Source organism: Diadema antillarum, unplaced genomic scaffold (assembly GCF_040938485.1).
Source record: "Diadema antillarum isolate AM-2024a unplaced genomic scaffold, OU_Dant_1.0 seq00001725_RagTag, whole genome shotgun sequence".
NCBI classification, from domain to species: domain Eukaryota; kingdom Metazoa; phylum Echinodermata; class Echinoidea; order Diadematoida; family Diadematidae; genus Diadema; species Diadema antillarum.
In genome coordinates this window covers 230,269-355,367 of record NW_027272412.1, presented here as the reverse complement: position 1 = coordinate 355,367, position 125,099 = coordinate 230,269, and the positions used below count along the sequence as shown (strand labels likewise).

At 37.3% G+C, this 125,099-nt stretch overlaps 1 protein-coding gene across 1 annotated transcript; it reads left to right on the top strand.

Moving 5' to 3' along the window:
- Positions 1–17,217: 17,217 nt before the first annotated feature.
- LOC139711884 (uncharacterized) lies at positions 17,218–120,308 on the top strand. Its single transcript, XM_071623733.1, has 41 exons — positions 17,218–17,594; positions 18,331–18,385; positions 31,387–31,443; positions 65,104–65,238; positions 66,313–66,420; positions 73,345–73,395; positions 74,298–74,402; positions 75,307–75,369; positions 76,790–76,858; positions 77,900–77,998; positions 78,633–78,686; positions 80,451–80,513; positions 81,795–81,893; positions 82,465–82,527; positions 83,004–83,202; positions 83,957–84,133; positions 84,422–84,553; positions 85,588–85,766; positions 87,112–87,187; positions 87,917–88,020; positions 91,262–91,439; positions 91,736–91,930; positions 93,209–93,433; positions 94,750–94,908; positions 95,501–95,671; positions 97,760–97,903; positions 98,761–98,895; positions 99,840–100,018; positions 101,855–101,918; positions 102,654–102,824; positions 104,201–104,308; positions 105,168–105,239; positions 106,310–106,435; positions 108,251–108,367; positions 108,909–109,061; positions 109,801–109,908; positions 111,975–112,124; positions 112,703–112,819; positions 114,368–114,559; positions 116,092–116,378; positions 117,686–120,308. Exons 1-41 carry the CDS (start codon positions 17,554–17,556, stop codon positions 117,938–117,940), a joined length of 5,235 nt encoding a protein of 1,744 aa, XP_071479834.1. The 5' UTR covers positions 17,218–17,553; the 3' UTR covers positions 117,941–120,308.
- The last annotated feature ends 4,791 nt before the right edge of the window (positions 120,309–125,099 follow it).

The window sequence follows — 125,099 nt, the reverse complement described above, 5'->3', positions numbered from 1 at the left end:
AACTGTTTGTTTGTGTGTTTTTTTTTAGAATTACAAAGCCGTCGGAAAACAAGAGCAAATGGCTTTCGACTGATGCTTTCATATCATTCATTTTCAGGTTATGACTACGAACGTGGGAAAGTAGTGGTTGTCTTCCTTGAAACTGTGGTCTTGTGTTTGTTATTCTTATTATACGTCGTCTGGTCTGAAGCTGACAAATAGTTACGTTCAACTATGAAAATATATCAATGACATCAGCTGTCGAGAAATATTTCCCAGAGAGATTATGTGCAGACAGTCTCAGTTCAGTGTTATTAGTTGCATTCGCATTTTACATAATGAATAAGTTGATGTTCGATTATTGATAATGATATTGTCGAACGTTATGTATGAACGAAAAATGGAATTAAATGGTAGGCCGCATCCTACATCTTTTAGCGAGAAAATGAACTAACTTGAGAGTCGAATAAGAGCTATCAACACCAATCCAAATTTAAATCTAATATAACGGTTGGAAACATGTTGGTTTTTCCTCCCTGACTTCCATGATAACTCTCACCCCCATTTTACTCTCAAAGGGTTTACCAAATAAGTGATACTACATGTAGGTTAATTCTGCTGAAGAAGAGCAGAAAGAAACAACAGAGCAAGTTTAAGATGTATTATGCGTTTCGGACAAAGAGCATTAGTCACAAGCACACAAACAAATCAGACATTCCGAATGATGTTCGTCATTCCGAAGGTTCGCTATTCCAAAACACACAAATTCACTGTGCCTATAGAGGTTCGTTAATCAGAAAATGAAAAGGGATCCGTCAATCCGAACATTATATTTTGCTGCGTTATTTCGAAGGTTCGTTGTTCCGCAGGTTCGTAAGTTTGAAAATGAAATAAGATTCGTTATTCCGAAGCTTCGTTAATCCGAAATAAGGTTCGTTATTTCAAAGGTTCCTTAATCTGAAAATATACAGAGTTACGAGTCCTAATTTGTTTTCAAATAAACGAACCTCTTTTTATTTTCGTATCAACGAACCTTCGGAATAATGAACTGTAACCGCCATCCTATTATTAATCTTCCATAAATGATTTTTTTTCTTTTTAGCCCATGAAAATAAAAGTCAGTCTTTTTAATACAAGCCTTTAGCAGCTGTAACCTTCCTCCGATTCAGTTTGTCGCCATTTCCTAATTGAATTTTAAAGACATACTCTCTCCCTTTTGAGCATGCTGTATTTTTCAAAAAGGATGCACTTTAAGCGGATTATTTACTTTTGAGGCCACAACGACACCATCTGATATAATTTGCACAAGACAGTGACCAAATAATATCATATTGTCTCTAATCTTAGTTATAACTATAAAAGGAAACATTTCCATCTTCGCCACGTCTTCGTCATCACATGCTGACCATGATCTGTAAGAGTGTTGGCTGAGTCATCTTTGCATGTTATACCAGAAAAGCACAAATTCTGGCCCATGTAAGCAAGGTTTGTCAGCTGCTATAGGTTTGCAAAAATACACATTACTCATTGAACATACAGCTTCACAACTAATTCGAATCGCTTCCTGGGGTCATCTGGTCGGTGGGCACTCACCCGTGTGGGGGGAAGGAACGCATCAAACTTTTAGTATATTTTGACTCCTTTTTGTCTGAGTAAAGGAATGAACTGAGGTTTAAGTCTATTTCTGCCCTTAACGATATGCATATTTCGACTCTTATCCTATAGTTTCCGAGAGAATCTTCGTTGTGCTTATATACTTACATGATACTCATTAAAACAAAATCCGTAACTTTCTTGTGTCATTCATAATATCTCTTCTGCGTGGCGACACCAATGCCATCACCAAAAGAGACAGGTAGTGGGTATGTGGAGGGGTGAAAAGATGGGCGAGTCCTCGCTTCGAAGGGATACACATTCAGTCATAAACGATCGGTAGTGGCCGAGGGACATTAACATAATCAGCACCTGTTCCTAATTCCATTCAGCAATTTTGTCCTCTTTCAATATTGCTTACTGTCACTAAATAATTAGAAAATCTTTACTCTTTTTTTATTTTCTTAAGCCTCAAAGCTGTTCGGGTTGCTGTCCTCCTCTGATATCACAGGGTCTGATCTCAACTCCTGTATCACGTTTGCCTCTGCGTGTTTATTGAGATTATCAAATCGTATACGGAAGTGTCTAAGAGTACTAGAATAGATTAGGTTTCGCTGATATCATTACGTAAGTGTCGAGCATCAACGCCCGGATGGCGGCATCGCAAATGATTAAAGATATAAAATCAGAGGTTCATTATGAGGTTGACAACATGGGTTAGCGGTCAGGATACTTTGAGAGCAATTATGTTTGGGGGCAGAGGTGTCCATGAGACCAAGTTCGAAGAAATTGCTCCATAGGGATAATCTCTCTAGTATTTTGTCGTTCCTCTTTTATTTCCTACTTTTTCTTGGCTTTTGTAAGTAAAAACTCAATGAATGCGTTCTCATCCCACAAATGGCAAATATTTAGCAGCTACTTAGTATTTATATCTGTTACTAGTCTTATTGAACATCGTTAACGTACGAAAATGCAATTGTATCGGCATCACAATCATCATGACTTTTGCATTTTACATTGACTAGCAATCCATACCATGGTATCTACATTGACGTGTTTTTGTTTTTGTTTTTTAACGACAAAACAGATAACTCCTAAAGATGCATGAGACTATCATAGTTAAACGCTATAGCCAATGAATATTTAGACCCATTAAAAGAGTTCATTATTCCGAAGGTTCGTTAATCCGAAAACGAAACAAGGTTCGTTAAAAGGTTCGTTAATCCGAAACTATAAAGGTTCGTTAACCGAAGATACGTCCTCACGAATCTTCGGATTTATACGAACTTTATGTATTCGTTTTCGGATCAATGAACCTTTGGAATAATGAAACCTTTCCAGATTAACGAACTTTCGGAATAACAAACCTCACTTCATTTTTGGATCAACGAACCTTCGGTTTAGTGCCTGCTAGGTTCTGTATTCCGAAACACATACAAAACCCGTATAGGCCCTATTACTTTGATGTTCGTTAATCCGAACATAGGGTTTGTTTATAATCTGAACATTGTGGCGTTATAATGATAGTGCAAGGTTCGTATATCCCGAGTGTTCTTTAGTCCGAAAATGAAATAAGGGTCGTTATTCCGAAGAATTGTTAATCCAAGAATGAATTAAGGTTCGCAATGCAGAAGGGTTTATAGTACGAAATTGAAATAGGGTTCGATATTCCGCAGGTTCGTTCGTCCGAAGGTCCGTAAATCGGAAAATGAGATACATCAATAAGAATCGTTTTCCCGAAGGTTCGTTAATCGTACGTTTCTGCCTTTGAGTTGTCTCTTATGCTAATTATGTGGAATTTTCTTCATATTTTCCGCATATTGCTGACAAAATTAGTCTATGAACTGTAGTAATCTTTTAATCCAGAAATGACGTCACCGAAACTTTTAAAATCGATTGTTCTATTTTTCCTCAAACTTTCACTGATGTGTTCCATATACTAATATTGCTGCTTTCGCTATAAATCCACATTGATACAACTGTATTTGGACTCTGGTTTCCAAACGTACCCACAACTTTATGCTATCTACCACGATATTTATTTCGCAGGTTGACAAATTTGACAAATGACACCATCCTCGTTAAATCTTAAGACATTCTTCCACAAAATCTCTTTTTTTTCGCGAAAAGTGCACGTTCCATCGAGAAATCTACGTCATTGATTAGCTTGGCTTCTTGTGTGAGTGGCAACACTTCCTTCGGCAAACTGATGTATGTGAATCTTCTGTACTTCTGCATCCTCCTCCTCCTCCTCCTTTTCGATGTCGTCATCTTCGTCTTCGTCTTCGTCTTCGTCTTCGTCTTCGTCTTCGCCTTCGCCTTCGCCTTCTCCTTCTTCTTCCTCTTCCGCTCCTTCCTCTAGTGATATCACATTCTTACACGATTTGGCTGAGTGGAAACACGGATGCCTTAAAATCAAACCCCTATCAACAGTGACATTATAATGAGGACGTTAATGTCATCTTGGAATGTTATGAAACCTGCGCGTGATGTCTCTCTGGAAACAGCTTTTCTTTTGAAAGCAAACCTTCAGAGGTCTGTTCAAAACATTCCACGCAGAAGTGTAACATAAAATGAACTTCAAATAATTTTGATATTTTGATATAACTAATATGGGTATGTGAGATATGAGGAAAGAGAAAACGGTGCGTATATAACTTTGAAATTATTATTCCTCTTATACTGTTCCTCCTTCCTTGGAAATGCACACACACACACACACACACACACACACACACACACGTTTTATATTTATATATATATATATATATATATATATATATATATACATACATAATATGTGTGTGTGTGTGTGTGTATGTGTGTTTGTGTTGAACATCAGCTCCGCAAGGATATGAAGAGGGAGATTGACGGGAAAATGGCGTTTAGGTTGTCATTCTGACATTCTGATAAAAGTAGTGCGATCCAAGGCAGTGGCGTATCTAGGGAAAACGGCACCCGGGGCAAGCGCGAAAATTGCGCCCCTAATTTCTGAAAAACACTAGTGTTCAACCCCATTTTTTTTTTGTTCTTATCTTTTTCGATTTTTTGGCGCCCCCCCCCCCGTATGTTCGAAACCGTTGGCGCCTTCTTTAATTTGATCCAATTGGCGATCGCTTCAGAACGAAAGAAATTGCAGCCGCTGCTCCGTGAAACATTTTGCCTGCTAGATATAAAATGACATGTGTGAACACAATTGACATTGTCATTTTGTCCGCGTCATCATCACATTTTGTTCTTACTTTCTTCTTCTATATAAAATTTAGAGAGCGAGCGCAGGGAGCGAGCCGAAAATTGTTGTATTTTAGCTTACATAACATGGAATTCTTGTGTGAACACAATAAACACTGTCATTTTGTCCGAGTCATCATTATGTTTTGTTTTTATTTTTTTATTTCGTTTTCTGCCCCCCCCCCCCCCCCCCCCCCCGTTCCTTCCGGTGAGTTTCGTCTTCTTTTTTTTTTTCTTTTTTTCTTCGTTTTTTTCTTTTTTTTTTCTTCTTCTTCTTCGTTCTTTTTTGCGCCCCCAAGGAGTGGCGCCCGGGGCACGTGTCCCCCTTGCCCCCCCCCCCCCTATATACACCACTGATCCAAGGTCAAATCATGAATAATCAGCAGATCAGTGTAAAAGTCTTGTCAGGTTTGTTACCGTCATTCGTATTTTGATCAGCCCTGCTGATTGCAATTTGATGGGATGAATACACATCATTGGCGTCATTTTTGCAGATCACAAAGACAGCTAATATCTATTCTTTTTTTGTTCTGTACTTTTATTTAATAAATCTGAAGAAAATGATTATGTGCCCCTTAATCTTTGTAATAAAATGTTGCATTTTTGCTGAAGTGCCATGCACAAAACAGCGAATGCATGCGACAGTCACGTCCCAAGAAAGACTCAGTAGATTGTCCCTGATTTTGTTGTCCTATCACTGCTCACATAAACACGACAAAACATTCAAATAAAAAGTGAAGCGAGTTAGATCAGTGGGTGTTATGTTCCGATGGGGGGGAAAAATCGCTTATAGGCCACGAGCTGTTCACGTGTTGCATGAAATACGGCCATTGTCAATTCGGCAGTGACCTAAATTGATTCATTTATTCATTCATTTTATTTCTTCACGGTACTAACATCACCCACGGCTATTTTTCACATTAGGTTTATTGGTGATCTGTTGAATAAAGTGAATGAATTCATTAACAAAATCGATAATACGCATCACGAATGAAAATAGAACAAACAAAAAATGTTGCTGACGTCAGATTTTCCATTTGAGATGTGATGACTAACGATTTCGTAAAGTAGTTTGATATTCGAATAGTTTTTATTAAACCAAGGAAGTACTAGGTGAGTTAGTGACACATTGGTCAAAATCACTTTTTTCCCCCTTCGGAGTTGAGACCTCAGAGACACAAAACTATACGCAGTCCCCTCGAATCATCCAGATTACTTTATATATGTGTCCTCACTATACGTTATTCATGAATCGCAGGGTGCTACATAAGCACTTGCCCGATTGCCCGGGGCAAGTAAAAATCTAAGTCGGGCAAGTCTTTTGGAACAATAAGAAAAAATGCTTGCCCGCATTGGACAAGCAAAATGTTTTGAAGCCACCTTTACTTTCTAACACTTACATGAAGAAGTGCCAATGCAATCCAACACCAACAATCTATCGAACCAGGGAGGTGAGATAAAATACTAACCTCCCTGATCGAACCAAGTTTCAGTTCTCTGCACATGTGCTGTTTATTCAAATGATTGTTTTATCAAGCCCTTGACTTCACTAGTGATTTTCAGTTTCTTATATCTTTTGACTTTCTCTTTGGGCAAGTTAAATTCATTTTCGGGCAAGTGTTCTGCAACAATTTGAAAATCTGCTTGCCCGACCGGGCAAGTGGTAAAAAAAAAAGTTATGTAGCACCCTGGAATCGTACCCTAACGTGTTCAGACAATCATTAATACTCGAATGATTAATCACATTTTGACTTTATATTTAAGGTTTAATATTTATTTATTGTATCATAATCACATTTATATACTTGATATTTCGTCGTGTTACTGTCAACCATTAAAGGAATGGTAAAGTATTGGTGGAGGTGAGGATTCAGCTTTTAACTTTTTGCGAGATACTTACAAATCATGTCATGAATGTTGAAATAGCATTCTATTCCAAGAGAAATCCAAGCTTTAAATTAAAAATAGTTTTGAGATGGAAATAGTTTTTGAAATGGTTGAAACATAAAAAAGCGAAGTAAAACAAAGCGAGGTGGGTCCCACCTTTTATTAGGATCACTTTGTTTTGGATATGATATCTCACCGATTTCAAAACCAATTTGCATCACATAAACTTTGAATCATTTTTGAATTTTTATATGCCCTTCCACATTTCAAAAGAGTTTTCTCATTATCTCAAAAAGTCATCATCGAAAAACGATGGAAACCTCAAAGCATCATCTCAACCGAACCATCTCTTTAAAGTTACATATACACACAGGTATTATGGCATAAATACACATGTATTATGGCATAAAAGTTCAATCGATTTAGAATAGTAAGAGACGTGAGAAGTCCTAATTTAACTCAAATCCAGTGGAAACATCAGGTAACGATTTATAACGGATGGTGTAACGTCGTCCTTGTATCGCGGGGCACGAACAGAGCGCCTGTCCTTTAGTCTAGCCTCGTCCCTCACTCGATTTCCGATTTCCGATAGTGCACGTACGGGATCGATTTGTGGTGAAAATCGACAGCCCTTTCGACAGTGATTGCTCGAGAGCTGGATGTCAAGGTTTCTGAATTGTACATCTCTCCGAAAGCTTTACCTTCCTATAAATCTATTCCCGTAGGCCTATGATGTGAACTTGCCATATGCACACAAACATCTTCACAAACATACACACCCATGCAATAGATATTTTACATACGCGCGTAGGCCTACATTCTCCCGTGTTCCCTCATTCTTATCTCACCTTCATCTATACAATTTAGTACAAAGCAATTCTATCCGTGATCATACATTTGTGTATCTTTTATTCAATTCAACTTCAATCCTCAAATTATGTCAGTGATGACGTGACCAAATAACCACTGTTCTATATTAAAGATAACTCTCACTCAACCAATGAATACTTCCGAAACGGATATAGAAATAACGCAATATAGAGAGACAGACTGGCATAATACAGCTGAATTTGCTGACAAAAAATGTCCTATTTTTTAAAGATCGAATTCGAAAGTGGATGGACCACAGCACAGTTCATGATTACATCATTATTATGTTAGCATGATTATAACAAGATGATAGGTAGAAAGAGAGATTGCTAACGAAACTAAAAATAAACATTTAGTAGGCTTTGATATAAAAGTATGTTAAACTCGAAAGATGGCAGAAAAAGGGGAAAGAGAGAGAGAGAGAGAAAAAAAAGAAAGCGATGGAAAGGGGAAAGAAACCGCTAACATTTTTCTGAGAGGCATGTCGAGCAAATCGCCACAGGAAACCACTAGGGCCGTCTGGTGTCAGTTTAACACCACCTGGTAATTGTTACCCACCATTTAAGCTGCTAGATGTTGAGGGTGAGAGAAAGACAGACAAGCGTCAGAAAGGACAAGGAAGGAAAAAGAGGTATGGAAAGAGAATGCGAGAAGGGTATCTCATTCTACTCTATGTACCCACGAAATGTCAAGGGACTCTTGCACTTTGGCAGAGACCTTACTTCCTAACACTACATACTTAGTACCTTATGTCCCCCAAAAAATTACAACTGAACCCCCGGCAACGATAACTTTAAAAATGGTGAATCAATCCAAATACAATTTCAGAGTATATGAAGCTATAACTTTACCCGCATCTTACAGAAAACCCCATCCGATTTGCTTCAATGGTCAAAGAGAAATAAGGATCTTTGTAGAGCATATCAGGAAGCCATTCCCTCCGAGTTTTGTCCATTGTGTTCACAGGTCCAAGAGTATCCAAGTGCTGAACTGAGAAGAAACGGACCCATGACATGCTTTACAACGATCCACATTTCTCTGTGACCACTCATCTAAATTGAATGGGGTTTTCTGCAATATATGTAAGAAGTTATATTTTGATTCCCTGAAACAGCATGCAGATGGATTAATCATTTTGACAGTAATCAATGCGAGCATGCGATTGCATTTTTTTTTAATGGTGGGGGGGGGGGGGGACATACTGTATATGCTCCCCCCCCCCAAACTCAAACCCCCTATACTCCGCTCCACTGTTACCGCTGTTTGTACCCCAATGAAGGGTGCACATGACATTTGTTAATCGCAATAGACAAAGCTGTAATCAAGTGAAAGTACAGACACTGACATCGGAAGTAACTTAATGGTCAAACGGCGACTGTAGAAGGTCACAAGTTCATTCATCGATTCTTGTGGAATGTTTTGTATTGATACAATCACGCGTAATGTGGATAAAAGAATCTATACAGCAATGCATTATGGTGACGTTAAACAACGTTTTTGCTAAAAAAAAATGAACTTACCACTTAATCCCACTTTTATTCGCTTCTGACAAGAAATTTTATAGGTCATTCTTTCCTAGATACATCCGCATGAGACTACTCCATATTTCAAATTCAAACATTATTTCGACTAAAGATACAGTATATTAAGTTCACGTTATATCATTATATACGTTCATTTTCGAACACACAAAATACAGAGATACAGATAGTGGTGCTTTATTCGTTTCATGTATTAACATCATATTAGAATTTTGGCCCAAACACTTTGAGTACGTCTTAAAGTTCAAGTCGACATTGAAATAGCTTACTAGAAATGATGAGGGGTAAGAGGTTCGACAAAACTATCAACTTATAGCTTTATGGTAATTTTGTGTACAAACCCACTATATGAGAATTATGATGAGATGATAGCTCATCAAATTTGCACAACATTATCAACATAGATATAGTGTGATCATTATCCTATGTCTGGTAGGCCTGTTGGAAAATGTATACTTCCATAAATTTCTTTTCTCATAATTCAGGTTTTATCGAACGTCTATATTACCATTCTGAGCATATACCTTCATTCTCAAGATCGAAGTCAACTTAAACGTGGTGCGGCTTTGCGCTTTCACAATCTTGACTTTTAAAGTTACCATTATGGAAATTCGTACTTTCCAAAGCTCTGAAGTTGAGAATTTCGTTTGATATCTGTTTTTTTTTAATCATCCATCCAGTTATAGTTGTGGAAGCAAAGTTGTGAGATCAGGGAGGTGGGCTTCCTATCACCTCACCTCCCACCTCATGGTGAGATTAATCTTTTCCCCGCGCTTTCTCTTTTGATTGTCTTTTTTTTTCTTTCCTTTGTTTTTCTGATCCAAACGTAAATTATTGTAAGTCGGTTTATGATAATTATGATTCACTTTTTGAATGGAGATTATTGGGCCGTAAATCCCGTGCGTTTTATCATTAAAGTGTGATTCAATAAACCGGATTATATACCACCATAGAATACATTCATTCTTTTGTGCATACCTTTGCACCAAGAGTCGCCGGGTGAACTTCGTTATCCCGAAGATTTTTTTATTCCGAAACACACACATATCGTAGACCTATAGGCCCGAATTCACGAAGATGGTACAAATGAAACCATGGTTTAAACCATGAACAAGAACCATGGACCGCCAAGTGTCGCACGGAATATTTCGTTACAAAATTGGTCATTTCGTCGACAAAATGACCGTTTCGTTAACGATATTATCATTTCGTGGACAAAATGTTCATTTAGTTACAAAATGTTGTCATTTCGTTACAAAATAATCATTTCATCAATGAAATGACTGATTTCGTATCGAAATATTCCATGCGACACTTGGCGCTCCATGGTTTCATTTGTACCACCTTCGTGAATTCGGGCCATTAGAGGTTCGTTACTCCGAACATAGTATTTTGGCGTTTTTTCCGAAGGTTTGTATGCCGAATATTTGTTTTCCAAAGTGAAATATAGGGTTCGAAGGTTCGTTTTTCTGAAAATGAAATTAGGTTTCTTGGTCCGTAAAATGTAAAGACGTTGCGTATACTAATGAACTTTCGGGAAAAAAAACGAAGCTTTGGAATTACAAACTGTAATCAGAATCGCCATGATAGTCAAGAAAAAAACAAACAAACCAAGAAGACGGCACAGTGGTTCACCTTCAAAAAATGTAAATTCATGCACTCAATACCCTATGAATCTTTTGTTTCATGCATATTAAACGATTGCACAAGTCAAGAATTAAAATTCCTGTCCTTTTCGAGATTCTCGTCACTAAACGCGAACGTGATGACCACTTCAAACTGTCTTTGGGCAACATAATAATTAAGTGGGACAAATCGGTAATAATGTTGAGTGGAATATTATTAATATTGTGTCAAAATGTTTGTTTTTCAAGACAGCTGTAACTTAAGAGACTATTCCACAAAGAACGTTTTTCTGACTGTTTACTGCTGAACATCTTCCTTTCATCGTACGTCATATTTCAAAAGCGGGTGAGGAGGGGTTCTGATGGGGCGAAATGAACTGCACTGAGTGCAAATGGTATACCAGGGAGGAATCTCCACCTCTCTGGGTATACTACGAGGATAGACTTGAATCATTGACCATCCTGGGCAGAGAGCACGGACGATGATTTCTTGGTGTTATAAGAACTACTTGATAGATCTTATTTTCTTTCCATTAGTGCAAAAAGAAAAAGTTACACGCAAACCCTCAGCATCACGGGATGAATGTCAAGCTACTTTTTAAACATCACTTTCTTCTTCGAAGAAATGTAACGGAAAGAGAGAGAGGAAAAAAACCCCACATAATTCTTGCGAATGTAGAGCGGCTGACTGCGTTTTGTCACTCAACTGTATCGACAGAGATTTCCAGAGGCAAAATTGAAACCCAAGAGCTGTTTCGAGTAAAAACCAATTAACCAAGTTCACATCTACGAGTTTGCACTCTGACATGAAACGGTGCGATCTATACTCGCGCACTATACGTTGGTAGCAGACGACAGGGCAAAGTTTCCTCACGAAACCAGACGACAAGGGAAGGGAAATAAAATGCGCGAAAATGGCAGACACTGAGCAAACTGCTTCAGTACCTGGATTAGTCGCTGATTGGTGAAACCTCAGCTGGTAATTTCATCCTGCCCACCAAGGTGAAATAGAAGTACAAGAGTGTATATTATCTCAGAAAAAAAAATAAGAAAAGAATGATGTCGAGGCAATACATCAAGATACTCGAGTAGTCCAATTTGCTCTGCCCTTGACTCGCTGAGAAAATTCCAGCCAGATGTGTATTAAACAGAGTCCTCAAAACTATTGAAAAGAGGGCTTAAAGGTGAGAACATTATTGTTTCTTGACTTTCAACAAACAAAAAAGACAAATCAGCAATCAATCTAGCACCGTCCCCGTTTGTGTGACCTCTACGCGGTGAATAGTACTTGGGAACTCTTGTCATTTCAAGCAAAGCGTCAACCTGGCTAGCGTAATCTTGCGTAACAATACTACATCCTGCATCTCATTATACTTTTCTTGGGATGATGTAGAACAGATGATGGTGTTATGTATTTTACCCACAATAAGAGTGACGCGTGTTTTACAGTGTCACTGACGATGTGACGCTACCTTGATTTGTTGTTGTTCTTTTTCTTTGAGAACAGTGAAACTAAAGAATTATTATACAGGGGAAAAGAATCTAATATGAATCAAGACATATTTAGCTACTAGTATATAAGATATAAGCTATATAAATATATGCAGCAAGCAGTCTGGAGTGTCGTGAGGCCTTTAATAATTGTAAAGTGGACGACCGCAAAGGAAAAAATGTGTCAAAATGCACCCATATGTATTGCCTTCAGTAAGCACAATATTGATACCATATTAAAACACCCAGGGGTGACCGTACTCAGTTGTGGCAAAACGAGTTTGATTAGAGGGCATTGTGAACGGTGGAAAAAGGAGGCGTGGAATGCGAAGGGGAGCTGTGTCCAGAACCCTGCATGGGTCCACCTGACAGTCTTCACCGATGGCACGATTTTTTCAATAGCAAATACAATCCGGAAATGGTCTACTTCCGTCAAGAAGTTAAGTAATAAAATGGGACACCTATACTAATCAACGAATTAACTGGTGTTGGCCTAACTATTTAAAAGGTTATTACGCCCATTTGTGAAAAGCCTTCTTTCCACTCAAACTTCCTCAGACTGCCCCCTTGACCGGAACAGCGCCTTTATTCTTTGAGAGATAGCATGAAAGACAATAGGAAATGTCCGCTGTCGTTTTCACAGGTGCATTGTTGGTATAGGAGTCTTCAGAGTGCCCCTCGTTCTACCTCACTCCCTTGGTTTTAAGTCACCTACTGTAACAACTATCTGTATATATATATAGGTAACAACTATATAGAAGAAGTATAGTTGTTTCCTATGACTTTGTGTACTAGTTGATTTTCGTGACTTCCTTGCAGATGTGTGTAGTACTGCTGCATGTTTCTTTGCGTTCTTTTTAGATGACTGAAATAGGTGGACATAAGATTATTTAATATAACTGAAGAAACGTTGAATGCGCGGGATTTCTTCCTCTCCGCTTTCGTATCCGGGTCCATACACCACACATCTCAACCTACATGACGTATGGCTACCTCAAGTCATCGCTAAAATTGTGTTTGTATTGCTACCGAACTGAGATTGGGTGTCGCAGTGCGAAACTATATCGTGACGTCATAAAGGCCGAGACGCAACTTTAGTGATTGCCATCTGTTTTTTTTTCCCTTCACAATGATATCTATACCTGCTGCTAAATCATCTTCCTGTGTGATATCTGATGAATTTATTTACATTCTTTCCTGGATCTCTTCTCTCAATTGTCATTTTTTTTTGTCCTTTATTTTTATTTTGACGTCGCCATCTCATTTCTATTATAAACTCTCTGGTAGTAAGATGAAGTAATCTCCAACCTCACCAATTTAGTATGTATAGTTACATAGGCCCTACTATGTCCACACAACAATGTGATCTTTTCATGTAACTCCATGTATACCATTAAAACTCCTTTTTCACGTTCGTCTTTCTCTTTCTTCTTCTTTTTTCTCTTTCTCTCTATTTCTCAAAGTACAGGCTGTCATCTTACTATCAATCTCATATTCTCTCTTTACACTCTTTTTTTATTTGCTTTACGTCTATGTCAATTCTGACAAATATTCTGTCAACATTCCCTTGTTTTTACACATTCTCCGCGTAACATGCGAGATGTATTATAGATATATATATATATATATATATATATATATATATATATCCTGGAATTTTCAACGCGTTGGACTTCGAATGTTACAATTATAAGAAGAATGAGTCTCAAATACGCCATCTGTAGATCCAACAAGAAGGTTTTTATTCACAAAATTTTCAACTCGCCTCGGGCCTTTCGTCAGTGTAGTGTATACTAGGACAATGATAAGTTTTTGCAAACATGAATCATAACAACATAACATCATAACAATGCTCTGCGCGCCATATATATATATATATATATATATATATATATATATACATATATATATGACGCGGTGTGCACTACTCTCAGCTTACTCTCCCCAGAATTATTTCGTGGGAATTATTAGCGGTATAGAGCCAGAGGGAGAGGGGTAAGGTGAAATCGAGACTGAGTTTCCCGAGTCGACCGAGACGGCTCATTTGGGATCCACATCAGACAGGACTTTCACTTCCTGCGACCGACTAAACTGACCCAATATTACTTTTGGCCAGATCTGTATTGTTTATGCATGGCACTAGTACTCCCACAGACTGCAGAATTTTGTTTCCTCCACTTTTACTGGCCGCTCTCTGAAAAAAAGAAAAAGAAAGACAAAAAGTATATCGTAGTAAATAACGGTATAAGTCAAATGTAGGTCATGAAGTTCAATTCTTTCAGGATCAACAAAGACAAAAAAGCAGGTTAAAGTATAATGGTGTTCCAGAGTTTCTTATATAGGGACGTAAAATTAATATTTCAAACTAGAATTCATTATTGAATTATCATTTAAACTCGTAGTGTAGTGCAAATTACTGTTAACAACTCGAGTGTCAAGCGCAATTTTATACATGTTCACATTGGTTTGTTAAGGAAGGGCGGTAGGTAGTCTTCTGTCATCAAGATCGAATGCAAACAAGTTATATGGACTTTGATAATTTCACATCATTTTCACAAAACAGTGATATTAGCAAAGCAACTTGAAAATCAGTAAAAACATAAATAAAAAGAATGAAATTCTGTGAAGAGCTGATGATGACTTCAACTGATAAATCTTTTACATTGACATTTACATTTTACATGGACGTTTACATAAATCTTCCATACTTCCATATACCTCTCTTATTTTCAATTCCAAATTTATGTAGGATACTTAATCATTCTGTTCGCCTGATTTCACTCTATATAAGAGTCAATTTGAACACGCGTGATATGACACTTTGAGCTACCCCCCCCCCCGAAAAAAAAATCTTCAAAGTGACAGTCAGTATTATCCACAAGATTGAATATGGAAGAACACTCATGTTGTTGCTTTTTTCTGATATAAGAAATATACCAGTGAAAGATAACTCTTTTTGATTTCACTCATCAGAAGGCAATTTTACTCTTCACGCAAGAAAATCTCGAAAAGGTAGATTTTTAATAATCCTAATGAAGACCGCAGATTTCTGCTGATGCTTTTTTAAGATTGTACTTTAGGACAAACATTTTTGTTCTCCATTTTGTTTCTTTAAAAAAAGACAAATAAGAATGGTTTAATGTTAATCAAACGATTAATGAACAAGCAAATTTCTTGTTAAAGTATTTGAAATCATATTATATCATATATTCTCGTATATTGTATGTGTAGCTATATCGCATGAACACGGACTATAGTGAGGTATTTTGTATTCGTAGTCAAAACTATAGTATATTACTTGCTATGAAACAACCAATCCACGTACTTATGTTTGCTCAGCAACAAACACAGAGAGTGATCCAAACTATGGTCGGATTGGTGTGAAAGTTTGTGCTGGGAGGATGTAACCTGTGCCACTGATGTCTACCGCCTCCGCATTATCGCTATTTCTGGATTTATCACTTTTGTCGTCTCGTTTTATCCAAATTTTTATCAGAAGAGGTTTTTAACTTACCAGAGTTACCATTTCTTTCGGCGAGCAGCTTCAGCAAATCTCGACAAATTAGAGTGACAGGAAAAATGAGTTGTGGAAAAGGTAAAATATTGTGGTTTTCATTGGAAGAGAAAGTCACCTTGACTGTGTATGGTGAAATCTATGAACTATTTTAATGAATCAAACTAGACAGAGTGCATGAATTATTATACTGCACTTGAATAAGGTACATAGCACTTATGACTAAACCCTCTTACTAAAAATCGTTGAGCCTTTTATCTATCTGAGCTGTGGGCATGGTGTGTACGAATGAAATATTGTGGGTTTGTTTTCGATGCCATAACCGGAGTAAAAGTAGTGTTTCACATAGATCACATACGACTTACAGGATCAGTTACTATTTTAGACAACTTCCATTAAGAAACGTTATAATTATCTTTCTAATTTTGTTTCCTTAATTTATCACTGTTTCAGTTCTGTTCTCATTCAAATTAATTAATCGTATTTTGGAAACAAGTTTCGAAACAGAAGAAACAAAGAATCACAGATAAATAAACATCACAGACCAAAGGCAAATAAAAAAACAACAAACATACATACATACCATTATCCTCCGATATAGCACCATAGCGTTTAACATCCCCAACACAAATACTGTCACCATGAAACTACTCTATGGTATCACAATACTGTCATTACTACCACTGTGTATTATTGGCACTGAGATCAACACCACTTCATTATCGCCGTTCAGGCCACTATTGCCACCACTGCCATACGAGCGCGACTTTCACCACGTCTACCACATTCACCACCATTATCCTTTCATCGTTTCACCGCCGTAATACCCACAACTATCATACTAGTACATGTACCACCATTATCATTATAAACCACAAAATCCCGTCTTTATCATCTTCACTATAACCACTACATCTATACAGGCCAACACAGATATCACTATCAACTCTGTCGCCACTACCAGCGTGCCCCGCCACTACCGCCATAACGTTAACAACCTTTTTATCTACCACAGCCACCCAACTCAAAGATATGAGCAAGTGGCTGACAGTTTATTGTTATCATTATTATCATAATATGCTATAATTTCGCATCATTATCATCGAAAATACATTTAAAAAAACAGTAAAAGCATACGAAATCAGTTTTCATCGCCAACTCTGACCTGGGTTCATTATTTTTATTTTGTTTTGTTTTAAAGGTAGAAAAATGTGCCGGATTGTTCCAATTCCTATTGAATTCCCACTTCTGTGAACTTATTCGCAACCCCCTCCCCCCCCCCCCCCCCGCCCCCAATTATTTCATCTTTGACTGCAATGATACAAGAGACGATCTAACAGAGAGACAGCCAAACCAGACGAACTGATCATTTTGGCAATTCTCCCAAGTGGCAAAAATCAGCTGGGCAAAGATTCTAAACCACGCCTACCGTATTACACGCGCACTCAGTTCAGCGCTGGCAAGTTAGACCAGCCGACAGCTAGCGTGCAAGTGCTATGGCGCTGTAGGTTGCTAGTGGAAGACTACTACTGATCGACGAACGAGCGAGCCGTATTTGCGGCGTACCAGTGCCGTTGGGTAGGGGACGCTGTAGCTTGTCAGGCCTGCTCAGGCCAAACATCCGCCGCCGATCGACAATTCTTGTGGGTTTCAACCCCAAGAATTCGGTTCTTTCACACAACTTGTGGCATCATCTCCCGCCGTCCATGTGTTCAAAATAGACAATTTTAGCAACCATTGCACGGCGAATTTGCCCGAGGAACTTTGTATTTAACTGATAGGAACGCTCCCGGAGAGCGTTCGATCGGTAAGCGAGAGGAAAATGTCGTATTTCAGTTCTTCACTACGGAGTCTATGGAGATGGTAAGCAAACTTTGGTTCCGTAATACATAAGGGAGATTATTATTGCTGGGATGAATTCGTGGCTTGGTGTTGTCTCGGGATAGCTTACATCTAAATAAAAATAATTATTAAGGAGATCGTCTGTACTGTTTGAAGTGCGGTAGGCACCTAGATGTAGTTCTTTCTCGGATTCGAAATTCTGTGCAGTCGTCCCAAACGAGCGAGGCCAGGATCTGCGTTCGCTCTGCGAGGCAGACCTTGTCGACGAATAAACGAATGCACTGTTAGTCTCTTTAATTTAATGTGTTTCACTGTAACACACGTTTGTTGCTATATCCACTCTCTGAGTTTTTTAATATTCATGTTACAGCGTAATAGTTTCATGGTCCGAAATGTGTTTCTGGTTTTGCCACACGTTATATTAATTGCCCATTTTACTCGGCTCGCGACGTACAATGCTCAGAAGACTGGAATCTCGTCCGGGTGTGATTCCCACTCTTGCGTGTCGAGCTTTGTGAATGGAAAAATGATTTGATCCAAACAACCAGGTTAATATCTGTCATGTTATCAGCTATTTCTTATCCTGAGTGTGAGAACAGTTGCTTATGACGGTAATGCAGTATGTCACTAGGTATGATTCAAGAATCACAACCAGACGCATTTTGTACTGTTTTTGTGTTGACAATAATTGGCGGTATCCACATGCCTCCAGATTTACACCATCGATGATTCTTGAATCTTTTCGATTTCATTACAGGCTTCTGCTGGTGTTTGTTCTCTTAGCAATTGTACAGTGTAGTGTAGCACAAGAGGTAAGTACAGTCAATTCTTCATTTGCATGATTTAAAAAAACGTAAAGGGAAAGTATCATGACTGTCCAGGAAAAAAGGGCAAACAAAAAGGGTCTGGAATGAGACTAGTCACAGTTTAGGCTCCGCCTACTTTGCCTTATTTGACTGAATAGATCCTAGTTTGACGGGGCGTTGCCCAGTCATTGTGCCTGATTGACAGACTGTATGCATATTTTAAATGAATTATTCATCAACTTGAACACTGTCCGCCCAGTTCCCAAAGTTCGGGTTGCAAAGTTTGGGGCTCCTGCGTTGGAAAAGCCCTGTGTTAGGCGTTGTGCCTGGTGTCCACATATGTTTTCAGTATTCCGTATGGGATTTCTCCTTATGTAGTGTGTGGTCTAAACATATCTTCTAAATATTTTGGAGCTGCTTTTGTCTTAATTTCATTTTATTTCAATTGAAGTGCATACATGTCTGTCAAGTAGATGTATACACTATACACACACATACAACGTTTGTGTATTATGATACATATGATAGGAACCCAATATGTAGACAATGTACTGAGGGCCTACATGTATGTCTGAATATGCTTCTCTTTTTTTTTTTTCAAGTTAACAAAATTAAGAAGTGCTGGAGAAATTATTATGTACAGGTACTTGTAATTGGCAACAGCAAAAAAAAAAAAAAAATGTCAATGATTTCATGTTTTGTCCATAATTTGATGTTTTGCCCACTACTGGGAGAAAACCTTCATCTTTAATAGTCATTTGACTAAGCTCTTGCTAAAAAAAAAAGAATATGCTAGCTACACTTCTCTTTGATGAATTGTGTTTTGTTTGTCTTCCTTTTTATATTGTAAGGATAAGTGGAATAATTACTCCTCTGATGCATCTTGAATTTCTGATTGGTTGGTTAATTTTTTTTGTACTCATTTTTTTTTTTTTTTTGGTCACATCTGCTGCTTGTACCCTCGACTGTCTTCTTGACTGGCATCAAAGTGAATAATGATATGGATTGACACATTAGGTCCTAATATGCAAAAGACCAAAAACAGTGCCAAATGTTAAATATTATTTGCACATGAATAAAATGTCAAGAACAGCTTGAAGTCATCAAGTAATTAATTGGATGTCTAACAAATTTTTTCAGGATCGCATCCTGCCATTTTTCTCCTATTTTTCTAGTTAGAGGTTCCTACCCAATTCTGCACCAAGTGTGTGAAAAAGTATTGGTAGGTCTTTCAATTTTGTACTCCTACATAGTGCACGAGAAAACATAAATAGGCAATTCAATTTCAGGAATAGGGCAGCTAAAATTACCAATTGACGTTCAAATTTGCCATAGTGCAGCCCAAGTCACCAATTAGTGTACAAATTTGTACATATTGCACCCATCAACTTTGCTGATGAACTACCACAAGCTATCAAAGTTAGAGCTCTATAGTTGTTGTCTGTGTTGTTGTCCTTATAATAATGTAGGCCTATATTATCATTTGGCTGGACAGTCTGCATATAAAAGCCACTCAATGTATGTGAAGGACACAACTTGGCCAGCCAACAAGAAACTCAGGATTCAAATTTCTTTGTGCATGAGGAAGTATTAAATTCTGATGGAGGATGGTAGTCATGTGACCAAAAGCTTTCTGCAGTAAAAAATGGTCCCCACTTTAAATCATGAAAAGAAAGAATACTCCATACTGCAATGACTTTCTCACAGTTCAAAATGTTGTCCTAAATTTGCAAAAATAGTAACTTTCCCCATCACGGCAAATAAGTGTATTACATAAAGGGCAGTTCATGTTGGAGGTATCTTTCCACTTTTGTAACACTAGGCCAATACTACTACTTATAAATACTCTTTACAACCACTTGGGAGCCACAGGAAATCCCATTTAATCCACAGGTTTACCTCAATTGATGATACAAGAGGGCCTAAACTTGTACCTCCAGTCTGGATATTGCCTTGCATCCAGACTTTTTAACAACGTATTTATGCATCAAGTACTAGAAGAAAAATAAAGAATGGCCAGAGTGGCCGAAGGTTTTGTTGAATGAAATAGAATCTCTCTTGCATGCGTATATAATTGGTTTGTAGAGCCTTGATTTTAACTTATCAAATGTCTCTACTTACATGTCTCTACACTATTCTTTGTAGAATTAGTTACTCTGGAACAAAATAAAGAGAAATGACCCCTGTTATTCCTTTCTTGAGTGAAGGGCTTACTGTGTTATTTTTACTACTGTGATTGAATAAAACAAAACCAGCATTTTAATCGTTGAGAGAATAAAATTATCTTTGTGTGGGACTGCAACCCGTTCTACACTCTGTAAGTTCCCCCATTTTTTGGAGGGGAAAGAAAGAACATTTTTGTAGGTTCGCTGATATCAGTTGTGTTCCCTTCATATTGCTGCTTGCCACATACTATTCCAACATAATCATGTAGTTTGTTATTAAATATCTGTGTTTATAGATACTATTTTAGTATTTAAACCAAATTCATTGTTTGCTAGAATGTCTTACTGAGGGTCTGACTCAGAGACTAGACCAAGACAGGCTCAGCAGCAGGGAAGAATCTAGAGGTTGAAAATCAACTTAGCAAATGTTAAATGAATGTAGCTGCTGTTTGGCGGTCAGATATTTTAGAATGACATCTCTGAGCGACCACTTTGATTAGGACTTCCTCTTTGCTCCTGCAATGCGCTAAGAACAAGGATCCTTTGTTATGTACACCCTATGGGTGTGGGGGTCACACTTTTTAAGAAGTCCTTGTAGTCATAATTCACTTGAAGTTGTTGTTCTGAAATATGTTTTTAAATGTGATCAGAGTTATGAGTGCAAACTGCAAATTATATTCTGAGCTACACCTGTGTGAAAAGCTCTATGGGCCCTCCATCAGAATTACAATTCCAGATATTTTTGTGTCCCTATGATTTAAAGCAGATATGCTTACTACACACCACCACAACACATCCGTCTAAACATGATTTGAGAAATGTGTTTAGGGAGAGGTGATTCCAAGCTTGCTTTCTAAAACTCTCTCCAGGAACAAACAATTCCTTTAACCCGTGGTGTTACTTCACCCAGTAAACCAAAAAAGGGGATGGTCCATGTATATGTGGAGATGAGGAATTGGGCTTTTAACTTTTTGCGAGATACCAAGAAAGCCACTTATGGAATAGTACAGAGCATGCCATTCTAAGAGGAATTCAATTATCGGACTTGGAATGGTTGAGACATCCAAAAACAAAGTAAAACAAAGTGATCGTAATAAAAGGTGGGTCCCACCTTTTGTTACGATCACTTATTTTGGATATCTCAGCCATTTCAAAATCAATTTTCATCAAATAAATATTCACTTCCTCTTAGAATTACATGCTCTTTCATATTTCATAAGAAGTTTTTCATTATCTCACAAAAAAATGTTACAAAAGAGAAGTTAGATGTCAACTAAAACTACACAATCCCTTTAATTTCAAATTGACCATATCACATATAGCCAAGAAACATCAGATTGTTTTAGAGGTTTCAGACGACTTTGTTGGTTGTATGATTATGATAGTACTTATAGTAATAATAGTGATAGTAATATTGATTATGATCTATATCAATATAATAGTTTGCCTTTTTTTTATTTCCTTTTTTTTTTAAAGCTAGGTAGCCTCTTCAGTTTTGACACTGTTCTACCACAGGGCCATGCCTTTATCATTACCCTGGCATTGTATGTACTGTCTGTAGAATTCCTAATTTAATCTGAAATCTAATTGAACCTTGCGCGTGTCAACATGAATACATTGTAATAATCATGTGTACTCAAGCTAAACTACAGCATGGCTTTTATTTTGGTAGGTATGACTACAATATTCATTCATAATGAATGTACGAAGTTGGAAATGACTCCCATATTCTTGGGAGTACTGTAAAACATGATATATTTGCGGCATGAAATTTGTGCGAATTGGAGCCGGTGGCCGTTATTGCGGCATGAAATTTTTGCGAATTGCCATTGGCATTCAATGCATATAGTGTAGATAAGAACTTTCGCATGCATTTTAATTTCACGAATCATGGCGTTTGCGAAATTCGCGAAGTTAAAATGCACGCGAACATTTCTCGTTTTACAGTTTACTTTGGATGACTTCGTGGAAAAGATCTTCCTAGGCTACAGACAAAAGTCATGGAAAAAGTGTTATCTAGGAATTTTTTAGTTTTAATTGTAAGGTATTCATGTCATACATGACCTGTTTGCATTGGTTATCAAAAGTGCCAAGAATACATTATGCAATATTTCAGTTTTATTAGATTTTTGTACTGAATGCGGATAAACTTAGCTGTTAACCTAAAATCGGCTGCTACAAGAGCTGCAAATGTGACCTGATTCATTGTGTTTAGTGATAAGAAACCAACTGAAACCGATTGGGAGGTCACTGAATTTTGGCTGCAATTTGTCTCAATCCTTGAATCATTGGATAGCATTGTCTGTTGATCGATAGGCGTAATCACCAAAGCTACAGATATGGTTGGTCCTGTGACTGGGTTAGGAGAGTTGGTGTGGTCAGGGGGAAATGAGCTGATTATTGTGGGATATCTGAAAGAGGGGGCATGATAATTAATGTCCTGAGTTTTTGCCAGGACACCTGTCCATTAATTGAGTGAGTAATGAGCCAGCCGGCCCAAGCACACCTCCTGAACCCTTAGGCCCGAATTCACAAAGGTGGTACAAATGAAACCATGGTTTCAACCATGGACAAACACCATGGAGCGCCAAGTGTCGCATGGAATATTTCGTTACGAAATCAGTCATTTCATTGATGAAATGATTATTTTGGAACGAAATGACAACATTTTGTAACTAAATGAACATTTCGTCCACAAAATGATAATTTTGTTAACGAAACGGTCATTTTGTCGACGAAATGACCGATTTCGTAACGAAATATTCCATGTGACACTTGGCGCTCCATTTGTACCACCTTCGTGAATTCAGACCTTAGAGTGGCAGACCACTAATGGTGCATCCTTCAGGACCAATAGATTTCAATAAAGTCTGAAATCTTTTAGAATATCACTTTTTTTTTAATATCACATGTGAGAAAGAAATGTCAGACCATTCTGCATGTATATTACTATTATTGAGAGAGGCTTGTTTGAGTAGTGGGCTTTGGAGTTTGAGTCACAGTTGTTGAATGGAATGTAGTTTGTGGTATGCAGAAGACTCATTTTATTGTCTAAACTCGAAATGTAACAGAAACACATTGTCATACATGTGACTTCAAAGAAAAAGAAGATTTTTTGCTGTCTGGAAAGGACAAAGTTATAGTTTGTTCAGATCTAGTAACTGCAACGGATATCAGTTGGTGAATCGATGGGGTTTTGAGAGCTCTCTGACCTAGGCTGTTTAAACTATAGTGGAACCAAGAGTTCATTCCTTGTATCCTTCACTAAACCTAAATCAAATACCAGGTACATCATCCAGGCTTTCCAACACATTCAACCACAGTCCTTCCCTTCAACTTTCAACAACTCAAGCAGGTTGCCTGTCCTTTTGGGTTCAGGTAAATCACCATACTCTGAGTTGAGGGCATGAAAAGGAGTGGCAGCAGTGTGGTGTTGGTATCAGAAATACATTGTTTTTCCTCTTCCATTTAAAGTAATCTGCAGGCGTATGATGATTTAAAAAATGAAAAATAGTCAGGATTTGTTACTTCCAGTTCGTTCCACATGCTTTTAAAAACAGTTGTTATAATCACCATCACAATGTGCAAGCTAGGAGCGGCTATCATATGTTATAAATTATAGTGTGCACTGTATATGAATCTTCAATGTCGTGGTCCCAATTAAGCATAAGCCCATGCATTTAGGAATGTTGTCACCTGTGTCATGATTGACTTGTTCACATATTGTTTGGCATGTACCCAACTGCTCATTTGGGCAAATTGGAAAAAATATAATTTTAATAAATCTTAAAAGGCAGATATAGGCTATAATGTAACTAATGCTGCTGGAAATGTCAATAGAACTACAAGCTTTCATTATGAATAGAATGACCCAAGTCACACTTGTTAGGTAGGACTGAACATTGTTATCTGGAGTAATATGCAATAGAGTTCCAGGAGAACTATTCATTTCATTAATTTCATTAATGGGCACGTTAAAGTGGAAAGCAATTTCCCATTTCAGCTCAAAATTGACTTTAGTGAAAAGCATACAATCACACAAACAGAATGGTAGAAATTTGGTTAAAATCACACTGGAATAAGACTCTTGAATTGAAAGGTTTTGCATATTTTCACAAAACAGTGGTTGTGGCTGCAATCAGAAATATTATGTCAGCATGCCACAACTCTCTCATTGGTTTAGACAAATGCTAACACAAACACACACACACAGACACACTCAAACACACCCAGAGATATTATAAAAATAATGTTTTGACTAAATAATCAGGTGACCACAACCCAAAGCCCTTATTAAGATCACCTGTCCATTGATTTGAAGGATATGGGATATTCTCACTGATATCATTCTATGAATGTAGATTTTTGAAGATTTGGAGGTTTCTGAGGCAATGGCACCATCACCCCTAGTTTGCATTTAGGGCCTATACATAAATGATTTAGACACCAATCACTATTAGCCATAATTAGGGAAGCAATGTGGATAAATATCACATAACTTTTTTTTTGTCACATTCTATTTTGATAAAATTTCTACCATGTTTATGTCTTCCATTTAATAATGCATTACAGTCAACAAAAAGCTAAGAGTTGAATAGCACTTGAAACCCATCATATGGTCACTCCCCTTTGGCAATGAAAAGTCACTTTCTAGCGAGGAAAAAGTTGAGGTATTTCTGCTGAACTTCCTGTTTTGACAAGTGGGCAAAATACTTTGCAATGCCCACCCTCTCTCCCTTTTATGTTCATCGGAACACATAAGGCATGATGTTTGTACTAAACTATAGATTTTTAGGTTTAAGACCAAGGATATGTACCTTGATCCTGTCAAGGTAGTGAGGAAGGCTTTAGTGAAATGGAACACGCCCTGGCATAAAGGGGTTTCAGACTTCAGAAATCCACCGTTTATAATCAGATTTCTTGAGTATTTGTATTTGGGTTTTAGTTTTTAGCCACAAGCCATTCTGATGCTGAATTGAATCTCCTTGACAATTATAAACTACAAATGACATTATATATACAAAAGCTGTATCACAGTATCAACATGCAAAGTTTCTCTTCTGACACACCTATAAGAAGTGTAACAATATGTGGGCACCATGTTAAAGCCTATCCCCACTTCTTCCTTGTTGTTTTATACCCCTTTCCATAAGCTCAATTATGGGGATAATATCCGCATTTAACTTGGTCGTGAAGTCAGTTGGGACCTGAGTAATCTGCACACATTCAGCCCAACTACAAACTTGTATTATCTGCAAAATATCTCAATTGCCACCAGTCTTGGAGTTTGTGAGTTAACACAATTCAAAATAATGCGGAATTTTCCAAGGTACTGTCAAAAGGTCACCTTCCTCCCACCTCCACATGCAGGCACATCATCGGAGGGGCGTGTGCAGTTGCAGTGATGATTATCTGCCATTTTATGGCTTCTTTATTTTTTTTTTGTACTTTTAGAATGAAAATACATTTGGTTTCAGAGCTTTGTGAATGCAGTTTTTATAGAATTGTCTGCACTACTCTTTTGCAAATGATTAGGAGAAAATGCATTTTTGAAAGAGTTGATAGAGGCCAAATTGAGCAAAAGTGTTATAAATAGATGAATAGGACCTACATACCAGCATGAGCAGTCCCGGCCCACAGAAATTGAGATAAAACCTTTAAAACAGAAGGCAGCACTCCCAAAGAATTAAAACTTCAGTTAATAGATTTTATTTGAGAAACCCATTAAGAGGGAGTTGTCCACAAATTGGTGACCTTGAACACATATACTGATTTATATAACAGGCATGTTACTACATACTGTTCATGGTTTGAACATAACGTCATGTTCAGGAATAGAAAACTTTTGTTTGCAAGCCACACTGGAGAAACAATCAGTGGCCAAAGGAAATTCCTGGTGAGAATTGTTCCTTCACCTTTCACTGCTATGCTAGCTCACAGTTTGAGCCATTATACACTGTATTTTGACCCAAAATATCACCTTCCCACAAAATTTAAAGGTACTGTTTACCATTAGGAGCAGTGATTCATAAAATAATGCTTATGTGTAGATCAGTGGTATCACATAACATTCTACCATACAAAAATTTTGCAATAAAGCCTAAGATATAAGGAGATATCACTATTTTTCTCATGAATCCATAACTGTAGACGGTAATAGTCTAGAAACAATTTTATTGTAACTATTGTTCACATTTTGTATACTTAACATTGAAAATGTTGATTAATTTTTACACTGGTTGTTTCTATCCCTATAAACTCACATTTTAGAACTATTTTGAAGCACTAAAGCTGGGTTTTTGTTTTATCTGCAAATGGTAAATAGGCCTAATGGCTTTATTACAAACTGAAAACCCAATCAAAGGATCGTTATTCCTTTTTGACTGGCAGACATTTCATGTACAGTGTAAGCCCATATTCGCATAGTATAGATTTATGCAGCCTTTGCCTCTAGTACGACTACTAGGGATGACACAAGGGGGCCCTTCTGAGTCAAGGAAAACAGAACAAATGGGGATTATGTGATCATATGGTCTGCTGAAACAAGTAAATAGATTTCGCACCCTTTGCAATTTCTCCTCTTTTCATTTTTAAGTAAGTTTATAGATGTCACTGTTTTGTTAGAGTATGATGTTATGTTTTGCACTTTTAAGCTGCCATCCAATATAATCCAATATAGATAAAATTGCTTGTGTCGTGATGGCATCCTTCAATATGTTTCTTCTCTCGCTCGCTAACACTTGATATAGAGTCCAATTTGTTCACTTTGTTCCTCATTGATGTAATCACGGTAATGTATATTTGGGGTGACAGTGATTACCATTGCGATAAAGAGATCTCTAAACACATCCTATTGTTGTATTTAGGCCTACCTGAGACAGTTCCAATGATGGGTTGTCATCTTTCTCAAACGATGGCTAATCGGCAACAGTTGCCAATTTGAAGAACTCTTTCTCGACAGTGATTACTTTGTTTAAAAAAATGACTTCATGCCATGTTAATATGCTTTGTATTTGATTTTGTAGTCATCCTGTAGAAAGATGTTAGAAGAAAATTGTATCAACCCACATCAAATCAAATCAACCTAAAAGGTGTGCCATTCCCAGGTGAAAGGGAAATAGTGTCAATGCTGACTGTACAGTACTTTTATTTCTTGCCTCAAATACAGTAAGCAGTCATCTCAATCTGTGGGCATATATTTTTGCATGGCAAATGCATCAAGAGATACTTCTAACTTTAGGCATTTTAAAATCTGTTTAGTGAGATATGGGCAGCATTGTTGCATTGGTACAAAATTCTCAAATGTTGGCAAATATTTTCCCCAAGGACAGGAATAATATTACAGTGCTACTGCCTCTCATCTTCCTTGCTCTCTGGCTAATCTAGTCGCCCCCTACCCTACCCCTTTCAGTTACATTTTAGTGTAGCCTGGGATTCAGAATTTTGTGATATTTTACCTAAGTCAATACAGATAAAAGATGAACATTTATGGGCATATCAAATCCATGTAGGTGGAATATGTGAAGATGTTGGTTGTTTTCTTCAAGTCCTGAAAGTCATTGCATTGGGGAGAAAGAATTCAGACAGAAGATAGATCAAAACTAGCCTGCTTTGATCTACATGCTGAGGGTTGTATGTGGGAGTGCAGGGTCAAGCAAACATAGTGAAGGGTCAGATAAACATGGTAACAGCATAACTGCCATGTTGTGGGATGACCAGCTGTGACCAAATGCTATTCCTGCCTTTGTTGCCACCTCCATGACATAGGCCCTACTGTATGTCCAACTTTGTAGAATCAAGGAGGTACCTCCTTGGTAGAATCAGGGAACATCTCCAGGTATAATAGAGGGAAGTCGTGGAGGCTTTCAAAGCCAAGTAGACATGACCAAAGGGAGTGAATGCATGTAAAGCTATGACAATATTTGGGCCTGCCATATGCAGCTGAAACAAAAATCCAGCTTTTGTGCTTCAAAATATCTCAAAAATGCAAAGTGGGCAGAAAAACAAGCAGCATTAAAGGGGATGGCTAGTAACTGATCAGTTGGAATCAGTGGGAATGCTGGGGGTGATTGTTCCAATCCTTGTGGGATTCATTTAAGAGTACATTATACATCTATTGTTGTGTGAAAATAATTTGCTTCAGAATGGTCTCAATCATGTTCAAGTAATGTGCAGTTCAATGTTTCCAGGTTAGCATGCCTGTACAGTGTCGGGGCGATCGTTAACGGGCCACTAACGATCACCCAGACTTAGGTATCCGACGTATAGGTATCCTATAGACAAAAAAAGGTTCTCTTTCTTCTTATAGCGTATAGCACATTGTGCCTGGTTGATACTGTTTGCTGAATATTGCTAGTCAGCTGGGACATATCTCCTTATGTTTCAGGCTTTATTGCAAAAGTTTTATATGGTAGGATGTTTTATGATACAACTGACCTACACTATAACTTGACCATTTTTCAAATGACTGCTCCCAATGGTAAACTACCTGCAGCAACAGCACTATAGAAGAACCATTGCACTCTGCATTTTCAGCCCACACACAAAAATTGATAATCACAAGCCAAGTTCATGGATGAAAATGGTCTCTGTCTGAATAAGACTTGGCCACCTTGATAGCAATGGATTTTCAACTGTGCATCTTGGTGCCATCATATACCATAACCCAGGGTTTGACAATATCCCAGGTTACGACATGGAGAATCCTATATGCAGTATAAAGATAGAATGATATAACCTTGGTAGTTTGATTTGAATAGTCTAATCGTATAAAAGCTCCATCGATTTGTGTAAACTACAAGCCATATTCATGACTGTTATAAATAAAGTTTTATAACCCCGGTATGTATTGGTATCTTAAAAAACACCTGTAGATGCGATCCTGCACATTTTTTTTTTTTTTTTAATTTTTTTTTTTTTGGGGGGGGTGTTTCTTGGGGTGTTTTTGGGGGTGTTTTTTTATTTTTACACGAGTCCAGCTGAGCAGTGTTGTGTGTATAATCGTACTGTCCCCTATAATAACTGGTAAAAACACAATCAAAATGTTTAATGGGGGGAAGGACTATGCTTTTGGCATGGGAATTCATATAGTGAGAATTAGGTTGACCCGGTTACGATATAGGCGATAATCCTGAAATGTGAACGGCTTTCATCTCTGTTTAAAGTGAACACACAGCCAAAGAATCTCGACTGGAATTGACCATTAATAGTGAGTGTGTACTGCTATGCATGTATTCGCTGACCGGTGCTATTTGTAGTTTTTGAACATACCTGGCCCAGTGGGCAGCGAATGGCCCACCAATGGCCCATCAATGAATCCCCATGCTACTGGGTCTTTCAAGGACAAGTCCTCCGTCATATACATGTGGATTGAGTGAATGCAACAATATTAGTAGGACACATCAGTGAAACTTTGAGGAAAATCCGACAATCCGTTCAAAAGTTATGAATGTTAAAATGTCCGCACAATCACTGCTGGATTAGAAGACTACTACAGTGCATTCGATGTCACATGCGTACAACGATATAAGGAAAATAAAAAGAGAATTTTACAAAACTTTATTTTCTTAATAAAGTGCACATTTCTTCGGCTTGTTACTGATGTATATTAAGGGTATTATTATTCCCTTGCGTTCTGAAAGAGAGAAGTCAAGTGTTCCTTTGTTATGTGAGAAAAGTGAAAATATGTTGAATTTTCTTTATACTTTCACATGTAGTCTTCTTATCCAGCCGTGACTTGGCAGAGACTTCAAAAATTCATATATGTAATTTATTTTGTCTCACTGTATTTTTATCGATGTAAATCAGACGCAATTCAGCCATTCGGCTGTGAAGTTTGATGATCAATAAACCAAACCATTCATTCATATTAAAGTTTTGAATGGATTGTCCGATTTTCCTCAAACTCTCACTGATGTGTTCTACTAATATTGCTGCATTCACTCAACCCACATGGCTGAAGGTGCACTTGTCCTTTTGTTTTAAGAATGAAACTCACAGCATATAAAGTCATAGACCAAAAAGCAAAAAAAAAAAAAAATCATACAACACTGGAACCAAGTAATCATGCATTTTGTTCTATTTCAGTCAATTTTCCTGTTTCTGTCTAGTTTTCTGTACATACATGTATGATCTGCCCACTTTTTTTGCCCCAATCCCCTGCCCTCCACACAAACTGTCTCCACTTTACTGCACACACTGATGCAGAGCCCCAAATCCTGCACATGTTTTTTCTCCTCAGCAGGCTAATAGGGACTGACATAAAAAGGTCAAAGGTTGCATTCTTAGGGAAGGACTGAGTTTTGGGCGTGTCTACTCTCAGTACCCATGTCTGATCCTGGTGTGTGACGTCCTGTCTAAACCATAGTGAAAAGCCACTGTCAAGCAGGGGAATTGATGTGGGGCGAGTGTTTGAGAAAGTTGCCTATTGAAAGTACAGATGCAATCATGATGACCTAATTCCATAATCTGAGCTTGTGTAAATATGTTTTGGAAAATAGGAAAAAATTATAACTTCTCTGTGCAGTTTCTTGTAGTCCAATATCATTCCGATCATATCAATGTATTATTTAGTAGTTTTTTAAAAATATGCATTTTCTATTATTTTTCAAGCTTTTTAAGTATTCACATATAGGCCTATATTGTACTTTAAAAATAGCCAATAAAGTTTGAATTTACATTGTAGGCCTACATGTAGCCTTTTACTAATTTAGTATTTTTTTTTGGAGTAATTTATTGAACTTGTATTCCATCATTGTGAAGTGAACCCAGAAGTGTGGAAGTAAATAAATCGTAATTGACTTCTCTTCTCTTTTTCTCTCTCTCTTTGTGTTTTCATTACAGAGGAGATGCGATGAAACCTGTAAAAAGTGTAACTGCAAGGGCCGGAAAGGGTCAAGGGTAAGACTAATTGTTTGTCATGCTTTCATGTTCATCTGTTATTTTGTCAAGTTGTTTGCTTATTGATCTGTCTGTTTGTTGATATTGCCAGTGTACCAGAAAGGAGACAAAGTATTGTTTGTATGAAACATCTCAGCAGAGGCACATATTCTCCACTTGTTTCCACTAACTCAGTAGTACAATCAAATTTTGTTTGCACTTTCTAAAGAGCCAAGGCCAAGGCAGTCTTTAGCGCAAATTACACAGAGTTTACTTTTTGGTTTGATTTTGGCCTAATTGCCAACATTGTACATTTCATGTTCAAGTCCATATGTGCCTTGAGTTGAAAAGGACTTAGGCCTACCTCTATAGGATCAAGGAAATTTGTTCATTATATTTTGTCGTTGGCATCATTTGTACAGATATAATTGCTTCTCGTATTACTCTAACTTTTGCCTTTCACCAAAATCTGAGAGAATGCCTGGAAACAAAAGTGAAAAGAAAACGTAATCACTTGAATATAAATAATACCAATGCAACTACAAAGAATTAGTTTCATTTTTTTATTGACAAAATATCTGCATGTAAAAATAAGCAGATATCCATGAACATTTCAGTTCCTGCATTCTGCTCTGTATTTCTCATTTCAAGCCAAGATGCAGGATAGGAAAGGAAAATGACAGAAAGACCAAACAGGCCCTACCACTCATGCTCTTGATGTAGACTATCTAAATAGGCCTATATGTGTCTGTAAATTTGTACCATGAATTATGCCATGTCCTTTCCATTAGGCACAGACAAGTGGGTTACATTTGAACTTAAAAAAAAAAGGATAAAAGAACTAAAAATCCTACACTTTGCGTTACCAGATCAAGCATTTGGTTTTATACTTTTCTTTTATGTACTCAAGATACCTTTTTTTTTTCTTCTTCACATATCAGTCATTGATATGACTATGAGAAGTGTGAAAAAAATAAACAGATAAAAAAAGCGGTGGTTTAAAAAAAAAAAATCAAAATAGATGAAAGAATGAGTGGCATACCTGAATAGCTAGTTATGGATGCCAGAACAAAATTTCCAGACAATGACTTCCTTTAATGGCTGTGAAAGGTCATCGTGATGAAATCATCAATTTCTGCCCCAAAACTCTTGCATACCGATGCGCGTCAGTGAAGCGCTTTCAGCTGTAGCATGGAGAGACTTGTGACTGGAAGTGGAGTAAAGTCAAAGATCTCTGCCAAGTTTCAGGGGGGTTATTTTCATACATCTGCCTTATAGTACAGTTTTATACTGGAACCACATCATTGGCACACTTCTTCAACATCACATTTCCTTCACCACCCCTCCCCCCCCCCCCAAAAAAAAAAAAGAAAAAAAAAGAAAGCCATGTCATTCATAAATCACACACCCCCAGGTGAGTAATATGAGCCTTCTTGTGCCATGTTCATGGGCAACTTTCCAACTTGAGTCTGCAACTCAAGGAGGCATACCAGAAGACTTCAGACCAGTACTAACTCATATGGTGTGTGTGTGTGTGTGTGAGTGTGATGTCAATGACAGTAGGTTTGAAAAGAGAGCTCCCACCCTTTGTTCTATAAACATGGTGGTTTCTGCAAAGTCCCGCCTCTATTCCAGACAGTTACTCTGCGTATCCATCAGTGACACTTATATTTGTACATACATAAACAACATAAAAATATACACCCACCCATACACCCATGCACGCACCCCACCCGACACAACCAGACATGCACTACATCATACATAAATACACACACACAAGACCACACACTCGATGTCATGACATTACTATAAAACCATGAAGGTGGTGGTAAAACCAGAATTCGCTGCAAGAAACTTTTGCAAATTGGAGCTGACTGCCTTTTTTTTTGCTGCAAGAAACTTTTGTGAATTAGTGTTTTTGTGAAATGTGGAGACAAAAACTTTCAGGTGCATTTTACTTTTCCAAATTTTGGCTCGTAGCAAAATTTGCGAAAGTTTATGCAAGTGAAAATTTCTGTTTTTACAATACTGTATACGCCATATATTTAGCGAGTCAAATTTTTCGCGACTCAGGACTTTCCAATGATTTAGCGAGTCATTAAATTTGTGATCGTAGATGCAGTACTGAACAGAGAAATTATGTATACATACATGCCACATTCATATCAGGATGAGAGTCAATATTTTCGTGTGTCTTTAAATTTGCGAATAGTACCTGACCTGTAAAATTCATGAAATAAAAACCTCGAGAAATATTTTGGACTGTTGCAACAGTCTCATTGCACTTCCAGACAAGCAGGTCTCCAAACTTCAAAGCATTCAAAATTCTGCTGCCCGCCTTGTTACACTTGCCAAGAAACATGAACACATAGGCCTAACCCCAATCCTTCAAGATCTGCACCCTGGCTTCCTATGGGGTATCGCATTCAGTACCGGTACAAGATCCTCCTCATCACTTTCAAAGCACTACATGGAACAGCCCCGCATTACATTTCAGAACTCATAACCCCATACAAACCTTCTAGATGTCTCCTATCCTCTGCTCGAAACTTACTTGTTGTACCTACCATCCGAACAAAGTCTTCTGGGGAGAGGGCTTTTTGTTTTGCTGCACCTACTTTATGGAATTCTCTGCCAGACCCACTGAGAAGTCAGATGCCAACAGACAATTTCAAACAAAAACTCAAAACTTATCTATGTTTGTTGAATATGAACTTATTAATGTAGTTATGTTAGATCTATTGGCAACTCTGACCCTTTATGTACGTATAAGAAATAGTTATTGTTTAGTACATGTAAGTATATTGTGTTGGGTAAATTGCAATTTTTGTTGTTAAATTTGAATTATGGTATAATTTGATTGTAAAGTTCATTGAAATTCTTTTCAAGTCTGAAATGTGCTATATAAGAATTTGCTGTTATTATTATTATCATTATTATTATTATTATTATTATTATTATTATTATTATTGTTGTTGTTGTTATTATTACGTACACATGGTGCTACCGCAAACCTTTCTCCTTCAAGACAATATAGTGTATCAAAACATGTTTTTATACATGTAAGTCTATTAATGCAAAGCTTACAATGAATGTGCATTCTGTTTTGTGTGTATACTTGCAACAAGATCAATACCACATAACTTGTTGTTTTAATGATGCATGTGTATTTTGTTTTGTTTTGGGTAATGGTGAGGGTGAACCTCAATACATAAAATTGTGTGTTTGTTTTTGTTTTTTGTTTTAGATTTCTGATCAGTTTGCATTTCATTTTGAACTACTCTTGGAATTCAAACTTTCATTTCTTCTGTCTTCATTTATTGCTTTATTTATTTATTTATTGGCTCTTTACCTTTTTTTAAAATGCTTAGTGGCATTAAGGATGAACTTTTCAATACCCACTCATTGAAGCATTTGAAAACTGAACCAAAAAAGTCATTTGATATATATCAGCACGCAACAAGGATGTGAGACATACAGGGTGTATGTCCTTGGAAAAGTTATTGACAAACTTGAACAGGAAATCAAATCGCTCTTGACTTTCAATTATTTGTTCCTGAATGAAACTGTTATAAAGTAGATCTTTTATTTGTTCGTACTGTAATTGTAAAAAATAGAAAATAAGAAATAAAGTGTTTTGCACTGATTGAGCTATGTTTGTATCATGTCATCACATCCTAATAGATGTAATTTCTCACAGTTTCATTTTTGTTTTTGTTCATATGTAAAAGCATTTTCTTATTTTGCTGGAGGTATTGATATCAGGAACAGTGCTCCTGATATACTTGTTGCCCCAAGGAATACCAATTTCCCATGGATGTAATTTCATGGCACACCTAGTGTTTTCAGTGAGTTAATTGTAGACTACATGTATGATGAATTTTCCACAAAGTGTGATCTATGCATACCACTACACACATACTTGTACTTATTGTACAGTAATATTGCATCATGAAGGAAGTGTTCTCTGTAGTTTTGTAAGGCCAGTCTATTTTATAGATTTGGATAATCATCTGGTTTATCAGACTTTTACATCCATTTGATACAAAGCCCTGGAGAGAGTAATTCAGTAATGTTTGTTACACGTGAAGATGGCAGTAGTGATGGGTTGCCACTGTACAGTCACTGACCAACTAGCTGAAAATATTGTTTAAAACATTTGTCTGCAATTACATCTGTGTGGCTTAAAATCGCTGTGACAAGTTGCTTATACTATATTTCAATAGATTCATTTCAACAAACTTTCTTAGTGAGGAAGGACCTTCATGATATCAAATGGTCCGAACGTCACGTTGCAGGCTCCTAAATCAATCATAAAGTGGCAATATGAGTTTGTAGTTGAAATGTGTGGTGTTCTGGTCATGACAAAACAAATTTGGCACTTTGTATGCACTTCCATGACAAATTGATATTACCCAGATGTAAGTATACATGTAGAGAAATTATTGTGTTGGTTAAAGTTCAGGGATTTTGTTGTCATTAAATCTGCTAATTGGACCGTGTGAATGTAGCAATAGGAAGGTATCAACTTTGAACACTTTGCCAAGTGGCTTCCGGAAATTCAGGGGCAAATCACTTTGTGATATTCTGACTCCTCCTGATATGTAATTGTTATTGCAATTTCTTTTTAACCCGTTGAGGACAGACTGATTTTGCTACAACACACATTTCCCATTTAAGACACTTGTCCTAGTATACTTGGGACTCATCCTCAACAGGTTAAAGGTATTATCTACCATTTGCAGGTGAAACAAAAACCCAGCTTTAGTGCTTCAAAATAGTTCTAAAACATGAGTTAGGGATAGAATCAACCAATTTAAAAATGTTGATCAGTATAATCAATGTTAATTATTGTTAAATGTACAAAATGTGAACAATTAGTTATAATAAATTTGTTTCATGAATAAACCATCTACACTTATGGTTCAGTGAGAAATAGTGATATGTTTTGTGATACATCTGACTTATAAATTGATATGCATCAAATGTGATAACTTTAACATTTTTTTAAAAATCATTGCTCGCAATAGTTAACAATACCTTTTAATATGGAATGTCTAATATCTAATTTTGCAACACTTGTCATTTGTTCTTTTGTGAAGTGTTGTAATTGAAGTCATTCTGTATTATTCTATTGGTTTTCTCTCCATAGGTAGATCATAGTTTGCAGTAGTTCCACAGTCAGAGTGTCTCTTAGGCCAAGTAAAAAAAGAAACCAGTTTCTCGTCCTCGCGCGCATCGATTTTGGCCGCCGCATCGATTTTTTTACTATTTACTATTTTCAAAATGGCGCTGAAAATATTTAGAAATTCATAATTCTCGTCCCAGCCCGCTCCCCGCCCGCATCGATTTTCAGTTGCCGCATCAACTTTTTTGATATTTACTATTTTTTCGGCAAAAAATCGACAATTCACCTACCAATCGTGATGTCTCATTTCTAATTACGCCTTGCGTCCTCTACTTAGCTGTAGTACAGCTGTAGCTTCTGTAGTGCGTGTGTAACAACGCATGCATTTCACACTGCGAGCTCGGCAAGAAGGAATGACCCACAAAGCAGTCGAACTGTAGTTGGATGGGCGCGGGCGGGCCTGGGCTAGCTGTGATGTACAGCGCACTCGGTACGTCGTGAACGCGATAGCGGCAACATTTTTGCGATCAATCGCTGATATTCCATGCATATTTCGCGCATTGTTCGTATTTTTCCCCCGTTTCTCTTATTTCAAGCGGATGAATTGTACTGTACAAATGCTTGTGAGGATTGTATCGAGTTTGTATACATTTTCATGTCATTGTGACTATGTGCATGTGTGTGCAGTGTCGGAAGGTACAGTGCCGGTGCAGTGGCGGTGCCGCACCGTATTGGTAAAGTGTGCAGTGCGTGTCTGTAGCTAGCTGTCCAGGGTCGGTCACCGGTACCATCCCCTGGTCTACGTCTGTCAGCTGTCTGCACGCACGCATGAACACATTCAAATGTGTAGAAGCCCGTACTCTGTAACGTTGCATCTGACGGCGATGTATTGTTCTATTTTGATGAGAAAATGAATGCGCTTTTCCAGCAAATGTATAATTATCAAATGGGTGTATCTACAAAATAAATAACTTTTCCACGGATTCTGGTTTGTCTCGTATTTCTGCGGGATACTTTTCTTTACAATGTAAATTCACGGACACGGTTGTGAGTCGTATCATTTGTAGTGTGGTATACAATCATTCATCATCCAAATGATGAGCGATTATCAAATGTCTTTTTAGAACATGAAGAAACATCTTTAAATGTTTAATGCTATAATGCCATATCAGTATTATTTTGACATCCATCTGCAATTGTACAAGCCAGTTTCCAGTTGAATGTGCTACAATTACATGTATACTGTGAAGAAATGCAGATACATACCAGCTGTGTGGACACAAAAAGTCACAAACACCAATGATGAATACAGCAGTGTTTTGAATATCATGGAATTTATTTCAGTCTTACATTCTTTGTTGAAAGAAATGTTTTATACCTGTTTCATTTAATAGCACAATACATCAGAATTGCAAGTACACTGGTATCAGAAATGCCATTACAACACTAAATACCAGTATTAAAATGGTCATTTTCCCTTGACATCTGTAGTGGAAAGAAAAAGCAAATGTATTTCTGCATGCATGAAGTTTCATTTGAAGTATGGTACATAATCTATTTGTTTGAAAATGCACAGAGTGCAGGCAAGATGTACACTTGGGACCTGGTCTCTCATAACACAGCTACCAGAGTGATATTTCATTTCATAAATTGGATATAGAAAATAGTAAAGCCCTCTCTCGTTACCTTTCTCAGAATTACCGGACGAGAAACACATATTACTTTCATTTTGACAATCCTCGAAAAAATAGTAAGATATCAAATAGTAAGGACCTCCCTCATCGCCTTGCTCAAAAAACGCGGACGAGAAACTGCTATCTTTTTTTACTTGGCCTTAGAGCTGATTAACCTTTTTTTTTCATGCCTGATGTCTCAGTACCTCATGTCATCTGTTAAGATTCTTGTCTTGTTGATTGCAGAGGTTTATTTCACTCCAATCTTTTTATAGCTTTGAATTTTATCTTGTCCCAAAACTGAGTGCCTGGTTAGATGCCAACCAAAAGTCCTTGTCAGCCCACAGTTCACATCATGGTGCTCTTGAAACTTTGTTTTGTCCAAAAACAAAAAAGAGACAAATAATCCACCTGTCAGTCAATCGAAATACCAGAAGATGTGCATGTACCTTGCCAGAGATTCAGACTAAACAATGGTTTGGCTGCAAGGTGCAATTGTCACTGGTGGTGCCAACTTTGACAGTGGTTTTTGTGGTTTCTGAGGTCTAGCCAGGAACAAGGAAAGCGGGGAGACAGTGGGTCATGGAGTCCCAGCTGGACGCTAGTTACTGGTAGCCACAAGGGCTAATAGGAGTGGTCAGCTGGCATGGGGTTAAAACTCCAACATTTTTATTTTATTATTTTTTTTAAAGGGAGTACAAAAAAAAATGTAACACTCACTGAACATTCGCATGTTGAGATTAAAATTTCCAACTATCAACAACTGACCAGTAATCATTTTTGTTTGTTCATCCTTAGTTTTTAAAGCAATATTGCTTATTCCATATTCATTTTCATTACCTTTTTCAGAGCAGTTATGTTTGGTGTTTTTTATTTCTTGAGTTTTGAAAATTTTTGTGATTTACAGCTTGTACTTGAAACTTTTTATCAGGGATTTCAAGGACTCTGAATGATTAGATATGAAGAATACAATTCAACCTTTGTCTATTAGCTTAGGTCCATCATTGTCAAACTAACTACAGTTGTGCATTGAAGTTGTAATCTCTGCTGTAGCCTAAGCAACTGCCCAGGATTTTTTTTTTAAATATATATTTTTTTTCTTTCTCTATTTGATATTGTTAAAATAACATGTTACCGTAGGTATTTGTTCCGTTTTCTGTTTATACCATGCCAACGAAGTGGCCGGAGGCATTATGTTTTCGGGTCGTCCGTCCGTACGCACGTACGTCCATACGTACGTCCATCCCGTTTTGTTTTTGTCGATATCTCAAGAACCGTGTGGTGGTTTTACATCAAACTTGGTATGAGGGTATATCCTGGGGGGTTAATACTTTGTTTGGATTTTAAGGTCATGGGGTCAAAGGTCAAAGGTCACAGGTTATTTTGTGAAAAAAAAAGTTGAAAATTCATGTGTTTCTCCATATCTCGCAAATGGTTCAAGGTATCTTCATGGAACTTAGTATATATGCTTGTTCCAATGGGCAGTGATTATCTAGGGAAGTTGGGGTCATGGGTCAAAGGTCAAGGTCAACTCCTCAAAATATCACTACGTTCCTTATATTTATGCAATGCCTGAAGGTTTTTTTTCTTTAACTTGATGTATGCATGTATTACCCGATATATATTCTGTGGGAAGTTACTTGCCAAAATGTCAAAGGTCAAAAGGTCAAAGGTCAAGTGAAAGTGTTGAATTGCACTTTTTCTTCCATATCTCAAAAGTAACTCAAGGTATCATCATGAAACTTACATATTTATGCATGTTCAACCTAACAGTGATTCTCTTTGGAACTGTGAGGTCAAAGGTCAAAGGCCAGGTTTAGATAATGCTATTTTCCCATTTTATACTGAAATTATACTTTTTCTCAATACCTTGAAAAGTACTCAATGCATAAACTTATAAAAGGGTCAAAAGTCAAGTAAAAATCATCAGTTCCCCAAATACCTGCACTCTGACATTTTAATCATTCATCCAATTGAACCTAGTTCTAGGAAAGTGAACATTCAGCACATTTGTGGCAAACCTGTCATTTTAATATTTTGCCAATTGTGTGAAAATGTCATCACACATTGTCAAGACTGGTACTATAGACCTATTAGGAGAACCATGCATTATGGCGGAGGCATATCAGTCGCCGTAGCGATATATCTATTTTTTTTGTATAGTACTTTTTTAATGTATCGTTGTTTTTGTTGTTACCTGACACTTGTTCCTTTCTTTATTACTGTATTATATATAATATGCATTTTGTATGTATTTCTGCTATTTTTATGTTGTTCACGGATTTGCAGAAGAACAGAAATTGCCGTGATTGAATAAAATAAACTGAACTGAACTAAACAGAAAAAATAAACAATAAAAAAAATAAAAAGTTTTAAAGGTATACTGGGATTCAATAGGGCACTGGTGGATGGCATGATGATCACTGCAATGATATGAAGATCAGTGATGTAAAGCTAGTTATTGGTCAATCAAAGTAGATCAAGGGTGCATATTGCTTGCAGTTTCTTTTGTACCTGGGTTCAATATAGTCATTTACCATCCGCTGTACATATTGTCAGTATGGCATGTGCATGTTGGACTGGACCAATCACATCAGTCTTACATTGTATGTAGAGCAAGATCTAGTCTTACAATTCAACAGCAATCTGTCAACTACTGGATACCTGTTAGATATTTATATGCAAGTTTCTGTGCTAGGACTCCAGCAACTTTGTCTTTGAAGAATCTGTATGTAGAAGTTGGAAACAGCAAGGAACAATGACCAAATCAGGAGACAAACTGAGATTAATACATGTATCATTTTGATGATTTTCAACATACTTTTCATACTCATTGGTTGTATTCAGACATTAGGAACAAGGTAAGCATGGGTCCATGCAACGGGGCCCTCTTGAATTCTGTGTTTGTTTCCCTTTAAGTGTTGTATTTGTTGGTCAGGCATTGCTTGCAAAATGCATAGATGTATTCTATACATAAACATTAGGCAAGAATCTAGAACATCAGAGCTGTATTTTTGGGCAAAACAGCCAAATATTTACAGAGATGTCAATGCACCTCAGAATGATAGAGGTCAAAGTTTAATGTCAATGATGTCAGTGATTCCCCTTGATAAAAGAAGAAGACGCTCATTTAGTTAAACACATTGTTTGGTGATGATTCAACCCAAACTTGTAAATGTTAACAATATGATTGCAACACTCGACAGAAACATCTCTCTCTGTCTTAAAGGGATTGTATAATTTTGGTTGAGACCAAATTTCAGGTTTCTAACATTTCTTGGTGAGATAATGAGAAACCTCTGATGAAATATGAAAGAGTATGTAATTCCATGAGGAATTCAATGTTTATTTGATAAAAATTGGTTTTGAAATGGCTGAGATATCCAAAACAGAGCGATTCTAGTAAAGTGTGGGTCCCACGTTTTATTACGATCGCTTTGTTTTGCTTTGTTTTTGGGTGTTTCAGTCATTCCAAACCCAATTTTCATCAAAAAAAAAAAACACCTTTGAATTCCTCGTAAAATGGTATGCTCTGTACTATTTCATAAGTGTTTTCTTGGTATCTCGAACAAATTTAAAAACCCAATTCTCATCTCCACCAATACCTTCTCACCAATTGCTTGGGATGAAAGCAGTCCAGAGCCACAGAAACAAATTAAAGTTTTGTGCAAAGTATGACAAACAGTGATGCAGCTTTTATATTTTGAACCTAAGTGTAAATTTTGTCTTGCATTGTTCTGAATTTTTTTTAAACAAGCAAGCAATCATTTGCTAAATGTTATTTATGAGCAAACTTTTTAGAATGATCAAGAGAGATATGACCATGAGGCAATGTTCTGTTCTATTAATTTCCCTGGACCACACCCTCTCATCTATCACTTTAACTGTGTGTTGTGTACCAATTGTTTTGATATCAGATTTTTGAAATTGCTTTGAGACCAGAGAAAGTATCCCTTTAAAGATTCTGTCACCAGCAAAATAGGGGCAGAGTTGATCTCCTACTGGTAGTGGTGTAGTGGCAGCAAAGTTTGTCACCCACAAAACTTGCTGTGACCCAGTCAATCTGGCCACACCCCATCCTGTCTGGAGATCTCACAGTGACCACCAACCCAGTTGTTGAGAAAAAACTCGGAGAGAGAAAGAAAATGGGAAAAAAAATGGGAAAGAAGAGGAAAAAGTCACATCTGGCTTTTGATCGAAAGAAATGAGTGGATGGTAATAAAAATCATATTCCTGAGGTCAGGTTCAGATTACTTTATGTCAGTGTTGTACAGAAAAGACAGGTGGTATTAAAAACTTTTAAAGTCCTTTTTTTCGGGGGGGGGGGGGTGGAGACAGTCCCCCAAGTCTGCATTAGTACCAATGAACCCTGTTTTCTAAATGTAATTTTACAACTTCACATGTTATTAGTCTAACATAAATTTTTTGATCCATGTCATATTACCTACTGTGCATGATGTACGTTTGAAATATTTCTTTTTTTTAATACTCATCTTAAATTTTAAAATTCAGACAGTCACCCTGTCTCAGAGTGACAGATTACCAGCTGCCAGTGAAATAGTTGAAATGTGAGTAGATGTCAGTCATTACCCATATGTTCTTTCTCATGTAAGTTGTTCTCATGTGAAAGATGTTCTTTCTCAGTATAGGCCTACTACATATGAACAGACAGATTTACACAATGCCTTTATAGAGGAATCATCAAGATCAATTGGTCAAAACTCATCTTCATAACATATTTGTTTTAAAACACACATTGGAACATGTCATTTGTAAGAACCATGTTTTTGTTTTTCCTTTGGGAGTCTGAACTCCTGAACTTTCTCTCATAATGAAGAAAAGATGAAACAACAAAATAATGTAACTGCAGCATTTTCTGTCCATTCTCTACTTCTTTTTTCAGAAAGAGAAAATGTGGGTTGTGATCAGTTCATCACCAGACCCGAATTGGCATACTCTAAATAACTGCATATTGATTATTTTGCTGTAATTTTAGATATATTTTACCAGATGGTCAATATTATAAAGTAGATCAGAGTGACAGGAACACTTTGTGTTAGTTTCTGTGTCCCTGTGCAGCAGGAAACTGTTCCGGGGCAATACGTATTCCAGCTGAATGGATTAGATTCATTCCTGTTTTCTTAAGGACAAACCTGCTTGATCATGAGATATTTTCTGTTAACTGTTTGAACTTATCATGTCAGAAAAAGAGGCTGAATGTGGATGCACACACTTGTTATTTGGTTTTCATGATCAGTATAGTTATGTAACATTCAAGTCTCTGGACTACTTCTAACTTAGTTAAAATGGGAGAATGTAAATTGAAATAGGAGAAAAAAAATCCTCATGTGATATTTGTACAGAATATTAATTACAAGAGCAGAGCATGTCACAGTTCAGCCGAGAAAGGGCATATTTTTAAGGCAGAGTTTAAGCAGGCTAGCTATGGTACAGGTTTCTGGATTGTCCATTCACAGTGTATCTAATTTGTCATGTGACCTTCCCTCCTCACGTACCTACCTCACTGATGATAGAGGAAAAATGGAGGAAATTATGAAGGTTAAGCTTAATTCTTCTGTTTTCTATACCCCCTTGCCAAGGGAGATGGAAGCTTTCTTAATATCACCCTAGATGGATATACTTATCCTATTTGTACACACTGATATTTAGTATAGATAAATTTCTCACAGTGGTTTCCTGGAAAGTTTCACTTTTTTGTAAAGATTTCATGGTTGTTCATCATGCATTTCTCAGACTTACATAAATTTGCTTATCTTCAGGAATTAAAGTGTTCATTAATATTGGTTAGATTTATAACAATTTACTAATGGTATAGTTAGGGAACAATCTTCACGTGGAGAAAGGCCCCAATATAGAAGACAAATGTTGATTTTTAGGTATGCTTTTTTAAGAAAAAAATAAAGCTGCATAAAAAGTAGATGAATCCTTGTTTATGCTGTATAATGGAAATTTAACCATGACATGATTTTGTCATCATCTTTGAAAGTAGTGACTAGACTAGCCACACACCAGACATCAGAGTTCCTCTTTTGTCTGAAGCCCTTGCCCATCTGTCATAATGGCATACTTATATTATTAGTCTCTGTTCCAGACTCACATGTGATATACCTTCACCAAATTTTTGACAAAAATGAAATAATGGAAATTACACTATAAAAACTGTATCTTATGGGATATACATGTATTTCAAAATGTTGTCATTGATATTTTTTCACATTCCTTATCTCAGGCAAGTCATGAAAAGGAAGGAAAAAGAACTTTTAGCTCAGTTGATATTCTAAATTAAGACTCATTGGGTAATTTCTTTTTTAACAAACATCACAAAAAATAGCATTATTAAAATGTGTCACCATGAGCAGATAAAACCTGGGCAATTACATTTTTTGGGTCATTTAATTGGGTATAGGTATTGCATGAGAAATGTATAAACCTCCAGACATTGAGATAATGCCAAGAAATAACTCAGCAATTGCTGTAGTAGAGTAAGCGTAAGATACACAGTGTTTTTGTGAATGAAGATGTGAGTCAAAACAGATGGTCCTGTTCTTAAAATATTCCTCTCTTTTTTCCCTTCAAATTTAGCCAGTGTTTTTTCATTTTTTTTTCTAACGGTGTGAAATTTCTAATGAATGGCACCTGCTCTTGGTAGAGAGTCAATGCTATACTTGAGCCAGACAAGGAGGAAGTACAGACCAATTCAAAGGAGAAATAAGGAAACAGCAACAACAAAATACAACTCTGTCACAGATGGGAGTCTGTCACCATACAAAGGTTCTAGACCTAGACCACACTTGGTCCTGTTTCACTTCCAGTTTCAATTAGGTCCATGGGCAAGGTTACCCTAGAGTCCCCTCTGATTCTCCAGTGGTCATGATCCTTCCCTTTCATATTTTTCCTCCTTTGGTTCCTTTTTACTATCACTCTGTCAGTATTGAAAGGGAAGCTGTTTGTATGCAATGTGACTGGCATTTTGTGGTGGTGATCCCCAGAGTGTAGGACCAAACTTACCTCAACTGTTCGCAGAGACTCCAACCCCAAGCACCTTCTGATCTGGAGATTCTCCCGCCTGAAACCCCTACCAAACGGGAGACTCCAAGTTGATGTGCACGAAGCGCACATCACGAGCGCGAAGTTCCTTGCTGCCGGGGTCCAAGCTCTAGGGTTCTAGATGCTCTCTCGTGCTATCTAAGGCTTATTTTCAAACATACGATGGCAATAAGTAAGAAATCCTTTCCAACAGGAGACACAGAGCCAGGGCGGGAGAAATTAAATCTCAAGCGGGAGAACGGGAAATTTTGCAAAAATGAGCTTTCGGCGGGAGGTCTCCCGTCGAAAGCAGGAGAGTTGGAGTCTCTGTGTTCATACCAGTGTGATATATAGAGAGCAAGAGACTAAGCTTGGAGAATTGTGATACCTGTACAGTGCCAAGGCAGACTTATGCATAGATCTGTAGTCCAGAATATCTAAAGAGGAACTTCAGTATGTTGCCTGCATGTGGCATCTTTCACCCCAATGTGTTCCCAAGTTCATGTATCATTGTCATACCTCTGTGGCTTCAACACATTATTAACCACATTCACACAAACCTGACACAAATTGATATTTACAGTGTGATGCACACACCACTAACTCTTGTGTGCATTAGCGTCAGCCAACTGCTGTGGTTTTTTTTGTCTGATTAGATCAGTAATCTGTCCCCTCATCACAAAAGATACTGAGCCAAAGAGTGTTGTAACTATTTCTCTGTTACACTTTATTTTCTTGAACATCAAAAACCTTGATAATGAATGGCAATAACCTTAATTAACATTGATGACCTTAATCAATGGCAGAGATGCATGAATAAAAAAAAAAAAAGCCATGGGACTGTTCAAAAGCCAATAGCTACACTGAAATAACTCTTTGCATAATTTTTATGACACCTTTGGAAGGGATTGACACCTTGTTCAAGGTTTATTCAAAATTGGACCCAATATAAGAAAAGTTTTGACATTATTAAGTTTCCCTTGTCTGCACAAATGAGTTTAACAAGTCACAACCAACAGGAACAGTTTACTCTTTGAAATTAAACTGCCTTGACCAAAAAAAATATCAGACTTAAGCTTTATCATATGATTAGTTCATATAATTGTTTTGTTGTATACTGTACTGCAATCATTGAAAAATCGATGAAAACATTAAAAAATCTTTAAAACATGATTATCTCATCTGTTTATACAAGACTGTTTTCTCTATATATGTTGTTCCATTAATGTTGCATTAGGAATCATTAAAAAAGAATGATACTATTACCACCCCTATCGCAATTAATAGCCATTAGATTAATGGTTGAAACCTGTGTGACCACAACAAGGCCAACCTGTTATGAAATCCTAGCACTGTGTAAACCATGATGAGGCAAAAACCACAGGATTTCTGGTTGTTGGAAGTCCTTCCAGTCACTCAAGGTCCAATTATGAATATTTCCACTAACATCACACAGATCTTTCAGAATAGGACAGGGAGGAGGAAGACAAAGAAGATGATAATAATGAAGGGGAAGAATAGAAGAGATGAAGGGATATTTTGACCAAGAAATCAAGAGACAAAGATTAAGGAAGAGAAGAAAGAAAAGGAGAAATTGCAAAAGTAAAAAGATAAAAGATATTGAAGAAGATGAAGAACAAATTGAAGAATATGAATCCATTTGAGGAGAACAGAAAAGAAATGATGGAGGATGAAAAGAACAAAAAGAAATGAAGATCGGGCAAAGAATTTTACAAGGACAAAGGCAAGAAGAAGAAAGAGATGACGAAAATGTGATTTTCAGCTGTACTTGCACATGGCTGTTGTGAGATATTAAAAGTGGACTTGTAGCTAGACTAGCATACATGTACTGAATGTCCAAAAGGTGGCATGAGGGAATTGCAATATGGGTAAAATAAATGAGCAGATGAAAGATGAGTTACCAATACTTCCTTTCCCTCATTGTGTGCTCAAGGAAAGCTACTGCATAAAGTATTTGAAATAAACTATTGACAGTTTGATTTGGTTTAACCATTTTGAGTCATTATTTTAAAGTTGGCTGTGTGCATTTTTTATGCCTAGTATTTGTACCATGTATGAACCCTGAAACTTGATGCATTGTGGTAATTATGGAAAGTATTTTTTTTTTCATTTCTTTTCTTGTTATTTTTGCATAGACTTTAGCTATCCTGCTGTGGGAAGGAGATTTCTTGCTTTGATGAGACCATTTTTGCAAAATCTCCTGCTCTCTCACTTGAATTTGAATTTCTCCTGCTTTCAATCTATTTCAAAATAAGATACCACCAGAGAAAATATATAACCCTGGCTGAAAACTTTGAAATATGCAAGAGTTGCATCATCCATATGCAGATTCAGCACCTTCGAAAAAAAGGTAAAACCATCAAAAAACATTGGGCAGATGACAAAACAAGGTTAGACCCAAAAATCTGACTTTCTACTTGGACTTTCTGTAACAAACTCCATGACCCATCATCAGTTATACACATGTATGTCTTGATGTGCCTAAATGCTAGGCAAAGTACATATATATACATGAACCATGGCAGAAAGGAATATGAAGACAACCTGAGCTCTACTTCATCAGTTGAATCTGAGAGGTAGCACATCCAGAAGCAAGCAAAATTTGATGGAATACACCTCTGCATCATGATCACTGTGATATGATATGAGGAACATTGAGTGTCTCATGATTCCATGTTACCTGCAGGCTTACAAATACCAATCAAATCACATGAAACATTTTCATTAATGCATATACATGTACAGGCAAAATCCTGTGTTAATCTGAAACCACTCAAAAGCAGCATTATTTGAGCTTTTCTTTTTTCTCATGGGAAAAATCTAGGAATGTTGTACAATCTGTGTTCCTGTGATGAAATCATTGATACATCTTGAACTCTAATTCCTTCCCTTGGAGGGAACATAGCTCTTTGAGAGATAGAAGTTGAACAACAATATCACCAAATCTATAAGGGTAATAATGTGGGTGTCATTCCACAGTTTTGTATAACCCTTAAGAATCAGTGCATGCATTTCATTCCAGAACTTCACTGCAGCATAGTACAGATCATTGGTCTAACTTTATGTGGTGGATTCCAGCAACTATCAGCAACAATCCTACTATGTCATGTAAGAGCAATATCAGTGTACTCTAATTGTTCTTGAAAAACAAGAAACATTTGTGAAGATTGCATACTTTGGTTTCTTTGCTTACACAAACTTTTGTCACTTTTTGCACTTCATGTTTCCATAAAGGACTTGATATCAACATCATTATCAATTCCTCCAATTGTTATTTGTGGTACAAAGTTCTAGTATCACTATTTTCGTGGAATCATTCTAGACTTTATAAAATTACATTTTTTTAAAACATTGGGTCCAAGTATGACAAAACATCTAAGCCTACCATTCTGATCTTCTGATCTTAGTCCATTGACAGCAACCAACTTGAACATTTTGAAATGCACTGTTTTAAAAATATATATATAATTTGATTGGTTAATTGGAAAAGGAAGAAAAAGAACAACCAACATCCAGCAATGCCAGCCAAGACTCAAAAAATCAGAAACTCTTACACACTCCCCCTGGCCCTTCACAGCTATCTTGCATACCATCATGTTTTGCCTGCCCAGGAATACGAGGTAGTAAATGTTTGGGTGGAAGTTGTAGAAATGCGATTAAAATCCAGCAAGCAGGTGAAGCCATTGACTTCAAGCACCCTTACTGACTTATTCGCATGAATAAATGGCAAGATTTTGCACCCTGTCAACAGGTCTGATTGGATGTCATAAATCTGTGTGAAATTGATTCATTCCACTCTCTTTTTCTTTCTTCTCTTAAATTTTCCAGAGAAATGGATCAAAGATTTATAGTGTGTATGAGTGATGGGTCAGCTGGACTGTTAACTTGGGGAATGAAATGATTGAAAAATTATCTTGGGATCAAATACCTCACCTTTGATAAATGTGTTAATGGTTTTTACCTCATTTTTTTTTTTGTGTGTGTGTAGTATGAACATAGTACCTCCTTGGTATGAATGGGAAATGAGGTGAGAAGGTGGAGGGACGGAAGAGGCAGACACGAAGTGGGTGGTAGATTTTAGATTATTTTGGTATGTTTTGCAAGTGATGCACAGATTCATTTATGAGAAATTCCTTGTAGGTGTTTCAGTGGTATTACGATATATAAGTGATGGAATTTACACCTAATTGAAGACATCTTCATGCCTCTAAATCTGCCCTTTACAGATGGGCCTTCGCTTTTGCATGCAAATTTTTGAAAAATTGGTGAGAACACTTAGGTATTGAAGAAAACACTATTTAGAAACCTCCTGTAAATTTTGTGCTCAAGAGGGTCTTTATTTGTTAAGTTAAATTGACCATTATGATTTGAATAATTTTTTCGTACTACGAAAAAATTACAAATCTGAACTACTAGTCTAGTGTTACAGACCTGTGTGATGCACTTATGTAGTTCATATATTAAAGTGGTGTGTTGTTATTTGCTATCGATAACAAAGTAAGAGAAGCTGGTGAATTCTTCTTTTCTGACAGCTTTAACATGAATATCTTTTGTTCAAAGTATAAGTATATTACAACCATAGGAGGATTAATGTATGCAGCTGTGCCTAGTATACACAGAATACGTTACAGTGAGCATTTGGTGCATTATTTAAATTTTAATGGCTAACAACCTATAAATATCACAGAAACGTTATAGCTTTACAATACTCTTGTCATTCTGGTGGAATATATCTTGTTCTGTGCTATTTGGGAAGGAATGCAAAAGGGATGGCCCATCTTTAAAATGCTGAAGGCATGATTTTTATTTATTGATTTATTTTTTTTTTAGGGGGGGGGGGGGATTGTCCATCTTCCATCCATTCCACATCTCATACTGGCAATTTAAGAAATATCTCTAGAAGGATATTCTTGATGACTGATGGCCAAGGTACGCAACATGAGGGTAAGATGGACAGATTTTATTCAGAGCAAGATCTCTTCAAGGCATTGTTCACCATTTACAGACGAAACAAAAACCCAGCTTAAGTGCTTTCAAATAGTTCTGAAATGTGAGTTACAGATAGAAACAACCAGTGTAAAAAAGTTAATCGGTATAATCAATGAGTACTTTTAAGTATACAAAATGTGAACAGTATTTATAAATAGAATTGCTTCTAGACTAAACTGTCTAGTACAGTTATGCTTTATTGATAAAAATAGTGATATCTCCTTATATTTTAGGCTTTGTTGCAAAATCTGTATATGGTAGGATGTTTTATGATACAACTGACCTACACATATGCATCAAATGTGATAACTTGAACATTTTTAAAATCACTGCTCCCAAAGGTAAACAGTACCTTTAAGGTTATAGGTCAAAGGCCACTGAACTTTGGCTAGAGATACCATTTTTCAGCTGTAACTTCATCTAGGAATATCATATTTTAATAGAATATGGCAGGGTGGTAGAAGTTAATTGACAACTATTCTATGAAACGATGGTAGTGAAAGGTCAAACATCAAAGTCAACAGTCATAAAATAATAAATCTTTCATGCCACTTTTCTCCATATCGTTCCAATTTTAATAGGTGTGACCAAGATTTGTGCATGCACTTAAAAAAAAGTAGAAGTCAAATGTAGGGTCTGTGAAGGATTAGATTCTTATGGCAGGTAGAGTGATTGCATGAGAAGCAGAGGCATCCCATTATGCAACAGTCAAATTGTTACTTATTAACAAATTGCACTACATTGATGTAAATAAGCACCAAATTATTCAGTGTTTAGTAGTAGACATGATAAAAATGTCATGGGCATACATATACTAAAACACTTATCAATTTGCTACTTGTTTACATTGATGTATAGGGCGATTTGACAATCAGTTGCAACAAAAACAACTCAATGCAAGAAGTCAAATTGCTCTTGTCTCTCAATGTACAGATATTTGGCAGTATATTTCTTCCAAGGTTTGTGGTGTCATTCTCAGTTTACAAGCATGTCTTGTCTACCGGACAGTCATTGAATATTTTATCGTGCCATATGATGTCACCACCAATCAAACATTATACACCTGTCCCCATGTAATGGAAGAGACCTTACTTTTAAGAAAAAATTGTTCATTTAAACATATATTTGGTAGAAACAAAGTAGTGATTATGAATACATTCATTACAAGTTCTACAACACTCATTCCTCATCACAGCCACTTGTGCAAGTCCATATTATTATTGATCATTCATTTTTCACACACTGGAGTCATAAGCCAGCAAATTTGCATCATGCAGTCAGAAAGCCTATAAAAGTTTTTTTTTCAGTAATTACTTGGGATATAATTCATTGTTGTTTCATTATTGTGTTTATGTTTCTTCGTGCTTTTGTTATTTCACTCTGTATCTGATGATGAAAAGGTGCTGTCTGTGATCTGAAGTAGATCTTAATTTGGTTTCATGACCAAGGTACATGTAATTTGGTAGAAACAAACGAGAGCCATGCTTTTAGTTGAAATGAGAAGATCCTGATTTGGTAGAAATACTTGACAAAACATTAACGTGGTAGAAATAGGAAAGGACTTCCATGTTGGTAATTTCAATCCTTAACCCACATTTTGGAACTATTATAAAGCCCCAAAACAAAATTCTACAAATGAAAATTAGTACTTTGATTTAGATGTGAATTGAAAGGTGGATGTCAGTGTTATAGGGATCAATCCATAGGCTTCTGATTTCCTCAAATTGTCAGACCATTCCATTGGCCAAATATTTTTACACACTAGATATTTGTTTGATTCATTATCTTACTTGTAAAAGCTTCTTTGTCAATTGTGGTCAATGTACCCATGTCCTTGATTTCATACCTCCAAATTCCAATTAAGTATCCAGTTTAGAGAGACTCAAGATCTGGTGAGAAGTCCTTCTGCAGATTGCAAGGTGCACAGTTGCTCTGAAATTGACTTCATTGATCCTCTCAAAAGAGAGGCCGAGAAAGAGAGAGAGAGAGAGAGAGAGTTGGGGGGGGGGGGGGGGAATGGAAAGAATGGGATGAAGCTGTCAGGAGCAAGCAGGGATTCCAAGATATTTCACACAGTTGACATCATTACATGAAAGGTGGTAGGTCATGAGTGGGAGCCAAGATAGGCATTTTACTTCCTATCAAAAGTGCAATCTTGCCAGAAGGCGCTCTTCATGCTTGCGTGAAGTTGGGGTGCAGTTTGATGTTACATGATATGGAAAGCTACTGGTGTGGATTTGTATGTAAAAAGCCCTGAACGCTCTTTTGAACTTACAAATTCCTCATCTCATCATCAGAAAAAGGATAGAATTTCATGACTATTTCCTGCACAATATGCAATGCATAATCCAGTGTTTGGTCTGTTGATTGTTTGCCACACAATGAAGTCAAAAGGCACAAGCTAAAGTGAGGTTGCTATTTTTGTTTTATTTCTCTTTTTCTTTCCCTCTATCTGAATCCTGTCACAATGTGGAAATTGTATTTGTTTGTTTTTTTAGTTTATTCAGGTAGGATTCAATTTGTTATTTTCATAGCATTTATTAGTAAGTTGAGTCAGTACTATATTTTCAGATGATATTATTCCTTAAAGTTAGAAAAGCAGGAATTACAGAGTGGGGGGGGGGGGGGTCATCAAAATAGGTCCATTAACATACTGTGACAACATTCTCTGACAGCCACAATTAGAATATTTTCTATTTCTTCACTGTTAATAAGAATGCAAATGCGTGCTAGATTTCAGGCAGCTCTGTAGTATTAATTGCGTCAGATGACCATGGTGGGCATGTATTACCTGAAGAGGGCATACATATGTGACCCGCTACAACAAAAGGATCCGAAAATCGGGGGAGGACAATTTTTTGAAAATGGCACGACATTATTCTCTTACTCTTCTACTTTAATTTCATATATACCACAACCCATAAAAATACTCAGTTGCGGAGATATCGCTGATTTTATAAGCGCATGTCAAGTGGTCGAGGAAATCAGAGTTTCGAGAAAAACGCCTTCAAAGTTCTCATTCCGACGCTATCATGATCGGGGGGAGGCGAGACAGTTTTCACCGCTTGACAATAGAAGGCATGCTCCTAGCGACCTCTGTGATGTTCATTCAAGCTTAGCGCAAGCGGTGTACGCACGACCAATCACTAATCGGGATGACACGCACTGACCAATAAGATCACTCCCTCGTTGCTAGGGGAGGAGTCTAGCTGCGGTGCTACATCCAAATCTTCGGACACGTTTCTGTTACGTTGAAAGTCGGAAAATCATAGCCCAGAAAAACGCTGATTTCTTCCCTTTCCTTTAATGATTTAGCTTGAAAATTTCAGCAGATGATAGACAAAACATTAGAATACAAAATTATGCCAAAAACAGAAATCCGATTGTTTTGACCAATTTTGATGATAAAAATGTGACTTCAAACTCGATTTTCTCGGCTCAGCCGTCAGCGACTTTAGGATCCTTTTGTTGTAGCGGGTCACATATGATGTACATCACTTCATGAGTATCGGGCTACTGCAGGTGGTATCCAGTTCCTTGCATACATTTTATTACTGCTATACAGAAATGAGTTACTAGGTGTGTTCACACGGAATGTTATTAACAATTCTCACCATCAGTGATAAAGGGGGAAATTATCCCACTGGCAACACACACACTCATCCACACCCACTTATCATCGTTGATAAATGCTTGGCTGTTGATAACCCTAATTTGATGCATAATGCATGCTTAAAGGAGAAATGTTACAATATCTGATTCCTTATTATGATTGTTTTCATTGTACCTTAAGAACAGCCTAAGACATCCAATAGTTTACATATTTCCTCTAAAGAAACACACAATGACAATGATTCGTGGACATGTATACTTATATAACAGTTGCTTGTATGCTAAAGATCTTCAGGTGTTCATTGGCCAGAAGTTGTTTGTGATCAGGCTTTAGTATGCACCAGCTCATTCAGGTACAACTTTGTAAGGCCGCGTTCATGCGAATTTCGTAGCCAGAATCACAAACATGAATCATGATTCAAAACGGCGTTTCAAATCACGGTCTCAGCGGAAGAGCGTTCATGCGGGCTTTCGCAATGCTGATTCTGGCTCTGCTCATCCTTTGCCATTGCGCAGCGCACTGCGCAATTTCTGCAACTCGAGCCAGACCTCCTTATGCCAACTGATCAGTCAGTTATTATAGGCCTTTACGTTTTAATTTCAGTGAATACTTTCCAATACTAAGGTGTGGCATTCAGGCTCTGCCCACAGAAGGGAATAATCCTAATTCTTCGTCTCTCCAATCGTTTCCCTAGGTAGACACAGCGCTGCAGCCATTACTTTTATCAACTCAATCGGAGAGTAATTACATGTATTATTATATTAAACAGCTAACGTTAGATACTAGCATAGAATCGGTGTGTGGCGTTGATGTAAACAAATAAGTGCAAGTATATGGTACCGAAACACACGATTCATAAGACGTACACAAGCGCGCGAACAGAGCAAGAAGCTGTGGGATACCCCTCGAGACACGCATGCGCACAATGCACAATGACGTCATAGAATCATGATTGAAATCACGGTTGCGTTCATGCGGTTTCTGCGATCGTGATTCTGGCAGAATCATGATTCAAAACGCCCTATTTTCCGCGTTTCAGATCGGCGTTTTGAAACGCGTTTAAATGGGAAAATCGCATGAACGCAACGCAACTAAACACGTTTAGCGACTTAACGTGTTTAGAAACGCAATTCTAGTTTCGCATGAATGCAGCCTTAAACTACAAGAGTGTTCACACTGACCCTGCCATATGTTTAACATCCTTGAGGCTCCATTACCTTCGATTTTAGCTAACTCAAGTTCAATTGAAGGTATATTATTAGCCAGCTCAGTGTGAACCACACTGTTCTCAGAGGGGGCGACCAGGGAGTGGCAGTGAAGTCGACCCAAGAAACCCAACTCCCTGTCTTGGGGGTACGCTATGGCTGTTCCTATGCTTGCCAGTCACGTCAAGTCACGTCAAGTCAAGCACCATAATTCATAGGATGGGGTCATGCGCTCCAGTCTGCCGTATCACACGAACATTAAAAGTACCTCGATAAGTACTTTATACGCCTGCATGCAGGAATGTGTGAGTACACATGTGGAGAGCATGCCAAGTTGGGAGGGGGAAAATGATACAGCCACGTTGGGAGTAGGGAAGGCAAGGTCACATTCATAGACAAAGTAGTCATGACTTATATATGGCTCTGATGACTCATATATTGTTGTTATTTACTTCCAGTGTGTGGTGGTTGTGAAAGTACTGAAATCATTGTAATGTTATTTTTTGTCTGGCTGATGTCAGTTCTTGCCAGAAAGAAATGTGAAACGGCAAATATCATGAAGCATGCATCATTGATTTGCCATATTTTCAGAGTCCGAACTTTGATGGAAATTCATCATGATTCTCAAAGAGAGAGAGAAAGAGGGGGAAAAAAACAGCATTCAGGAGATTGAAGCTGTGATCACTATACACCAATGTAGGAGCAGTGCAAATTAATTGCAGCTTTTCATAGCAATCTAACACGATCATCTAAAGAAAGCGGAAGAGATGGAGATAACATTTTTATCTTACGTCTACAATGTAGCAACCTGTCGCTAGGCATGCATGCTTTGATAGATGTCCCGTAATGACCTTGCCAGTTCAAAAAGACTTTGAATGTGACTTCACACATTATTCTCCTTACAAGTAATCATTCTAAGTTTTACAGACATGCTCCTTAGATGCTGCACATGCCAATTATTTTCTGCTGGTTTCATTTTGGCAAAGTCCACTGATAGTCATGACATTAACAACATTACCTTGTATAATACAAATGCAGTGTAGGCCCCTATATCACCTCAACTTCCAACTTCAACTTCAACTTTATTTCCATTTCCATTGAATAAACAAAGAAAAATGATATAAAAAAAGGGATATTCCCTTCACCTCCTCACATCACTTCTGTTCTTGGTGGCAAATATTAGCATGTGCAAAATTGTGTCTCTCCAAAAAATTTCCAGAAATAATGTTCTTACGAAATACTTGTTACATACAGAGGGTCAAACGTTCATATTACTTTCAGCTTTTATCTCATCATACTTCTCTTCAATAATTCCCAAGTCTGGCAAAATATTTCAAAGCTGAGTCCTTACCCACCCCATCCTTGATTTATTGTGAGAGAAGGAATGTATTTTGCTCCATACCTGGAGTTGCCACATGAGTTGAGATGATGTTTAAATTGTATTTTTGATTTATTTTGTCTCTCAATCCAAAACTGATTTCTTGTCAGGCGTAGTTCTGACTTTTAGAGCAAACCCTCAGTCCAGTCTACCATGGCCAGGGAAAATGAGAAATAGCAGACAGATTGGAAAAAAAGTTTGAACTTTGAGTTGTAGCTGTCATGATCAAACACTGGCCATCATATATTTTCTAGGGAACAGAAAGCAATATTTAATGAAAAAAAAATGGAAAGGGAAGGGAGGTAGAGAGAGTCCAAAACACCTGTGAGGATTCATTTCACTCTTAACTTGGTAGAGGTAAAGTAGGACAAGTGGCTATTAAATTCTAGATCTGATTACTTCAGTGAGATATTGCAAGTATCAATCACTATCGGACAACTTTCTGCACAGATCATTGCTGCAGTGAGTAGGACTGGGAGAAATTGACCCTGTCATGTGGGAGATTCTGCTATTAGAGTGATACAACCCTGACAAGAGAGGGCAGCAAAGCAGTCAAATACGTGGTCCCAAGCTCATTGCAGACTTGAACCGATGCAATTTATCGATCTCACTATTGATGAGTAAATCCACACCTTGTTGCAAGCTGACTTTTGATAAAACTAGTAGATTAAAATGATATATATTGATACGAAAGTTTGAGTTTTACATATTTTCATGGAGACCTTTGCTCTAACCATTTGTATCGGAATACCTCAACAATCATCAAATCTAGTGGGAGAAGAGACGGTGTTTGCTAAATAGAGATTTATTTTTATATACAAATGAATGAAAGAATTGTAAGATGATCACATCTTCACCTTATCTCCTTCACATCTTACAGTATAGAAACATGATCCATGTAATGTCACAATTTCAAGCAGAATGCAGTTCAATTCAATACTTGTAGGTTTACAAAGCTTTTTTGTAAAGGATCAGATTGATTACTGTTTTATTTTCTACATGTATTTGAGACATGTCTCTTTTGCATACCTGTTCATTGTCAGTCATCTAGTTAAAGACTTTTTACTTATCAGAAATCTAAGAAGTATCTCTCCAAAACATGTAATTTTTCATATTAGAAGTGTTATGCCTTTTGTCTGTTAATATTCTTATTTCTCTCATCAGGATTTTGATTATCTTTACGAAATTGAGATAGTCTTATTAGAGGGGCAGTTCCCTTTGTTTTGTGGCCAAAATATCAGATTTACATAGCATTCCATATGTGATAATGATGCCAGATGTCCATGGTTGATGAAATTTTGTTGATAATTAGGAGGACATACCAAGATTGTGATACTGCATGTACTTTTTTCGGAGTACAGTGGGTCTCTACAGTATCTGGATGTTTGTTTTGAGATGGATGAAAGGTCTTTTCATCCATGCACTTAACCCTGTTGTTTCTGCCAGGGTATTCAGTTTGTATTCAGTGTCTGTGTCGGCTTAGATTAGGAGTGGTAGTCAGGGGGTTAATGGCCGCCACCATTCCCCGACCAGACAAGTTGGTGATCTGACCCCACTCTTTGGGACAGGTGGCCCTCTGTTTTGGAGTTGGCCAATCTGACCCATAGACATCAAGATGAAGTGGGAGTTTTGTGAGGTCAAAGCTCCTTGTCATGAGCCTTTGCTTGTATATTTCACAGTCATTTCAACATGTTATTTATGGTTTCCCCTGTCGAAGTGACAGAAGGCTACATTTCTATTTCAATTCAGGGTATTCAGCTTTTCTGAAAGATCATTTAAAAGAAAAAAATGCTTTACTGGTAGTATTTCTGTTTTTCATATCCACATAAAGGGGGATATATTCTGTAAAATGAGGAATGTTCGCATACATTTTAATTTTGCAAATTTCACAAGAGCTGAGGATTGGAAAATTAAAATGCATGCAATAGTTCTGTCTGCATTATATACATTGAATACCAGAGACAAGTCGCAAAAAATTCATGTCATGTTAAAGGCCGTCGGCTCCAATTCGCAAAAGTTTCATGTTGCAAAAATATCTTGCTTTACAATATAGGCCTACATGATGTTATATATTGTATATATGTACAATGTATGTATATAGGACCATACATTTATAATCATGACTACCACTTCACTTCACACTGGAGTTAATATTTGTGTCAAGAATGGAAATACAGTTGTTGAGACTAATTGATTTGAGTTTTTCTATGAATGAAAATTTGAGTACACTTGTAGCTGCTGAGTTTGCTTCATCATCAACACAGACTCTATCCTTTTTTTTTAACATATGTGGAAGATGTAGAATTACAATGAATTTTGAAAAATGAGTGGGGAATGCCCCCCCCCCCCCAAAAAAAAAAACAACCAAAACAAAACAAACAAAAGAAAACAAACCATCACTCTGGAGGTAGGTATATGTACAGTGTATGTAGCTGGAGTGTGTAAGTGTATGTAGGTAGAATTTTACACTAAGTTATCAGAGCTACCAAGTCTCACGCATTCTGCATTAGACTCACGCATTTAGGGTCCGTCTCCCGATCTCACGCATGGCACCTACTTTTCTCACACATCGGGCGAAGTCTGCAACTTGGGCCTAAAATAAGGAGCATAGCTCAAAGGATTAAAGTGATAGTTGCAATTGAAGGTATATTTCCCTTTTGTCTTTCAAAATAAGCAAAAAATAGTCACTTAAGTATGCACCAGATCGCACCATTAAAAGTTAAAAATTGAAAAAGCTCCCCACCGTGGGAGGGGGGACTCCCCTCTCGCTTGTGCTCATGTGCGCACACTGAGACGCCGAGTCATGAAAATCTCACTTATAATAATTTTTTGAACTTGGCATCTCTGAGTTATTTGTCCCCAAGATCTAATCTCATGAAGTAGACCACAGTAGGCCTATATGTGCATGCACTTTCAAAGCTGAAGCACTCTGAGGTCAGTGTGCCCGTTGATTGTTGATATTTCGAAGTGGAGCACACCTTAGCATTAAAAATACAACTGTGAAAATCGCATGCCCATCCACCTGCACTGTGTTTTCCGCCGGCAGGTGAAAAACAGAGCCAGGTCTGTTTGTTTTGCAGTTAGTATTGCCATGCAGGAGAAGGTATAGCATGGCAAGGGTTCTATACCTGTAGTAGGTAGTCGAATTAGGTGGGTTGTCTGGGATTGTCATTACGGTGGCCCCATTATGAGCTATTAGCTGCCGCCATTCCTCTAGATGACTTTTGCATGGAGAACCTGTCCTACCCCTCTCTGTCTGCTTTCGTCACCCCACCTCTGTCCCTTTGCCATTTTGTGGTGTCTGTGGTAGTAAACATGCTGTCCACCACAGATGCATAATACACACAAAATTCAATTCCTGCTAAGGCCCTTTTCTCACTTCGTTATCGTACCCCGTTTAGGCAGGGAGGTGGGTTCTCTTCCCACCTCCCTGGTGTAGGCCTGTACTATTCCTTTTCTTACTTGCTTTATTAGTACCGTACTATTGACGACGTATGGGGGCTCCTATTCTTACGAATTGCTATGGTTACCCTTAGACTGTTAGTGCTGTTTTAAGTTTGCAAAATATGGCTTGACATCATCATGATCACATTGTGGAATTTAATATTCATGACTGTCTTATAGCTTGCATCACAATATGTTTTTGTGTATCATAGGTACCGTAGTCCACTTTCCAAAACACCAATGAGAGCCAAAGTGATGGTAGGCCTTATCCAGGGTATGGGGTGGGGGATGGGGAGCTAAGAGCCCTCTCCCATTAGCTTCTCTCCAGCAACAAATGGTACAGATTTTAAGCAATTGGATTTCAGCAATATTAGAACAATTCTGATAATGAGTAGAGTTTTACTATTGATTGCCTGAATATCAGAAAATCATTGCATTCACATTTGCTTTTGTGGATAGGATGATCTGCTGTTGTAGATAATAGGACTACATGTACATGTACTAGAACGAGGCAGACTTCTAGTGAAGATATCGTGTTTTATGACCCGTGCACATAACTTCAGGTAAAAAGTCACTTGATGTAATGTATATTACTACTAGTTTGTATTTCCTCATATGTGTGTGGGTGTATGTGTGTGTGTTTGTGTGTGTGTGTGTGTGTTTGTGTGTGTGTTGTGTGGATGCCCATAGCACTAGCTGCTCAGATCATGAACTGGAAACATCACAACATCAACATTACATCACAGAATATGTGCTCTGCCTCAGAAAAGTAGTGCAGGGACTGAAAAGGTTATGTAAACATTTTTTTTTTTGTTTTTTTTGTTGAATGAATATGTGTATTTTCTTTTCTTTCCTGCCAAACAGATGGAACTCTAATTAATGCACATCCTGAATGGCAAAACACACTGATTTCAAATCACAGTTGAATTTTGTTTCATTTGTGCTTTGTGCTTTGTTTCATTTTGTTCTGTTACAAAAGTTTAAAGCCTATGTCTTTCATAGCTGAATAATATCAAAATAACAATCAGTCAGATTTGTTAGGATTTGAGACTGGGGTATAATTGCTTGGGGGAAAAAAAACATTTCATGGATTTTGTGTAGGACCCTACAAATTGCATGACGAGAGACATCATCAGCTCACTCATTTTTAAATATTTATATTGGCAATTCAGGGAGTGTTTTGTTAAAATTAGCAGAACTGCACAATTCCATAGCTTCCTTACTCTAATTGTCAGATTTTGATCAAATTTTCACTGATTTGCAAAATTCACTCTATCAGAAAAGTTTTATCCGGTCCAGAATTCCCCTTAATCAAAACACTCAATTTTACTAGTTTCTTAGCCACGTATGCTATGTGAGGTGTAGATGCACTGATTGGATTGTGGGGAAATCCCACAGTGTCAAAGAGTTTAAAAGTCACTGAACTTTGGCTGAAATTGGAATTATCAACTTAACCATTAGTGATAAAGTTTAGGACCTATTTGAAAAGGTGAAAAAAAAAAGATACACAATTCAGGGCCAGGGCCAAAAGTCATATCCTGTCATTTTTTTCAACCATAAATATGTAGTGATGATGTGAGATTTGGCACAGGGTAGTAAAGCAGTCAGTCCATAGCACAAGTGAAATTGCACATATTTATTCAAGCGGTATGCACAGATGTGTGCTGCTTTATGTGTAATGAGCAAATACATCGTCATAAACAAATTAGTGTAGAACAAATATTTCTAGTCGGTTTTCAACAATTTTGCTATCAAATGAAAGCTAAAACATAAACAGAAATGTGCATGATAAAATGAAATGGAAAAGAAAAATCTAGATTATCAAAATCGCTCTTGAAGTGTAGTGTTGCATTTCAAAAAATTCCTTCACATTTGAATTAAAAAAAAAAATGACATGAAATCTTCCATGCCCCTCTAAGATATGGTGTATGCTATATTGGCTAGTGTATTGTATCACAGTTAGGGCTTGTTTTCTCAATATTATTTTGATACTGGTCAGGAACTAGCAAAATTCAGGGACATTCCTAATGTGGAGTTAAAAGATATTGCCTACGGATTCGCATCGGAATTCTGGCTCAGTGATTGGTCGAAATCTGTTGCATGTCACAAGTTGTGTGTTGACACTTCAAGGATAAGATGCCGTGAAGTGAAGTGAAAACCAACAAAACTACAATAATCCCCGGTATCATTGATAGCGTCTTAAAACACTACATGAATTACAACGTGTGGTATCCACGTAACTTTGATCAAACGCACATCTCGTACATGCACATTTGCACTTTATGAAGTCAAAATTCACTATCATATAAATAGTGCCCCTCTTTGTATTATAATCATTCAGACTTGCTCTATTTTCACATTTGTGTAATTGAAGGAATTACAGAAATCTATTTCTAATACGAGTCAGGAACTAGCAAAATATCAAACTATGTTTTAAAAACTTGGCGAGAAGTGGCATGATAATTAAGTATTTTGATGCTAAAATGCTTTTCTAAATGAGAGCCAAAATAGGGAAATAACATATCAAATTAATGAGCACAATCAGTTCTGTCAATTTGGCAACCATCCTGAATCACACAATAAATTTCGAAAGCTACCAACACTGTTGTTGTGACCTCTTTGAAAACGCTTGCAAAGTCTGGCGAAATCCCATGAGCCTTAATGGCACCGACTTTGCTAACAAGGTTCTGAGTAAACCATGGGTTTTGCCTCAATATCACACATACTGCATTACAAAAAGTCAACATTCTTTTGCTGAAGTTGAAAGCATATTTCAGATGTATACAAAGTACGTGTAGTTGAATTTCTGTATTTTGTCATCTAGATGGTTTCCTCTTTAAAGTAATGTAGTTGTGGCTTATTGGCCTAGACAGGGTCGCATTCTTGATAAAGTCAAGAATATTCAAAGTGTTTTACCAAAAGTCTGCTGTGTATCCTGGTCTCCACCACTGCAATTGATGAACATTGTTTTAACTGAACTGGTTTGTTCGTAACCCGTTCTCTACGGGAACGGTGTCAGAAGTCTGCGGGAATTTCAGAATTCAGCATGGAGCGGGTTAAATCTGGCAGCTGACTCCAGACTAAGATAGCAGGCAACACCAGTGTCTCTGACATGCCGGTGGTTGTTTACTTTACAGTCACACACCCCATTGATTTCCACATGAACTTCATACCCTCATCCCACCCCTTCCAAAAAGTCCAGAGGCATAGGTCATTTCTTCATGCACAATCTCAACAGGAAAATCCATCACCTATACTACAGACTAAAACAAAATATACAGCTGTAGCCAGGAATGAAAGTTTTTATCATTGGTATAATGATAGACACAATTAAAATGCTCATAAGACCATAGATAAAAGAAAACTTTGTTATAAAGAGTATTATTAGATTGGTGTATTAACTAGTATATTCATTGTTAGGTTATTGAGCAGAAAAGTTTAATTCACCTTTACCAACTTACCATGGATGAGTTCAAGAGGCTGCTGTACATCACAGATGGTCTCCCTCTCTCTCTCTCTCACACACACACACTCATTCATGTAAACTTACAGACTAATGCACCCGTAGATAATGCATGGTTTTTGACCAAGAAGAAATATCTTATTTTCAGAAGTGGTTGGAAATAAAATGTCATCATGGCTTACCAGCTGAAGAAGACATAAAGCAAACTCTTGAGCTCAAACTTTGCACCAGTTTTAATCCATCTTGGAGAGTTTCATTAGAAATGAGAATATATATCTGTAGGTACTGAAGATCAGAACTATAACATTTGCTCTTCTTTTGCGTTGGAACTTAAACATGGTGTCAAATTTCATCTACTACAATCATTGTTGCATAATCTGATGAAAGAATGAGAAAAGAGAAGTGCTTGGTACAAACAGAAACCAAAATTAAAACTGTTTAGCCACTTTGTCTTTTGGTGATGGTATGATCTCTATACTGTCATTGCCTTGAATGGTGTCAAAGTGCATTTGAAATGTTGACACCTTTGCCTGCCAGCACTTTGATCAAGTCAGCTCTTCCTGAGACCAGTTCAAACAGGATGTTAAAGGACTGTTGATCCACCTGTCTGCTCCAAACCCTTTGTATTTATATACTGTAGGGGAAAAAAGAAGAGACATGTGTACTTATATAAATTGATTAGATGTGTCTGGTTGGGATACTACCTCTTGACAAGTGGAACTCAGACAGGATGTCATTAGCCACCAAGTAACAAAGCAGTAATGTATGATGCTCTATTTTTGTATGACAGACATGAAAAATGCCTGTTTTAAGCACTGTTGCTTTGTAATGATGTATTGCAAGAAAAGATGTGCTGGGGATACAGACTCTAGACAGCATTTAATGTCTTCTTTGAAATTCTCTTCTTCTTCTTCTTCTTCTTCTTCTTCTTCTTCTACTCCTTCTTCTTCTTATTTTTTTCCCTTGCATAATTGCTTTCTTTTTTGGTAGCATGCCAATATTTAGACTGGTCTATGATACCATAGAGTTTCAAGAGGAAGTTGTCTTGGACCTGGTCTATAAATGCCACATCAGCCCTTTATGGCACGTTTAGTGCAATGCATAGTCATGCAGAGTTCAATTATTGATTTTTGTTGTTGTTTCTGTTTGGCTTGTTATATTTAAAAGAGGTTTTCATACCTCCACCCACACAGTGTGTATGGGGGTATATACATGAAGGAATCATTTTGATGTTGGGTGGCCGGGCAGTCAGTCAGTTGGGCGCTTGGGCGGTTGGGCGATCGAGTGGTTGGGCGATCGGTTGGTTGGGCGGTCGGGTGGTCGGTCGTTTGCAAAACTTGTGGCTCGAACTTAAACTATTCTCTTATTTTCTGAGCAATTAACCTCAATGGCATGTTTTAACACAATCATATGTAAATGTGCAAGACATCTTTTCCGTCTGTATGGGGCAATTCATTAGGTAATGGCACATTTTTATGAAAATCATGCAAAACGTAGTCGCTCGATCTACTCTGACGGTATATACATGTACATGTATGTGTGTGTGTATGTGTTTGTGTGTGTGTACGAATATGTATATGTATTCTGACAGGATATTTTATATGCAAATTGATGTTCATAATACAGTGTTTATATGAACAGGGTCATTCTATCCCAGCTATTTATACATCTTTTATCATTTTGTGTCTTTTCTTTTCCATCTTATTTTCCTGCACAGGGACCTCCTGGCTTTCTTGGACCAAAAGGCTCAGCAGGTTTACCGGGACCAGATGGACGACAAGGAGTTCCTGGTCTAAAGGGAAACTCAGGCACCTATGGAGAACCAGGTCCAAGAGGGCCTAAGGGTGATCCAGTAGGTTCATGTTTCCACACAATATTCTCTGTGTTATTGATTTGGTCTCATAACACATCTATCTGTCTAATTAGATATGAACTTTCATCTGTTTCCAGTGACTGCATGAACGAAAAAAGTAAAAACATAAATGTTTGTTGTTCTCTTATTTCTTAGTGTTTCTGTGCATGATTTGAAGAATTCTCATACCATGTAGTCACAATATTTTTTTGCCTTAAAGAACATTATTATATGTTTGAATGTAACAAAGATAAAGAAAAAGGAGCATTAGAAGGAGTAGAAGAAGAAAAATAAGTAGAAGGAAAAGTAGAAGGAGAAGAAAGAACTTGAAGAAGATGATGATGGTCGAGTGAAAGAGTAGAGGAAGTAAAGGTAAGAAACCACAAAGACTTAAAAGAAATGGAGGAAATACTGGCAACCAAGAACCAAGACTGGAGGTAAAAAGGACAGCAAATATTGAAACCTTGAAGCAAGAGATGAGTGGAAGGATTGAGAATTAAGAAGGAGAAGAAGAAGAAGAAGAAGAAGAAGAAGAAGAAGAAGAAGAAGAAGAAGAAGAAGAAGAAGAAGAAGAAGAAAGAGGAGGAGGAGTGGTATACAAAGAAGAAGTAGAGAGTGGAATGGAAGGGATTTTTTTGTTCAGGAAACTCTTGCCTTCATTATTCATGACCCATTCTAGGAGTGAGTGTGTCAGAAGCACCACTGATAGACAGATTTCACAGTTCAATGCATTTAGTCATGAAATAAATCTGAAATGTTCCACGTCAAGAAATTATGAATGAAGACCCATAGGATTTTGTATGACTTCCACATGACTAAATCATTTCAATGGAATACTCATGAAGAAAACTCACACAGCTCTTGATTGCAGAGATTTGGATGATAGCCACTATACTCATATACTTAAGAGCATAACATACATTGTTCATAGGAAAAAAAAAAAACCAGTAAAGAACATTCATAACATCTGTCTAGCTTTTATAGTCAGTTGCTCGTTTTGTTGCTGTCATGATCTTTTTATCTTGACAACTTATAAAACTGACAAAAGCATCCCCCCTTTTTTTTGCCTCTCAGGGCCCAACTGGCATCCCAGGATTTGGTGGACAAAGGGGCTATACAGGTAGTCCTGGCCCTCGAGGCATTCCTGGCACTCCAGGTATCCCAGGTTGCAACGGTAGTCAGGTATGTTTATTTTTCACGTAAATATTGAATATGTTCCTCTTTTTCTCACCCCCTTTCTTTCATACTGACCAGTATACACACATCATACCTTACCAATGTCTGTAGAACTTGGCTTTGCACGGAGTAGATAACCATTCTGTCGATTCTACTGAGTATGCAGGTCCACAAATTGTGGTAACTTTATGGGGCTGGTGGCAACTAAGAATAAGTAGATAAAAGATGAGCTTTTGAAACAAAGTGATGTAACAGGAAGACTATGATTGTTTTTTAAGAGAGGAGAGTTCAGAGTAAGGGGTACAGAGCTTTGCTCTTTAAATCCAACACATTTGAATGAATAAGGTCATAAACTTCTACTGTTCAATTATATAGCCATGTAGCTGAAGGAATTAAAGGGCGCATTTCTTTCTGTATGGAGACACATCTGGAGGCAATGTCCAGTTACTCCTTTAACTCCTATTTCAGTACCATGCTACTATTCAAGAACCCACCCTGTAACAACGTTTGCCCTTCTTGTTTTTGATGAACCGGAGGGTAAATTATGGCAGATTGGCTAATGTCAAAGTCTAGAAGGGACTGTCTCCCAGTCATGCCATTTGAAAGAAGGAAAAACTCTAGGAATTGTGTAATTTCCACTGACTGCTTATCACCTCTCACAGTCAGCCTTGCATTGCCTGAAAATTGATGTTAGTGTCAGATTAGCAAATGAATTGTTATGTCAAAATGCAGGTGGGGAATCGCATGTTACCATCTGAATAAAATACCAATTAAACTTTTTTTTTATACAAAACCCTTTAAGAAATTGTGCACAAAAGAAATATAAAAAGACTCCTTTATGGTAGTAGAGTAGAAGATAACCAGGGTGAGTTTCCAAGGGTTCACTGGAGAAAACAGGTTGAGAGTCCAAAGCTGAATTTAGTCTTTATTGTAGGACGAGTCACTAATTAGTGCTGGTTTCCTGTTCCGCTTGGGGGCCCATGATCTTCACTTCCTTTCTGGTCAGGAAAGTGATTACATAATTCTGGGACTTGTCTGACCCCTGCACAGCTTGAAAGACAAAGGGAAAGAAGTCAAATTAAGCAGATCAGGAAGATATGGCATCTAGCCAATGATAGGCTCTCTCAAAATGCATCTGTGCACATTGTGTCCAACATCATGGGTAGTCGATTTAGGAGAGGTTTTATATTTTTTTTTATGGCTGACCATCCTCACAAATTTTAACTTTCCCTAAACTGCAGGGAGAATTGTGGTTTGAGGTGCGCCTGTCATATATTAACCCGTTCTGGACGGGAACCTGGTGGCCTGCATGTTAAGTAATGGGCATTTCAGAATTGAGTATGGAACGGGTAAACACAAGAGTTTGCACATAGCGTGCACATTTGATGAATACAGATTGGCGCTATCAATATTGAGCTTTATGTTATTCTCTCTTCCAAATTTTCTACCCGCACCCAACAAGCTTCACAGGGACACCAGGAGAAGTCCTGTTTGTGCATGCACACTATGGTTTGGGAGGGGGAAAGTCCTGCAGTATGTATATCTGTACACCAGTCTGAGAGAACTTCATTGAGAACCTTCAATGCCATATGGCATCATGGAGTTGGTCCAGCCAGGACAACACATTAAATTCCCATAGAACAGGTTCTTGTGGTCATAATGCTAGGCATTTTATGAGATTAAGATGCCAATAATCTGAGGCCACTTCTTTTCAATACCAGACATAATAGGTACAGTGACTGTGAAAAGGTTGAAAGAAAACAGGGGTATGGGGTCATGCAGAAATAATCCTAATGTTATGTACAATACTGGTGCAAGTGCTTACTGATTTCTTCTCCAGTACCGAAGTATGACCTTGTGAACAGTGAAATGTGACAAATTTGCCTTTTGCATGAATTTTCATAACTATATGAAAAAACTTGTACACTCATACATAAAAGTGCTCTTTACAAATCATGAATTACAAGGTCGATGTGGTATAGTGAATAATGATGTAGAAGCCAGCTGATTTAAAAAAGAAAATAGTATGGCATATAGTTTGACATAATACTTTCTGAGTTTTTTTTTTGTTTTTTTTCAAGAGAGGAAATACATTTATGGGTAATGTGGAGTAAATCAAATCAGGCTACCATGAATTTAACTAGTCGTAAAGCCATACATTCCTTTAGTTTACTTTAACCAAAACCTGAAAGTTGACAAAATGATCAAGAATATAGATTTGGCAATAAGGGGTACACACTTCTTGCCATTTGATGTAATTAATTATTTAATGCCTGGATATAATAATATTAGAGGTCAACAAGTATTAGTGCACTCCACAGAGTTTTAATATGCCAATTATTATTGCAGTGTCTGACCATGCATACTACATATGACACATTTCAAAATACTAGCAGATCCAGGGACCCACTTCCTGTGACCAATGTGGCCCCTAATTAGTAGGTTGAATGATAGTCTCCACTGATAAGACTTGCCAAAAAGAGACCCAGTTTTTAATGACGGACCATTTAAGTTTTTACTGACACAATTTACACTAGAAACATATTTGACATTTCAGTGATAAAGTAGAGAGTAGGTATGATTATGTTGTCCCTTTGTTATTCAAGAAGATATAGGGCAAAGACAAGGACGTTAAGACAAAGAATGATATTTATAGGGTGTTACGTAAGCCCTTGCCAGATTGCCTGAGGCAAGTGAAAATCAAAGTTGGGCAAGTGTTTTTGAACATTGATTTTAAAAAAAATACTTGCCTGAATTAAGCAAACAAAAAATTTTGAAGCCACTTTTTTTTGTTCACTTTCCCCCTTTCAAACCCATGAAGTCAACCATACAGAAGCCCAAAGTTAATGACTGTTTAGTGATGTAACACACTTAAATTTCATTTCAGCAACTTTCCAACACTTACATGAAGAAGTCCCAAAGCTATGCAACACTAGATCTCAATTTGATGGGCATAGAACTTTTTAAGGTGATTAGTCACACATTTTCTGCATTTTTTTTTTTTTTTTTGGGGGGGGGGGGGTTGGTAGCAATATTACCCTAAATTCACATCACAAAAGGCTTGAACACATGTAGTGCAGTGGAGGAATATTTTCTGGGTTTACCTTTGTTCATTTATTTACAACGTCTATAATATGTCAGATACTTTCTTTTTCCAAAATGTAGGATGTTGGGACGTACCTGTACAAATACCTGTCGCACTCAGCCAAGTTTAAGATGATAGTTTACTCTCTGATTTTCTTTTAAGTACTTAATGATAATCATGTCATGAAGAGCTAGCTTTGAGAGAAATGTCACATACAATCACATGTTAAAGTTCACCCTACACACTGCATAACAAAGGCAAAGCATGAATAACAAACACGCTGATTATTATTCATAAATTCAAATCAATCAAGAGAATATGGTATACTTTTTCAGGGGGGAGGCAGATCACTGGTTTCCAGTTGATATTTTTAGGGTGAAATAAAGAGCAGAGGTTGCAAAATAAAGTAAAGGGTAGATGAGTATGTTTTTGATCTCTTCTTTTTTGTTTTTGTGCAAGGGGTTAATGCACTTTATATTCACATAACCCAGCAGTGACAGATGTAAAATAAGAGCATTTAAGCCTTTCCCAATGTGACTCATTTTGGGTGCATGGCATTTGGAGTGAGTTTATGAGCCTCAAGAACACTTGTTCAAGCTTTCCAAATCCATCTGTCAAACATCATTAATCATTATTTTGAGATGCAGTTTGCACACCTGTGCTCCAGATTTTAAATGACTCCAGTTTAGTAGTTAGCACTCAAAATGCGTAATACGTTAGTGAGCCATCACTTTCTTTTTTTGATTCCTCAGACCTAGACATTGAAATAAACTGAAAGAAAAGAAGCTACATGACTACATGTACACAGCAAGGCAAAACTTAAATGGAGAATGAAACCCAAGTATATACATGTATGTAGATGAAGTGAATGCAGAAATATTAGTAGAACATATTAGTGAAATTTGAAGGAAATGAGACAATCTGTTCGAAAGTTCTGAATTTTTACAGTTTTTGCACCACTGTCCCTGAATATGGAGACTATAACTATATGTGATGTTGCAGCTAGACAGCGATATAATGAAAATCACTAAATGTTCATTTGAGAAGAATAAATTTTAAACAGATATTAATGTACTTGGACATGCAGATCAAAGTTAATGTGTCATAGATAGTATTCCCATAAAGAGGCCCACATAGTTTTCATAATGGCTTGAAATTTTGAATTCTGAATCAGAGAAAAAGAAAGGAAAAAAAAACAAGGAGAAGGATATAGAGAGGAAGAAGACATATGCCTCCCAAAAATGTTTTGAAAAATACTCCGCAACAACTCTTTTCATCGTTATTATCATAGTGATGAGGTGTGAACTTCAATCTAGATTACGCCAGTTGATTGACGTACTGACAGTCCAAGTAATTCCTGGCTTTGGTATCAATGATACAATGCTATCTTTCAACACTCAAACATGATGCAGTACCTAGGCATATGTGTTGTGTAAAATTGTTTGAAAGAAATAGTAGTTCTCATACACACTTGGGTTAAATGGACCATCTGGAATAAATCCAGGAACCCAAATTCTTCTAGCGGGAAGTGATCCTGTATCTGTTTTGAAATCGGCTCATGGCAATCTCTCTGATCCTTCTAAAAAACAATGGTCCTATAGTTTTAAAGGCAGGGAAACTAGCTAGCGTACATGTCAGAGGTCTCATTACTCCCTGATCTCAACATTACAGGAGGAGGTACCTTTCCCTCCATTGTCCACTAACCTCCTCCCCTCCAGAGAAAATGGTTGAGGCAGCATTCCTGAATTATTAGATCATCACTTCTGACAATGACAATAAATGGATTCAATCTGGTACTCCAATCAGGTAGCAAACTTATGGCTTTGTGTTATCACTTTTGACAAGCCCCCCCCCCCCCCCCCCCCATAGGCCACTGCACAGCACAGCAGAGCACAGGAAACAGTTTTTGATCCAAGAGGGTATATGTGTAAATTGAAAAATCCAGCTGTTGGCAAGAACTGTGTGTCATTGAAGGTTTCCAGAGTAAGAAATACAGGAAAATGAAGGAATATGAAAGTACTTTCACTGTAGTATTTACTTAGTCACACAGTAATTAGTTTCCAAAATAACCTTGCATTTTATTTCTTTTGAGATATAAGTAGGCCCATGAAGATGTTAATTGCTTTCTTTAGATTGGAAAACAACTATGTTTTTTGATTAAGTTTAGTAGCCTGCATATTGATCATTTTTTTTTCATACCAAGAAGTTTATCATCTATTTTGTTTATATGTTTATTATTAAATCTAAAAACATAAGTATTACATTTGAGTGATGATGGAATCGATGATGTTAAAAGATTATAGGGTCCTATGCAGCTCTCATTTTTCTTGAGCCTTTTACTTTTAAGAAATGGATCCTTTGTATTATGAGTACACTTCAGTCTTCTTTCTTTCAAAAAAAAAAAGTATCACAGCATGCATATAGTATGTGTTCTTGCTTCTTCTTTTTTTTAAAGAAGAAGAAGATTGTACCTTATTGGTTGGATGAGAGCTTGTCATGTGTTCATTATCATTCTAGAATTAGTCTTAATCAGATGATGCTGGTCTGCTCTCTTACATGTACATTGTAGCATCCATTTACCCTGCTACAGAATGTATTGCCCCTCATATCAGCAGGCATGTTGTCCATAGTCTGACACATCCAGCCTTTGAATAATTCAAAGGCATGTGTTCTGAGAAAAAAAAAATGTTACAACTTGCAAAACTGGCATCATCACTTACTAAATCAGCTATCTACAAGTTTCAATGAAGGCTGCATTCAACAAGGAATATTGCATAGTGTTAGTTCTCTTTGTGAATCATGCTATACAGGTACACTTGTACAGGGGTTTTGCCTAGATTGAAATGCTACCCTCAGTTTTACTTTGACTTGAATTGTAGTAAAGTTACACTAAAATGTTAGATGTTACAGTCAAAATGGGATGTGACACCAAGAAATGGAAAATTGAAGTTTGACATACAGTGTCTGTAGAATAGTAATGTTCGTACCAGTCATAGATTGATCCTACATGAGGTGATAATGCTATTTTGACATTTCACATTTTCTCCCTCTGACCTGCACATGTACAAAGTATCATCAAAATAAAACCAAGTGTGTTTGCTTTTTAGTGAAATCCACAATCCAACATTGTAGACTCCATGATTATGAAATAATTGCGGAGTTATGGTAACACGGCAATGGTAACTTACGAGAGATTCATAGATTTATGTGAGTAAAATCCATGAACAAGGTAAGGAAAAAAGTTGTGCACAAACAGACTACCACTTCACTTGGTTGGAAATTGATAGGCCTGGATGTTAGTGGTGATGGGTTTCACTGGATATGTACATACCTTGTCCTGTAATCAATGGGGGCTGTGCCCTTTCCCTTGAACTGATCACATGCATACCAATGCGATGGCATTGCTTGTACCAAAATCAGTTGTACAGGGCATACACCTGCTCTCAATCATTGGTGTGTAGTTTATATCAGTCCCATTAAAAAGTGAAAACATCATAGTGGGATCACATGAACAAAAGGTAATGACAGCATATGACTGAAAGTATCACACTTTCCATTCTTTAAGTGTGATGAACAAGTGACATTTGTTAGTGGAGAAATATTGGCTGAACATTTATTTAGTGTGTTCTGGTAACTCCCTGTAAAACAAATTTCTTTCAGAATTCATGCATTTTTTTTTTTCAATAGAGCTCAGATTAAGAATGAACAGGAATGGCGTAAGAGCTTTTTCTCAGAAAAAAACCCAAACAAACATAAGATAAGAAAAAATATTGATTGGTTCTCATCCATAAACTGTAGCAGAATGTATACTAAATTCTACTTTGTCTCTTGTTTTCTTCGTCCAGGGTGAATCTGGGCCCCAAGGACCTGGTCTCATTGGACCCCCTGGAGATCCTGTAAGTGTTGGTAAAATGTTTGAATCAGTGTACGGTATCTTCTCTCTACTGTTAGGCAGTACTCATCTTGTGGCTTTTCGTGTGTTCAGATTACATTTATGCATATTCTAGTAGAAGCTGTAATGTAACCTTCCAGTCAAGAACAAGTGTGTGTGTCTCCTTTAACATTTTATGTCTGCATGCATACGTTTTACATCACTGATATACTACAAATGTTGGAATTTATAATGTTTCCAAATAGCACTGAAGTGATAAATTTTGTTCTTTGCAATGGGAATAATGCAAGCATTTATTCAGTGTTGGCAGTTCAGCATATGAAAATTTACTTGCAAAAGTTTCGAGTGTTTACAGTGTATGTACCTGACAATAAACTGTCCTAGACCTGCCTTGGTGTAAGGGGCTGTAGCAAGGCTTTTAGACTCTATCATTGTTTTTCTTTGCTTAGTAATATCTTTTTTGATGGAAGAGTCACTAACGTGTACAAGGAAGGCTCAAGTTACTACAGTATGTATTTTATTTATATTTCAGTTCAATACTGTTCAGTTGTTTGTTCACCATGGTTAAAGAATACATCAGCAGACAACATATCTACAGAAAGTACTGTACCACTCACATAATCTGACAGCAGTCTTGTCAAATCAAAGTCAATCGTGAAAAACTATTAGTATCCCAGGCAACAAAACCGTCATGATGATGGGTTGAGAATACCATTCTCTTCAACACCATTCTTTTCAAAGACTAAATGAAGGGGAAATATTTCTACTCTTCATATATTGAAGGGTTGATCCCAAGACCTGTAATATGTTTTCTTTTTCCCTTGTGAAGTTTATATGAACAGACAAGATATTTCAAATTAATCTGACATTCCTTGAATAAATGTCACCTTTCCTTGATTGCGATAGGGACCACCAGGATATCAGGGAAGGCCTGGACCACCTGGACAGTACATTCCATCTCCACGAGGAGTACCTGGAGAAGATGGAACACCTGGAATTCCTGGACGACAGGTAAAAAGGGTGGAGAGTTTTTAGAATGGAGTTGAAATTTTTTTTGTAGAACTGTATTTTATTTTTTCATTGGCCTTAATTCAACCAGGGAGATGAGCTCCCTGATTCAACACAAAATAAAAATGTTGAAAACTTGCTTCTGCCTCACAAGTTCAATTAAAAAAAAAATAGCTCAAGTCCATTTGAAGTTTTCAGGAGAAAAAAGCTTTAAAAAGATGATGTTTTCTCACAACCTTCAAATACAAATGTATACTAATGGATCATGCTGGGATTTGCAGTGTGTTTACTATGAGATTAATAATTGATTACCAGTTTTTGGCAATTTTGTATGATGATGCATTGCCAAACTTTCAGTCTGAAAGAAGTATACCAGGTATGTTTTACCAGCAACTGTACCTTATCAATAATGAGTCAAATGCAGAATTATAACTATAAAGCATGTATAATATTTGGAAGGATTTGTTTTTGTCACCCAGGATGAGAAAGTATGTTTAAAAATTAGTTAATATTTTTTCTAGAGTTTGAGCTACCATTCTTACCATGAGTAATAATTCCATTTCTATCTAAACAGTGTGTGTTTGGGTTTCTTTTTACTTCAGAATGTGTTTTAGTACTGCCCACCAGAATGTTTTTTCTTCAAAAGAATTATAATGATATGAAACAGACAATATGAAACACACATTTTCACTCTCCTCACCCCACACATGCACACATACACACACACACACACACACACACACACACACACACACACACACACACACACACATGCAAAAGGTGCATGCAGGTTGTTGTGTGATTTTCAAGAATGCAGTTCTTCATCAGAGATGAATAACCACAAATCTGGCTGGGTTCAAAAGTTTTCATCAATGCTCTCATATTCTTTGGTCTTGTTTCTTCACAGGGTGTTCCAGGATACCCTGGAAGTCGTGGCCCTAAAGGAGATTCTGGACCACAAGGAGAACAAGTAAGTATGACAGTACTGTGTACGCTGTTATTTTCGCGTACAGCTATTTTTGCAAATGAGGAGGTCATAGACATTTTCGCGAGATGTTGTTTTCGTGAATTGATGCCGACCTTTACATTAATACTCTATTATCAAAGCGCATGTATTGACATTTTCGCAGGTTGTTACATTTGTGATCCAAATGTGATTCGCGAAATTCGGGAAAATAACATCTTATACAGTAATCTGCTCTGAGTGGCTTGATGCCATCATTGTGGATAGAATGGTCTTTACCTACTGAACAGGGAACCAGTGATACTCTGTTTTGAAGAGATGGAATGGTGATGTATCACCTTGAAATTTGATTAGAATCACATTACCCATTGTAGTAATCAGACAATTTGACAAGTTTAGGAAGGTACGAGAAAAGATGCATTTTTATTGAAAAGTGCCATTAGTTTTGCCACAGTTCTCCTCAATTTACATGCAGTATCACAAAGAATATACATTTACATGTATCATATTACATTAATGGTATCCACACAGAATTTTGTGTACATGGACGCTCCAACCTGTACTGTGAATGAGTCACTTTCGCATAAACAATACCTGCAAGCGAGTAGCAGTGAGCCTTTTGTACAATGCATGCTATCACAAATCCAAAATGCAAACGACCTGCCTTGCTATCTCATGCAACTCTTTCCACAATGTAGGCCCTAGAGATGTAGGTTCTAGTTTGTAGTGTGTATCGCAGCAGTATGTAACCTGTACATGTAGGAACCACTGAAATCGTTCATTTGCAACATATGACATGACATATGTAATCAGTTCTATCCTAGTGCAATTTCATTTAGTTTTACAATCAATGTATTTGGTGTATGAAGCATGGACTACCTGTAAACACTTGCATTTGTTGCATGGCTTCCACATCGCCAGAGGGAAATATGTCAATGATATCAACTATTGCTTGAAAAATAGTCCATATCTGTTTTCAAATCATCCATAGCTGAATGCAAAGAATTCAAATCATTTTTTCCAAATATTTGTCTGACAATTTCTATCTGAAAAAAAAATGTATGCACACATAGCTATATGAATGTATACAATGCAGATATCCTTATTAGATACCCCTTGAGGCTGCTATGAAATCATGCTCTTCCCACGATGGAAGCCTCCTGTGTTTCTTTTTTTTTCACCAATGTGTGCGTGAGATGCATTACAGTGTGCAATTTTTTTTTCATGGCAATTAATCATAAGTTATCTGAGCATCAACACGGTGGTATAAACTTGTGTCTTGCCCATATTACATTTACGTGCATCTCAAATTGTGTTTACACACTTCATGTTCTATTTTGTATTCTGCTTGAAGAACATGCAAAAATGAGATCTTATCCAAGGAAGTCAAACCAAATAGTTATGAGTGACTATTGTTTTCTTCCAGGGCATGTTTGGGGATTATGGAGAGCGGGGAGATCCTGGGGTACGCCCAGTGCCTCCTAAAGGAATGAAGGTAAGTAGAGGAATGAAAACATGTATTTGTGACCTGTCATTATATCATCTCAGTTTAGAGTCAGTGTCATTAACAGAGCTGCCAGCTACTCTGGTTTTCTCTTCATCGTGAAGAAGAATCTATGGTTTTGAAACAAAATAATTGATTTCCTGTAAATGCTATCATGTTTTGTACCATTTCATTTTCAGCTGACGTGAAATTGTTTCTAGCTCTTAAAGACTTAAAAAAAAAATGATGATTAAATAGTGTCATCCAGTCAAAATATTAAAATTGTAGAATGTTTTGAAATTTGGAGCTATACATTCTGACCTCTCCTATTCGCCCTCCCTTTATCCAGATCTCTCTATTATCTGGATGCAATCCTGTGATTTTTTTTTAAATTTCAATCTAATAATAATGCGGAAAGGGGGGATTTCAAACTCGAACATAATTCCTGCACAAATTCACATGAATTACATAATATTCCCCATATAATTAACATACATTCCTATCAATTTTTTGTCTAAATAACATGCATTCAGATGCACACTACACGCAAATCACAGGAAGAACATGGACAGAAAACTGTTTATCAAATCAGGGCATGGTACTAGTGATCATTCATTGAGCAAAATTATGAGAAAATTCTGAACGCAGACCAGCTGACCAGGACGTGACATGTTCACGCAAAATTGATACATGTGCATGTAGCTACCATTGGGTAGGCAGCTGCAAGTATTAAACATTGAGTCTCCCATGTCCCGTCAAATCCCTTTTATCCGGATGAATGCCGGTCCTGACATGTCCGGATAGGAGAGGTCGGAGTGTATTTAGTTTAAAAAGGCAAAGCTACACAGTGTGTTGCTTTTTCTTTGATCTATTGTGTTAATTGCCTACAATATCAATCCCATTTTTCTTGTCGGTTTTGGAAACAAATGGGTGTCTTTTGCAGTTATTTGTTTGCTTGTGCTTATATGTGTGTTGTATGTCTTGTGTGATGTTATCTCTGTCTCTCGTATCTCTATTGGCGTCTACTCATTCTGTACATCTCTTGGTCTGTAGGGAGAGCCAGGAGACATTGGCCCTCCGGGACCAAGATACACGCAAAAAGATCCAACGGACAAGGACATCAAGGGACAAAAGGGAATGGCGGGAATCAAGGTACATGTATAGTATTGACAGCTTCTCTGTGTGGTAAAGTTTTACCATAATACATTACATCTTTAACAAGGAATTCATAGATGCCATACTTGTCATAAGAAAGGAAACAACAGAAAACTAAAACAAAGAATGAATTGAGAGATGATATGGAATTTTACTATATGAATGACCAATGACCTGGAAAAAATGGTTTTGTTTTATTTCATTTTGTTCTTTGCATTTCCAACAAAAATGTGATTGCAATGAAACAGTTTAATACACATAATGGCACAAAATCAGTATGATGTAATCAAGAAAAATAATGTGAACTGAACTACAATAAATGTTGTGACTGATGTTGATTGTGTAAGTTTGACAAGCTTGCTATGCTCATCATTTGCAACACAATGTTTTTAAACTTTTACTTTCTTTCCTCAGTGACATATCAATATTTTTTTTTCAGAGGCAGGTGCAAGAGAGTCATAATTCTTGTTAAAAAGTTGACATGTATTGTTAATTCCAGGTTGAGAAATTATTTGCGCGAGGGGGGGGGGGGGGAGGAGGGGATTAACCAGCCTCTAATGGGAAGACTTTTTACTCTCTGCTTGTGTATATGAAATATCATTTCTATACCCACTCTTCTTTTGTATTATAGGGTGAAAAAGGAAATATTGGAATGACAGGAAATCCAGGTACACCTGGACCAGTGGTAAGTTAATGATTAAAGTATTTTTTTCATTCTGTATTGGATGGTGAGTTTCTTGATTTGTTTAGACCTACATTGTACACTGTACTACACCAGAATTTGATTTCCTAGACGAAGTAGTTTCTACTTCACATACATCTTTTTTACGATGTGTTTGTTGCTGACAACGTAAATTCAGCAGCCAAAGAAATAAGTATGATTTTGATGATTTCACCCAAGCCCCATTATGTAATTATGTCACTATGAATCAATTTAAAGATATATTGTATGAGCAAGGGTCTTGTTAAAGACACATTTTTGTTGATACATTTGAACATAAGAAATATAAATAAGCATTTCGAAGAATTACAGTTAATGTTGGATAACCCTAATTACTGAAACAGGGTTATCTTCATCCCCGAAACAATCTTTCGCACTTGAAGGATACAACATTTTAGTGAATAATAGACCTGATCGCTCTGACGGCAGTGTTGCTTTATATGTTTTAAACAGTTTTGAATGCATTGTTTGTGAAAAGTTGAGTACAATGGATGGTTTTGTTGAGTCACTTTGAATTGAGATAAGTGGTAATAGAAATATTATGGTAGGCATTGACTGATGTAAATTCTTTTCATTCATCCAGTTGAAGTTCAAGATCAATAATTAGTTGAATCAAAAAACTGGAAACAGACTTACTGTTGCAACATTTTGCCAATTATCAGTTGGCTTCTTCAGGCCAATGACGCTCCCATTGATGGAATGGCCCTTATATATAGTGCGAGATTTTGCAGAGCACACTGGACCTTGAATGAAAAGAATATTAGATATAAATAAAATAAGAGAGATTTGTGTTCAGTAGTTACATGTAGCTTTGAGTTCGTTGTGCATGTTCAATGTCATGTGGGAGATCATTGAAGAGCATTGGTACAGCACACATGAATGGGAGCCTAGCCTGGTTTGAACAATAGAGATCACATGCATTCCACAACAGAAAGTATTTTGAAAGTATCTTGTTGTGAGTCATCTGTCTAGCTGTGAAGTGAACTGATAACATTTAAAAAGAGAAGAAGGTGCACATGATTTTTGAGAGTGGCCACTGAGTCCAGTACATGAACTTTAACCTTCCACTCTTTGACTGTGTTGAGCGCCATTTAGAAGCACATTATGGCAATCCAAGTTACTGGCAATGAATGAATGAACTAAGGGTGCCAAGCTCTTTGTTGTCAACTATTTATGAATATGACATATTTTTAAGATAAACAAAAGACAGAAAGCGGTATGACATGTTAAGTCTTTCATTAAAATGAAATCCCACCATTGAATCTACCCCATGAAGTGTAAAGTACATGTAATGTGATCAATGACAATTCTGAAAATTGATATCGTGATTGTCATCATGTAGTGAAGAGTTTCAACTACACTAACCATATGAATAGCATTTTTTTTTCAGTGTTGATAGACACATAATAGTTAAATGTGATACATGATGTTGTGTCATTTTATTCTAGAGGGTTTTTTTCTTCTTGTCTGGATTATTGACCCTAAGACAAATTGTGACATTATAGAAAGGGGATATTCCATTACAAGAAACCTCTTGAATAGATTAAGAAATCATATGCATTCCACCAATTTTGCATGATATTCATAAAAGAGAAGCCATCAGTCCATTGCACAGTATCATTTTATCATAACAGTACAGTCATCTGTATGAAGTGTGGGGAAGGTGACTGCCTGTTAAAACATTTCTTAAATTCTGATGCATGAACCATTTCTCTGTTCTCACTCCAGGGTGACAGAGGATTTTATGGAGACTATGGAGAGAAAGGTTTAGGTGGAATACCAGGAGAAAGAGTAAGCCTCACCACGTTTCATTCATACTCAAATGGCAGTCATTGATATTGAAAACGACGAAGACAACGGAGAAAACAACAACAACAACAACAACAACAACAACAACTACTACTACTACTACTACTACTACTACTACTACTACTACAACTACAACTACTACTACTACTACTACTACTACTACTACTACTACTACTACTACTACACTACAACTACTACTACTACTACTACTACTTCCACAGATGAAATTGATAGTGTTTGTGTGTATGTATGCGTTTTCCAGCTGGACAGATTGTGATTTCTGTAGCTGATAGTAGTTATGTCAGTTGCATGTAATTTTGAAAGCAATAGTCAATTTGTCAATCATATGCTGCCAAATACTGTGATATTCAGCTTTTGTAATGAGGGTGAACTGTTTGTAGAATTAGTGTCACAGATACATGTGTCCTTGTACATGAAGATTTGTTGACCTGTGTGGGCCACTGGTATTCCTTTGTCTTAAACATGAAATAGAAAATGATTAGATAATATATGTGCTATGTCCTTGTTATAATGAAAGAAAAAATCATTGTTAAGGTTGTTTGTAAGAAGTGACATCCCCATTTGTAAAATAATATGAAATTGCACATACTGTATGTACTGATAGATAAATCTTGTTAAAAATGGAGATTTATCGAAAACAAATTTCCAAGTTAAGAAAAAGCAAATCAATTGCAGGATTTGACTGTTATTATTGCACAAAAAACACACACATACAAATCTGACTACTAGACATTCCATATGATTGATTTTGTAAAATAAACAAATCATCAAGATTTTATAAATGATCAGGTTGACTCAATAATTGTAAGAATATATCATGTATCAATTCTTTATGTTTGCATGGTGCTGTTCAGGTTTGTGTAAATAGTTTATAGTACAAGCCTGATGTAACATAGACACTAGAGTCGATTACTTTATGATGCAGCTTTTATGATCAGAGACCATGAAATATTGCACAATCAACAACTTGACGAATATTCTGTCTTAAAGCATAGATATGATCTATTTCCTCTTCAAAGTGGTAATCCCTTTGCTTTTTTGTAATGAGACAATACTTAAGTACTCATTTCATTACTATTCTTTTCTGCAAATTGAAACACTGTTAAATGTGCTTCAATAACATTTTGCATAGTATCATACTTGGAATATGATATGGTATATTATGGTATACAGTATGAAAGAACACTGATTACCATTGAGACGTCTGCAACTCTTACATGTTTGTACATGTGTTCTTGCCAGGGGTATGCAGGAAACCGAGGTATGGCAGGTGATCCTGGTCCACAAGGTGCCCCAGGCCTGGATGGTAGGCGTGGCCAGCCTGGATATAATGGATACAAGGTAAGGTCAAGGTCATAAGGCTCTCTCTCGACTCTCTCTCTCTCTCTCTCTAGTTGCCTGCTTGTTATCTCAAGCTCAAAAATTCAAAATCTGGATTTGGTAATTGAATCTTTATTTCATATCAGGAGGATTGTACAAGCGTTATAACCCAACAATACTCAGTTAGCTGAAAGAACTAACCAACCATCTTTTTCTTTATTAACCGGTTGAGGACGACTCCTGAGCATACTCGGGCAGGGGCCTATGGGAAATGCGTGTTGTAGCAAAATCAGCCCGTCCTCAAAGGGTTAATGGATTTTTACATCTCTGTCTGGATTATCACACACGCATGCATGACCACACATGTACGCACACACTTCACATACACACAAACAAACACCCTTTTTTATGTGCACACCTCACATGTGTTCCGTATGAACGCAGACCCAATTTTCCACGCATTTGTAGTGCATTACTTACTGGGTCCTGTCATTATGATATAACGATTCCCTTACAGGAACGGACAAGAAGATAATATCTGTGCGTGGATTTGCTACCTGAAAATTTTGTTTTTTAATTGTGATAAATACAGGGTGCTCCAGGAGACTATGGACAAGATGGAGATCCAGGTCCACCCCCAGACCCTGATATTCCCGTATGTACTCTTTAATTTGTGCTCTAGGGCTTCTCTTCTGAATTTTTTTCCCCCTTGCCTTTTCTCTCCTCTTTTTCTCCACTCTGATTAATCTTTTCTCCGTATATTTTTTGGTATATTCTTTCGTTCCCTTGTCTATTTCATCTTGTTATCGCACTTCCTCTTCTTTGTCATTTTTGTTTTCTTTCCACTGGTGTAGCAAGCAATAATGTAATGCCTTAAAAGTTTTTGAATTATATATAGATACTGAAGGAAAATACACTTTTTTTAAAATCATGTGTTTGATTGGATTATCCATAATCACATCACAAGTGCTTGTAATTAGAAATAATCATGAGAGTGATTACAGTAGAAAACATAAAGAACACTTGTATAGAAAATCCTGTAGAACTCACCTTGAGTTTCAAGGTGGTGCTCAAAGCTGACACTCATATTTCATCTCCCTTTCTGTTTTGTGTATGTGCTACTACTCAAAGGAAATAGTGCCAGGTCCTCCTGGCCCATCAGGTCCCCCAGGTGCCATTGGTCGCCCAGGTTACCAAGGTTACCGTGGGTTGTATGGTGATGCTGGTCAGCCAGGATATCCAGGGTCCATGGGTCCCCCAGGACCTCGTGGCCCCGATGGGCCACCTGGGGATGGAAGAGATGGACAAAAGGGAGAAACTGGTTCTCCAGGTATCACTGTATTTTCTCAATTTAATCTGTTTTTTTTTCATTTTTCTTTTTTCTTCACTTTTCACCATTTTTTGCAAAGTGATATATTGCAAAATAAAAGCAATTCATCACAAGAAAACTAATACAAAAAATAAATCATCAATGAAGATATCATGAAAAAGGACAATCTCTAGGAAAAGCTTCATAAATACCTGAACTTCACTTCAGTGAAAGTATTTACCATCAGCTGGCCTTACCTCGTTTGATCAACACGTTATTTTATGCACAATTTAAAGCAAAAGTAGAAATCTCTATGGTGTGACTATATATGCCATTCTGTTTTGATGCAAGAAGGAGGATTTTGTGGATTAACAAATATTTTCACTTTATCAGTGTTCTAGAATATTGTTTATCTCAAGATAAATCCAATTTGTATCATTTCCATGTAAGGAAATCACTTATTCTACTTTTTAAAAAAGGATGATAATTTATGTTTATATTCAATTGCTTATCTCTTTATCACCAATTAAATTCTTGCAAAATTGTCCTGAGGTAGGAAATACTCTGTCTGCCAAGTTAACATATGTTTAGTGTAAGCAGTATCCAGTATATAAATTAAATGTTAGCTGAAATGTTCTCTTGCCAACAAATTACTTGGATGTTTGATATACAAGTAAAGTATGTCAGTAATGGTAATATAGTCCACGTGTTGTCCACACATCATTCTCTATCAAGGTTCAGTCTGTTATAAGTCATTCTTCTCTTGTGATGGCAGGACTCCCTGGCATGCAAGGTGATGCTGGATTTGAGGGAGGAGTCGGCAGACAGGGAGAACCTGGAGACAAAGGAGAGATGGGAGAGGACCGGCCTGGACCCCGTGGTATGGATGGGGCCCGGGGAGCGAGAGGTGTTCAGGGACAGAAAGGCAGGCGTGGACAACCAGGAGTACAAGGTGAGTTAGAGAAGATTTCTGTGACCTGTACTCTATCAAGCTAGCCACCTGCAAGCTACACATATTGTAGCATGAGAATTTACCCATGTTTTTAATTTTATTGACTGCCAATACATTTATACTTATAAAAGTAGAAATTTGAATGAACAAAATGGAGTGAACATTCACACGTCTTTTGCATTTTGCATTGCTGTCATATTGCTGGAACTGTTGGCAGTATCTACTCTCTGAAATAATTCATGTTTGGTCTCTTCAGAAGGATTTCTATTCTCTCTATATTTGTAATAGGCCGTGCTGGTCCAAATACAGCTGGTGGCGAGAGCAGCCAAGGCCCTCCTGGAGACCCCGGTGCCATGGGTGAGAAAGGATTTAAAGGCCTTCCAGGAGCTCCTGGTAGAGATGGACCCAGAGGAAGAAAGGGTAGGTTGATTTGTAATCTGTTTGCTGTGAGAGTTTCACAAATCTCCATAGACTTTTACCAGCAAACAGCTGGTAAAGCCCTGCGTACAATCAGTCAAGATGTTAAAGGCAGCATGAACCCCTCCTGTCTACCACTCCCCCACCCACCAATGGACTGTTGTTGCAGGCAATTTCTATAAATTACTCTGTGTAATCTTAAGGAGATATGAACTCATTTTCAAGGATATCATATGTCGAAAAAGCATGGATTGTGTAATCAGGGAAACAAAGTTGCAGGTACTCTCAGAATGTCCACGCAACATTCCATGTATATTTTTCATCAAAGGTTGCGTGAAACATAAACTACTTGTAGATTTGCATTACTTAATTGTCCTCACACTGCACTGTGTGAATCTATCTTGTTGCAAAATGAGGTCATGTGGCTCCCCAAATTATTACAAACTGATATTGTAGTCCTTCTGTAGGAACTACTCCTATTCATGCAAAATGTCTTACACACCACAATGTTTGGGACATTGTGCTATCTCTCTTTTCTGTCCATTCTTGACCCTTCATGTTTCCTTGATAAAGTGGTAGAATATTGCAACTATTGCATTCCATTGCAACTGCTGTTGAGGGATTATTAGGTAATCGTAAAACTCATACACTCATGAACAACTCTCACTTTACGATTATGACAAGTAATAAATCTGCAGACTGTTTTCATTTGCATTATCATGCAGGTTATGGGTGGAAAATGGCAAAAAAAAAGGAGAAACTTTAATTAACAGAAAAAATGGCAGACAACTATTCAAAACACTACTTGATATCATGCTCTTAACTCTGAAGCATATACAAAAAATTGGAAAGTCATTCAGAAGACATCAAATTGCAAATCAGCCAGATTGATCTGCAATACTTACCCTTACGTTTTTCGGGCTACTTTATGACTTCATGCAACTTTCTATGACGTAGGGACACATAAAGTCCATTTTTCAATTTCATATATCCTATCTAATGATTGTCATGTCTGGCACTTTTGTATCCTCCAACAGGAGAGCTTGGTGGCATCTGTCCCCAGTGCCCACCGGGTGTCAAGGGCGCTCCAGGAGACGAGGGATTCCCTGGCCAATCAGGATTGCCTGGTGTGGACGGGCTGCCCGGATTCCAGGGGGCCACAGGAGAGATTGGCTCCCCTGGATTTGCTGGCTATAGAGGTTCAGAGGGATTGAAGGTAACTAGAGAAGCACTCTGAGAGCGCAGACCTCCACCAAGTACAACGTTGTAGCTATAATTTCCACCAAAAATGATCTTGTTCTTCCGTCGAGATCGGTGATTTCCACCCACACATATGCATGCTGAAAATCGAACGATTTCCCAATATAGAAGCTTTTTGTTACGTCATAAACCTCAGCTGCCCTAGCAGAAACTAGAGCATGCACTCAAGTGCGTGCATGAAAACCTAAAAGATGCGCAGCTTGAATTCCCAAGTTCGTTGACCCTACCTGCCAAAATATTGAAAATCCTATATAAAATCCATACAAATTTCCAGATCACTACCAAAATGTAATCATCTGTTCCTTGAGTCATTTGCAACCTTTCCACAAATTTTATCTAAATCCCTTTGCAAATTCGTGAGTTTTTTTTTTGCACACGGACAAACAAACCAACAATAATGAAAACATGACCTCATCCCTTGGCGGAGGTAATAATGCACTCTACATATGGTAGAGATTCAGTGCAGCCTTGAAATTTTTCATTATATGTGCCATTGCCTCTCCAGCTTGAATTTTAACATCCATGTTATTCATGTATTTAATGAGTGAAAGTTTTCAAATAACTAAAATGTCTTGGAGAAACCTCCAGATAAATATGTGGAAATTGAGATGAAACTTGATCATAGATCTCTATGCACACTCCTACCCACTCACCATTGCCAGGGTGAACTACACAGTTCAGATTTTAGTCATGCGCAATCTACATGAGAAATACTTTGTAAACTTTATTTTCTTGAATGTTATCTCGACAAATTTTTGTCCATTTTGCCCAAGTTTTGTCTTGGGAGCAGAAAAATTAGCTCTTGAAGTTTTATTCAAATTCATGAAATTCTTGGAAGTTTTTATTAAAATGCATGAATTGAGCACTCTTCTGATTTTTGTTTCCTTATTAAAATTTGTTAGTTGCCAGAATTTTCTACAATTTTTCAGATTGTTGTTACTAAGTTTTGAAAAAATATGTATAAAAAGTTAATGTATCTAATCTCTGTACACATGTATATAAGAAACAAAATTACTTGTAGATTGCACACTCTATGCTGATAACTTTCATTCTTAACATGAAAGTTAATTACTCAATATCTTGTGTTTGTATGTACACATTACTTTTGTTATCATTGGCCATTACTTGTGTTCATAGTTTCGTTGTGGTCATCAGTTCATAAATGAAGAGCACTGAGGTGACCAGAAAGCTATATTAAGTTCAAAAGTAGAGAAGAAATAAACAACATGTGGAAATCTAAAAGTTTGATAGTTCTGTATAGTTTATGTTTTGTTCTGTACTGGCTTTTTCTTTACTTGCAGGGAAACCCAGGCCCAAAGGGACTGCCAGGAATAGCTGGGCAACGTGGAGAGCTTGGAGACTTTGTGCCACTTCAGGGTAAGAGCTCAGCTCTTGATCAAGCATCTTTCCACAGGGAATATCTGTCACCTGTGAAGACTCACATGTTTTATAGGCTAGATTTGTTCCTTTGACAGTTTACAGTATTTCATCCTTTTTTCAACATTGATTCAAATGCTTCCTTCCAATTTCAACAGCACAACACAATATTATCGTTCATTTGCATTGTAGCTCCTGGAGAGTTCCACCCAGTATCAAACCTGTAATTATTTTATTGCACATGTTAAGTGCATATTACTTTATCTTTTAGTTTGCACACGAGTCTTCCTTAAATTTCCTTTTTTGAGAGAATTGAAGTTTAGAAGATTGAATCATATCCATTGGACGTGTCGAAACTTTAAAATGATGACTTCTAAGCTTGGATAATTGTAGTCTCTATAAAGTTATTGACTCAAAATAAGATTTTTGTGATATGTTTTGTATTCTACAAACCACTGGAAGAATTTGTGATGAACTGGTGATGACACTATCTCAGATAGTGTCATCATCAGTTCATCAGATGTGCATGCATGGTTATAACCGATGAAACTCGTCTTGCTATGTAAAACTTTTGAATTCTGTATCGTACTTATTCTATGTCCATGTTTTAATAGTTTGATACAACCAACTTGAACATCCTGTGTTTGTTTTTCCCTTTAAATTTCAATTACAATTTCTTCCCCCATCATTTTTTCTGAACCCTCCCTCTGGTCAAACACATTACTGTAGGGTTTGATGGTCAGGCAGGTCCAAAGGGTGACAAGGGAGAAGGAGGTTTTCCTGGACTTCAGGGGGAAGTCAACTACCGGCTTCCAGGAAATATCAACCTCACTGTGAGTTTTTACACTGTGCTCCTCATGACTTTGTCACATTTTCAGAGCTCGCAATGAGTATGATTTCTGTATATCTATCATACATGTAGTTTTCTTTCTAAACGTGAGATCATATGCATTTGCATGTGCCTCTGCATGTGATTTGTATACATGTAGAAGTATTCACTTCTCTCTCTCTCTCTCTCTCTCTCTTTTTTTTTTTTTTTTTAGTGCAACTTGCATAGGAGTCTGTTAAAGGGATTCTTAAAACCCATATAGAACCCTTGAATATTGTGTCAATGTGACCTATCTGTTGAACTGAAGCACTGTTATGCCAGAGCAGGCTTTCTAAGTTAATAAGATTGAATGGGGGGAATATGAATGGGGTATGAATGAAAGTACTTGTCATATTTGAAGTGCCTATGCGTACAAGGGATTAACCCTAATCCCGGGGGGGGGGGGGGGGGGGGGCCTTTTTGGCCCCCCCTTCAGATCTCAGTCGTGGATCGCGCGATCCTCGTGAAAATTTGCAGTGAGGTAGAGGCCAATGTAATCTACAAGACTGTATAGTTAGATTTTTCAAAACTTAATTAATGTATTTTATATTAATTAATTTATGCTAATTTATGCAAAAATAATTTTTTGCCTATAAATCAAAAAATAAAGCTCCAAGACTTCTAATTTTTTGTAAATATATTCTTTTCAACATCCTCAACAATAATATTGAAGCAAAAATTAAGATTCATAATTATTTCTTATGTATTTTATTGTTTATTGAATTTCTTATGTATTTCCTTGTTTTTTACTTTTTGTTTTTCTCATTTTTTTCGTCAAAATTTGTCGCAGAAACTTTTTAAAGCACAATCAGGCTAAAATAAATCATTATCAGCCATTGAAAGTAAAAATATTTATTATTATGTGAATTAATTGCAAAAACACAATTTTCATTGGATTTGTACACAAAATCATGTTTTTGAGCAATTTTTGGGTCGACGAATTTTTCTCAAAGGGGCGTGGCTTCAAAATGGTATGCCCGAGAGCGACAAATTTGGTCTCAAAAGTTTCGCGATACTTGAAAGAAAAAGTCATAAAATGTCACGGCGAGAGCATCACACGTTGCGGAATAATCACGCAAAACGTCGAGGGGGGGGGGGGCCAAAATGCCCTCCCCCCTGGTGGGAATAGGGTTAATTGGCAGAGAAAACAATCACAGCCAAAAACCTGATTATGAATTAAATTGCAACTGACTGACAAATTGCCCTACATAGACATAAATTAGCACAGAATTAATCTGTGTTCTAGTAGTAGCCAAGATAAAAAGTGATTGGCATACATACTCAGACTGGATTCAAACCAATGACCTCTTGATCAGTGGACAGGTGTCTTATCTACTAGAGCACCAAGCCTGTGCCCGACTGCTAGTTCTGGTTCCAATCCTTATATGTAGCATGCAGAGGGTAGTGCAAATTTATTGAAATTAGTGAAATTCTTGTGTCAAGTTAACTCGATGCAAGAATTCAATTTATTTGAACCCATCAAGAATTATCTCTCAAACAACAAAATCCATAGGTATACTCCACAGTAGGTGTGGCTATGGTGTTCATGATGCATTTTTATGCCTCCGCCACGAAGTGGTGCCGGAGGCATTATGTTTTCGGGTTGTCCGTCCGTCCGTCCGTACGTCCGTACGAACGTCCGTATGTACGTCCGTACGTACGTCCGTCCGCTTTCGTTTACGCGATAACTTGAGTAATATATACTGGAATTTTACCAAACTTGGTCCAAGTATGAAGTATGATGGGGCAATAATTTGATTAGATTTTGGGTGAAATCGGCTAAAGGTCAAAGGTCAAGGTCAAATCATGAAATTGTATCCGTTTACGCGATAACTCAAGACTGGATGGAGCAAATTTCACCAAACTTTGTTGGAGGATGATGTATGATAAGACAATTACTTGATTAGTTTTTCAGTGAAATTGGACAGAGGTCAAAGGTCAAAGATCAAGGTCAAATCCTAAAATTTATCTGTTTACGTGATAACTCAAAACTGGATGAAGCAGCTTTCACCAAACTTGGCCCAAGGATGATGTATGATGGGAAAATTAGTTGAGTAGATTTTAGTGACATTGACAAGAGGTCAAAGGTCAAAAGGTCAAGGTCAAATGCTAAAAATGTTGCTATTTCCCCATATCTATGCAATGCCCGCAGTTATTTTCTTGAAACTTAGTGTAGACATGTACTACTGCGTAAAGATTCTCCAGAGAGAGTTTCATGTCATAAGGTCAAAGGTCAAAAGGTCAAAAGGTCAAAGGTTAGGTGAAAATGTTGCAATATCACTTTTCTCGCAAATGGTTCAATGTATCTTCATGGAACTTGGTACATATGCATGTACTGACTGGCAGGGATTATCTAGGTAATTAAGGGGTCATGGGTCAATAGTCAGGGGGTCAAAGGTCAAGGTCAACTCCTTAAAATGTTACTATTTCCCTCATATACTAGTATATGCAATGATAGCATTATTAGTTTTAAAATTTAATATATATGTACATGTATTACTTAATAGAGATTCTCTTGGAAATTTTCAGCCAGAAGGTCAAAGGTCAAAGGTTAAGGGTCAAAGGTCAGGTTTATATGAAAAAATATATATATTTTGTACTGTAATTACACTCTTTCTTCATACCTTGAAAATTATACTCAATGCATAAACTTATAATAAGGTCGGTCAGAAGTCAAGTAAAAATTTTCAATTCCCCAAATATGTGTACCTGCACTCTTTAATAGACATTTATAGCAAACCCAGTTCGTGGAAAGTGAACATTCAAGATATTTCTGACAAACCTGTTATTTCGATATTTTTGCCAGTTATGTGAAACTGTCATCACACATTGTGAAGACATTGTACCATACACCTATTGGGAGAATCATGCATTATGGCGGAGGCATCAGTCGCCGTTGCGACATTTCTAGTTCTTTATATTTGTTTTACTTTCACACCCAAGTTTAAAATTCACCCAAGAGAGAAAAGAAAAAAATGTGTACTTCCTGAAAGGAAACAAGAGAGTACAGAAATGGAGAATGTTTTGATTTTTCTCCTGCTCTCACTGCCTGCATTGTTACAGTAGACATTATAATGATGTAACTACTGTCGTGCTGAAACCAGCTCAAAGAGATGTTTGTGACTTGTGCTTGAAAAAACGTGTAGATTTGACATACACCTGTTTTCCTGTATATACATGTATTCATTCTTTTATTTTTTCATCAGGGTGACCCGGGAGAAGAAGGGGCTAAAGGTATGCAAGGTCTTCCTGGTACCCAGGGCCCACAAGGCCCTCAGGGTGAAAAGGGGGCCCGGTCAGTCGGTTTCCGTGGCCTGAAGGGCATCCAGGGTGATGACGGTGATGATGGTGAACCAGGCAGGCCAGGGCCAAAGGGATTTCCACGTAAGTAAACTCTGCCCTGATTGGAGCCTCCCTGCTCTATTCTTGGTACATCTCTACAATGTATGGTTCATCAACTGCCATATGCACTAACTGCACAATGTGCTGTCAAAAGATTCACATTTGAAAATGTATCACAAATTGAAAGTAGATATTTCATGATCACAAACTTTATGTGCCACAGTCTACCACATTATATTTGGTGTCTGTGTAGTGTATCGAGAAGTTTTGGGCTAACAAAGCAGTTGGTTGACATTGCAACTGATACGACTTTCTCACATTGCATTTCCCACCTGCAGCCATGTTTCTACCTGACCCAGATGAAAATCGGCCAGGTATTCAGGGCGATGTAGGTCCACCTGGCAGAGAAGGATTCCCAGGACCCCAAGGCTTTGAAGGAGAGCGAGGCATGAGGGGAGGACCTGGCTTCCCAGGGTTTCCTGGACAGCCTGGAGATCCTGGCTTTGTAGGCAGGGCTGTGTTTGGACCAAAAGGTTTGTGTGTTGAAATCCATTTTCAGTACCATCACTCTTTCAAAACATGATTTCATGCATCCATGCCATACTGAAACCAAATCAAAACAACACACACACAAAAGAAGAATCCTGTGTGTGAAGTAAATACATTTTTAACCCATTTTGCATAAATGTCAAAGGCAATGGACCTGAAAGGTGTATTTAATGATGCCATATTATCCTATAGATCTATCTTAAGTACTATCTGTCTAATAGCTTATTGAAAATGTTATATACAGTGTATATATACACACACACACACACACACACACACACACACACACACACACACACACACACACACATATATATATATATATATATATATATATATATATATATATATATATATATATATATATATATATATATGTCCTATATAACTGCACCTCTGCCAGGGGAGGAGGTTATGTTTTTAGCGATGTTGGTTTGTTTGTTTGTTTGTCTGTGTGCAAAATTACTCAAATAGCTGTTAACGGATTTGAATGAAACTTCCACCCGAAATGTTCCACCCGAAGAGTTTGAAATGCTGTTTAGGGAGGTTCCCAACAACAAAAGTCATCATCTGTTATGTTATATGGGTTAGTCATATCTGCTTTTTCACATTGTATGGAATAGGCAAATTTATCCTTATTGACTGCATGAAAAATGTGATCGTTCAATCGTTTGGTATCGTTTGTCATTTGTTACGTGAAAATGTTTTCCCATTGGAGAACATTACAAAAATGTTCTGCCCATGGGCGAACATAACCAATGTGCCTCCATCACCTGACTGTGTTTAGCCAATCACTAACCGGTATTTGACTAACCCATTTAATATTGTGTGATGTTTTGATGTTTTCAGGACAGGTTATTGTAATGCAGTGGCCAGGATGGCTCTGAGAAGCAACTTATTTGCACTGTGCTTACTTTGCACAAAAGCAGCAGGAATATCTGCATACAGGAAGAGTTGAAAGATAACACATACATGTACTCTGACTATACCAGTCACAAAATGGAACAGAAAAATGATATCTCTGTATTGTACAATAAATAGTGTATTTGGTCTGTCATATGTCAAAGCTTCTAGCAGTAAATTTCACACTTCAGTGAAATCATTGAAGTCCGTCTAAGCCATGAGGGTATGGAAAGGTGAGCAAACCTAACACAAAGAGCACTGCAGCATGACATCCCTATCAGGAAACAAAGCAAGCAAAGGATCATCACCCTCTCTGTCACTCTCCTTTATCTATTCTATGTGGTGCTACATGTTTCTAGGATTCCCTGGAATCCGTGGAGACAAAGGGCAAGCTGGCCGTATCGGCGCTCCGGGACAGCCTGGCGGTCCAGGTTTCGATGGCCTAAACGGACCCAAAGGACAGACTGGACCTCCGGGAGATTTTGGACAAGATGGCATCTCTGGGACTGCTGGCCCACAGGGACCGCCTGGTGCGAACGGAGCTGCTGGGAGCAAAGGAGAGCAAGGGTCACCTGGCTTTGCAGGTAAAGTAACTAGGATCAACCCCCTATTCCCTCCTGTAGATGACTGTTGTTTCTACATTTCAATTTCCATGAATGCTTGAGTCACAATAAAGGCAAACAATTAGACTCTAAATAGAACTTGATTGTCTGATAACTCATGCTGAATATTCTAATCTTTAGTGTTTCCATTCCATATAAACATTAAACTTATCCGTAGTACCTCTGCCAGTGGAGGAGGTTATGTTTTTAGCGGTGTTGGTTTGTTTGTTTGTTTGTCTGTGTGCAAAATAACTCAAGGAGCTGTTAACTAATTTGAATGAAACTTGCAAGCAAAGTTTGTAATGACACAAGGAACAGATGATCAAATTCTGGTAGTGATCTGGGAATTTATTATGGATATTATGGTTTCTTAACGATTAAGAGATAAGGTCAATGAACTTGGGAGTTCAAGCTGCAGGTATTTGAGGTTTGCAGATGCGCTGTAAAGCACATGCTCTGCTCAACGATGCACCACAAAGCTGGAAGCTGATGACGTAAACAAAAGGATTCTATATGGGAAATTGGACGATTTTCAGCACGTGTTTATTGGGTAGAAATGAGCTGCTTGGCAGAGGTCTGCAGTCTCCGTTTGCTTTCCTTATTGAATATGTTTCCTTCTGCCTCTACAAAACATAAGGATATTAAAGGATAAAAGTGGTAAACATATTTCCTTAATGCACAATTATGTGATCTTTCTATTAAGCATGTACAATGTAGATGTATGGAGTAATATGTAGATAAATAAGGAAAAAGGACCTATTAAGATCATCAAAGATATAAGCACATAAAAGAACCAACAGTTAATTTTTGGGCTCTGTCAGAAACATTGATGATATACATACAATATATGTATGTGTATCGTTTGTTGGACAGTTGTTTTTACGCCCATTGCTTGGAAGGGCTCCAGCACTGTTTCCTCTGGCAAAGAAAAGAAAGAAGATCAACCTGAAGATAAGAAAGTCTTTTCAAGACCAATTGGAACAGTCTGGGAAATGATAAGTTCCACAACTGGTATAAGTTAGATAAAAAACATTTGAATAGTATAAACTGCAGCCTACTGCTGGTGAAATATGGCACTTTCAGAGGTGCCTGATGTTATAATTTTTTTTTCTGATCGTGCAAACCAAGCACCCTTATAACTGTTAACTCAGGGTACTCCTACAGTTTACAACTTTAAAAAGGAGCACTCTGGGGTTATTCTATAATGTACATTTGTGTACTGATCACACCACACCAGAGAGCATCAGTGATGGGGCACTAACCGTAATTGTGTACTTTGTGTGTGTGCATATATGTAGGCCGTGATGGATTTAACGGCTTTGAGGGACGGCAAGGAGAGCGTGGAGAACCTGGAAGATTTGGGCAACCTGGACCCACAGGACCGATAGGTGAAACTACTGTGGGACCAGATGGTCAATCTGGTCTCCCAGGACCACCTGGAAGGCCTGGACTTAAAGGTAGGACAGTCTGTTGAGTTGTTGAGTTTTTATTTGACACATTTTGCCAGTCACCACTGGCTTACAAATTTACATATAGTTTCTAGATTATTATAAGACTTCATATTATGTGACTTCAGTTCATTCTCATTAATTTCATGTTAAAAGGAAATTAGTGAAGAGTGATGTTCAGGTCAGTAGAGACTTAGGAGATAAGAATATCACTGTGCCATTAGATTGGCATAACTATATTGCATACTGTTCTGTAACTTGAAAATGTGACACTTTAGATATTTGTAACTTCCATATTTTTGTGTGCTATGATGAAACTTCTTCCCTGATTCTTTCTAAAAACCAGCTTAAACATGATGTTGAATTGCATTTTTAAATCACTACTCTGAGAGTGTGTTATTGTGTGTTGTCTGCACTCCCTTGAATCAATTAACATTATATGAAACAAACATAACTGTGCTATCATGATGTGTGTTTATTTCAACCAAAGAAGGATTTCATCCCAATTTGTAGCAAAGCTACATTATATCATGAACCAGGCGGTAGATCCTCTACCTTCATTCTGAATATCTTTGTCTGATGTAATGTTATCATCCTACAGGAACACCTGGACAGATTGGTCAGAAGGGAGAGCGTGGGCCAATTGGTGGTTTTGGACCCAGGGGTGATGGAGGAGACCGTGGGCCAGATGGTCCTCCTGGGCGGAGTGGCTTCCCAGGCTTTGAGGGTCAAGATGGAAGGAATGGTCCATTGGGTTTCCCAGGCGAACAAGGTAAGATCAATGCAGTATGCCAGGAAGAGATCTATTAGCTTGTGGTTTGATGTTGTGTCTAAACACGCCTTCACACACACACACACACACACACACACACACAGAGTCAGACACACACACACACACACACATATTGTATACTTCTTCTTCTTCTGTTAAGTGCAGCTTCATGCTTGAAGATTGAGCACTGTAGTGTGTTAGAATGTGTGGCCGTATATGTGCTCCATCAGTCAAATTCCACAAGTAGTGTATTAACAACATTATATACATGAAGTGCAAATGAAATTTCTTATATGAGCTGCAGTTACATCTCCCTCAAGAAGGACTTGAATGCCTTGAGGGAGGGTGAGTCAGCCAGGTCTGCTGGCAGGTGGTTCCAGTCTCTGGCAGGTCTGGGGAAGAAGGATGAGCTGTAGACCAGATTAGTGCATAATGGTGTTCTGAAGCGGGAATCATGCCCCCTTGTAGAAGATGTTGACTTCTGAAGGTGTTCCTGCCAGTCAATGTCCACCAGATCATAGCGGATGCAGTACAGCATTACAAGACGGCTTTGTAGTCGTCTGCTAGCAAGTGATGGCCATTGTAACCTGTCTAGCATCATGGTAACACTGCTGTGACATTTGAAGTTTCCAGTCACGTAACATGCACTTCGTCGCTGAACCATCTCAATCTTGTTCACATTTTTCCCGGTGTGTGGGTCCCATACAGTATGGTGATATCAACATCTACTGTACATTCCCTGAGACACAACTCAGATCTGGTCTGAAGGTTGTCTTTATTTAGCATGAGTTTTACAGTAACATTTATTTGTTCAATCAGGGTAGGTTTTCTAAACAGACTATTTCAATTGAATTTAAATGCAAATTAAGATGTGTATAAAAACTTGACTTTTTTGTTTTGTTTCTAACATCATTTCTCTTTTTTTCTATCAAAGTACAGTCACTGTAAAGCACAGTGTACAAGAGGAAGTGAATTTGCAGATTGCCAATTTTAGCATTTTTATAAGAGAACACAAGATTCTAATCAACCCATGTGTAGTGTGGATTGTGTCTTTAGCTAATGGAATGAATATAATTGCTGAAAGGTTAACAAGTTAGAGAACACAAAGTCCAGCACACTTTGACTTATCAATAAATGGGATGCACCTTTTTCACTCATGGAAAATCTCAAAATGGCTACATTTCAAAGAAGATACTGTCACCTGTTTTTCAGATTTGTTTGTACACTGTGAACAAATGATCAATAACAGTAACATTTAAACTCTTTGGAATTTTCAATGGCATTTCACTTGCTAGCTGAGATCACAGAGCTGTCCTTACCTTATATATAAAATACCCACACATTGCAGATGCCGTTACTCTGCATTTCATTAATCTTGATCAGATTTGTGGCTAAGATAATATTTAGTGTGTCATGACAACTGGCATTAACTCTCTGATTCTATCTCTGATTGAAACTCTGCTTACCTTGAATTGTGAAGTATTGATTCTTCAATGAATAGGACATACTGATTTATCAGGAATGTGTTATTCTTTGAATCATTTCATCACTGTGAAGTTCAAAGCATAGACTTTGTAGCAGACAAGTTGTGTACTTCTGCAGCAATCTGTATGTAGTTGAGCTAGAATTATAGAGCTATATGAAAACATATGCAAGGGGTCAGACAGTACTGAAAGTGATATGCATGTTACGTATAGACCTTCATGTCAAAAGATTTCATTTTCTTGATAAGATTAGTCTATCAATAAGGAATTATAATTATAGTTTTTATTTAGCGTGTGAATATTGTATTTTTGGATCTTTCTTCTTTTTACTTCTTCCTGTAATGCCTATGTTCATTGTGTACCCTTGTTAAGTGATGCTTGCAGTACAGATTGCAAGCACATTTTGAAATTACAAGATATGACCTGTATAAAGGATGTATGCATATCTGCCTGCACATCAAAGAGCAGAGTAATAGATAAGAGTACACTCTTTTCTCTTACTCCTCTCCCCTACCCCTGACCCAATCCAAACAGAAAAGAAAAACAACACATCATGCTTCTTTTGACCATACTTTGTGCTTTCTTTCTATCAAATACACTGTAGGTGATGTTGGTGACCCTGGCCCACCTGGCTTTACTGGAGCCTCTGGTCCTCCAGGACTTGTTGGACTGCAGGGACTGCCGGGAGAAAAGGGAGTTCCAGGATCCTCTGGCTTCCCAGGATTCCCAGGCCGTATAGGACAACGAGGTGGGTTCTTTTTACCCCTCCCCAATTTCTATCATTTCTGTCCGAGTTCTTTGCTATGTGGAAATTACTTATAATGATCAGATAGATCATCTTTTCGTCAGTTTATCTATTTTTTTCCCACCTGTATATATATATATATATATATATATCACACAGTCAAACATGGTTACAAAGACTGTTTAAGGCGAATATAAAATGTGGTGTCTGTAGACTGATGACAGGATTGATATAGCAACCATTTTGATAGAGACAGTCTCAAACTTCCGAGTGCATTTTAATACACTTTGATAAATGCACATGTTCATACTGCGTGTAGACATGCATGCGCATACACCAACCAAAATAAAAAAAGCATATAGACTGATATGACCTCATATATCAATCTAAAAATATTATGAAATGTTTACATCAAAAGTATTTTCAACCTGCTGACTTTCACACTTTGCTCCACATACATATTGTAGATGTCTTCATTCAACCATCACTGCTTGTGCCAACACTGCTTGTCAGTGGTTGTTATTTTGTTCTTGTTTTGTTGTGTTTTTGTACCCTCTGGTGCCAGCGAGTGGTCATTGTATACATATACGTGTGTTTCAACGACATGGTCAAAGCGTATTCACAGGGGCTGGTCTTATATGCATACAGTCATTCTACATTGGTTATTGAGTACATGGGTGAGCTATTTATTCTTCTGATTCAATCCAGAGAGAATCTATTCCTACTTCTTTTTATTCCATTCCTTTTGTGTCAGGATATTTCTTGTGTGATGAAGTTTCCTGGTTTTTCATGCAGTATGGTTTTGATGGTTTTTCATGCTGAATGGTTTTGATCATGTATGGGTGTTCATTTCCTTTCAGGAATGACAGGAGACCTAGGACCACCAGGACCAGCCGGTGGGAAGGGAGAGTCTGGATTCCCTGGTGTGCAGGGAAGACCAGGTATCGATGGCATTGATGGACCAAGAGGACCCAAAGGCAGACAGGGTATACCAGGTTAGTGAAGGGCCAGTCATCTGTGCACTGATATTTCTGTAGTACCCTGTAGTGCTGGTTTTCTGGAGTTGAGCTTCTGTGGGCCATCTTGACCCATGTCATCAAGGGTTAATTGAAAGGTCTACATAGTGACAGTTATCATTTCAACAACCAGGGAAACAAACCACTCAACCTTTTTAAGTAAGCTGATACCATAGAACTGCAAAGACATCAGTACATAAATTGTCTATTTGGAACATTTTTTTTTAAATCTGTTTTTCTATTTTTTTTTTTTTTTGGGGGGGGGTTGGAGTGAATAGGAATATGGTCTATATAATGATGCAGCTCTCCTGTGCAAAGCACATAGGTTACACAAATGGAAATACAAAAGCTGCAATTTTTTATATGAAAGTAATTTTTTGAATAGATAGTACAACTTATTTCACAGTGATCCTAGGAAAGCTACTGACAACTATTGGGTTTTCAATTATAAAAATTAATATTAGATTTGTACTATTTAAATCATGAAAAGATAACTTTTCTTGTAAAGCAAAAGTGAAATCCCTTAGAAATGTTTATTCCTACATGACTACATAATCATGATACAAAAGTTACATGCTATATGATCCAATATTGACAATTGGGTGTCATTCCAGATACCAAGTACTCCCATTTACTCCAAAGGAAACATTACATGCTACATATTGTGCATAGTTGTGTGTATGCAAGGTTGATGCAAGAAATCAGAGGAAGGTATAAGAATATGTATTTCGAAGCTCAGTGATATATTACAAATTGTATATAACTCGACTTGACCGTCTATTGTTGGTATAGGAATAGGTCTCTGTGGTGTCATTCTACTGCTCAATAACACAACTTCATACTCTTATTAGTATTACTCTTTCCATGTTATTCCTCCAATAATTGCCACTACTTTGTTTGGTGTATTTTCTCTCCATGTAAAGGTCCTACTGGCCGAGTAGGTGAAATTGGTGAGCAGGGCCCCATAGGAGATCCTGGTGAGCCCGGACAGTTTGGGGATCCAGGTTTTATTGGCTCTGTGGGTACAGAGGGTGAAATAGGTGAGCAAGGACCAAGGGGCGACCCAGGACCATTTGGTGATGTTGGCAATCCAGGCATCCCGGTAGGTATCTCTCTCCCTCTCTCTCTTTCTCTCCCCCTCTCTATATCACTCTACCATGGTGACGTGTTACACTCGCTGCATAACCTGTCTAGAGACATAGTTAACGACATGTTTCATGCTGTTCGAATACTTTACAAAACCTCCAGAAGTTAACATAAATCTCATTTCTTCCACTCACAGATAGTGGCCAACTTTGTTCAGAAGGTGTTTTCTGTTGAGACTTTCATGATTTGATGTGTGCTTTTGTACTCATACGTGTATGCTGTATGAAATGTTGAATGCAGTTGGTGTTCAATGAGGAGACTTACTTGTATGTTTTGAGTCTGAACTCTCTTTAATTCAAGAATACACTTTTAATAGAGATGCATTTCCTTATTACATGTAATTCCAAACAAATTTTGTTTTATGGCTACACCCCTCAAAGTCTTCTGATTAAGATGTTCAATTAAATGATTGATTAAAGAATGATGCTTTGGTCTTAAATCACATCAAAATGGAAGAAAGCTTCAAATTTTGATTACAAGGATGAAAGACAGTGCAGTCAGTATTAAGTTATATATCTTTAGTTACCCATGAATATTTTTGAATAACCATCTTGATGTCACACAGCTGTACCTACAACAGCACTCACATAGGATGTGTGTGATGTTTGCATTTTATTAATGACTCTCCTGAAGATGTTTCAAGTAAAGGAAAACAAACAAACAAACAAACAAATGTGAGTACAAATATTCTAGAAGGACCAATTATAGGATTTAGTATGGCCTGCACATACAGAATGTGGTTGAGGAAAAGAGTAGCAGGGCAAAGCATGTGCTTGCATTTCACTGCCAATATGCCTCATATATATGTGTGTGTGTATATATATATATATATATATATATATATATATATATATATATATATATATGTATATATCGTGTATCTCTTGGACCAGTTCTGAATTTGGAAAATGATCCTTTTTATCCCTGTCTGTCATAACTCTCACATTTTTTCCGAGTTTGTTATATACTAACAGGCCTTTTTTTTTTTTTGGTTTTTATTTCAAATTTGTACTCTATTCATAAAATTTCTGGTTAACTGTTTAGTCAACTATATGTGTACATGGATTGTGAAATATAAATGATTCAGTTCATTCAATTCATACATTTATTCAGTAATAAAAATCGTTTCGATATAAATTGTTTCCAAAATGTAGCAGGTACAGTTCTGAGAAAGCCAGAGGCTTGTTAAAATAGAATGTACCCTTGAAAACAAATCATACACATATTGCAATTTAAACATTAAAATATCAAATGATAAAAGGAGCACAGAGAGAATGAAGCATATTAAAACAAGCACAAAATTGAAATTAACAGAAATTACCAATAATATCAAGGGAACATGGAGAGAATAAAACATACTAAGACTGAGGACAAAACAAAACAAATAACATCACATGAAGCAAAGCAAACAAAACAGAACTCGGTATAGAATGAGACTACAAAAATACGTGTAAATAGTACGAGAAGACATTACCGATTGCAGCTCATGTAAAATACATAATAAAAAATGTAATTCAAATTTCCTATCTTGCCTAAAATGAGGAGAAGGCAAGAGCATATCGAAATATAACACTTTCTACTTTGTCCATTCCTTAGATAGTAACCAGAATTGCACTTGTTTGTGATCCCACTATTGATTAAAAAAAAAATGGAGCATGTGCACTTGAACGTTAAATGGTTTAAAATATCTGTCTCAACTTCACCTGAGTGCAGGTGGGGATTGTCAACAAAATTGTCATGTATTTTTCATTCACATTACAAATATCTGTTTTCATTTCTTTCTGTGTGAAAGGGTGAGGGTGGTCTGTTTGGGGTTACAGGAGAGAAAGGAGACCCAGGATTTGCTGGTCCAAGAGGTAAGTGACCTTATGACCTTTTCCCTTTCTAGCAGTGCAGTTCACTGTGTTCAGGAAGACTGTAGGATCAATTTTGCAATATTTCGTCTTCATTTTCCAATTTCATTCGACTGATTTGTTGCATTCTGTGTGACAGCTTTCCTCACAGTGACTTTCTTTCAACCTTATCATCTCCAGCAGATATCCTGGTTTTTGAGCAGTGCTACACTCTTCATCCTTAGTTTTCACTTCACTACAGAGCTATTGAGTTTAAGAGTAGGAGGAATTAATAAAACATGTCTTTGGTTATGGTTATGAATTGTGTTAAAAGCATGTCACCATCATGGCATTTTTATGCGATGAGTTTATGCCGCAACATTTTCATTTTGAGTTATCTGTGAATCAACAATAAATCTACATGTAGTTGGCCTTGTTTACATATCTTTATTTTTAACATATTTAGTCTAAAAGGTCTGTATAGCTGTTTTCTGAAATGGGGTGTCATGTTTGGAACACTTGAAATCATGGTCATGGTGTAATTTTTAAAATCATGTGTCATCTACCTGATAAAAGATTACTGGATGTCCCCCCCCCCCCCCCCCCCCACATTAGAAGTCTATCTGCTTGTACAAGTTGTACCTGTATATACAGCAAGTGCTGATAGTAGGTACACGAGCAGTTCACATGGACAGGCATACATGGTGCTGTGTGTGTAATTAACTTCTCCTGTGTTTTCAATCCACACAACACTCACAGGTCAGCCTGGTATAGCTGGAAGCAAGGGGTTTGCTGGCTTCGATGGGTATCCCGGCAGAAATGGAGTTCGTGGCCCGCCAGGAGAAAAGGGTGATCCTCCCAGACTGAACCCGAACAATGTCACAGGAGAAAAGGGAATAAAGGGAGAGCCGGGTGCCAAAGGAGAGAGAGGTTAGTATCCCCTTCCCTCCTCCCAGCATTTTGTGATATGAAATTGATTTGTTTTTAGTGTAATTTACAGGGGTAGTCCAGAGAATGATGGTGTATTGTCCTTAATCAAGAAAATAATTCTTGTAATTGGATGAGATTATCTGACCTCCCCACTGCCAAAGACACAAGACTATCAACATTGTTTGTTTTAAGGATGGTCAAATGTCCGCTGATGTTTAATAGTCTGTACAATGTAGTATGAGACTTTAGCTTCATGTTTTGACAGCCGAACTGTTATTTCATATGACTACTTGCCTGACAAGTCATGGTCAGTATGAACCACACATGCATTGTATTGAAATATTTATGAGCCCTGAATGGGGTCTAGGGCAATTACCCCCTGGGCAATTACAGTGCGCCCTTCCCCTGGCCCTAATCGTAATCCTAACTCCTAAACCTAACTGTAAATAATTGCTCTCTAGGGGTAATTGCCCGGATATGCTCTGAATGTATTGGCAACTGCTTCTGCATATTGTACAGGTAAAGATGAGGTTAAGTTGGTCTTCAGTCTGTAATGACTCCTGACTGTTCTGCACTCCACACATCACACTTAAATGCTGCATTTGTTGTTACTAGAGAAAGAAAAAAATCTTCAATAACACTATGCTAAGACATCAGAAACAGATTTGCATGTGATCATATGCCTTTCCATGCCACTATTTGATGTTCAGTGTTTACATTTGTATGGCATGTGAGCATTTTGTTGCCATATCAATTGAGCCTTTAGTGAATGATGTTCCCTGGCTTGTTTTGTGATAAGGAGAACAGTGCTTTTCCTTTCAAACCGGTAGCCATATTCATATCATCTTACTGAAGTCTGAGCAAAAATTCGGAACATTTATCTATGAAGGTCAAATGCTTACATTCTAAAGAGGTTGAGTAAGTTTTCTTCAAGCCAGTACTGTGTCAGGTCTGCAGAGTTAGGAGGCATTCTGAGGGGTGAACTTTGCAGTGCTGTAAACAAACCAAAGTCCTTTTTCAGGGACGGTACGCATTTCTAGTACAAACTATCCTTACCTCGTACATGACCTATCCCCCTCACTCAGGGGGAAAAATCAGGAATGCACAGTGGTATAGATGACCACCTGAGTGGTGGTGGTGGGGGGGGGATGCATGACAAAGACAAATGTTGTTCCCACAGATTGAATTTTTCAGTGCACTGTTCAGAAAAAGATGTCCCAAAGTTTATGCTAGCTTGATGTAAAAATAAATGGAATCTCTCTCCTCTCTCTCTCTTTTCATATCTCCCTATCTCTTACATTTACTTGCCTTTTCTTCTGTTTAATATGTTTTTATTTTTTGTCTCGTGATTGCCCAAATGTCTACCTGTGTATCAGGTGAATTTGGTAGGTTTGGTGGAAAAGGCTTTCTGGGAGAGCAGGGATTCCCTGGTAGGGTTGGAGACCCAGGACCAGCTGGGCAGCCAGGACCTAAAGGAGACAAAGGTGAGTTTGCCACCCTACTGATGATAAGTACCACTTCAACCGTCTAAAATGATTTTTCATGATTTTTTTCTTTTATGTGAATGCATTTTGCAATATTATAAGAGGTTTAAGAAAGAATCACAGACCTGTGAATTTGCATGTTGGCATTGCCGTGTCATATTCTTTTGTTTGTATAGCAATTAATGTGTGAGGAGGACCTGATGTACATAATATCCCACTTTGAAGAAAACCCTACGCAGTGAATAGAGGCATACTATTATTCTCGACAATGCTTGTCTTGAATAATGCTGTGATTAGGAAAATCAGGAGCTTACTTTACAACTTAATGGTGATACGTATTACCATGAGCGGAAACTTAGCAATTTGTTTTTTTTTGTGGTTTCTTTTCTTTTTGTCTTGCTAAGTTTAATTGGCTAATGCAGTAAAGGTTATATAAACTGATTTCATTGTGATCCGTATTTTTGTATCCAGAAACACTGTCATCTACAAAGAGTTACTGTGTTGCAGATATTATGCATAAATAGTTGTGGACAAATATGTGTATTTTTTTTTTTTTGGTCAGAGAAGGATGTCTTTTTGCAAGGGTGAATTGTGGAGCAACGGTTTCCCTCCACAACAGAGTAACAGTGATAGCCTTACTGTGAATTGCTATCCCCAGACTTGCCCCCCCCCCCCAAAAAAAAAAAAAAAAAAATATATATATATATATATATATATATGTATAATAGTAACAAAATTAAATAAATAAATAAATAAAATAGTTGAAAGATGTCATATTAACCTCAATGTTCTTATTGCATACTATTGGTCAAGAACTACATACAGTCCATGTTTGTTTGTTTCTGGCGTGATACATCAGGTTCAGGCGGTGCAAGAGGTTTCCCAGGAGTCAGTGGAATCAAAGGAACCCCCGGTCCAGTTGGATTTGCTGGTAGGTAGCGATCATTAATATTTCCTTGACTTCAGCTAGCTTTGCAAACTAAGAACGACTATTGTAAATTGATAGAAACTTTTTTTTTCCAGGAAATGAATCTGAATGTCATTCTGCATGCTATTATCTAGATGTAGCATCATTGGTATGAACAGGATCTCTCTTGAATTACTGGTAAGCACTTGTCCCAGTTAATAAAAAAAAAAAAAAAGGAGTTTTCACCAGTGTCTGCCTGGCCAAATTTGAGGCTGCACCTTACCTGCTATTGAAAATGCCTGACAAATGCATATATGACCGTGACCGTGCACCTCAAAACGAACATAAAGTCGCACACACTGATTTTGCGTGAGGACTGAAAATAAGTGAAATGGGCCAACCTAGCCGAACTTGACTTTTTCATATTTTCTGAAAGAGTGGGTCTTCTTTTACATTATGCTAAAATTTGGTATCATAAAACGGACAGGAAAGTGTGTTTTTTATCAGTTTGTCTCGAACATTTTTGGTAGAATAGTGTGATTAGGTGTGTCTTTAGAATCCCTTTTTCATTTCTGAAAAACCTTGTCCACACTCTTCACTTTCAACTCTAATAACTTTTGAAAGGATGATGCTACTGTTTTGAAAGTTGGCATTAATTATTGACAGTATGTGTTGATGAGTCATGCTTAATTTCAATTTAATCTAATAATCCCTTCATTGTTGTTACTCTGGTGGTTTACTTCATATTTTTTGTCCCACTCATCGCACAGCCAGCACGGTTTGGTAAAGATTAAGCGCTTGAATAGACACTGTACTTCAGAGCCTCTTTTCTCAGTTCACACTTTTCCTGAGTTTGTGCTTTCTTTCCAATATTTAGATAGGTTAGGAGAGTCCATTTGATTTGAGTTATACATCATTTTAAAGCTTAAAGTCTGCTCTCTCAGAATATGGTCTTAACTAAAAATTCATGTCTGGCGACTTTTTGTTTGTTTTGAGGTGCAGGGTCACATATGCAAGTTGAATAATCTGATATAGAATATTTTTCGGATAATCTCTCTTAAAATTGTATTTGTGTTTGTTTCTTATTCTCCCAGGCTTACCTGGAAGGCAAGGATTTTCAGGAATCAGTGGGAATCCAGGGCTTAAAGGGTATCCTGGAAGGCCAGGCAATCGTGGTGAGCCGGGGGAGGCAGGGAGTGATGGGGAGAAAGGACAAGAAGGTGAGTCTCTTGAAAATCACATGTGAAAAAAAATACTGTGGTAATATGAAATATGAATATTAATTTGTGTTGATAATATGCATGAGCCCCTAGGTTAGCCATGAACTCTTACAAATTGATGTACTACATCACAAAAATTTAGTCCTTTTGGTTTTTGCTCGTAAAGTTTAAGTAATTGTTAATTTGTATTAAAACAATTCATTTGAATGTCATTAGTGATTCATATCACAGAATATAAGTAAAGCAGACTGCAAAATGAGAGAAGCTGAATATTGCTTCTAGATGTGTTCACTCAGTGGAGTAATATAAAATAGTAGTTGAGGAACCAAGTTCTGATGAGATTGAAACCTTCAGATGATCAGGTAGAGCAACAAGAAAAGGAGCGGGTCATTTTCCTGGTTAGGTAACCAGTGCAATGAGGAAGCAGTTTGGGTCCTTCTCTGGTTTTCCATGATTTATCTTTTTGTGTGTATGTTTATTTATTTTGACTCTACCTACTTTCCACTCCATCTGATTTTAATCTCGTCATGTATATAAATTCATCTTGTTCAACCATTGATATACTCTGTATGGAAAATGCTGTGTTTGTTATGCCACATAAGAGCTGTACTATGACAATAAGCAAAGAAAGAGAGGCTCTGAATATCTCAATACCTGTAGGTCATCTCAAAGCTTTTTCAGTCATTTCTATATCAGTTGTTTGTGTAGTTTTGCCCATTTTTCCCCGGGCCCAACCAGATTAGGCTTGAGTATAACCTGGTTGGAAGTTTTGCATCTTAGCTCTATTTAAGTTTTGTGCAGGTGTTACTTAGTACTCAATTATGTCAAACACATTCAATGTTGTTAAAATAAATACAAATGAAAAAAAAAAGTAGCCATTTTCTTGGATTACAAACACTACATTGTCTGACAAGTTGGCAGGGGAAATGTCATACTTGGCCACAATCTGATTTCAATCTGACTTGCCTCTCTTTATTTCTATATTTTCCTATCCAAATGTTTTATTTTGTTTATGAGTGAAAATCCAAATGATTATTTTAAATAGTCGGTGGAAAGTATAAAGATACATGTATATGTATGGCTTTGCCATAGGGCATTTCACAAGCAAATCCTGCAAATTCACATTTGAATGGCCATGTGATCAGTTTATGTAATCTGACACCTGAACCATAAGTCTGACTCCAAATGAAATGTGGCATCAATTGTGCAGAAAACATAAAAAAAAGTAATGAGAGGTGAATACAAAACATGTAGCTGTCACGAAGTAGGGGAATAAATTCAAGAAAAAAAAAAACTATTATCCTAGCTATATTTTGGCATTCTTAAAGTGAACACATTTTAATTGATTCAAACAGAAGCTGTGACCCAAGGCTCTTTGCACACTTCTCAGTGATTTGCACTATGCGTAAAATACTAGAACAGTGAATATTTGTTTTATGAGGCAAACTACTGGTATACTAAAATGAAAAATGTACCAGGAAAGAAATGGCATTGGTACATATCCTGTTACTACAGTTCCTAGGCTCACACATAAACTGATTTGTGTGTGGAGTTAGGAAAGTATGCATAATGTTGGCTACGATGTGAACAGACAATATCAATGTCATTTTGCTTTGACCTTTGGTAGCGGTCAGTAGATTTGTATTCATAGATGTTGATTTTCTTTGCCATCTCTGTCCATAGTTGTTAATTCAACTTTTTTCTCTTTTTTTTTCCTGAGTCGTGAAAGCTGTGTCTGCTGTTACAGTGAACCAATCAGAGTCAATCATTCTATGAGAGAGGTGTGTAATCTTCCCATGATTTTTATGCCTGCAGGTCTTCCTGGAATCAAGGGATTCCCTGGATTGCCAGGAGATAAAGGAGCTTCAGCCACTTTTGGAAGCATCGGAGAGCCAGGGGAACCAGGACGTGTTGGAATACCAGGAGACCCAGGTTGGCCATGCATTACTGATGCCAAAGAAACACAGTAGTGTGTCACTAGAAGATAGAAGAGGATCCGTTCTATGAAGAGCATACAAACAGAGATATTAGTGAAAGGTTTAGGAAGTTGTTTAATATGCCTGAAGAATGAGTATACCTGTCACTAGCAGATGAGACAATGCAATGTACCGTTACATGTTCCTTAGCGGCCACCTGTCTATAGTAGCCGCCTGCTGTTAACGGCCACTAAAAACAATCCTCCCCGGGAAAAAACATACTAAAGACATTGTCTATAACCCCAACCTGTCTTTATATAATTTAAAATTAAGACTTGTTTTTAAAAGGAAAAATCATATCACTTAAAATCTTTGTGAAGTTCTCATTACAAATTTAAATTAAAAAATGCAGGCACATGAGATATATTGCTTCTGTTGAAAAATATGTAACTGCAGAAGTAGAGTACATCTATGTACAATTTTCAGCATAATTTGAGATATATGGTTGCACATATAGTCAGTTTCTGTATCTTCTATTCCCGGTATGTGACCTTTAGGCCCACCAGGCAGACTGGGGATACCAGGTCGTCCAGGGTTCAAGGGCATGAGGGGTGAACGTGGTTTCACAGGACCCAAGGGCGAGCCTGGCTTTGATCCCTTCGCTCCACCACAGGGAAGGCAAGGGGACCCAGGCCCACCAGGATTTAAAGGTGAGACTGATGATTATTCTGAATAATGCTGTATGTTAACAACTTTGATAGATTTTCCAGCACTTTGTCCACTCGACTCTGAAGTAATTTCAAAACTGTATTAAAAAAAGAAAGAAAAAAAAAAAGAATGCTTCATGTCTTGTATTGTCATCAGCATTCTTGGAATGTGATAGTATCATGGTAGATAGTACCTGTTTCTCATCGTGGTTCACTTATTATATTTATTAATGTATCGATTTATCAGGATAATCCTGGTGTTGCTAAATATGATTAGGATAATCTTTATTATGTTCTTTTTGAGTGTGTAATTCTGATCATTGTCACTATGTTGTGAAAATGTGTAGAAGAATAATATTCAACAATCTATTCATCTTTAACCCAATTTCCATTTAGCTTTCCCTGTTATGTTCGTTTGATATTTGTCTTTTTAGTATTTACAGCATTGTCTGAGAGTGGCATTTCCCTTTTTATGCATATTGAATATTGTGAGTTGTTCATGAGATTTGCATATAGGTACCTGCAAAATGTTGTTGTTCTTTTCACACATACCATTAGCATAACGTGATACCACCCTTTACATGCACATAGAGTATTGCCCAATTTGTATCTAGCTTCTTTCTCTTTTTTTTGTGTGTGTGTTTTTGTTTTGTTTTTTTGGTGTTTTTTTTAGGAAAACAAGAATATGATACAGTCCTTTTACATGTCCTAATGATATGTGCTTAATGATATGTCCTTTCAGGCTTCAAGGGATTCCGGGGAGACCCAGGAATCCCTGGAGGGCTAGGAACACCAGGCATGAGGGGAGACAGTGGGATCCCTGGTCTGAAAGGAGCTCCTGGACCAGGCGGTAACTTTCTCTGCCAATTTCCAGATTTGTTTATTTCAATATTTGACAGTATATTGACTTCATACAGCCATGTATAAACTGAACCATGTAGATCTGGCCACTTAAACAAACAAGAAAAAAAACAACACACATCATAATTACATGCGAATGTCTTAATTGTTTTTAGTTTATTTGCGGTTAGTTCAATAATAGGTATAAGTGAGTGTTAGTTATCACGACAGAAAAATCTCCTCGACTTTAGAATATCACAAGATTCTGAAGTAAAGATATAGACGAAATTTATTGGAGGGGAAACAATAATATTGGTAAAAGCAAATTAAACACAAACACAAACTTTTGAGAAACAAAGGGAAAAGTTATTAACTATGAGGATAGACTGTGGAAAACCATTAAAGATATGAATTAATAAACAAGAGACGCATATAGAGTAACGAAAAATCCGAAAGGGTTAGTGGCATGAAAATAGGGGGGCTTAGTAAAGGAGAAAATGTACTGGAAGGTAAATCTTAATATTGGCAGAAGCAAATTAAATGACAACTTTAATATGAGAAACAAGTGGAAAAGTTATTAACTAGACTGTTGAAGACTATCAAAGATATAAATTAATAAACAAGCGACGAATAGAGTAACGAAAATGCCGAAATAGCTATTGACATGAGAAATAAGAAGCTTGCTCAAAGACAAAATATATTGGAAGTGAAACAATAATATTGGCAGAAGCAAATTAAACAACAGTATCACCGCCAGCGCCACGTTTTCAAAAGTGGGGGGAGGGGCACTTCCGGGTTTCATGAGCTAACAAGCAAAAAAAAAAAGACCTTCAGCACAACTTCCGGGTTTCTTCAACTAAGCAAAAAAAAAAAAAAGAAAAGGTCTCCCGCGCAAAAACCAGCCTTACCGTGCTCACACTTCAAGGTGTCTATCTATTTCTTTCTAGTGCCACTTTCGCACTTCCGGGGTTTAAAAAAAAAAGGGGGGCCCAAAGTGGTGACACCTTATGTATTCCTTTGTATACATGGTGCAAAAAAGTGGGGGGGGGGGAGAGTAAGTGTTCCATGCAGTGCTCATAAACTCTGCTTGAATTTGAAATAACTTGCCATTCTGAACCTGTATGATATGAAGATGTCATTTGATGTACCACCAAACATGTTCCAGGTAGAATACTACCATTACGATACTTCTTCCACCAAAACCTCTTGATAGGAGGATGTCCTCCTGATACAAGCTTTTCTGTGTGGTCATCTTTGGCTGTTACCTTCTGTTCACTAAACCCCTTATTTTGAGATATTCCTTACAGCAAAATGAAGAAAAAAAGATTGTGGTTTATACACTGGTAAATACAGTACATACATGTACATGAAAAGTTACATTATAGACAGCTGACCAATACAGGTAAGTTGGCATCTATTAAGTGTAAAACTTATCTCGCGTTTCTACAGTCATTTTCATCATATAGTCAAATATCAAGTTATTACACCATAATCTCATATCATTGAATTGAATACACAAAATTGCCTTAGAAAAAAGGAAAGAAATATCCGGTTGTAATTGTTGGCCTGAAAGTGAGAATTTGTCACCTCATTTTGCTTCTGGTTTTTTTTTTCATTTTTCCTCTATAGAACCAGTAATATGGTGGATATTCATTACATTGAGTGATAATTCTATGGGGATGTTAATAGGATTATTTAACATGCAGTGTACTGGTATATCCATGATTTATTTGTTTTCAGGGCGCAAATTTAGAGAATGTCTCTTTGAACTCGCATTTGCTGTATGAAAGCTGCTTCAAACAGTATCTGATGTATTCATATATTGTGTCAATCATACCAGGGATAAATGGTAATACTGTATGCCAGATATTAGCCCAAGTCATCTGAGAGGGCTGACTATAGTTTCTTATGTTGTACAACAATCTGTTGCCTGTAACTTTTCCTGTTTTATACTACCATGCTTTTGTCTGTATTGGCTATAAAATGCTCCTGTACCCTAGGTTTGTATATCATTTCCATGATTGATTGGTAAGTTTTGTACCCTGTATCGCTCAAACCCACTTTTCCACTTTGTAGGTCAATCCGGTTTCAATGGTCTGAAGGGTCAGAAGGGAGACCCATCCATTGCCCAGAAAGGAGTCAAGGGTGAACCAGGAGTTAAAGGCTTTGCGGGATTTAGTGGGCCTCCAGGACCACCGGGCCCAGATGGAGAAAGGGGTCAACAGGGTAAGGACAGAGTAAATACTGTTTCACCAAGTCTACCTCTGTATGTTCTTTGGTGTGATTGCTTTCTGTTTTCTCAGGAGAAGATTAGTCTGGTTTTTCTCTTGCATTTGCAATCTTTTCAATGTGTAGTCCACAAATTTGCCAAATACATTGCCCAGTTTGTAATGACTCAGTGTCCTTTGTGAGATTAATATATGCAAGCGTGAAAAAACCCTATATTTTTCACTTTTGCCATACATAGAATCAATTCACTAGAATGATAGAGAATCTTTTGTTCGCATGCACATAAAATGTCATATTATGGCCTTTGCAGTGTCAATATCAACAAATGAAATGAAGCCAAATGCCCTGTCAGACTTATATAGCCATATAGACTTGTCTATTACAAGTGTTAGATTTGAAAGCCCTTCTGTGTAAAGAGCTTGACTCAGTCCACTTCAAATAATCCCCAGAGGTCAGGGATGGTGCACATTATCTCACAACACTGCAGGGTCGAGTTGTTGAAGATTATGCAAAGTAATAATGAGAGTGGATATTGTGAACAAAAATTAATCTTTGCTTTGATTTGCCTCCCCAAGGTCCCCCAGGTAATCCAGGACGATTCGGTGACTTTGGTGCCCCAGGACCTGATGGCCCACTAGGCAATCCTGGTGGACGGGGAGACATTGGTAACCCGGGTGTTGATGGAGGTCCAGGTGAGATATGAAACACATTGCCCAATGTTTGGAAATTATTGTGTTTTCTATCTACTTATTTTCAGTACCGGTACATAACATACCGGTTCACTCCTCATTTTCCCAATCTGTTTACAGATAATCTCTCACAGCATCTTGCCAGTATTGTTGGCATATCAGGAATTTTCACCATCTGATGAAAAGTATGTCCCATGTAAAAGTGCTAACAATGATATGTCTGTGAAATATCGCCATAATAGTCATGAATAAATGGTGGTGACTATACAAGAAAATATCTATGAGCCAACTACACTGTATTTGTTGCACCTAGTCAAAACCTACATGTATGTATGGATATGATGATTACAGGCTGGCCATTTGTGACCATTGTAAAGACCGTATGGATGCACACTGTAGAATCATATCTGTTTAATCACCTTGTTTTCAAATCAACCATTTCAATTGATGCGTTTAGTGGTATTGAGATGTCTTCATTAACTTGTGATTGTAGGTTTGCAAGAGTTTGTGTTTGAATTTGTTTTATTTTTTGTTAACTTGATCATGCCCATGTTTAGCTAGTTATCACTATGAATTTACAGCTCATATTTGATATTTCAAAAAGGTTTGTATCTGCATATTACGTCCTGTATTATAAAGCAAGTGTGCTGTGTGTGTGTTCATGTACCCAAGAAAAAGTAAGAAGCATTGAATGAGAAAATTGAAGACTAACAGTGAACCAACTTTTTTTTTGTCCATCTGGGTGGTAGGGCCGGCACATTAGAAAAGGAAAAATGTCTAGGAAAGAACATAGTGGTATGCATAATACACTCACATAATATATGTTGACAATGGATTACAGTTTACATTCAAAGTAATTTGTGTAAAGTACCAGTATGGGTCAAACCATAAGCCTTTGCACAATAGGAAATCTTACAAAGAACAGTGCAGTATCTGTTATGATGGCTTGTTTGTTCTGTTGTGTCATTATTATTATCATAGTTTTCTCTTCAAAATGTGAAAAAGTGTCAGTTCAGATAATAAAGATATATGGAGATAAACGAGGAGCAAACAAAGAAAATTAAGGAGTTGAACAAGAAGTGGTGGATTAGTTTAATGTTGATTTTCAATACATTAAAATATTGATATGACTTTTAAAAAATCCATTTACTCACATTATCTGATTTATAACCCAATAAAATTTTAAAAAAATTATGGCAAGATGCATTTCTGAATACCATAAAATAGTCACTATTTTCTGAGCTGCACACTAACCCATTCTTTTTACTGGTCCGACCTGTTTGTCTTACCAGTAGGTACCCAGTTTTTCTATGTTTTACTGGTCCATTCCTGAAACAGTTGCTGGTCCGACAGTGATTTTCACTTGGTCAGGGACCATCGTACCAGTGCCAGTGTGCAGCATTGCTATCTTTAAGTTCTTTAACAATCATCGCAAAAGACTTTTGTTTGTCAGATGTTCCCTGTAGCAAGCTACGTATGTATATCTCGTTCCTTAATCAATTGCTGTATGTATTTCTTACGGCATTTTATTGGTTATGTCTGTTAACTCAGGAATACCTGGAGTACCAGGACTCAAGGGACTGCCGGGAGACAATGGCCTGATTCCTAACCGAGGTCACTTCATCGTGCGACACAGCCAGTCCCGTCAGCTGCCAAGCTGTCCAACAGGTACCTTTGAGCTGTGGCGTGGATACAGTATGCTGTTCGCTCAGGGCAACGAAAGGGCGCACCACCAGGACCTTGGTAAGTGTATGCGCTTGTGCACTTTTAATTCTTTATGTGCCATGGCGGAAACCTCCTGTGTGCCACATTATTCTGAGAAACACATGTAGTCATGCTTTGAGAAAACATTCTGTTTTCCAATGCTATGTTACTCCTATAGATTTCTGTTAAGCTGAGACAAATAGTGAGTATAACGTTGTAGAGAAAATGCCAAGCTTTGCTTTAATGTAAATTGTATGACACGTCTATGATTGTTTTTCTTACAAATGACCAGTAGCTACATTACCGTGGAAGCATGACCTTTGTACACAAAACAGTGACAGACACTTAGAATTTATGCACAAATTCAGAAAGGAACACCGCCTGAAAATCAACCACCACATAAAATACAATTATATGCGAGAGGAACGAGAGCTTGAGAAACGCTTTCATTGTATTACGGCATTTGGCGATTTATCGATCGGTTCGGGCGGGTTTGTGCGTTGGAGCAGAATATGCGAGTTGGCACGCCGTCGACTGAGTCAGACGTGTTAACGTGGCACATAAAGAGTTAACAATTGATAAGTGGTATAAATTCCCAGTCGTTCAGAGATGACTTAGCGCCACTGGTCTTGTGACTGCTTGCTTACAAGCTTTCATTGCCTCCTTAACCCGTTGAAGACTATAATCCCAAGTATACTCTGGTAGGTGTCTATGGGAAATGCATGTTATAGCAAATCAGTCCATCCTCAACAGGTAATAGCAGCCATGTAGAACAAATCCTGATGCAAATAAAAAGACACAATGACCTTAGCAACACTGTTCATCTCATTAAGCTTGGTGCACTACGACACTAACTGTTGTTGTTTTTTTCTCTCTCATTTCTGTGCTTTCATTAATTGCAACAACTTTTATATTTCACTTATGAATCTATTTCTTTTCCCTCTTGTATCGCAGGCTTTCTTGTTGAGCTAATTTTCCCAGAGAACATTTTTATTTTGTTTTTCAATATAAAGTTTCCTCCAGACCACAATTTTAGTGTAGAGCCTCAAGGGCAAATGCTCAGACAGTATGTTAAGTCCTGATCACATGTTAGAGTCAGAGTCAGTGTATACATGTAGATATGACTGGTGTCACGATAGATTAGAGCTACCAGGAGAGAGATCTCTGGCAAGCAGTTTGGTAGTATTCCTTAAAAAACTACTGGGTTTTGAGAAGAGGATAGCTGAGTGAAAAGCCTAGAAGTATTGAGAGATATCATTTTGCTTTAATTTAGTTTTGTGTAGATCTTATGTGAGCAGAGAAGATAATAGTATTAGACCAGTTGATTTTTGGTTATTTGAGCACTGCCTTTCATCGTACTAGATAATATCAGCTCAACAAGTAAAATATATCAATAAGCATAACAGCAGTTGTTAACAGATGTTTTGACATGACATGGGTGCTGCTGATGACGATGAAGATGATAATGGTGAGCTACATTCAGTACACAGTGCTTTAGTTAAAACAAATCACAGCTTTGCTCATTTATTTTGCGAAATATTTGATCTCATTTTACTCTTTGCTGCCCCCAGGCGACCCAGGCTCATGTCTCCGCCGCTTCAGCACAATGCCTTTCCTCTTCTGCAACTTCAACAATGTGTGCAACTACGCCAGCCGCAACGACAAGTCTTACTGGCTGACCACCAATGAGCCTATTCCCATGATGCCCTTAATGAATCGAGAGATCGAGCCGTACATCAGTCGCTGTCTGGTCTGTGAAGCACCGACCCGAGCCATCGCGGTGCATAGTCAGTCCCTAGACATCCCAGCCTGCCCAAGCGGCTGGAGGAGCCTCTGGACTGGATACAGCTTTGCCATGGTAGGATTTTTTCTCATGCAGTTGTCTTTGACAATTTTTTACTTGATATTGATAGTATCTAATATTTCTTCACATCTCAGATTTAAAAGACATTTTTGCAAAAAGTTTAATTCTTTAGTTAGAACCACAAGTATGTCAATGAGAAATAAAAGTACAGTAAATTTGGATGTCCTCAGATCTAGACAAAGTTTGTATGCATTAGTCTCACAAGAGTCAAATATCTTTTTGACTGATAAGATTTTAATTTTGTGTCCCACTTATCCATTACTCATTAACATTCTTAAACATGTGTTATGTTTCTGTTGCGTGTTGCTGTAAACAAACCATGAATATTGTCCATGACTTGTATCCACTTCCCTTTGACTTATGCTGGACATTGATGCAATATGTATAATGTGCTGATGAGTTTCATAATACAACTTTTAAAACTCAATAAAGTTCACACTTTATACTTTGATATCTACAAATCCATTTCGTCAGCAGAGTTTATTGAAATAAAAATACGATTTGGCCACATGTAATGCTTTTAAAAGTATATATAAAGCATGCATGCATTATGTACATACTTCTCAAATGATGTTGAGCCAGTCACTGATATGACAGTATACTGATGTTGAAAGGAACGTTATTTGATCTTGGACTTTACATACAGTGAAACATGGGCAGCACTGTACCATCCATGAAGACTCAAGGCAAATCGTTCAATATCTTCCAAACTAAAAGGATGCAAGTGTTTTAATACTTGTTTGGCAACTAACACAGTGCTCTATGTTGTTGTTTCTAAACTTCTTTATTCACATAACTGTGACATCATTTGTGTGATATGTTTCTCCTTTTTTGTTGTCGTTGTTGCAAGATTACTTCTGACTTTGTTCTGTTGAAGAAGAGAAAACAAAACAACTGGTCATTGTTTCGTGAAGATACATATGCAAAAAGTTCTTCCAGGGCAACAGCGTTATAACTGATGTACAGATTTATTAAAAAGATTATTCCAATTGTTTTGTTACACAAAGTATTTGTAGAAAGCAGTACTTTGTCTGATAGAGGAGAGAGATGATAGGCAGAACGTTTGTATTGTATCTTTGCTTTTGTCCACTGATCTGGTGATTTAGTCACCCTTTATTTTAAAACCCATCCCATCACATCTATTATGTCCACATGTTTTTGACAAATGCCTATATGATGAATAATATGCCTGGAAAGTGAAAAGGGTGGTATGGTCCTTTAAATACATAGTATGAAATATTTTTTATAAACCAAGACTCACAGATTTCTTTGCTTTGTGAATCCTATTTTCCCATCTCCAGTACACATCAGCAGGCGCTGATGGTGGTGGTCAACCCCTGGAGTCTGTGGGCTCCTGTCTGGAGAGCTTCCGGGCCACGCCTTTCATTGAGTGCAATGGGCGTGGCAACTGCTTCTTCTTTGCCAACAAGTTCAGCTTCTGGCTGACAGTCATCAATGAGGAGGATCAGTTCGCCATCCCACAGAAGCGCACCATCAAAGCAGGCCAGCTACAGTCAGTAGTAGGACGCTGCAGTGTCTGTCTCAAGATTAACTAGGGGTGCAGTGAGGGCTTCATTAGGGGTGGGCTAGGGGGTAGAGGCTGTATTAGGTGTCTTTTTAGCCTCATAGGATATCATATTGTGATCATGTCAAAGGAAAGCATTGGGCACTGACTGGAAAGGATTGAACATGGAGACAAGAATTGGAGGATTGCTGTCAACATCCAGACACATGGAAAACTGGTTCTCTGATTCAAGAATGGGTGAAGCTGGAATGCCTGCAAATACATTTCAATGGAAGGGAACGATGGCAAGGCTATGATAAACTTGTAAACTGAAGTAGGATCCATAGCAATGATACTTACATTTAGACATGAATCTCTGAGTGATGGCAAGAAAAGGGGCATGGAAGCCATCTGGCAGTGTAGATGGTCACATGCAGCATCATGTACAGATGGCTCTACAAATTGCATGACATCAGCATCATTGGTCCACAGAGGGAGCCTTTCATTGACCAGAATACAATATGACAAGTGATCCAGGTTGTCATCTAAGAGTTTCTAAAAGTCAGATCTTTCTGCTTCATTCTGTCACAATTCATGTATGTAGAATTACCAAGCTGCCTCAAGTTTTGTCATAAATCAGGTTAAATCAGGTTTCAACTTGGAGACTTTGGACAGGAGAAACTAGTTCATGGCAGTTTGGCATTTATTTAGCATGCATTCTTCTTCAACTACCTACCAAACACTCTATGGGCATCCATATTGTTTCTGAGAAGATAAGAGACAATATTGGTTAATGGGGGACTATTGTAATTTTGTACCACCAATGTCAGCTTGTCGTTTTCTAGTTGTGGCATTTTTTAGCTAGTCTGTTGCTAGTTTAATTATTGGGATTAAAATGATAAAAGTTTTCCGAATAGAAGCTGTTTTACTTTGAATGTCTGCCTCTGAAAGTCACATAGCACTACTTTTGTCAGGGATCAAATTTCACAAGATTGTTGTATGGTAACACAATTGGCTGTACAAGTGTGTGCTCTGTATTTTAAGAAATTCAAAGCCTCATTTAAGTTCAGTTTGTCTTCGAGCATTTTTTAATATATTGTTGCAACATTGATGTTTTAGGTTTTTTGTGCATTTTTGTATTGCTTAATGATGACCAGACTTCACTCGACTATCAGTGTTGGGTGATGCCATGGAGTTAAATATTACCGTTCAATGTGCCGTGTTTGCTTTCTAATTATGTGTGTAAACTTCTTCCTATGAAAGCAAGAAGCATCACAGAAAGTTGTTTACATTCACCAACAGCTTATTCTTGCCCAATGTGTGAAGCATAGCATTTCAGCTTATTGTTGAAAGAAAATCCTGGTTTGCATTTGAATATGAAGGTGCTGCAAAAGATGTATCGTATGTAGAAAATTAACACAAACTGGTGCTAAGTCGTTTTACTCTAGATACAGGATATATATTTTCAACAACAGTGTGTTATTGCGTGTACTAAATGCTGAGAAAAAAATCATTGTGTCTTATCTCATTTGTATTTAAATGAAAGAAGTTTTAAATTGAAAACCGGACATTGTAAAAAGTTCAATCGCTTTGAAGTGCATAGCCTCAGAACTCGTTACTTTTTGTATCACTATGAGAAGGAGCAGCATGCTTATACAGAATTTCAGTGTTGTGGTTATTTCCAATATTGTGAGACAATTTTCAGGCAATTATTTTACTATAGCATCATAGGATAGACAAGATTCTTTTCCATAGTAGTGTGGAACTATGTGTATATCTATAATTATTGTATGATGTATTTATAGATCACTGTACAAAGGATTATGACGTTTTCCCCTTTTAAATTTCTTGCCATGAAATTCCTAAATTGTAAGTACCAGATATAGTGACTGTGGTCTCGACTGCTTATCTGCTGTCTTAGTTGATTATCTGTATAAAGATCTTCCGTCAGATCATGAAAAAAGAGCCAGCTAGTTTATTTATGAGTACAATCATGCTATTTTCTATGAAGGCACAGGGATGTCTAGTCATACTAGACTGGTTTCTGTGAAATTTTGAAGTCATTATTACTTCATCCCCCCTTTTTATAACTGTAGTTCATACTGACATAGAGTCAGTACAAGAAGGTTATAGTGTATAAATAAACAAGAGGTGGTCTGCCTGTGAACTTGAGGAAAACTGACACTCAGATGAATATGACCAGAGAAAAATATTTCCACCTCAATTTCATTGACATGCACCTTTACAGGATTGAAATTTGATTTGAATACAACCATCTCTCTATTAAGTCAAATTAGTCTAGTTTGTCATTTGTTTTGAAAGGAACAAGGACATTTAAAAAATAAATGACAAATTACACTCTACTGATGGGAGCATAGTGTTGGCGAAGTTTCTTGAGATTGTTGATGTGTGTTTATGTCAATGTGAAATATCAATAGTCACACACCTGTCAAATCACTAGATAAACATGAACAGAACATTTGGTGATATTTGTGAAAGTGTTTTTGAATAAAAAATGACAAGCAATAACATACCACAGAATGGTTAAATTATCGTTTTTAATGAAATCATTAAGGTAATGTTTTAGTCTAGGTATTTCGTGGCTCAAGATACTGCAACTTCTATGTGGGATGCTTGAATAAGTAACTTCATTTACACAAGATGCAGAAAGAAAGATAATAAAGATGTATTTGACATAAAATACACAAACAAAAACCCAAGAAGGCCCTGCTTAGTCAAAAGATAAAAGGAGACAGGGTAGAGAAAGATAATACATTCACAATTATTGTTACCCTGTACCATTTAAAACATACCAGAAATTATTGAGCAGAATATGACACTAGTCATTCTTAACAGCAACTACAATAGCTGTGAACTGTGGCATATATATCAACATATCACTGTGACCCTCAACAGCTACTACAATAACCATGATATAGCACATAATATATGTGACCCACTCCAACAAAAGGATCCGAAAGTCGGGGGCGGACAATTTTCTGAAAATGGCATGACATTATTCCCTTAATCTTCTACTTTAATTTCATATATAGCACAACTAATAAAGATACTCGGTTGCGGAGATATCAATGATTTAATCAGCGCAGGTCAAGTGGCTGAGGCAATCAGAGTTTCGAGAAAAACACCTTCAAAGTTTTCCTTCCGATGCTATCAGTTTTCACCGCTTGACTATAGAAGGCATGTTCCTAGCGACCTCCACGATGCTCATTCAGGCTTAGCGCCTGCGGTCTAGGCACGACCAATCGGTAATCAGGCTGCCACGCACTGACCAATAAGATCACTCCCTCGTTGCTAGGGGCGGACTTGGCTGCGGCGCTAAATCCAGATCTTCGGACACGTTTCTCTTACGTTGAAAGTCAGAAAGTCATGGCCCAGAAAAACTCTGATTTCTTGCCTTTCCTTTGATCATTTAGCTTCAAAATTTCGGCAGACGTTAGACAAAACATAAGACTACAAAATCACGCCAAAATCAGAAATCCGGTTATTTTGACCAATTTTGATGATGAGACTTCAAACTCAATTTTCTCTGCTCAGCCGTCAGCGAGTTTAGGATCCTTTTGTTGTAGCGGGTCACATATATCAGTGCTGATATAAAGGGTGGCCCAGAAAGAACGGAACACTTAAGATCTTTCATTTCAACAATATTGTTGCAAATATGTCATTATTTTGCATACTATTGGAAAGGCCTTTCTTTTTCCAATAGAATGACACCAAGTTCTTTGATTTTGGTTAATGCGTTATGATTGTATGACCATTTTTGTCAACCCTTGCAATTTTCAAAATGTGATCAATTTGCACTCTCAGAGATACCGAAACCAGTGAGAATTCGGCTTGCCATAGAACCAGTAGCATTTACAATGTGTGGAATGTTGGGCGGAAGGTGTAATTGTCATTGTCCGTTATCATTGTGAATAATGTGAATGTCATTGCAAATATCATTGTGAATGCTACTTGTTCTATGGCAAGCCGAATTCTTGCTGGTTTCAGTATCTCTGAGAGTGCAAAATGATCACATTTTGAAAATCATAATACATTAAAGGGACTGTACAGTACTGGTTGAGGTGGGGATTCTTGTTTTGAACATTCTGAAGTGAGATAATAAAAAGCCTCTTATGAAATATGAAAGAGCATGTAATTTTAATAAGGATTCAACGTTTATTTGATGAAAATTGGTTTTCAAATGGCTGAGATATCCCAAAAAGTGCTAATAATATAAGGCGACATGTCACAACTTTATTAGGATCTCTTTGTTTCACCGTGCTTTTGGATATCTCAGCCATTTCAAAACCGATTTTCATCGAATAAACTTTTGATACCCCTTAGAACTGCATGCTCTTTGACATCTCATAGAGTGGTTTCTGAATATCTCGCAAAACGTTCAAAGATCTTCGGTGTTCCGTTCTTTCTGGGCCACCCTGTATAATTATGACTCTAGTCTATGGTCACTATCGTTATCCACCATAAAAGAATGCCTCATAAAATTTTCTCCCTTGAAGACAAGTAAATGATATTCAAATGATAATTAATATAATTATCAGGTGATGAGCCAGTAGGCATATCACCTACTGTGATTGTTAAAATTTGTCTTTGTTATGTGATATGCTATCACCGTATCACCTATCGTATCTGTATGGAATCTTCCCTTTTTTGTATTCTTTCTTCCTGATGAATTTTTTGAACACAATATCTCAACAATGACTTGACCAATTAACATTAAATTTTCCCTCATCATACTTGATATTAATATCTAAATAAAGAAAACTTTTCATACAGTTAACTTATCTGTGACATCATATACATGTAGGCACCATGTTGTGAATTTGAGGTGATGTCATATGATCGATCATATCTTGGCAAACTGCTGTATTAAAAGTCGTGTCTAAATTGTTTCCGTATGCATAAAGTTCAAGTCATGTGTGATCTTACTGCATAACACTGATATTTGTCAGGTTGACTTTTTGATGTGCATATGCACGTGTCAGAATGATAAAATCCTCCAAACGACTTCCAGACTGATTTTCTATACGTTTCAGACAACTTTAAGCATTTCAAAAATTTCCACATGTATGCATCTGTCCGCACGTTTTTGCATAAGCGACATGGAAACACACTTTTTTGCTTTGATTCCTGATACAACCAGTAGTAATATTCACTGATTTCTGGTCATAACAACCTTAACCAGTGACAAGGTAATGCACATTTTGTGCCAATGTTAAAACTGTCTATGTTCAAATATAGTGAAAAAACATGCCTTCGTTTATTTCGCCATAGCTCCTCAAAATGCAGGGTGATCCCCTATTTGTATTGCATCAGCTCCACCCGACCCCCTTCATGGTTACTTCCCTAAAAAATCACTATTTTTCACTCCCAGCCAGTTGAGAGACTGAACATCTCTGGCTGTACCAGCCACAGAATTCTTATCAGATTTCATTGTATCACACAACAGTTGCCATGTTTTACAACATTTGGGTTTAAAAAATCATGCAAATGGGATATAGGGTATGTGTTTGGGGATTCATGTGCTTAAACAGGCCCTCTGCCCAAGTAGTCAAGTTCACATCTAAATTCACACACAGGCAATTTCTCTTAACCCTAACTAGGCCGGGGGGGCCTCCGAGGCCCCCCCCCCTCGACGTTTCACACGATGTATCGCTATCGCGAGAAGCTATCGCCGCGACGTTTCATGACTTTTTTCTTTCGAGTCTCCCGCATCTTTTGACACCAAATTTGCGATGCCCGGGTGTGCGGTTCCGAAGTTGCGCATAAATATGCACGTGCATGTCAGACCAAAAATTGCTCAAAAACATGAATTTTTGTGCAATTTCAATGCAAACTGTGTTTACACGCAAATTTCATAAAAGCATGATTATTTTGGGGGTTTATTGATTAAAATCAATTAATAATGCATTTTCTTGTTCGGAACAATGTCACGGACAAATTTAATCGAAAAAACAATGAAAAACATAAAGTCGAAAAAACAGAAATATATAAGAAATTCAAAAACAATAAAATACTTGGGAAATTTTTTCTGATTATGCAATTTTTTTCTCTTACATTTGCTAAGGACACTAAAAAGAATATTTACACCCAAAATCTGCCTGTTTTGAGCTTTATTTAGTGATTTATACCAAATTGTCTGATTTCATGCATCATTATGCATAAATTAGCATAATTTAATGTAAATGATAGTTTTTGAAAAAATTAACTTCATGGTACTTTAGATTACATCATAGGCAATGCATGTGCCAATTTTCGTCGCGATCGCCCCCCCCCAGCTCTATCATCTACCTAAATAGCCCGGCCTAGTTAGGGTTAATTTTTTGTCTCAGGTAATATTGCTATTGCTCTGGGGCTGTCATCATATGACCCTCAAGGACAAGTTCACCTTGATGTACATGTGAATTGAGTGAAGGCAGCTATGTCAGTTGTATCTGACACACAGTCAGATATATATGATAGATCCCCCCCCCCCCCCGATCTCAGTCGTCGACTACGCAATCACGACAAAAATCAGCACACACATTCTGCCTGTGAAGTTATAAAAAAAAAAAAAAAGATTTTTCAAAAAAGTATATTTCTGCTAAAATTCTGCTAATATACATGTACATGTATGCATAATGATGCATGAAATCATACTATTTGCTATAAATCACTAAATAAAGCTCAAAACAGGCATATTTTTTGTGTAAATACATGTATTCTTTCTAGTGTCCTTAGCAAATGTAAGTGAAAAAAAAATTGCTATCAGAAAAATATCTGAATTATCTTATTGTTTTTTTATTTCTTATTTATTTCTGTTTTTCAACTGTTTTTCATTCTTTTTTTTTCAATGAAATTTGTCCGCAACATTGTTCTGAATAAGAAAATATTTTATTGATTTCAATCAATAAAACATAAAACTAACCATGCTTTCATGAAATCTGACTGCAAGCAAAATTTGCATTTAAATTGTACAAGAATTCATGTTCTTGAGCAATTTTTGACATGCATGTACATATTTATGCAAAACTTCGGAACCGTGTGCCTGGGCGTCACGAATTGGTGTCAAAAGATAGGGAACTCGAAACAAAAAAGATGTGAATCATATTGCAGTGACGGCATTTTAGGTTGGCGATACATCGCACAGAAAGTCAAGGGGCCTTAAAGCCCCCTTGGCCTATGTTAACTGGATATTTCATAATACAGTGATG

What these genes read in the sequence shown, in the direction of transcription:
- LOC139711884 (XM_071623733.1), top strand. Translation starts at nt 17,554, where the DNA reads ATGTCGTATTTCAGTTCTTCACTACGGAGTCTATGGAGATG. An exon ending in TTGGACCCCCTGGAGATCCT is followed by an intron (nt 73,396 to 74,297) that starts GTAAGTGTTGGT and finishes TGATTGCGATAG; the next exon opens with GGACCACCAGGATATCAGGG. An exon ending in TGGAGAAAGGGGTCAACAGG is followed by an intron (nt 112,125 to 112,702) that starts GTAAGGACAGAG and finishes TGCCTCCCCAAG; the next exon opens with GTCCCCCAGGTAATCCAGGA.